Source organism: Malaclemys terrapin, chromosome 11 (assembly GCF_027887155.1).
Source record: "Malaclemys terrapin pileata isolate rMalTer1 chromosome 11, rMalTer1.hap1, whole genome shotgun sequence".
Classification (NCBI taxonomy): domain Eukaryota; kingdom Metazoa; phylum Chordata; order Testudines; family Emydidae; genus Malaclemys; species Malaclemys terrapin.
Window position 1 is genome coordinate 11,312,753 of NC_071515.1, and position 143,268 is coordinate 11,456,020.

Sequence of the window (143,268 nt, forward strand, 5' to 3'; positions counted from 1 at the left end):
GAGCGAACCACCCAATGACCACAAGATCCGTTAAGGTCCGAAGGCACCTGGCCAGGTTTATTGTCGACAAAGCACAGTAATAGCACCTAGCAGACTCTACAAGGATACTAAGACATGTACGCCTGTGACAATGGACGCAGCTCAGTGAATGGCGGGACTTTCCATCCCCCCCTTGGCTGGACAAAGATACTCCCTCTGAGATACATCTTTATACCCTGATATAAACAAGGTATGTACTGTCTGTGGCATAGTTACTGCCCCCTGATGTGGCTAGTTATCACCCATCACCTTGTACATGTTGGTTCAATCAAAACATCTCTATTACGTACTGTCATTCTGACCTTATCTTTTAGGAGGGGTCAATGTGTTCCTGTTATCCTTGGGGAATGTTTTTGTACCATCCTTGATATCAGGCTGCTCTGGTACCACGTCATATGTGTTTGCATGAGTACTCTGTGCTTAGCACTTCTTAAGAATGTGTATTTCTGCAATATCAGCCCTGTTCTTGTCAGATTCTGTGAGTAGGTCCTGTCTCAGACCAGGACTCTAATACGAGATCTTATGTTTCAGGCTCTCTTCCTACTACAACTGGAAGCTACCACCAGAACCAATAAGAAGGCAGAGCTCAGAGACAAAGGGGTTGGTTTACACTTAGTTGTTGGTGGAGTAGAGGGAGACACATCACAGCCTTGGAGATGCCTATTGACCTTCCCATGCTTATACAAAGGGAGACTTTGAACCCTATTGGTGGCCACTGGGCCATGTGTGTCAGCCACAGAGACCAGCAACCCAGAGGCTGATTCGTGGTCAGGCTTCTGAGAATTGTTCACTGGACTGTAGAGCAGAGAGACTGAAGACCTGGTAAGAATCCCCAGGTTTGCTTGTTTTCCTTGTGAATTTCAAGCTGGCCAATGAGTACAGGGTGGCAGCATCCCCTAGAGAACTGATACTCAACTCCCATTCTGCTACGCAGAGGCTCGGAAGGAGATAGGGGCAGAGGGGTTGGGTCCCTCGTAAATGCTGGCGGTGCAGGGTTTAAAGTACTGTTGATGGCTTCTCATTCCAGTTACTCCTGTTCTTTCCTTAGCCCTGTCCTTTGTTCCCTGACTTAAGCTCCCCGTCTTGTTGTATTGTTACTGTGGGGATTGTGACTGTACTTTTATCCTTTGTGCTTATACACTGGAAACAAGTCAACTTCCCTGCTCCATGCCTCAGTTTCCCCATCTGTCCAATGAGGGTATAGATATTTCTCCAACTCCTGGCAGTAATGAGTCCTGATCAGACAAGGAGTGTTAAAGCCTCTGAGCTCAGGACAGTGCATTCTGGTTGTATGGGCAAGAATCCTGATTGTTTTCCTGCTGAGTGCCATTCCAAGCCAATAATAAAATGTCTCTTAACACGTCTTTGGGGCTGGACTCAAGAGCCACTTTCCCTGGGTAAATCTCATAGCCATGTACAATAGTAGGTAAGTATCAGATCCCCCTTTTACAGCTGGGCTCTGAGCCACAGAGAGGGGAGTGACTTGCCCAAGGTCCCACACGTCACTAATGTAGTGGTTCCCAAACTTGTTCCACCGCTTGTGCAGGGAAAGCCCCTGGCAGGCCCGGCTGGTTTGTTTACCTGCCGTGTCCACAGGTTCGGCTGATCGCGGCTCCCAGTGGCCGTGGTTCGCTGCTCCAAGCCAATGGGAGCTGCTGGAAGCAGCGAGGGCCGAGGGACATACTGGCCGCCACTTCCAGCAGCTCCCATTGGCCTGGAGCAGTGAACCTCAGCCACTGGGATCAGCCGAACCTGTGGACGCAGCAGGTAAACAAACCAGCCCGGACCGCCAGGGGCTTTCCCTACATAAGTGGCGGAACAAGTTTGGGAACCACTGGACTAATGAAACAAGACATAAAATGCAGGAGTCCTGACTCCCACCACCGCTGCTCCAGTCACTGTAGCAGATCCCACTCCCTCTCCAGGCCAGGGCCAGTGAGAACAAGGGCTAGGTAGCAATTCCCAGCTCTGGGAGGCAGTGTGCTGTAGTGGTTAGTGCAATGGCCTGGAAAGAAGGACCCCTGCGTTCCATCCCTGGCTCTGTCACTGACTCATGACCCTGAGCCAGTGGCTTCCCCAGCCCAGGTACCATTCCCCATGAGAGGGGCTGGGTCCCCAATCCCTACAGCCCAGGGGTTGGGAGGCTTCAGGAACATGTGTAAAGTGCTGGGGGATCATGAGCTGGGAGATGTCACCCCACACACACACACACACACACACACACTGGGTCAGTGTTCTGACCCCTGCTGCTGGCCTGAGAGTACCCATCCCTCGGCAGTAGGGCCTGCTCTTGTCTCAGCAGATGTCATTTGCTTAGTGTCCTGGCAGGGGAAATTTCCCAGAGGAAGCCTGGACTCCTGGGTTCTCTTCCTTCTCAGGCCAGGGAGGGAGTGTGGCCTGGAGCTACAGGAGGAAGCTGCCTGTCCAGACTGACTACAGGTCTCTGTCACTGACCCCATTGCTCTAAAGGGATGAGATTCCCCTGGTGTCCCGGCATTGGGGATGATGCAGGGGAGTTTTGGGGGCAGCCTGTCTTATCAGCTCCTGCCAGTGTGTGCAGATCCCAGTCCAGGTGCCCCCCGGTGGGCATGAGGTGAAGGGGAGTCAACCCAGCTGGGGGCAGACAGGCCCATTGGTGAGAGGCTGTGTTGCCCCAGACTCATGGCTGCTCCCTGCTCAGTTCCAGGATGGACGTGCTGAGAAGGTATCTCAGGAGAAAGGCTCCGCAGGTGGCCCCAGAGGCAGAGTGGGGCAGCTGCCAGCATCCCCAGACAGAGAGCTACCTCTCCATCTCTACTGGGGGAGAAGCATCTCCACGTCAGCACAGCAGGGGGACGTGTCTGGTCTTGCTCATCATAAGGAGACCAGCTCCCAGGGCTGGTGCCGAGGGGAAAGAGAAGACATCTAAGATGGAGGTGGCCCAACTTCCAGCAGGACAGGCGGGACCCAGCCCACAATGAGAGACAGGCAACAAGTCTCTGGGGCCACTTTCGCTGGAACGCCAGGCCCCGGGAACTCAGCCCCATGGTCCAGCAAGAGGCATTGCCCTGCCAGCTCCCTGGAGCCCAACCCACCTCCCCAAGGCAGGAGATGGGAGATCCCTGCCCCAGAAGCACGGAGAGGGGGCTGCTGTCACTCCCTAGAAGCTTCCTGGAGCACGGATGCTGAGTGCTGCACCACTGCAGGTAAATAGATCCCTGGGCACGGGGAGGAGTAAGGGGCCATTAACCCCCTGTGACCCATCACCCTGTCAGAGTTATTGGAGGGATCCCAGCCAAGGGGTCTGGCCTACAACACTCACCACACTGATGCCAGTGGGAGTCGCACAGCTGCCCCCTGCAGCAGATATGGGGGTGAGGTGCTGGGAAGTGGGTCCTTCCAGGGAGAATGGGACAATGCAGGCCCCTCTCTGCCATGGGACTGAAGTGGGGTCTATAGAAGGGGAAATGTGGGGCCCTCTCTGCCATGGGGCCCTTGTGTGGGAGAGGGGAACATTAAATGCCGCACCTCTGTCTGTCCCCTTCCTCCCCCCAGCAGCAGAAGAGGTCACTCTCTTCCCTTCTCTGCCCAATGCAGTGACCCACAGTAACCAGTCAGAGGAGGAGGAGAGGATGACAAAAAGGACCTGGCAATAGAAGAGGTGGAAAATCTGACCACAGAGGAAGAGGAAAAGAATGATGAGGACTTGACCAAAGAAAAGGAGGAGGAGGATTGGGCAATAGAAGAGGTGGAAGATCTGACCACAGAGGAGAAAGAGGAGGAGCAGGAGGAGGAGGAAGAGAACCATGAGGACTTGGCCATAGAAGAGGAGGAAAAGGAGGATGAGGAAGAGGAGGATCAGGCCATGGAAAAGGAGGAAGATCTGTCTACAGCAGTGGAGGAAGAGGAGAACCTGACTGCAGAGCAGGAGGAACAGGAGGAGGACTATGATGAGGACCTGTCCCCAGAAGAGAAGAATCTGGCTGAAGAGGAGAACTATGACGAGAACCTGTCCATAGAAGAGGAGGACGGAGTGAGCATGGAGGAAGAGGAGAACCGAGGAGGAGGAGATGACCACAGAAGAGGAGGAGAAGGATAACCTTGCCGCAGAGGATTGGAAGGAGGAGGACCTGGCCACAGAGGAGGAGAACAAGGAGAAGGAGAACCTGACCATGGAGGAGGAGAAGGATTAGGATGTAGCCACAGAGAAGGAAAAGGAGGACATGGCTATACAGGAGGAAGAAGAAGAGGAGGAGAAGGTGGTGGTCTTGGCCAGAGAAGAGGAGGAAGTCTGGGACATGAAGGAGGAGGAAGACCTGGTCATGGAGGAGTATTCCTGGCCACAGAGGAGGATGAGGACGTAGAGGACCTGGCCATGGGGGAAGAGAAATGGGCTGTGGAAGAGGAGGAGACCATGGCTGAGCAGAAGGAGGAAGGAGGAGGAGGAAGAGGAAGAGAAGGACCTGGCCACAGAGGAGAAGGAGGAGAAAGAACTGGCCACAAAGGAGGAGGAGGAAGAAGACCTGGCCAGGAAGGAGGACCTGACCATGGAGGAGGTGGAAGTAGAAGAGAAGGACCAAGAGGAAGAACATGACCAAAGAGGAGGAGAAAGAGGAGGACCTGGCCACTAAGGAGAAGGAGAAGGAGGAACTGGTAACGCAGCAGTAGGAGGTATAAGAAGAAGAGCAGTACCTGGCCAGGGCCAGGGCCAGTAGGACTTTGCCACAGAGCAAGGGGAGGAGGACCTGGTCATGAAGGAGGAATAAGAGGCGGAGGATCTGGCCATGGAAGATTATGAGATGGCGCAGGCAGTGGTGCTTTAGGAGGGCTTTAGGAGGTTTGCCCACTGGGAAGCATTCACAGACAGAGGACAGGTCTCATGGGATGGACCCCACCTGAGTAGTGGGGAAATAGATTTCTGGGATGGAAGCTGGTACAACTGATTAAAAGAGCTTTCAACTAGGAATCTGGGGGAGACGGTGAGATGATGCTCATGTAATCTCCACGCTTGAGTCTACCATTGAGCAGGAGGAAAATCAAGTAAACAAAGCCACAGCACTGGAGAAAGGAACTGCAGAGGGTAGGAGAGTGGAGATGAAGAGGAAAGATGGTGCCAACAGTCAGGTAGATGATACTGGCGGTAGAATGACTGTACCTAATTGGGTGAGGAGTCTGGGTGAAGCCAAGCAGAAACAAGTAAGAGGTCTGTACACCAATGCAAGGAGCCTGGGTAACCAAATGGAGGAACTAGAACTACTGGTGCAGGAAGTGAAACCAGATATTATCAGGATAACAGAAACATGGTGGAATAGTAGTTATTGCTGGATTAGTGGTATTGAAGGATATGTACTGTTCAGGAAAGACGGAAATAAAGGTAGGTTGAGAAGCATTGTATATAAATGATGAGATAACTGTAAAGAACATAGAAGTGGTGGAATGGATAAAACAATCTGTTTGGATCAAAATCACTTGGGGAAGAAAGCTAACAGTGCTGACCTGGAATAGTGCTTGGGGTCTGCTACAGACCCCCAGCATCTGATCTGGATATGGACAGAGGCCTCTTCAATATTTTTAATGAAATGAATACTCCTGGGAACTGTGTGATTCTGGGAGACTTTAATTTCCCAGCCACAGTCTGAAAGATAAGTGCTGCTTATAAAAGCAGGGCCCAGATACTCCTGGATGTGATAGCTGACAGATTTCTTCACCAAATAGCCACCAAACCTACCAGAGGTGATGCCATTTCAGATTTCATACTGCTAAGAAGTGAGGGCTGCATAGAAGAACTTAGTGCAGAGGACAACCTTGGCTCGAGTGATCATGAATTAATTCAGTTTAAACTAAATGGAAGGAGAAAGAAAAATAGGGCTGCAACTAGAATCCTTGATTTCAAAATGGCAAACTTAAAAAATTAAGGGAGTTAGTTAAGGAAGTGGACTGAACTGAAGAACTCAAGGATCTCAGTATGGAGAAGGCTTGAAATTACTTTAAGGTTTCAGTGATAGCCATGTTAGTCTGTATCAGCAAAAAAACCAAGGAGTCCTTGTGGCACCTTAGAGACTAACAAATTTATTTGGGCATAAGCTTTCGTGGGCTAGAACCCACTTCATCAGATGTATAAAGTAAAAAATACAGGAGCAGGTATAAATACATGAATGGATGGAGGTGCTTTACCAAGTGTTAGGTCAGTCTGACGAGATAAATCAATTAACAGCAGGATACCAAGGGAGGAAAAATAACTTTTTAAGTGGTAAGAGAGTGTCCCATTACAGACAGTTGACACGATGGTGTGAGTAACAGTAGGGAGAAATTAGTACTGGGGAAATTAAGTTTTGTTTTTTTAATGACCCAACCACTCCCAGTCTTTATTCAGGCCTAATCTGATGGTATCTAGTTTGCAAATTAATTCCAGTTCTGCAGCTTCACGTTGGAGTCTGTTTTTGAAGTTTTTTTGTTGACTCTGAAGCCTGCCTTCCAAGCAAGGGGGGGAAATTCAGAAGGAACTGTTGCAGACCAAAATGGATAAGCATGCATTTCAAACAGGTGATTAAAAGGAAGCAGAAAACCTACAAGGAATGGAAGATGGAAAGGCTCAGCAAGGAAAGCTACCTCTTGGAGGTGAGATAGTGTTGGGAAAAAGTGAGAACTGCCAAATGCTAAGCAGAGTTGTAACTTGCAAAGGGAATTAAAACCAATAGTAAAACATTCTATAGCCTTCTAAATAAAAAGAAAACTGCTAAGCACTGAGAATGGGGTGGAGATTAAAGACAATCTAGGCATAGCCCAACACCTAAACGAATACTTTGCCTCAGTTTTTAACAAGCGTAATGAAGAGCTGAGGGGTAGTGGCAGGGTGGCTAATGGAAATGAGGATATGGAAGTAGAAATTACCACATCCAAAGTGGAAGTCAAACTCAGATAGCTTAATGGGACCAAATCAGGGGGCCTAGATAATCTCCATCCAAGAATACTGAAGGAACTGGCACATGAAATTACAAGCCCAAGAGCAAGAATTTTTAATGAATCTGTAAACTCATGGGTCAAACCCTGTGACTGGAGAATTGTTACTATAGTACCTATTTTTAAGAAAGGGGAAAAAGGTGATCCAGAGAATTACAGGCCCGTTAGTTTGACTTCAACTGTATGCAAGGACTTGAAACAAATTTTGAAAGAGGAAGTAGTTAAGGACATAGAGGTCAACGGTAACTGGGATATAATGGAACATGGTTTTACAAAATGGAGATTGTATCAGACTAATCACTATCATTGAGAAGATGACTGATTTTTAGACACAGGAAATGTAGTAGATCTAATCTACCTGGATTTCAGTAAGGCATTTGATACAGTTCCACAAGGGAAATTATTGGTTAAACTGGAGAAAATGGGGATTAATATGAGAATTAAAAGGTGGATAAGGAATTGGGCAACGGGGTGACTACAATGGGTCGTACTGAAAGGTGAACTGTCAGGCTGGAGGGAGGTTACTAGTGGAGTTCCTCAGGAATGGGTCTTGAGAACAATCTTATTTATCATTTTCATTCATGACTTGGCACAAAAAGTGGGAGTGTGCTAATAAAATTTTCAGATTTTATTGGGAGGCACTGCCAATATGGAGGAGGGCCAGAATACCATACAAAAAGCTCTGGAGGACTTTGAAAACTGGAGTAATAGAAATGAGATTAAATTGAATAGTGCAAAGTGCAAGGTCATGCACTTAAGGACTAACAACAAGAATTTTTGCTATAAACTGGGGATGTATCAGTTGGAGGTGACAGAAGAGGAGAAAGACTTGGGTGTGTTGATTGAGTGCAGGATGATTATGAGCCGCCAGTGTGATGTGATTGTGAAAAAGCCTAATGCAGTCCTAGAATGCAGCAGGCAAGAACAACAAGGAGTCTGGTGGCACCTTAAAGACTAACAGATTTAAGTCTCCAGTTCTGAGAGCTCATTCTTGATCTTCTCCTGTCTGCTGTACAGGATGCTGATCAGGTGGTTCCTCAGTTTCTTTGAGAGTGTGTGGCACAGTCTCTCACCATACTCAGTGTAGTATGTTGATTGCAATGGATTTTTTACCTTCAGTCCTTTTGGTATGATGTCCATCTGTTTGCATTTGGAGAGGAAGATGATGTCTGTCTGTATCTGTGCAAGTTTTTTGTTGAGGTTGATGGATTTCCACTCCATACGGCTAAATTAAGGTGCCACCAGACTCCTTGTTGTTTTTGTAGATACAGACTAACACGGCTACCCCCTGATACTTGACAGCAGGCAAGGTATTTCCAGTAGAGATAGGAAAGTGTTATTGCCATTACACAAGGCCCTGGTGAGACCTCATGTGGCATGCTATGTGCAATTCTGGTTTCCTGTGTTAAGCAAAATGAATTCAAACTGGACCAGGTGCAGAGAAGGGTTACTGGGATGATTAGAGGCATGGAAAACCTACCTTACAAGAGGAGACTCAAAGAGCTTGGCTTGTTTATTCTAACCAAACGAAGGCTTAGGGGAGATATGATTGCTGTCTATAAATACACCAGAGGGGTAACCCAGGGAAGGAAAAGGAGGTATTTAACTCAAGAGCCTATGTTGACACAAGAACAAATGCATATAAACTGGCCATCAACAAGTTTAGGCTTGAAATTAGATGAAGGTTTCTAATAATCAGAGGAGTGAAGTTATGGAACAGCCTTCCCAGTGGAGCAGTGGGGGCAAATACCCGAACTGGTTTCATGACTGAGCTTGATAAGTTTATGGAGAGGATGGTGTTATAAGATTGCCTAAAAAGGCATTTGGCCCATCTGCGACTGCTATTAGCAAATATCCCCAACTGGCGGTTATGGGATACTAAATGGGGAGGGCTCTGAGTTACTACAGAGAATTGTTTCCTGGTTTCTGGCTGGTGGGTCTTCCCACATATTCAGAGTCCAACTGAAATCCATATTTGGGGTCAGGAAGGAATTTCCCCCAGGTCAGGTTGGGAGAGACCCTGGGTTTTTTGCCTTTCTCCACAGCATGGGGCACAGGTCCCTTGCTGGTTTAAGCTAGTGTAAATGGTGGATTGAAATCTTTAAATCATGTAACTTGAAGTCTTTAAATCATGATTTGAGGACTTTCAGTAACTCAGCCAGAGTTTCTGGGTCTGTTACAGGAGTGGGTGGGTGAGGTGCTGTGGCCTGCGATATGCAGGACATCAGACCAGATGATCATGATGGTCCCTATTGGCCTTAAAGTCTTTGAGGAAGAGAAGGAAGAAGATCTGGCCAGAGTGGAAGATGAGGAAAAGAAGGAGGAAGAATCAGACCTGATAATGAAGGAGGAGGAGGATGCCATGGAGGAAGCTGCCCAGAGGTCATCATGGAACATCTCCAGCATGCAGACAAGGTACTAACATGGCCTATCTTAGTGGGAACTGAGTCCGTCCTGCCCCTGGCCCCAGCCAGTGGAGGGCTCTAGTCCCTGACAATCCACAGCCCCTACTGGGGATGCTTCTCCCCAAGGATTTGAGATCCCTCTAGAAGGGGACATTTGTTCCACACAATCCAGGGTCCCCTCCCTCTACATGCCATGTCCCAGCTCCTGTCCCTGCCTCTGCTGGAGGAGGTGTTGGTTTTGGGAAAGGGGGGCCCTTTTCTGGCCTCCCCCGTGGTGGGCATGAGACCCGGAGCCGGTTTGAATGTCCTTGGCTATCAGACTCTCTATGTCCCTCTCCCATTGCGCAGGGTTCAGGACATGGGTGAGCAGATCCACTTCCTGCATGTCATTCCCCGTGCACTTAGCAGCAGAGAAGAGCCGGCAGGATACCCTGGAGATGTCCAGCTCTAAAGCGGCCTGAAGGAAAGGGTTGTGGTGAGTGGGACGTGGATCCAGGTACCTGGGGGGTGGGCAGGAGACCTGGGATGAGAAGGGACCTTCCCTGGGCTGGGAGAGAGATCAGTGGGGTGAAGGGGGCAGCAGGGATTCCTGGGGCTGAGGACTGAGCAGCAGAGAAGGGGTAATTCTGGGTGTAAGTGATAGAGAATAGGTGGGGAATTGTGGGGCTGGAGGGCAGCTGAGGCTGGAGGTAGAGAGATGGGGGCAACTGGGAGGCATTGGAGGGACTTAAGTTGGAGGGGAAGGAAGGAATTGGGAGGACAGGGTCCAGCTCTGTTGCCAGAGGATCCTGATGGTTGTCTGGGCAGCCTCTCTGGGAAGTGCCCAGGGGTCAGTAGGGCCTGAATCTCACATTCTCCTTTGGGTCTTACAGGAACTAACTGAGGAGCTGCCCCGGTGCTGCTGAGGCCCCGAGACGCTGCCTCCTCCATGGCCAGGTTCTCCTCCACCTCCTTAACAGCCTGCACTGAAGGGTAAGGAAAACCATGGCCACACACAAAACATAAGAAGAACATAAGAACGGCCATACTTGGTCAGACCAAAAGGCCATCTAGCCCAGCATCCTATCTTCTGACAGTGGCCAGTGCCAGGTGCTTCAGAGGGAATGTATAGAACAAGTAATCATCAAGTGATCCATCCCCTGTCGCCCATTCCCAGCTTCTGACAAACAGAGGCTAGGGACACCATCCCTGCCTCATCTGACTAATAGCCATTGATGGACTTCTCCTTCATGAATTTATCTAGTTCTTTTTTGAATCCTGTTATAGTTTTGGTCTTCACAACATCCCCTGGCAAAGAGTTCCATAGGTTCACTGTGCGGTGTGTGAAGAAATATTTCCTTTTGTTTGTTTTAAACCTGCTGCCTATTAATTTCATTTGATGAGCCCTAGTTCTTGTGTTATGAGCTAGACTGTTCTCAGTGGTAGCAGAAGACAGAACAAGAAGTAATGGTCTCAAGTTGCAGTGGGGGAGGTTTAGGTTGGATGTTAGGAAAAACTTTTTTACTAGGAGGGTGGTGAACCACTGGAATGGGTTACCTAGGGAGGTGGTGGAATCTCCTTCCTTAGAGGTTTTTAAGGTCAGGCTTGACAAAGCCCTGGCTGGGATGATTTAGTTGGGAATTGGTCCTGCTTGAGATGTATATAGAGTGAAACATATATTGAGGAGATATATATACACACATACAGACAGCATGAACAGGTGGGAGTTGTCTTACCAACTCTGAGAGGCCAATTAAGTAAGAGAAAAAAACTTTTGAAGTGATAATCAAGCTAGCCCAGTACAGAAAGTTTGATAAGAAGTGTGAGAATACTTACAAGGGGAGATAGATTCAATGTTTGTAATGGCTCAGCCATTCCCAGTCCAAATTCAATCCTGAGTTGATTGTATCTAGTTTGCATATCAATTCCAGCTCAGCAGTCTCTCGTTGGAGTCTGGTTTTGAAATTTTTCTGTTGTAAAATAGCCACCCGCAGGTCTGTCATAGAATGACCAGACAGGTTAAAGTGTTCTCCCACTGGTTTTTGAGTATTATGATTCCTGATGTCAGATTTGTGTCGATTAATTCTTTTGCGGAGAGACTGTCCGGTTTGGCCAATGTACATGGCAGAGGGGCATTGCTGGCACATGATGGCATATATCACATTGGTAGATGTGCAGGTGAACGAGCCCCTGATGGTATGGCTGATGTGATTAGGTCCTATGATGATGTCACTTGAATAGATATGTGGACAGAGTTGGCATCAGGCTTTGTTATAAGGATAGGTTCCTGGGTGAGTGTTTTTGTTCAGTGATGTGTGGTTGCTGGTGAGTATTTGCTTTAGGTTGAGGGGTTGTCTGTAAGCGAGGACAGGTCTGTCTCCCAAGATCTGTGAGAGTAAAGGATCATCTTTGAGGATAGGTTGTAGATCTCTGATGATGCGCTGGAGAGGTTTTAGTTGGGGGCTGAAGGTGACAGCTAGTGGTGTTCTATTATTTTCTTTGTTGGGCCTGTCTTGTAGGAGGTGACTTCTAGGTACTCGTCTGGCTCTGTCAATCTGTTTTTTCACTTCAGCAGGTGGGTACTGTAGTTTTAAGAATGCTTGATAGAGATACTTGATCTCTCCAGCGCATCATCAGAGATCTACAACCTATCTGCTACTCAGATTGAGTCAGCTACAGCTGAAGCCAAAATAATGAGCAGGGATACAGGAGGCCCAGTCCAGGCTGTGACTCCTTTGCAGAAAAGTTCACTATCGCTGCAGACAAACAATTGCAAGAGGAAAACTAATGAAAAGCCACTGAATCAGCAAATTCAAAATACAGTAAAAGCATGCTTTTGCTGTGGATCCCCACAATACCTTGCAAGCTACACAGGATGTCCAGCAAAAGTAGCTCAGTGCAATCATTGCAAAAAGATTGGGCATTTTGCTAAAGTATGTCGCGGTAGCCAGTTCAATCAACAGGTGCATGCAGTTACAATACCAGATGTTACTGTGCTGAGCGTGGACAAAACCACTACTGCACATATTCCAGAACAGCTAAAGCGCACTGTAAACATTTCCGCCATACCCTCAGGCAAATCACACTCTATTCAGCTAATGCTGGACACTGGCTCAGCAGTATCTATACTACCTGATTCCATCTATTTGCATTCCTTTAAAGATGTGCCTCTTACTGAACCCAAACTTCAGTTGGTGTGCTATTTGAAAAACCATATTCCAGTACATGGGTGCCTGTCAGCAATAGTTACTTTTGGTGATTGCTGTATAACTGCAGAGTTCTACATTGTCCACACAGGCACTCCTATCCTTGGCAGAGATTTATTGGCTGCTTTAAATCTCAGGGTAGTTAATGAATGAATTGATCTTCCTCAGCAAAGCACTCTTGTGGTACACACGCCAGTTTCAGCTGGGACCCAACACCAGGTTGAGGAGAAACTTAGCTGTGCTTATGGGTTTCTACATAAAGTTAAAAGCAACAGAGAGTCCTGTGGCACCTTTGAGACTAACAGAAGTAGTCTGTTGCTTTTTACAGATTCAGACTAACACGGCTACCCCTCTGATACATAAAGTTAAAATGCGGAATAATGTGATGCCTGTACGACAGAAATTATGGCGCTTACCATTTTCTGTCAAGCAAGCTGTTTCAGAGAAACTTAGAAAACTTGTTCAAAAGGACATTATTGAAGAGATTAACTCCTCGGAATGGGTTTCACCTATAGTAATGACGCAGAAGAAGGGTGGAGGCATTCGCCTTTGTGTGGACTTAAGGGAGCCAAATAAAGCTATTGAGATTGACAGCCATCCTCTTCCTCGCATAGAAGAAGTATTTGCAGAACTCTGTGAAGCAAAGATGTTTTCTACTCTTGATTTGCAGAGTGCATACCACCAGGCTATGTTGCATGAAGATAGCAGAGACCTCACAGCATTTATTACACATGAGGGACTATTTTGTTTTAAACATGTTCCATACGGTCTTGCATCAGCCCCAAGTGCCTTCCAAAAAATGATGTCATTGATTCTGAAGAATCAACATGGAGTTCAGTGCTATTTGGATGATATTATCGTGTTTGAAAATATTACTGAGGAGCATGACAATAACCTGCAGTCTGTACTAAACTGCATCAGCAAAGCAGGCCTCAAGCTCAATAGGTCCAAATGCAAATTTAGACAAACTGAACTCTCCTTTCTGGGGCATACAATTTCACAGGCTGGACTAAAACCTGATCCAGATCATATCCTGGCAATTTCAAATGCTCCTCCTCCAACAGATTTGCAAACCTTATGTTCCTTCTTGGGTCTTACCTCCTGGTATGCAAAATTCATTCCCAATTCTGCTTCTGTCATTGAACCGTTATGAGAATTACTATGGAGAAGTTCAGCCTTAGTGTGGACAACGGATGCACAAGCTAGTTTCGAAATGGTGAAAGGACTTGATTGTACATAGTCCAGTACTTGCACTATTCAGTCCCACACTGTCCACAATTGTAACTACTGATGCTTCTGATTATGGACTTGGGGCTGTCCTCACACAACTTCATGAGGACAACACAGAGAGGACTGTTGCATTTGCTTCAAGGACACTAAGTAATGCTGAGATAAAATATTCTACAGTTGAAAAAGAAGCACTTGCTTGTGTCTGGGCTACTGAAAAATGGAGAACTTACCTGTGGGGCCGCACATTCAAGTTGTGCCCAGACCACAGCCCTTTGATGACATTGCTCACCATGAAAGGACTGGGAAGAGCAGGATATCGTATTGCTAGATGGTCTGCAAGACTACTCTCTTTCAATTATGAACTGGAATATAAGCCTGGAAACAAAAATGTGGTAGCCGATTGCCTTTCTCGCCTGCCTTTGCCTTCACCAGATGGTCCACCGGAGGATGAGGATGTAGTAGTTGCGCTTATTACAAGCGCTCTTACTGCAGTTACAAGAGTACAATTTCAAGCTGCTTGTTCAGTGTGTCCAATTCAATAAACACTACGGGAATTTCAGACAAAGAGATGGTCCAGTAACCCTAAAAACCTTAACCTAGTTTTGCTGCCTTATTTTAAAGTTTGGGATAAACTTTCTTTGCTCGATGGCTGTGTGCTATGAGGTACACACTGGCTACTTGTGCCAGAAGAATTACAGTCAAAACTCATACACCTGGCACACGATACTCATCAAGGAATTGTCAGAACCAAACAACGACTATGGGGATCTGTATTGGTGGCCAGGAATGGACTCTCAAACTGAAGCACTCATAAAATCCTGTGTCACGTGCCAAATGCATGATAAGACAGCAGTGACATGTACCCCTCCATTACAGCCTGTTCCTCTTCCTGAATCTGCATGGAAAAAAGTGGCGATTGACATTGTAGGACCCTTTGATACTGCTCCAATTGACTGCCGTTATGCCATCACTTTAATAGACTATTTCAGTAAATGGCCTGAGGTAGCGTTTACATCGCAAATCTCTTCTGCTACAGTAATTAAGTTCCTCTCTTCAGTTTTTAGCAGGGAAGGTAACCCCAAAGAACTGGTTTCAGATAATGGTAGTCAATTTACTTCCCTGGAGTTTGAAACTTTTCTAGCAGAGAGGAACATTTTACACAGAAGATCATCCCTATATTACCCTCAAGCCAATGGGGAAATTGAATGGTTTAACAAAAGTTTGAAAGAGAGTTTGCAAACGGCTCAACTAGAAGGGCGATTGTGGATAACCTTTACTACTGATTTCTTGCAAGCATACCGGGCTACACGACATGCCACAACGCAAAGATCACCCACAGAGTTACTGCATGGGAAACAGATGAATACTAAACTGAACATTGCTGGATTGTTAAAGGCACAACCCAAGGCCCCAACCGAGGATGATGTGAGAAAAACAGTTGAACAGAACCAAGCAAAGTATAAGGCTTTCACAGACAAGTGGCGGGGTGCTAAGGAACCAAAGTTTGAGTGTGGTTCCTTTGTTAGAATACGAAAACCTGGAATTTTACGCAAAGGGGACCATAAATTCACAGCTCCTCTTAAAATCATAGAGAAGAAGGGACCTTACACCTATCGACTTTCTGATGGGCAGGTATGGAATGCTTCTTATCTTGTACTTGCCTATGTACCAAGAGGAGATTATGCCAACACCCAGTCTGCATTGGATGACTTCACCATAGTATCAACACAACAAGACATTGCACTGGAACCGGGGCTTGAGAGATGGCCTGTCAGACCCAGACGACCACCTGTCTGGACTAGAGACTAAGGCCTTGTCTACACTACGAGAGTAGTTCGATTTTACTTAAATCGAATTTTTGGAATCGATATTGCAAAGTCGAACGTGTGTGTCCACACTAAGGACAGTAATTCGACTTTGTGAGTCCACACTAACGGGGAAAGCGTCGACATTGGAAGTGGTGCACTGTGGTCAGCTATCCCACAGTTCCCGGAGTCCCCGCTGCCCATTGGAATTCTGGGTGGAGCCGCAAATGCCTTCTGGGTAAAAAAAATGTGTCCAGGGTGCTTTTGGGTAACTGTCGTCATCCGTCCATCACTCCCGCCCTCCCTCCCTGAAAGCGCCGGCGGGAAATCAGTTCGCGCACTTTTCTAGTCAGTGACAGCGCGGACGCCACAGCACTGCGAGCATGGAGCCTGCTGCAACCATCACTGCAGTTGTGGCCGCTCTCAACGCCTCGCAACTTATCATACACCTTTCCCTGAGGCAGATGCAGAAAAGTCAGGCGAGGAGGCTACGTCAACGCGGTGATGGCCTGAAGTCTGAGAGTAGCACAGACCTCTCAGAAAGCAGGGGACCCAGCGCCGAGAACATCACGGTGGCAATGGGTCATGTTGATGCCGTGGAAAGGAGATTCTGGGCACGGGAAACAAGCACTGAGTGGTGGGACCGCATAGTGCTGCAGGTCTGGGATGAATCCCAGTGGCTGCGAAACTTTCGCATGCGGAAGGGAACTTTCCTGGAACTTTGTGAGTTGCTGTCCCCTGCCCTGAAGCGCAATGACACCCGGATGCGAGCAGCCCTGACTGTCCAGAAGCGAGTGGCCATAGCCCTGTGGAAGCTTGCAACGCCAGACAGCTACCGGTCAGTCGCGAACCAGTTTGGGGTGGGCAAATCTACCGTGGGGGTTGTTGTGATGCAAGTAGCCAAGGCAATCGTTGATGTACTGCTGCCAAAGGTAGTGACCCTGGGAAACGTGGAGGCCATCATAGATGGCTTCGCAGCGATGGGATTCCCAAACTGCGGTGGGGCCATAGATGGAACTCACATCCCTATCCTGGCACCGGAACACCAGGCCAGCCAGTACATTAACAGAAAGGGATACTTTTCCATGGTGCTGCAAGCACTGGTGGACCACAGGGGACGTTTTACCAACATCTACGTGGGATGGCCGGGCAAGGTTCATGACGCTCGTGTTTTCAGGAACTCTGGTCTGTTTAGACGGCTGCAGCAAGGTATTTACTTCCCGGACCACAAAATAACTCTTGGGGATGTGGAGATGCCTATAGTCATCCTCGGGGACCCAGCCTACCCGCTAATGCCCTGGCTCATGAAGCCCTATACTGGCGCCCTGGACACTGAAAAAGAACTCTTCAACTACCGGCTGAGCAAGTGCAGAATGGTGGTGGAGTGTGCTTTTGGACGTCTCAAGGGGAGATGGAGAAGCTTACTGACTCGCTGTGATCTCAGCGAAACCAATATCCCCATTGTTATTGCAGCTTGCTGTGTGCTCCACAATCTCTGTGAGAGCAAGGGGGAGACCTTTATGGCGGGGTGGGAGGTTGAGGAAAATAGCCTGGCTGCTGATTACTCACAGCCAGACAGCCGGGCGATTAGAAGAGACCAGCGGGAAGCGCTGTGCATCCGGAAGGCTTTGAAAGCAAAGTTCCTGAGTGAGCAGGGTAACCTGTGACTTTAAAGTTTGTGTATTGAGAAGCTAAACCTGCCCCCGTTTCTTTACCCAGTTAATGTTGACTATCCTATCCAGTTACATACCCCCTTCACCCCACTTCCAACACACGTTTCAAAATAAAAATAGTTCTACTTTGTTAAAGCACACCGTTTTCTTTAATACTGTATTCGCGGGAATTTTTTAAAACTGGGACGCAGACTGTGGTGCGGAGCGGGTGTACTGTAGTGGCGCGAATGCAGCTTCTAAACTCAAGGATTGACAGGCTCCGCTGCGGTGGGATGGTTGTTTCAACGGAGCCTGTCACCCCTCCTGATAGGGACTGTGTGTATGGGGGGGTCTATGTGACTTTGTGGCAGGGGGAGGACGGTTACAGATCCCCTGCTGTGTGGCTCTGTGATCCTGCCTAAGGACCGCCGCTTAAGATCTGTAACTGCCCTCCCCTGCCACAAAGTCACAGAGCAACCCACCCCCCACCACATAACATGAAAACAACCTCCCAGACTAACCAGGGTAACTAGTCACTGCATCACTGCACTATGTATGTGCCCTGCTGCTGTGCCTGCCCCCGACTATATACCCTGCCAAAGGTGACTGTCCTGTCGAATTACCAACCCCCTATCCCCCCCTCCTCCAAAAGAACATGATGGAAACAGTAGTTAACAGAAACGTATTTTTTATTATCAACCAAACATGGAACTGGGAAAGTGAAACTTGGACGGGGGCTTGTGTCAGGCGGGAAGGAAAGAACTTGTCAAATTTTGGGGAATGAGAGCCTTCTGCTGCTCGAGCTCTCTGCAGGGGTGGAGTGAGAGTTAGCAGGGACTCTGCCGCCTCTCCTTCTGTGCACTTTGGGTGAGGGGAGTATGGGACTTGGTGGCGGGGGAGGGCGGTTAGAGATGGACTGCAGCGGGGCTCTGTCCTCCTGCCTCCGTTCCTGCAGAACATCCACAAGGCGCCGGAGCGTGTCCGTTTGCTCCCTCATTAGTCCAAGCAGGGTTTGAGTCGCCTGCTGGTCTTCCTGACGCCACCTCTCCTCCCGATCCATGTTGGCTTGGTGCATTCGGGTCAAGTTCTCCCGCCACTGGGTCTGCTGTGCTGCCTGGGCTCTGGAGCAGGCTATAAGCTCCGAGAACATGTCCTCCCGTGTCCTCTTCTTCTTATGCCTAATCCGCGCTAGCCTCTGGGAGTGTGATGACAGGCTAGGTTGTGAGACAGTCGCAGATGGGGCTGTGGGAATGGGAAAAAGGGAGTGAATTCCTCAGAAAGATAAATGTAGTTGTGAACAAAGAACATAGTCTTTCTCTGTGAACAAGACCATGCACAGCACCTATCACATGCGCACTCAGCACAAGGTCGAATTCTCGGCCTTCGCATTCAGTGCCTGGGGTCTTCTACAGCACATTTGAGAAGCCTCTCAGGAGAACGGAATTTCTGTTGCAGGCAGACATGGTAAGCCGTAGACTTGTGGCAGCTTAAAACTTTAATATTAGCAATGGCCTCATTTCACATTGAAATCAATGTCGGTCCCTGCTGCCAGCAATTCGGCAAGCAGGAAGTCTGCTCCTGTCCCACACCCTCGCGGCTGTCCCCGGGAACGATCCCTTTCGGCTGCCCCTCTCCCGCCTCCACCGCGTGGCTGCAAACCAGCGGTTACAGTTCTGTAAAGGAACGGCAAAGCAGTCCCAACACTAACATTCCCCTACCTCATTCAAAGCAGGTCATCATGAGCGACATCACCCTCATGAGGATCTCTGACAGCGAGAAAGAGAGAATGCTCCGGGAAAGCCTCCAAAGACCAGGGCCGTATGCCGCCATGCTGTGCAGAGCAATGATTCCAGAGTACTTGCTTGTCTCGTGGCGTGGCAACGTGTCCTACTACGGAGGACCCAATAAGGCCGCTCTCCCCAAGAACCTAATGCAGCGGATTTCCAATTACCTCCAGGAGAGCTTCCTCGAGATGTCACAGGAGGATTTCTGCTCCATCCCCGGACATATAGACCGCATTTTACTGTAGCTGCTGTAGCAGTGACTAACCAGTAGAGCGGCTTGGGCAGGACAATCATGCAAAACCGGACATTGCTAGATTTTTTTTCAATAGTTGCACTGCCCATGACTGAACCGTTAAGCTAATCAAACTAATCATGAGAAACCCATTTTTTAAATTGTTAATATTCCTGTTCTGTTACAAATAAATGTTTAGATTTTTACAACACTTACTGGCTGATCCTTCCCCAGATTCTGTGTCCGGGGTAACGGCTGGGGAGGGTTGGTAGGGGATCTCTGTAAGGGTGATGAAGAGATCCTGGCTGTCGGGGAAATCAGCGTTGTGAGCGCTGTCGACTGCCTCGTCCTCCTCATCTCCTTCCTCATCTTCCCCGTCCGCTAACATGTCCGAGGATCCAGCCGTGGACACTATCCCATCCTCAGAGTCCACGGTCACTGGTGGGGTAGTGGTGGCGGCCGCACCGAGGATGGAATGCAGTGCCTCGTAGAAACGGGATGTCTGGGGATGGGATCCGGAGCGTCCGTTTGCCTCTTTGGTCTTCTGGTAGCCTTGTCTCAGCTCCTTGATTTTCACGCGGCACTGCGTTACATCCCGGCTGTATCCTCTCTCTGCCATGTCTTTAGAGATCTTCTCGTAGATCTTTGCATTCCGTCTTTTGGATCGCAGCTCGGAAAGCACGGACTCATCGCCCCACACAGCGATGAGATCCAAGACTTCCCGATCAGTCCATGCTGGGGCCCTCTTTCTATTCTGAGATTGCACGGCCATCACTGCTGGAGAGCTCTGCATCGTTGCCAGTGCTGCTGAGCTCGCCACGATGTCCAGACAGGAAATGAGATTCAAACTGGCCAGACAGGAAAAGGAATTCAAATTCAAATTTTCCCGTGGCTTTTCCTGTGTGGCAGTTCAGAGCATCCGAGCTCGTACTGCTGTCCAGAGCGTCAACAGAGTGGTGCACTGTGGGATAGCTCCCGGAGCTATTAGCGTCGATTTCCATCCACACCTAGCCTAATTCGACATGGCCATGTCGAATTTAGCGCTACTCCCCTCGTCGGGGAGGAGTACAGAAGTCGAATTAAAGAGACCTCTATGTCGAACTAAATACCTTCGCGGTGTGGACGGGTGCAGGGTTAATTCGATGTAACGGCGCTAACTTCGACATAAACGCCTAGTGTAGACCAGGCCTAAGGGTATGTCTACACTACGAAATTAGGTCGAATTTATAGAAGCCGGTTTTATAGAAATTGGTTGTATACAGCCGATTGTGTGTGTCCCCACATAAAATGCTCTAAGTGCTCTAGTCAGCGGACCGCGTCCACAGTAACAAGGCTAGCGTCAACTTCCGGAGCATTGCACTATGGGTAGCTATCCCACAGTTCCCGCAGTCTCCGCCGCCCATTGGAATTCTGGGTTGAGATCCCAATGCCTGAATGATGCAAAACAGTGTCGCGGGGGGTTCTGGGTACATGTCGTCAGGCCCCTCCCCCTCCATCAGAGCACCAGCAGACAATAGATTCGCACCTTTTTACCTGGGTTACCTGTGCAGACAACATACCACGGCAAGCATGGAGCCCGCTCAGCGTCACCATATGTCATCTGGGTGCCGGCAGACGTGGTACTGCATTGCTACACAGCAGCAGCAGCTCACTGCCTTTTGGTGGTAGACGGTGCAGCATGATTGGTAGCCGTGGGACTGGCAGCCGTAGGGCTGCATTGCACCAGCCCCTTGCCTTTTGGTAGAAGATGGTATATTACGATTGGTATCTGTCGTCATCGTACTGCAGTGGCTGTCAATCACGGGCACCTGGGCACACATACAACTGTCTCGATGATGATGGCTATCAGTCGTAGCATGCTATTTTCTGACAATCGCCCAGTATTTTCTGCTAAGCACCCAGAAGAGGCTGAGGGCGATCTGGGTGCTGGCAGATGTGGGGCTGGCAGACGTGGGGCTGCATTGCTACACAGCAGCAGCCCCTTGCCTTTTGGCAAAAGATGGTATATTACGACTGGTATCCGTCATCATTGTACTGCAGTGGCTATCAGTCATGCTGCACCGTCGGCTGCCAGCTTAAGATGTAAAAAATAGATTTGTTCTGTATTCATTTGCTTCCCCTCCCTCCGTGAAATCAATGGCCTGCTAAACCCAGGGTTTTGAGTTTAATCTTTGGGGGGTGCATTCTGTGTGACAGTTGTTTGTGTTTCTCCCTGATGCACAGCCACCTTTCTTGATTTTAATTCCCTGTACCTGTACGCCATATCGTCACTCGGCCCTCCCTCCCTCCCTCCTTCCCCTGGTCCGTCAGATACTAGTTTCGCGCCTTTTTTCAGACCAGGTACCATAGCTAGCACTGGGATCATGGAGCCCGCTCAGATCACCACAGCAATTATGAGCACTATGAACACCACGCACATTGTCCTGGAGTATATGCAGAGCCAGGACATGCCAAAGCAAAACCCGGACCAGCCGAGGAGGCGATTGCAGCGCAGCGACGAGAGAGATGAGGAAATTGACATGGACATAGACCTCTCACAAGGCACAGGCCCCAGCAATGTGCAAATCATGGTGTTACTGGGGCAGGTTCATGCCGTGGAACGCCGATTCTGGGCCCGGGAAACAAGCACAGACTGGTGGGACCGCATCATGCTGCAGGTGTGGGACGATTCCCAGTGGCTGCGAAACTTTTGCATGCGTAAGGGCACTTTTATCGAACTTTGTGACTTGCTTTCCCCTGCCCTGAAGCACCAGAATACCAGGATGAGAGCAGCCCTCACAGTTGAGAAGCGAGTGGCGATAGCCCTGTGGAAGCTTGCAATGCCAGACAGCTACCGGTCAGTCGGGAATCAATTTGGAGTGGGCAAATCTACTGCGGGGGCTGCTGTGATCCAAGTTGCCAGGGCAATGAAAGACCTGGTGATATCAAGGGTAGTGACTCTGGGAAACGTGCAGGCCATAGTGGATGGCTTTGCTGCAATGGGATTCCCAAACTGTGGTGGGGCCATAGACGGAACCCATATCCCTATCTTGGCACCGGAGCACCAAGCCACCGAGTACATAAACCGCAAGGGGTACTTTTCAATGCTGCTGCAAGCCCTGGTGGATCACAAGGGAAGTTTCACCAACATCAACGTGGGATGGCCGGGAAAGGTACATGATGCTCGCGTCTTCAGGAACTCTGGTCTGTTTAGAAAGCTGGAGGAAGGGACTTTCTTCCCGGACCAGAAAGTAACCATTGGGGATGTTGAAATGCCTATCGTGATCCTTGGGGACCCAGCCTACCCCTTAATGCCATGGCTCATGAAGCCGTACACAGGCAGCCTGGACAGGAGTCAGGACCTGTTCAACTACAGGCTGAGCAAGTGCCGAATGGTGGTGGAATGTGCATTTGGACGTTTAAAAGCGCGCTGGCGCAGCTTACTGACTCGCTCAAACCTCAGCGAAAAGAATATTGCCATTGTTATTGCTGCTTGCTGTGCGCTCCACAATATCTGTGAGAGTAAGGGGGAGACATTTATGGCGGGGTGGAAGGTTGAGGCAAATCGCCTGGCCGCTGATTACGCGCAGCCAGACACCAGGGCGGTTAGAGGAGCACAGCAGGGCGTGGTGCGCATGAGAGAAGCTTTGAAAACTAGTTTTGTGACTGGCCAGGCTACGGTGTGAAACTTCTATTTGTTTCTCCTTGATGAACCCTCCGCCCCCCCTGCATCCGGTTCACTCTACTTCCCTGTAACCCATCACCCCACCCTCCCATCTCCCCTTCGAGCACCGCTTGCAGAGGCAATAAAGTCATTGTTACTTCACATTCATGCATTCTTTATTAATTCATCACACAACTAGGGGGATAATTGCCAAGGTAGCCCAGGATGGGTGGGGGAGGAGGGAAGGAAAAGGACATACTGCAGTTTAAAACTTTAACTCTTATTGAAGGCCAGCCTTCTGATGCTCGGGCAATCATATGGGGTGAAGTGACTGGGGGCCGGAGGCCCCCCCACCATGTTCTTGGGCGTCTGGATGAGGAGGCTATGGAATTTGGGGAGGAGGGCTGTTGGTTACACAGGGGCTGTAGCAGCGGTCTCTGCTCCTGCTGCCTTTCCTGTAGCTCAACCATACGCTGGAGCATATCAGTTTGATGCTCCAGCAGCCAGAGCATCAACTCTTGCCTTCTGTCTGCAAGCTGACGCCACCTATCATCTTCAGCCCGCCACTTGCTCTGTTCATCCCGCGATTCAGCCCGCCACCTCTCCTCTCGTTCATACTGTGCTTTTCTGTAGTCTGACATTGACTGCCTCCACGCATTCTGCTGTGCTCTTTCAGCGTGGGAGGACATCTGGAGCTCTGTGAACATGTCATCCCGAGTCCGCCGTTTTCTCCTTCTAATCTTCACTAGCCTCTGTGAAGGAGAAACATTTGCAGCTGGTGGAGGAGAAGGGAGAGGTGGTTAAAAAAGACACATTTTAGAGAACAATGGGTACACTCTTTCACGTTAAATTTTGCTGTTCACATTACACAGCACATGTGCTTTCGTAACGAGGTCGCATTTTTCCTCTTATAGTGAGGGCCTGCCGGTTTCGTGTGAGAGATCACTCACGCAGTGCCAGGCAGCAGATTTCGGCTTGCAGGCAGCCATGGTAAGCCACAGTCTTTTGGCTTTTTTAACCTTCTTAACATGTGGGAATGGTTTCAAACAGTAGCGCCCTCATTTTCCATACCAAGCACCCATTGGGTTGGCCATTTAAAATGGGTTTGCAATGTAAAAGGAGGGGCTGCGGTTCCCGGGTTAACATGCAGCACAAACCCAACTAACCCCTCTTGCCCCCCCCCCAATTCTCTGGGATGATCACTTCACCCCCCCCCCCCACCGCGTGGCTAACAGCAAGAAACATTTCTGTTCAGCCGAGCAGGAACGGGCACCTCTGAATGTCCCCTTAATAAAATCGCCCCATTTCAACCAGGTGACCGTGAATGATATCACTCTCCTGAGGATAACAAAGAGCAATAAGGAATGGATGTTGTCTGCATGCCAGCAAACACCAGGACCATATGCTGCCTGCTTTGTTATGCAATGATTCCAGACTACGTGCTACTGGCCTGGCGAGGTAAAGTGTCCTACCATGGCGGACGGGACACGGCAGCCCTCCCCAGAAACCTTTTGCAAAGGCTTTGGGAGTACATGAAGGAGAGCTTTCTGGAGATGTCCCTGGAGGATTTCCGCTCCATCCCCATACACTTTAACAGACTTTTCCAGTACCTGTACTGGCCGCGATTGCCAGGGCAAATTAATCATTAATCATTAAACACGCTTGCTTTTAAACCATGTGTAATATTTACAAAGGTACACTCACCAGAGGTCCCCTGTGTGCCCTCAGGGTCTGGGAGCACGCCTTGGGTGAGTTCGGGGGTTACTGGCTCCAGGTCCAGGGTGATAAACATATCCTGGCTGTTGAGGAAACCGGTTTCTCCGCTTCCTTACTGCTGTGAGCTATCTACATTATCTTCATCCTCCTCTTCCTTGTACCCCGAACCCTTTTCCCTGTGTGTTTCTCCAGTGACGGAGTCATAGCACACGGTTGGGGTAGTGGCCCCTAGCATGGCATGCAGCTCCGCGTAGAAGCGGCATGTTTGCGGCTGTGCCCCGGACCTTCCGTTTGCCTCTCTGGCTTTGTGGTAGGCTTGCCTTAGCTCCTTAATTTTCACGCGGCACTGCTGTGCGTCCCTGTTATGGCCTCTGTCCTTCACGGCCTTGGAGACCTTTTCTAATATTTTGCCATTTCGTTTACTGCTACGGAGTTCAGCTAGCACTGATTCGTCTCCCCATATGGCGAGCAGATTCCGTACCTCCCGTTCGGTCCATGATGGAGCTCTTTTTCGATCCTGGGACTCCATCACGGTTACCTGTGCTGATGAGCTCTGCGTGGTCACCTGTGCTCTCCACGCTGGGCAAACAGGAAATGAAATTCAAACGTTCGCGGGGCTTTTCCTGTCTACCTGGTCAGTGCATCTGAGTTGAGAGTGCTGTCCAGAGCGGTCACAATGAAGCACTGTGGGATAGCTCCTGGAGGCCAATAACGTCGAATTCTGTCCACACTACCCCAATTCCGACCCGCTAAGGCCGATTTTATCGCTAATCCCCTTGTCGGAGGTGGAGTAAAGAAACCGGTTTAAAGGACCCTTTAAGTCGAAAGAAAGGGCTTCGTTGGGTGAACGTGTCCAGGCCTAATTTGATTTAACGCTGCTAAAGTCGACCTAAACTTGTAGTGTAGACCAGGCCTAAGTTATGTAGTATCTACAGTGTTTTCAGTGTAATATTTCTGCCAATAGTATAGTGTCTTGTTTCCTATTTGTTCCTGTGGTTAGAACAACAATGTTTATTTTAATTGGGAGAGTTTCTTAAGAGAGGAGGGAATGTGGTGTTTAGATGTTGCTTGTAATTACTAGAACTGGGAACACTGGCTGTGGGGAGTCTAAAAGGACAGGAAACAGGAAGCAGGGGGGAGGAGTTGAGGAGGCAGAGAGAGAGTTACAGAGGGTGCAGCAGCAGCTTGGTAAAGAGGTTTCCACTTTAAAAATAAAGTCCTAGTGAAGTGTGTTAGTACCTTGCCTGGTTGATACAACACTTATATCCAGATTTTTGTCCACTGTGTCCCCTAGGTCCTTTTCTGCAGAACTGCTGCCTAGCCATTCAGTCCCTAGTCTGTAGCAGTGCATGGGATTCTTCCATCCTAAGTGCAGGACTGTGCACTTGTCCTTGTTGAACCTCATCAGATTTCTTTTGGCCCAATCCTCTATTATACTTTCCATTTGACTTGCCAGAGTTTATGCTCCTTTGTATTTTCCTCAATAGGATTTGACTTCCAATTTTTAAAGGATGGCTTTTTGCCTTTAAGTGCCTCTTTTACTCGGTTGTTTAACCATGGTGGTATTTTTTTTTTATCCTCTTCCTGGTTTTTTTGTTTGTTTGCAGTATACATTTAGTGTGAGCCTCTAGTATGGTGTTTTTAAACAGTCTCCATGCCATTTGCTGGCATTTCACCCTGGCATGTTTGCTTTTAATTTCCATTTAACTAGCCCCCTCACGTCTGTGCAGTTCCCCTTTTTGAGGTTAAATGCTCCTCCAGTGAGTTTCTTTGGCATTTTCCCCCCTCCAGGGCTGTGACATGTAATTCCATTAGGGCTGCGATTCCAGAGAGTAACTACTCCAGCGTGAAGGCTGCACAGTGAGAGCACACAGTTTACTGTCCTAAGCAGAGAACATCTCCAAAGGCTGGCGCTGTAGTACTGCTCCTCGCCAAAGCCCCACAGCTCCACTGCATGTGCCCCGTCAGCCAGCAAGGGTTTGTTCTCTATTGTCACCAAAGGGGGATAAAATGACTCTCCTTATCTGTGTGAGGGGGACTGTTACCAGCATTCAGCCAGTATTCACAGAGGTGCTGGACTTCATTTGGCCCCTTGTGCAGAAAGTGAACTCACAGCCTGCACTGATTCAATATACTGCCCATCTGTTGCTCCCCTCCCCGACACAGCCCATTCTCTTTCCACTCCCTCGCCTGCCCCCAGCCAATGAGGCCTGTTTGCAACAGCAGCAGGTGTGGGGACAGAGGGGCAGGAACATTATTGACCCACTTATGTCAGGGGGTTGGATAGCCTCAGATGAAACCCCATTACTCTCTGGGAGGGGCCGGCAGGGGTAGGTCAGTGGCAGCAGGGGGTGGGCACAGGGTCTCCTTCGCTCTAGCTCAGGGGACTGTGTGGTTAACAGGACACTTGTTTTCCTTGGCGTTGTCTAGCCATTCATCTGAGACGCTCTTCAGTGCAGCAGGGATCTATCCCCGCACCAATGAACTAAGCCAGGCCGCGCTGCAGGGACTGCGTGAGGAGGGGTGGGCCGGGCAACTTCCTCTCAGCAATCAGAAGAGATCGACCTATAGCCATTGAGATGCTATTTTAAGGTCACTTTCCCAGTCAGGAAGCTGCAGAGGGGCCTGAGTGTGAGACAGAGCAGCCCACCTGCCCCCACAGGCCAGCCCATACCATGCTGGCAGTTCAGTGCAGGGCACATTCCTGGTCACTGAGCTCAAAGTCCATTGGCTCACCTGGATGGCGTGTCCCTCTGCCTAGGACAGCAGATCAGCCCCTTAGCACAGGGCTCTGGAGACCCCGCCAGCAAGACAGGTCCCACAGGACAGAGAGCGGAACATGCTAATGCAGGGGCATCAGCTAGCAACCAGAGGGGAGCACTGAGATGAAATGTCCAGCCGCCTCTGTGGTGGAAAGGGTCTCTGAGGCTCAGGGCAGGAGGCTACCAACCCTCAGGGACCCGCTTGGACTCCTGCTCTCACAGCCCCCCATGGGCTAGTGCACAGGGATGCAATCTATGGAGGACTCACTGGTGACAGTCGCACTGCACGAGGCACCTGCAAGGTCAGAAGCACAGAGCACACAGCAATCCGGAGACCTGAACTGCCCTCCATGCCAACCACATCACTCCTCCAAAATCCCAACCCAGCCTGGGTCCCCATTCCTCTCTGGGACACTCAGTGCTGGGCTAGAGCGCTGGCAGCCACTGAGCGAGGAGATCATCTGCACACAGGGATGTCACTCACATCCTCCCTCACCCTCAGGAGGGGACACAGCACAGACCCACCGAACCCCATTGCCCCTCGGAAGGGGGCTCAGGCCCAGCCAGGAGATGTTCCCACAGAAGACCAGCCAGGTAGCGTAGAGTCAGGCTTTGCTCTTGGGAGCTGAAGCCAGTCAGAATCTAGACTATCCCTGACTGATGTTTGTTCAACCTGTTCTTAAAAACCTCTAATGAGGGGGCTTCCACAACCCCCTTTGGAAGCCTGTTCCAGAGCTTACCTACCTTTATAGTTGGAAAGTTTTTCCTAATATCTAATCTAAAACTTCCCTTGCTGCAGATTATCCCCAATACTTCTTAGCCTACCTTCAGGGGACATGGAGGCCAATTGATCACCATCCTCTGGATAACAACCTTTAGTATATTTGCATAATGTTCCCCTCTCAGCCTTCTTTTCTCAAGGCTAAAGATGCCCAGTTTTTTTTGTTTTTTTTTTTAAACCTTTCCTCATAGGTCAGATTTTCTAAACATTTTCTCATTTTTGTTGCTCTCCTCCTTTGGACTCTCTCCAGTTTATCCACATCTTTCCTAAAGTGTGGCACCCAGAATTTAATAGGGCCAATTTCACAAAGCTGAAAAGAGATGTGCAGGAGCTCAGACTAGAAAAACCACAATGGTCCCTTCTGGCCTGAAAGTCTGAGTCTACAAGTTTTTAACACATATTAGGAACAAAAAGAATCCTAACAATGGTATTGGTCCATTACTAGATGGAAATGGTAGAACTGTCAATAATAATGCAGAAAAGGCAGAGGTTTTCAATAAATATTTCTGTTCTGTATTTGGGGGGAAATTAGGTGATGGAGTCTCATGATTTAGTGATAATACTCTTTCCATTCCACTAGTATCTTTGGAGGATGTTAAACAGAAGCTACTCAAGTTAGAAACTTTTAAATCACAGGTCCAGATAGCTTGCATCTAAGAGTTTTAAAAGAGCTGGCTGAGAAGCTCACTGAGCCTTTCATGTTGATTTTCAATAAATCTTGAAGCACAAAGGAAGTTCCAGAAGACTGGGAGAAAGCTAATGTGCCAATTTTTATAAGGCTAAACAGGATGACCTGAGTAATCATAGGCCTGTCAGCCTGACACAGATACCGGGCAAGATAATGGAGCAGCTGACACAGGACTTGATTAATAAAGGAAAAAAGTAGGATAATGTATGCAAATCTACATGGGTTTATGGAAACTGTCAAACTAACTTGATCTCTTTTTTTAAAATGAGATTACAAGTATGGTTGATAAAGATAATAGCTTTGATGTAATTTATTTAGACGTCTGTACAGCATTTGACTTGGTATCTCAGTACACTGATTAAAAATCTAGAGTGATATTAAATTAACATGGCATACATGAAATGGATTAAAAGTTTGATAACTGATAGGTCTCAAAATGTCACTGTACCAGGGAATCATCATCAAGCTGGAGTGTTTCCAGTGGGGTCCCACAGGGATCATTTCTTGGCCCTATGCTATTTAACATCTTCATCAATGACAGAAGAAAACATAAAATCATTCCTGATGAAGTTTGCAGAGGACACAAAAATTGTGTGAGTGGTGAAAAATAAAGAGGATAGGTGACTGATTCACAGCAAGCTAGATTGCTCGGTGAAATGGGTGCAGGCAACATGCTTTTCATACAGCTAAATGTAATTATATACATCTGGGAACAAAGAATGTAGGCCATAGTTACACTCCATCCTGGGAAGCAGAGACTCTGAAAAAAGATTTGGGGGTCATGGTGGATAATCAGCTGAGCATGAGCTCTCAGTGTGATACTGTAGCCAAAAGAGCTAATGAAATCCTGGGATGCTGTAATCAGGTGCAGACTCACCCCTGCGGCACCTCCTGCTGGTCATCTCGGGAATTAGCTCACCAGTCATCAAAGCGCCCTCTGCAGGCCAGGTGTCCCACCTGTCATTGGCCCCTGTGTCCCTCCTGGACCCCAGTGCCCTTGGCTTGGTTGCTGCCCCCCTGGCAGTACCCCACTCTCTCTCTGGGTCTCCCCACCCAGGGGAACCTCCACCACCTATCCCAATGTCACCTCAGTCGTGGCTACTGCCAGTCACCATCTAGCCCCCACACCCTGGGGCAGACTGCAGTCTATCAGCCAATCATCACAGGCAACAAGGGGTTTGGACTGGCTGCCTCTACCCACCCTCAGGTTGCCCCTCTGCAACCCCAAAACCTATCTGGGCCTAGGACCAGGCCCTGCAGCCTGGGGAGTTGCTGGCCTAGGACTTCCCTGCCCCCAAGGCCTTTCCCCAGCCCTGCCTCACTCTAGGTCCCTGGTGAGTTCCCCAGCAGCCAAGCCTGTCTCTCTCTACTATCAGAGGAAGACTCCTCAGCTTCTGGCTGCCCTGGCCTTCTTATAAGGCCTAGTTGATCTGTTTGGGGCATGGCCCCAGCTGCAGCCACTTCGCCAATCAGCCAGGGTTTTGTTCCTTTACACAGCCCCAGCCCTCTGCAGGGCTTTTCCAACCCCTTCTAGGCTGGAGTGGGTGCTCATTGTGCTACAGGGAGTGATCAGTGTTCTCTGGCTGCTCCTTCCCTGTGGCTACCCTGTTCTCCCCGACCTATGGCCCGAGGTGCTGGGGGTTGCCGAGGCTGTGCCGGGCCGCCTGCTGCACTTCCGGGTCTGCATGGAGGGGCTTGTGGTCAACCTTGTCAACGTCTATGCCCTGACATCGGGCCCGGAGCGGCTGCCTTTTATCAGCAGGCATCCGCCTTCCTCGGCTCCTTGGATCCTCGTGAGTGCCTGGTCCTGGGCGGGGATTTCAATGCTACCCTCGAGGAGCAGGACTGCTCGGGGACCGAGCAGTGCCTGGCCGCCGCGGACGTCCTCCGGGCGATTGTGGAACATCACTCCCTGGTGGACGTCTGGCGCGACCACCACCCGGACGATGTCTCCACGTTCACCTATGTCCGGGTGGAAGCCCATCGGTCATGCCACTCCCGGTTGGATTGCATTTACTTGTCACGCTTCCATCTTTCATGGGCCCACTCCTCCGACGTCCGGCCGGCCCCCTTTTCAGATCACCATCTAGTCACCGTGACGGCCTCTCTCTGTGTGGAGAGGCCGGGGCCGGCCTATTGGCATTTTAACAATAGCTTTCTGGAGGATGTGGGCTTCGTGGCGTCCTTCCGGGAGTTCTGGCTGGTCTGGCAAGGGCAGCGGCATGCCTTTCCCTCAGCGCGGCTGTGGTGGGACCTAGGAAAGGTGCACGTCTGGCTCTTCTGCCGCGACTACACCCGGGGCGCCAGCCGACGGAGGGATGCGGTGATAGAGCAGTTGGAACGGGAGGTCTTAGAGCTAGAGAGGCATCTGGCCACCAGCCCTGAGGATCCATCCCTTTGCGGAGCGTGCCGGGAGAAGCGGGAGGCGCTCCGGGCCCCCGACAATCATCGGGCCCAGGGTGCTTTTGTTCAATCCCACATCCGCCTCCTTCGGGAGATGGATTGCAGCTCCCGCTTCTTCTACGCCCTGGAGAAAAAGAGGGAGGCCAAGAAGCACATCACCTGCCTCCTGGCGGAGGACGGCACTCCCCTCACGGATCCGATGGCAATGTGCGAGAGGGCCAGGGCCTTCTACGCACACCTTTTCTCCCCGGATCCAACCGATCCTACCGCTTGCAGAGTGTTCTGGGACGGACTCCCGACGGTCAGTGCGGGCGAGAGTTGCCTCTCTCTCTGGCCGAGTTCCTGGAAGCCCTCCGCCGCATGCCCACCAATAAATCTCTGGACATGGACGGGCTGACCGTGGAGTTCTACTGCGTGTTCTGGGATGTCCTCGGCCCGGACCTAGTCACCGTCTGAGCCGAGGCCTTGCAGAGCGGGGTCCTCCCTCTTTCATGCAGGTGAGCCGTGCTTGCCTTATTGCCGAAGAAGGGGGACCTCTGCAACTTACGGAATTGGCGTCCCATCTCGCTCCTCAGCACGAATTACAAAATCATAGCCAAGGCCATCTCGCTGTGGCTGGGGTCCCTGCTGGAGGACGTGATCCACCCAGACCAGACCTACACCATCCCAGGCCGTAGCATCTTTGATAATCTCTATCTGGTCCGGGATCTATTGGAGCTTGGGTGTAGGGATGGTCTGTCGTTCACCCTCCTGTCCCTGGATCAGGAGAAGGCGTTCGACATGGTGGACCACGGGTATCTCCTGGGCACTCTGCGAGCGTTAGGCTTCAGACCCCAGTTTGTGGGTTTTCTCCAGGTGCTGTACGCTTCTGCGGAGTGTCTGGTCAGGCTCAACTGGACCCTGACCGAGCCGGTCAGCTTCGGGTGGGGAGTGCGGCAGGGGTACCCCCTCTCGGGCTAGCTGTACACTCTGGCGATCGAGCCCTTCCTCCGTCTCCTTCACAGGAGGTTGACAGGGTTGGTGCTTCGGGAGCCAGAGCTGCGGCTGGTCCTGTCGGCGTACGCCGACGATGTGCTTCTCGTGGTCCAGGACCCGGGCGACTTGGTGCGGGTGGAGGCTTGCCAGACCGTGTACTCGGCGGCCTCCTCCGCCCGGGTCAACTGGGTCAAGAGCTCTGGCCTGGTGGTAGGGGATGGGTGGCAGGTGAGCTCCCTCCCACCCGCGCTTCAGGCCATCCGGTGGAGCGCAGGTCCACTGCTCTATCTCGGCATTTACCTTTCTGCCACGCATCCGTCTTCGCCGGAGAACTGGCACAGTTTGCAGGGCAGGGTGACGGAGCGGCTCCGGAAATGGACAGGACTACTCCGGTGCCTCTCCCTTCGAGGGAGGGCACTGGTACTCAATCAACTAGCCCTGTCCATGCTCTGGTACCGTCTCAACACCCTGGTCCCAGCCCGGGCTTCCTGGCCGACCTCCGGAGGGTGATTCTGGAGTTCTTTTGGCCAGGACTGCAATGGGTCTCTGTGGGGGTCCTCCATCTGCCCCTGGAGGAGGGAGGGCAGGGCCTGAAGTGCCTCTGCACTCAGGTCCATGTCTTCCGCCTCCAGGCCCTGCAGAGGCTCCTTTATGGTGCAGGTAGTCCAGCGTGGAGAGTACTGGCACACGTCTTCCTGCGCTGCTTCCGAGGGCTCCGATATGACCGGCAGCTCTTTTATCTCAATCCGAGAGGTCTTCCGCAAGACCTCTCCGGGCTGCTGGTTTTCTCCTCCGGACCTGGAAACTGTTCTCGCGGAGCCCCTGCTTCACAACCCCCAGCTTCATGTGCAGGTGGCAGAGTCCCCCGAGGTGCGCCAGAGGTTGGTCCTGGCAGACGTCACTAGAGTCGGAGACCTCCTGGACTACGACTAGGGAGTCTGGCTGGATCCGCTGATGGTCACTCAGCACATGGGGCTCTCCAGGCCTTGTACTCCCCGGCGCGTACTTCAGGAGGTGAGGGCTGCTTTGCCACCTGCTGCTCAGGTCTACCTCGACCAGTTTCTGCGCGAGGGCACGCCCTGCCCACCCTCCACCCCTGGTCCTCCGGACCTTTTTATCGGGCCCCTGCCCCATGGACCCAACTGGCCCTCCCGCCCCTTCTCCATGAGCCGGCTGCACGACTTGCAGCCAGTTCGTTTCCTGACCGCGCCAAGGAAACATCTATACACGCTCATGTGCCACACTCTTCACTTCCTCACCCTCGTGTCCCGCCCCGATACGAAGTGGTGGGACCTCCTGCCACCTGTTGAAGGTAAGAATTCCTCTATTCTCCTGGGTCCCGAGGCCTGCCAGGGATATCAGCTGGTGGCTCCTTCATGGGGCCGTGAGCACGGGCGTGTACTTGGCGCGGTTTACCCCTGTCCCAGACACCTGTCCTTTCTGCGGCTTGAAGGAGACCCTGGCTCACGTTTATTTAGAGTGTGCCAGGTTGCAGCCCCTACACTGGCTCCTCACCAACATTATGTTGCGTTTTTGGTTGCACTTTTCCCCTCACCTTCTCATTTATGCACTCCCTATCCGTGGTCCCACAAAGTCACGGGACCTCCTGGTCAACTTCCTCTTGGCCCTGGCTAAACAGGCCATCTATAAAACCAGGGAGAGGAGGTTGGCCGATGGAGGTTCCTGTGACTGTGGGGCTTGTTTCCGATCCTCTGTCTGTTCACGTATCCGGGCAGAGTTCCTCTGGGCGGTGTCCACTGGCTCCCTTGACACCTTTGAGGAGCAGTGGGTGCTGTCCGGGGTTCTCTGCTCGGTGTCCCCATCAGGTTCCCTTCTTTTGACCCTTTAACCGCATTCCTGTCCCTGTTTTTACATTAGTTGTCCTCAGTAATCATTTGGGTTTTAGGCCCTGTTGGTCCTCCCCTTAGGCTGGGCGGGGGGATCCTTTAGCAGTGGGCAGGCTTCGCCCATCCACTTCCAGGAACCCAATATGTACAGAGAGTGATCAGTGTTCTCTGGCTGCCCTGCTGGCTGGAGCTCTCCCTCCTGTCCAGCTGCCCTGCTGGCTGGAGCTCCTTTTCCCTCCCTTCCTGGGCTACTGCTTCTGGCTGGAGTGCTTCTTCCCTGGATTGTTGCTGCTGCCACTACTGCTGAGCGAGGGGTGGGGGGGCCTTGCCGGCCAGCCCCCCCCCCCCACTACTGGAGGGAGAAGTCAGGACTTCACCACTGTTGCTACCATCTGTGTGGGGTCCTTCCTGCCTGGCTGCCAGGGTTGCTGGAGCTGCTGCTGCTGCGTTTGTCCTGGGGAGCTGCTGGAGCCTGGAGGAGGTAAAGGACTGAGTGGACCATCGGCTGCTGGGGGAGCACACAGGATTCTGGAGACCACTGTGGACTGAGTAATTTTTGAACTGTGCTCTAGTGGTGGGGGTCTAGACTGTGTTTGTGGGGACACAGGGGGTGTGGCGTGGAGCCTGCCCCCTAGTCATCTGTGTCCCCCCCAATCCCCACCACCACCGTTGCCCCATCCACCACCCCCACAGGCCATTTACCATCTGCCTCCGCTCCTGCCTCTGGGACTCTGCTGCTCTCCTGGCCTGCCACACCCTATTGCCATCATTTGGGCCTGCAGCAGCAGGCAGCCCGCACATTGACTTTTGGTGCAAGTGCTCATGGGTGCACCTACCCCCCCAGACTGACCCCTTCCCTTTTGCAACAGGCCCCCAAGCTTTGCCCCTTACTACCTACCCCATTTGCCCCCTGTAGCCTTTTGCCCCTCCCCAGCTTTAGTTTGTTTGCCTGTCCTGCCCTTTTCCCTCTGCTGCTTGGTTCATTTGTCCCATCCCAGCCCTACAGTTAGCCCCTTGGTTCCTCTGCCCCATTCCCAGCCTGGTTGCTCCCCTTCCTTTGCACCCCCCTTGCCCTGATTGACCCCTCCCCTCGTGTGCCCATGCGCTTGTGCCCCCCACACCATTTGGTTAATCGCTGCACCCCCTGATGTTATTGTGACCTTCCCTCCCCTACTGCAACTAGAGGAGCCGGTTTCCATCTTAGGTCGGTGACTGACACCCCCCTTCCCCAAGCCCTTGATAGCCCCCCCTCCCCCCGTTTCGGCACCCTCCTCCCCTGCCTACAGCCTAGCGGGGAGGAGTGGTTGACCTGCTTCCCCTTCCCCCTGCCCCACTTCTCCAGTGTGTTTTCCCCTCCCTCCCTGCTCATTATGGAGGGGAACATGGCGGGCGAGACCCCCGAGGTAGGCCCTGCCGCCCTTCCCCTGCCTGCCCCTCCGACAACCCCCTTAGCCTCTACCTCAACCGCCGCTGCCAAACCACCTGCCACTGCCCCTGCTGAGGCAGCAGCAGGCGACGGGGTGACCTCCACTACTGCCACGTCCCTTGCCCCCTCCGATTCTGGGGGAGCCCCCCCAGCTGGCAGAAAAGGCCAAGGCAAAAAGAAAGGAAAGAGCCCCCTAAGAAGACTGGACCCTCCATGGCAGGGGCTGCCACCATTGCCGCGGTCCCGCCACCTGCCGCAGCGTCCCTCCCCGTTGCTCCCTCCACCAGCTCTGCGGGTGCCCAGCCCCCAGGGTGTATGCCTGGGTGGCGGCGGCCCCCCCGCCTGCCGCTACATCATCTCATCCATCCTTCGCCTCTGCTTCCATCTATAGCGGCTGGGGCCCCTTCCCCACCTTGACCAGGAAGCACCTACGTGCAGGCGTTGGTGAGGGTGGTGGGGCCCACGGCCATCGTGGCGGTCTCCAAAATGCATGGCAAGGTTGTCTTCTTCCTTGCCTCGGAGGCCGCCGCCCAGGAGGCAGTGGAGAAGCCCCTGGCAGGGGGGGGCGGTGTTCGTCCCCCTGGAGCCGCTGGAGGACCTGCGTGTCCATGTGATCCTAACCTCCGTTCCTCCTTTCCTCCCCAATGTCGCCCTGCTGCCCGCCCTTTCTACCCCGGGGAAACCAATTTCCACCATCAGCCCTCTCTCGCTGGGCTGCAAAGACCCCACCCTCCGTCACGTCCTCTCGTTCCGCCGGCACGTGCAGCTCCAACTGCCACTGGCGGCGCGTGGCGGAGAGGCACTCGAGGGATCTTTCTTGGTCCCCTATCAGGGGGCCCATTACCGGGTGCACTACTCTACGGGGGAGACCCGGTGCTACCTCTGCTGGGTGATGGGGCAGTCCCTCCGGACGTACCCTTTGGCCCGGCACGGAGGAGCGTCCGGGACCCCTGAGTCCCGGCAGGGCGCCAGCCCCACCGTTGCTGGCAGATCTCCTCACGGAGCCCCTGCTACACAACCCCCAGCTCCGTGTGCAGGTGGCGGAGTCCCCCACAGTGCTCCACAGGTTGGTCCTGGCAGAAGTCACCAGAGTCAGAGACCTCCTGGTGATTATACCAATAGAATAAAAACCAGCAGGATCTTATTAAGAGGGATAAGGCAAAGATGCCACATTTATTGTAAATATAATGATAAAGCAAAAGATAAAAGTAAACAACGTTGTTTGACCACTTATTCCTATCACTACTTATTCCTTATACACACAGATAGATAGATAGATTCATTCACACAATCATTCATTCAAGTTCTGTATAGGTGTTATAGTTACCAGCCTAGAAGTTGCTCATGCCAAGTTACTGGCCAGGTATCTTGGTCATGAGGATGGAGCCGAGTCTGTGTCAGGTGCACCTGATGCTCCTGGAGGTTGGCAGCAGAACCAGAGACTCAAAATCCTCAGCCTTGAGAGTTCATTCTTATAGGAATTAATTCCTATGTTAGTCTATGGGAGCTGTTTCATTCTGCTGTTGCTGACTCAATCAGCAGATGGCACATTCCGGGACACATTCCTGGTGGCTCCAAACTGTCCAAAGTTTGTGTTTCTCATCCTTCCAGGTGATGGGGTGGATCCCAGTTTACCCCCCGGGGGTTGTCTGGTCATCCACTTGACACATTCTTCGGCTGATGGATACTCCCTTTCTAGGCTGGCACCTCCCTAACCGTTCATGTACATTAGGCATTCATCAACATATATTCCATATCTTAACCATATTTTAATTTACTGTCTCCACCACTTTTGGAGGGGTGTGCTAATTCATTTGAGACTCCTGGCCCTTTAATCACAGAGGTTGGGGGGCTGTCCTCGGAGCCGTTGCTGTTACAATGAAGTGAAAGTCACTTAACGGCTTATAGTGTTTGTTTACATTGTATCAATTATTTCAAGAACAAAGTCAATTAACATGTTTGTAAGTTTTACATAGTAATAAAGTATCTTTCACAGGATAGATATAATCAATGGTTTCTACAGACAGTAGCTTACAAGTTTTAACAGAAGACCCAAGAGATTTTTGCTCTTGGTGAAACTGTTGGATTTTAAAGTGTGGGGGACAAATTATGAGGGGGTCACTGTCACTTGGGGGAATCACTGTTAGTACCTTCTTTAATATCCCTACACTGGATTACGACCGGGGAGGCTGGCTGGATCCCCTGATGCTCGCTCAGCGCATGGGGCTCTCCAGGCCTTGTACTCCCCTAGATATAGTACCCAGCCTCTATTCCTGCTGACTCCACCTGGGTGAAGGGTTATTCTAGTCCTGGGTGGGGTGTTAATAATTGCAGTTTGGAAGTTTTTAATGACTTTTCTGGTGCAGCCTCCCTGCCCTTTGCTGAATAAACCTCCGGTGGCTGGGCTCTGTGGGGGGAGGTGGGTGGGGAATTCCCCCCCCAGGCCTAGGACCCCAGCATCTCCACCCATGTGCCATGGGGCACAGAGGGGGCAGCCCCTCACCCGCTAAAATTCAGGGTGTGTAGGGGATTGCTCCAGCTCCCACAGGCAGGTCTCACCCAGGGGCACAAGGGCAGGGTGGGCGGGTTCCGTGCGTGGCTGCAGCTCCTGACCTGGCTCTGCAGGGTACAGGTGAGTCCTGGGCCTGGCAGAGGGAGCCCAGCGTGGGCTGCAGTGTCAGGAGGCCAGGAGGGGAGTCTACGGTTTCGGGGGTGGGAGGATTTGGCCCACAGCCAGAGGCCAGGTGTGACCGTCTGTCCACCCCCCCCCCCCCACATGTCAGCCAGTGCAGATGGTTCACCCCATTTGGGGTCACTTTTATCCTCTCTGCCCCCCCAATCCAGGGTTTCCCCTCTCTGGCAGTGCCTGCGCACCATTCTTATCCCCTGATAACCCCCCGGCCCCCCTCCTGCCCCTTCCTCCAGTTGTTTGACCGTCCTGGGCATCCAGTTTGCCCCTGCACAGTCTCTGCCCATCCCCCCTCCGGGTTTGGGCCCTGGGGCCCCAGGCCAGCAAGACACGTGCCCAGCCCCGGGCAGGGTCCTCAGCAGATGTGACCGAGCAGCTGGAGGAGCCAGCCCAGCCCAGCCCAGCGTGTCGGGCGCCTGCAGCAGCGCTAGGACCGGCAGGCCCCGGCCGGGGAGCGGCCCGGGTGTGCAGAAGCACTTTCCTGCCCGGCCCCAGCCCTCGCCCCCGAGGTCTCCCCCTGCCGTGCCCGGCTCGGGAGCTGATGCGGGTGGAGCCCGGGCTGCGCTGGTCCCGGGCAGAGAGAGCCCCGGTGCGGGGAGCGCTGCAGGCAGCCGGGGGGTGGTGGCTGCTGCTGCGGGACACAGGAAGGGGCTGGAGCAGCGGAGCGGGCGGGGCTGGGAGGAGGGAGCGGGCGGGCAGCGCTGGGGAGAACAAAGGGCCGAGCAGGTCCCAGGCAGTCCCGGGCCGGGGGCTGGGACGTTGCAGGGCGCTGCTGCCTCCCTCCGCTGGGAGCCAGGGCTGAGCAGCGGCTGCTCCCACGGGGCTGTGCCCCCGGGAGACCTTCGGTGCAGCTGCTTCTGCGCCCGGACAGAGGGGGCTTCCTCTGCGGGGCTGGGACTAGCCCCCCGGGCCCGGCTCTGCCGGCATCAACTCCGGGCCGGAGACCCAGGTAACTGAGGGGTCGGGGACAGGGCTGGGCCGGGCAGGAAAGTAACTCTACACCACGTCCCCAGGAGCCCGGGATCTGCTCCCGCGCTGTGACTGCGCCGGCCGGGGGCTGTGTTGGGAAAAGACGGGGCGGGGCGGGGCGGGGGGGTTGCTCTGGGGGCGTGGGGGGAGGAATTGTCAGGTGTGTGTGGGGGGGTGACAATATGGCGGGGACGAAGGGAAAAGGAGGGTGGGGAGCAGAGAGACCATGTGACGTGTGGTAGATTTACCCATCTCTGTGCAGCAAGGACGTTACAGGGAGAGGAGAAGAGCAGGTGCCCATACAGGAGGGGGAGGGGGAAATGAAATCTCCTCTGATTTTACCTCTTCCCTCTCCCAGACTGATAAAATCCTCCCTGGCTCTGCCCCATTGCTCCAGAATCCTTAGCAAATATGGATGTAAATCCCCTGTCGCTTTCCCTTCTTCTCTCTCCCATGATTGAGTTCCTCTGTTCTCTGCCACAGCTTTTGCCCCATTCTCTCCCCAGTGCAGAATTTACAATCTCCTCAGATTTGAGGGGTTTCCCACCCATTTTATCTGCAGCAATTTGTCCTTGTTTAGGGGGGAAATTGTTGCCACAAGTCATTTGCCAAGTAGGAATGGGGTGGTGGGTGCAGTTTGGGAGAGCCCTGAGGCACAGCTGCCTCTGGGGTGGGAGCCAGCAGCAGGGTGAGCTGCTTCCATTTCTCCCCCACCCTGGGTCCCTTCAGCCACTAGCTGCTAGTCCCATTGCCAGACCCCACTGACTGTCCCCCCTGGCCTTCTGGCTCCTCCACCCTCCCTGCTTCTGTTAAAGCAGCACTGCCCAGGGCTCCCTGCTGCCTCTGTGAATGTCAGGCAAGGGGGATCCATCATTTTGTGCTGTTTGTTGTACATTGCTGTATAATCCACTAATGGGGCACTCACCTCTGGAGGATCTCAGAGTAGCAGGGTGCAGCATCCCAGACCTTTCTTCTCTGTCCCCTGCAGGCCGCTGCCCAGCTTGGTCAGGCCCCTGGCCAAGTCTAAAAGTCTCAATGAAGCCTTGCCAGGGTATTAGAGTCCAACAAAGAAGCAGTCTACTTCTCCTCACTAGGGCCTTCAGCCCCAGCTCTGGGCTCTTCAAATTTATCCCTTTGTTCAGGCTCCCAAATGAGCCCTGTCCCCTTTTGGGGGCTTAGAATCATAGAATATCAGGGTTGGAAGGGACCTCAAGAGGTCATCTAGTCCAACCCCCTGCTCAAAGCAGGACCAATTCCCAACTAAATCATTCCAGCCAGGGCTTTGTCAAGCCGGGCCTTAAAAACCTCCAAGGAAGGAGACTCCACCACCTCCCTAGGTAACGCATTCCAGTGTTTCACCACCCTCCTAGTGAAATAGTTTTTCCTAATATCCAACCTGGACCTCCCCCACTGCAACTTGAGACCATTGTTCCTTATTCTGTCATCTGCCACCACTGAGAACAGCCGTGCTCCATCCTCTTTGGAACCCCCCTTCAGGTAGTTGAAGGCTGCTATCAAATGCCCCCTCATTCTTCTCTTCTGGAGACTAAACAATCCCAGTTCCCTCAGCCTCTTCTCATAAGTCATGTGCTCCAGACCCCTAATCATTTTTGTTGCCCTCCGTTGGACTCTTTCCACATCCTTCTTGTAGTGTGGGGACCAAAACTGGACACAGTATTCCAGATGAGGCCTCACCAATGTCCAATAAAGGGGAACGATCACGTTCCTCGATCTGCTGGCAATGCCCCTACTTATACAGCCCAAAATGCCGTTAGCCTTCTTGGCAACAAGAGCACACTGTTGACTCATATCCAGCTTCTCATCCACTGTGACCCCTAGGTCCTTTTCTGCAGAACTGCTACCTAGCCATTCAGTCCCTAGTCTGTAGCAGTGCATGGGATTCTTTCGTCCTAAGTGCAGGACTCTGCACTTGTCCTTGTTGAACCTCATCAGGTTTTTTTTGGCCCAATCCTCGAATTTGTCTAGGTCCCTCTGTATCAGATCCCTACCCTCTAGTGTATCTACCACGCCTCCTAGTTTAGTGTCATCTGCAAACTTGCTGAGAGTGCAGTCCACACCATCCTCCAGATCATTAATAAAGATATTAAACAAAACCAGCCCCAGGACCGACCCTTGGGGCACTCCACTTGAAACCGGCTGCCAACTAGACATGGAGCCATTGATCACTACCCGTTGAGCCCGACAATCTAGACAGCTTTCTATCCACCTTACAGTCCATTCATCCAGCCCATACTTGGCGGCAAGAATACTGTGGGAGACCGTATCAAAAGCTTTGCTAAAGTCAAGGAATAACACATCCACTGCTTTCCCCTCATCCACAGAGCCAATTATCTCATCATAGAAGGCAATTAGGTTAGTCAGGCACGACTTCCCCTTCGTGAATCCATGCTGACTGTTCCTGATCACTTTCCTCTCCTCTAAATGTTTCATAATTGATTCCTTGAGGACCTGCTCCATGATTTTTCCAGGGACTGAGGTGAGGCTGACTAGCCTGTAGTCTCCTGGATCCTCCTTCTTCCCTTTTTTAAAGATGGACACTACATTAGCCTTTTTCCAGTCATCTGGGACCTCCCCCGATCGCCATGAGTTTTCAAAAATAATGGCTAATGGCTCTGCAATCTCACCCGCCAACTCCTTTAGCACCCTCGGATGCAGCACATCCAGCCCCATGGACTTGTGCACGTCCAGTTTTTCTAAATAGTCCCAAACCACTTCTTTCTCCACAGAGGGCTGGCCACCTTCCCCCCATACTGTACTGCCCAGTGCAGCAATCTGGGAGCTGACCTTGTTCATGAAGACAGAGGCAAAAAAATCATTGAGTACATTAGCTTTTTCCACATCCTCGGTCACTAGGTTGCCTCCCTCATTCAGTAAGGGGCCCACACTTTCCTTGATTTTCTTCTTGTTGCTAACATACCTGAAGAAACCCTTCTTGTTATTCTTAACATCTCTTGCTAACTGCAACTCCAAGTGTGATTTGGCCTTCCTGATTTCACTCCTGCATGCCTGAGCAATATTTTTATACTCCTCCCTGGTCATTTGTCCAATCTTCCACTTCTTGTAAGCTTCTTTTTTGCGTTTAAGATCAGCAAGGATTTCACTGTTTAGCCAAGCTGGTCGCCTGCCATATTTACCACCTTCGCTGGTTCCTGGGGTGGGGTGTAGTAAGATCATGGGGGTCTCCTCTAGCGAGCTGCAAATGCCAGATCCCCCCACAAATCCCTTCAAACATTCTCACTTTTCCCTCCAGTTCTTCAGTATCGACATGCAGTCCCCTCAGATGTTGGTGTTCTCCTCTTATATTAGGAAATGTTTCATTTTTACCCCATTTTCTCCTCAGTTCTAAAATACGGACAGAAAATTCTCGAACATTTTGCCCCATTTTCTCTCTCGTTATGTATGATTTATTATCCCCTGAGATTTTCATCATCTGATATTAACATCAAATCTCCTCAGACGTTGTCCTTTTCTTAAATCCTTGAATATTGCTTGATATAAAATCCTTCCACATTTTGCCCCTTTTCTCCCTGATTATCAAATATTGATATGAAATCCACTCAGATTTTACCTCTTTACCTTGTATCAACTATTGATATAAAATCCCTCAAACTTTTCCACTTTCCTCTAATTTGTGACAAATTCCTCATATTTTCCCCTTTTTCTTTTTAATTACTGAACACTAATGTCACATTTCAGATTTTGCCATTTCCAGGTAATTATCAATTATTGATTAAAAAGAAATCCCTTCCAGCTGGTAGGTGTTCCCTGTGTTTTTCATGTGACGTCCCTTCTCCTTTTTTGGAGAAAACCTGTTGCCCTGAGTCATTCTCCGCAATGGAGGTTGCAGAGGGGTTAAATTCCCCAGTAATCAACTTTCCCCCCTCACATTTGAGAATCATTTGTTTCCCTCTTTATCTCCACAGGGTTGCTGATCAGAATGACTTGCCCTATTTCAGATACACATCCCAGGCAGGGCCTCACAGTATCTGGGGGAACCAAGATAAGGCATTAAGTGCTTAAACCTATTTAGGCAATGCATTTTAGAAACAAATGAGTAAACAAAAGATTTGAATGTTTAAAGAAGAAAATTATTATCTTATTAAAAGTTTTAACTACTAAGAATTGGTAAAAATGTTGTCAAGTTATTTGTCCACTTTGTTGTATTAATTTAATGCAGTTGCCATGACTTTGTGTACTTTTAAGGATGCTACTCTATGGAACCAAGGAAAACTTACATTTCATATGTTAGGGGCTAGGATTAGAAGCAGAGTTATTATTTCTGTTGCTTAGCAACCGTAGCTGCAAAAAAATAGAGTCTCTTCAGCTGTTGCATTCCTGAAGCGTTAGAATAATTACTTTACTGGACTTATTTAAGTAAAGTTACCACTTACGTATTTTAGTTGCTCCGTTTCTTCCTGCAACAGCGGTTTCTGTAATAACTATAACTTTGAAAACAAAGAGGGCAGAAGCGAGGAGAGAGCAGGTGGAGCCCAATATAGGAAGGGTGGGAGACATGAGCCAAAAGAGATTAATTAACTCTATGTGGTCATTTTAAAGTACAGACAGCAGCAGTGAACTTGGCAAACAGAGAGAGGATATAAAGGAAAATTTAACCAGTATGTGAAAATATTTGAACAAAAAGGTTCTATAATTAGCTCTGTGTGGGGAGTGGGGCTCCGTGGGTTAAAGCAGAGGGCTGGAAACCTGTACCCCTGGTTTTGTTCCTGGTTCTGGGAGGAGAGTGGGGGTTGCTACTTGCTTCCGCAAAACCTGAATTTGTTCTCCCAGTGCCTGTTGCTTTTGTCTGCATGCCAAATGGATTGCTGGGGTCCCCTGCAGTTAGCCAGTGCTGGGGTACTCCATGCATATTTTAAAGGTTTTTCACCTGTGTTTGCCAGCCTAAATCTTTTCCTCTTGCCAGCTGCGTTTTTCCTGACAGTGCATTAATTCCCGGTGTTGGCCCACTTACTCTAGGTGTTTTACTTTGAAATCCTTTTTTATCCACTCTCCTGTGATTGAGTAGCAGCCCCTGTTGCCTAATGTGCTCTGTGACCTATTCCATTTCCTCCTCCATCTGCTTTACCAATCTAGAGAAAGTATTGTTTGCTACTTCTCCCTCCTGTGTTCTTACTGCTCTCATTCTGACAAGGCACCAGTCTGGGTTTCGGTTTCACTGGAACATAGCTCTCATCATACGGTGGTGGTTGCAATGTGGTAACCGCTACCCAGGGGCTGCTTAGTGGCTCTTGGTCTGGGTCATTCCATATGCTCCCATTCCAATACCCATTCCAGGTTCCATCCCTTAATTTTGCTCGGGACACTTTTCTCCAATTCTGTCCCCACCCATCAGGCACTATCTAAGTACCCAGAACCTGTTGTTGCCCTCCAAGATGGATAGTAGGGGCCGGTAATTCTCTTTCTTGCAGATTCTCTACAGCTGTTTCCAGTTTTCTATTCTATTTCTCTGCTTGCTGTGACATATTTATTGCTCTGTTGCTTCAGTTGCTTCTTTTTTGTTTGTTTGTTTGTTTCTGTTACTTGCCCTGCTAATTTTGTTGTTTGTTGTTTTAGCCATCTAACATCTAAACCTAGCCAGGGTTTGCAATATTCTACGTTTCTTACTGTTCTTCTTCTTCTTCTTCTTCAAGGCTACAGTCTCTGCTATAGTCTTACAAATTCCAGTCCATGTTTCCTCACTTTCTTTTTTGACCTGATATGGACCGCCTCTATTCCTTACCCGGTGTTTCCAAACCTTATCAGACTCTGGGGGGATCTGTAGCTGGGGGATGGGAGGATTTGCTAGCTTGGAGCTTTCTGCCATCTTAGGTTGTGAACCCTAGAGCGGGCAGCTCACCACTTACCAAATCAGCAGTTGGGTCACCAGTGTTGTTAGTGCTGCGGAGTGGTGCTGGCACTGCAGAGTTGCTAGTGCTGCTGTTCTTGGTGCTCCAGTGTTTGCTGCACTAGCAGGGAGTGCAGGTAGCTGATTCTGCAGACATCAGTGCTCTTCATTAAGAGAGGCCACATGGTTAGCTCAGTGGCAATGGCTTTCGGCCAGGTTTATTGTAAACAAAGCACAATAGTGTACATGTAACTCCTATGGGGCACCAGTAACACAGGTATGCTCCCAACAAGGTACCAGTTCAATCAACAGAACATGACACTATCCCCTAGACCAAAACAAAGATGGTACCACTTCTCCTTTTATATATAGATACAAACAAGTTACATATTATGCTCTAGATTTTGTTAGTGCTACAAATTTGCAGTGCTAGCACCACCTTGTACCTGCTAGTTTGAACAAAACATCTTTATGCATTATTAGGTCATCCCCCTCCTTATCTTAGGAGGGGTTGGTGTGTTCCTGTACCATGTCCTGGGAATTTGTTTACATAGTTAGATGAGAACTTTGGGTGTTCTTGTACCATCCTCTGAGATCAGGATTATGCTTATGAGGTATTAGCTAATACCTAGTATGTTGCTATTCTGCCAAGGCCAGATGTTCTCTGGTTTCACAGCCTTTGGTTCATACTATTAGGCTATGTCTACACTGCGCAGCTACAATGGCACAGCCATGCGGCTAAAGCCTTGCCACTGTAATGCACGCAGTATAGCTACTGTGATAGACCCAGGCCAGTTGGGTACTGCAGAATAGCAGAAGGCAGATATACTGGCCACTGGATTAACAGTTTTCTGTTACCTGACTGACCAGAGCAGGAGCTGCTCCAGGCTAATGAGAACACCTGACTACAATTAACCTGCAAAGAGTCAGGTGAGGCCATTGAGCTAATGTGACCACCTGACTCTAATTAAGACCCTGCTGATACTATAAAAAGGGCTCACTCCAGTCAGGCAGAGGAGAGCAAGTGTGGCTGAAGAGCTGGTTAACAAAGACACCCTCAAGTTATTGATAAGGGAGCCCTAAGGTAAGGGTGAAGAAGGGAGAAGCAGGAGAGCTGTGGGGAAGTGGCCCAGGGAAATGTAGCAAGTCTGGCAGTGAAAGGTTGGCTGCCAACAGCTGCTACCATTAGGGTCCCTGGGCCGGAACCCGGAGTAGAGGGTGGCCCTGGGTTCCCCCCAACCCACCACTACAGGAACACCTCCTGGGAGGGGAAGTCAGGCCCCTGTCAGGACAGGAGGCTAAACTGTTCTAAAACAAGCCCTAGGGACATCAGAGACTGTGGGAGTTCTCTCACCAACCTCCTTGCTGGCCTATGATGAAAAGGGCTCAGTAGACTGTAACCCTGGCCCTAGAGAGAGAAGGGCTATGTGGAGGGTCACAGTGAGCCACTGATGCTAGCATAAACGGCCTAGAAGCGCAGGACTGACGGGGGCAAGATCAGAGCTCTGCCACACTGCTCTCTGTTGGCAGGAGAGAGCTCTCCTGACAACAAAATAAAACCACCCCCAGAGAGGGACGGTAGCCTCATCAGCAGGAGAGCGTCTCCTGCCGCCATAGCGCTGTCCACACCCACACTTTTCATCATTAGAACTTTTGTCGTATGGGGTGTGGTTTTTTTTCCCACACTTTTGAGCAAAAAAGTTTTAATGACATAAGTGCAGTGTAGAGGTTATGCCTAGTGTCACCATGTCTCAGTGGGTCACAGCTGAGGATGCCAGATTCAGGACAAACTGCTGAGAAATAGGGCAGACTCACCCTAAACTGGTGGTTATTCTTCCATGAAATATACCAAACCAGCAACAAAAGTAAACTTCTGTCTCATCACCAATGGCCAACAAGAAATCAGAAATATAGTCTCCTTAGGTATCCCAGCCCTGGTTTCACCACCCAGATACTAGACTAAATGATGAGTGATTATTTAAAACCGGTTTCATCAACCTAAGGGTTCTTCTGATCCGCAGAGGACCAGCCACATACCCAGGTCAATATATAACTCAGATCTTACCCAATAGTCACACTGTTGCCAGTCCTTTAATATCTAAAGGTTTGTTTATTAGAGAAAAGAAAGAGGAGAGAGTTAAAATGGTCAAAGGAATCAAATACACACAATCATTGCGAAGTTCTTGGATCAGGTTTATAGCAGTGATAGAATAAACTTCTGGCTTATAATGTCTCTAGTAACATCCAAAAGATTGGAAGGTCCTCAGTCCATTGATTAGAATGCTCCTTTTACTGTAAGACCATAGTCCAGAGATCAGAGCAGGAAAGAGACATGGAGATGTTTCCAGGGCCTTTTATACTTTCTGCCATGTGGAGATGTTCTCGGTACAGTAGTTAGTGGAAATATCAGGCACAAGACGAAGTCCATTGTCACATGAATTGGTCACGTGCCCTTGCATGCTTCGATGAGTCATAGTAGGAGCCATTGTCCTTATTCCGGCTAAAAGGTCCCAGGAAGGCCTACCAAGTAGAGATGAGCTTCTTCTATGACCTATTGTTTTACTTAATGGGCTCTCACCTTGAATGGTTCACTCACAATATGCTGGCTAGACTGGATGTCAACTACCTTGTGGGTGTTACCCAGGAGCAAGCACATTTGAAATATAAGTATACAGTCAATATTCATAACTTCAGGTAGAACAATGATACATGCATACAAATAGGGTAATCACATTCAGCAAACCACAACTTTTCCATTGACACCTTACGTGATATACTTTGTACCAGATTTGTTGCAATTGCATAACAGTAGTAGCAAAAATGATATACATGCTGTGACAAAGTTCCTCCTCTACCTTGGTGGGTCCTGCGCTTATTGGCAGATTTGCTCGCTTCACAGATTCACCCTGTGGGTCAGGAAACAGTCCAGAGACCTTCCCCTCTGGTAGAAGCTATAGTCCAGGTCAATTCCTCCTGTGTTTGATCAGGAGTTGGGAGGTATGGGAGGAACCCAGGCCCACCCTCTACTCCGGGTTCCAGCCCAGGGCCCTACGGACTGCAGCTGTTTAGAGTGCCTCCTGGTACAGTTGCACGACACCTACAACTCCCTGGGCTACTTCCACATGGCCTCCTCCCAACACCTTCTTTGTCCTCACCACTGGACCTTCCTCCTGATGTCTGATAACACTTGTACTTCTCAGTCCTCCAGCAGTACACCTACTCACTCTCAGCTTCTTGCACACCTCTTGTTCCCAGTTCCTCTCACACACTTCCTCTCCCCCTGGCTTGACTGGAGTGAGCCCTTTTATAGCATCAGAGGGGCCTTAATTAGAGTCAGGTGCTTAACTGCTCACCTGACTCTTAGCAGGTTAATTGGAGTCAGGTGGTCTATTAGCCTGGAGCAGCCCCTGCTCTGGTCACTCAGGGAACAGAAAACTACTTATCCAGTGGCCTGTATATTTCCCTTCTGCTACTCTGCTGTTCCCAACTGGTCTGGATCTATCACATATCCCTCCCCCATGCTCAACACCAAGGGTTTGGGCAGCTTGGGACGCCAGACAGTGTATACGTGATAAGCCATCGGCGTTGCCATGGCGACTCCCTGCTCTGTGCTGTATGCGGAACTGGAAAGGTTGGAGGGATAAGAACCACCTGGTTACCCTTGTGTTCTTTTCCTTGTTCCATTGCATCCATTGGAGAGGGGCATGGTCAGTCACGAGGACAAATCTGCGCCCCAGCAGGTAGTAACGCAGCATTTCCATGGCCCATTTTATGGCGAGGCATTCTCTCTCTACCACTGCGTATTTTTGTTCCCTTGGAAGGAGTTTCCTGCTGAGGTAGAGAATTGGGTGTTCCTCTTCCCCAGCCATCTGCGACAGGACAGCCCCTAGCCCGACCTCGGATGCATCTGTCTGAAGGATGAATTCCTTGGTGAAATCCGGGGCTATCAATATGGGGTTACTGCAGAGGGCAGTCCGTAGGTCTGCAAATGCCCTCTCTGCTGTGTCGGACCATCTGACTGGATCCGGACCACGGGCCTTCGCTAAGTCCGTTAGGGGACTTGCCCTTGTGGCAAAATGGGGAATGAAATGCCGGTAATACCCCACCACCCCTAGGAATGCTCGGACCTGCTTCTTACTACTTGGTCGTGGCCAATTTTGGATGGCTTCTAACTTGTTCAGTTGAGGTTTCACCAGACCTTTTCCTACCATGTAGCCAAAATATTTGGCCTCTGTGAACCCCACAGCACACTTAACAGGGTTTGCCGTAAGGCCAGCTTGCCTGAAGGTATCAAGGACTGCCCCCACCTTCTTCAAGTGGGTTTCCCAGTCTGGGGAATGAATCACCACGTCATCCAAGTAGGCCGCAGTATAGCTGGCATGGGGGTGTAATAACTTGTCCATGAGGCGCTGAAAGGTATCTGGGGCCCAATGTAGTCCAAAAGGAAGGACCGTATACTGGAAAAGACCCTCTGGTGTAGAGAACGCCGTCTTCTCCTTTGCATCTTCAGCTAGGGGAATCTGCCAGTACCCCTTTGTCAAGTCTAGGGTCGCTAAGTACCGGGCATTCCCCAGACGGTCTAGTAATTCGTCTATGCGGGGTATAGGGTAGGCATCAAACTGAGATATCTCATTTAGTCGCCAGAAGTCATTGCAGAACCTCGTGGTGCCATCAGGTTTGGGCACCAGCACTATTGGGCTGGACCACTGACTGTGAGATTCTTCAATGATCCCCATCTCCAGCATTTTCCTGACTTCTGCTTTTATTTCCTCCCTTATGGCTGCTGGCACCCGGTAGGGCCTCATTGTTACTCTGGCCCCAGGGTTCGTGACGATGTGATGATATGTCCCAGTTGTGCGACCCGGCTTTGTTGAGAATACATCTTGATATTGGGCGATCATCTCAGTTACCTCTTTCTTCTGGGCTGTCGTTAGATCGGGAGACACCCTCACCTGTCCAGGGTTTTTGTTCCCTGAGTGTAGGTCTTCCTGAACCATTTTGCACGCTTCTCGGGTATGCCAGGCTTTCAGAAGGTTGACATGATATATCTGTTCTAGTTTTCGACGTCCCGGTTGTCGCACCTTGTAATTTACTTCCCCTACGGGTTCAACTATTTCGTAGGGCCCTTGCCACTGGGCCAACAGCTTACTTTCAGCCGTGGGTACCAGTACCATTACTCGGTCACTGGGCTGAAACTGACGAACCTTGGCTTGACGATTGTAGTAGGTTTGCTGGGCCTCTTGGGCCTTTTCTAGGTGCTCCCTCACTATGGGAGTGACCCGGGCTATCCGGTCCCTCATCTGTAGCACATGCTCTATTATGTTCTTCCCCTCACTGGGTTCCTCCTCCCAAATTTCCTTGGCTATGTCCAGGATGCCTCGGGTGTTGTGCCCATATAACAGCTCAAAGGGGGAGAATCCAGTTGAGGCCTGAGGTACCTCCCGGATAGCGAACATAAGGTAAGGTAGTAGGCTGTCCCAGTCCTTCCTGTCCCAACTTACCATCTTCCTTATCACAGCCTTGAGGGTTCGGTTAAACCTTTCTACCAACCCATCAGTCTGCGGATGATAGACTGAAGTTCTCAGGGTATGTATATGGAGCAGCGTACAGAGGTCCTTCATTAGCTTCGACATAAATGGGGTTCCTTGGTCTGTTAATATCTCCTTTGGTAGCCCCACGCGGGCAAAGATCCCCACCAACTCCTTAGCTATCGTTTTAGAGGCGGTGTTTCACAGGGGGATGGCTTCTGGGTAGCGAGTAGCATAATCCAGAATGACAAGTATATATTGGTGGCCCCGGGCTGTCTTCTCCAGAGGTCCCACTAGGTCCATGGCTATTCGCTCGAAGGGGACCTCTATGATGGGAAGGGGTACTAAAGGTGCCCTCAAGTGGGGACGGGGACCGTGCAGCTGACACTCCGGGCAGGACGCACAGTACCTCCGCACTTCTTCATGTACTCCGGGCCAGAAGAACCATCATAGGATCCTGGCCAGGGTCTTCTCTACCCCCAAATGTCCCCCAAAAAGATGACTATGGGCAAGACTTAATACAGCATTCTGGTGTTTTTGAGGTACTAGGATCTGCTGTACCTTCTGCCCCTGTACTGGTGAAACCCGGTATAAAAGATCCTTCTTCATTATGAAGTAGGGTCCTGGTCCCCTGGTTTTCCCTTCCCCGGGGACCCCATCTATTTCAGTCACCTCCTTCCTAATGTTGTCGTACCTTAGGTCTTCTGCCTGGTCCCGTCCAAAATTTCCTCTCCTGGGGCTAATCTGCCCGAGATCTAGGGGGCCAGTCTCTGTTGCCTCTACTGGTTCAGAAGCATTAGGGTGGGGGTCAGACTCGGGTGCTTCTCCCTCCTGCGTGGCCTCCTTTTCAGCTGCTCGGGTCCGCCTACCTACGAGAGCGACCCTCTGGCTTTGGGTCAGTATTCAGGTTCCCAAGGCCTTACCTGCCCTTCTTTCCCTTTTTGTCTTTCTACCCTGTCTGGGAGTGGAGAACAAATCTGGGGATATTTCAGAGAAGACTGGGGGTTGACAGTCTACTGTGGATGCCTCACTAATTTCAGGGTTTCCCCCTTTCTCCAATCCCCTTACCGGGAGTAAGTCCAAACCCTGGGAAGTCCCTCCCTATGAGCACCGGGTATGGGAGTTTAGGGACTACACCTGCTGCTACCTCAGTAGTGTTCCCCTGAATCTCGATTTTTACTGGGATGGTGGGGTAATAACCAACTGTCCCATGGACACAGGTTATCCCCGTATGCTTAGCCCACAGCAGCTGACTATGCTTCACGAGCTTCCCCGAGACAAGCGTGATAGCACTCCCCGAATCAACCAGTGCTGTGGTCTCTACCCCATTTAGTTTCACTGGTCTGGTATACGTATGTGGGGTTAGTGAGACCCCCACAAGGTGGATTAGGGAGCAGGGGTCTGCCCAGTTCCCCAGTTTTCACTGCATAGGCTCCTCACCATTGGGACACTGTGCAGCTATGTGTCCCCATTCCCCACAGGCATAACATCTGTATGGAGCCCTAGGCATTCCCAGGTATCTTGGTTTGGGCAGTCTAACATCACAATCCTCTTCTCCCTCAGTGCTCCAACTCTTTGTGGCCTCTAGTGGGCCTTCAACCCCTCTCTTTTTCCACCTGGGGCCTCTTGGTGGCCCAGTCACCAGAGCTTTGGGGCTTGGTGCTGCTAATTTAACCCGGGGTGCCTCTTCCTTAACTGGTCGGGTCAGTTCCCTCGCCGTCCTTTGCCTCTCTACCAATGCGACAACCTCGTCATAGGTGCAGGGTTCGTTCTGGCTTACCCAGGTCCAAAGGTCCGGCGCTGGTCCCCTCATGTATTGGTCAATGACCAGAACCTCTAGTATCTGTTCCGGATTCCAGGACTCAGTTCGCAACCACTTTTGTGCGAGATGGAGGAGGTCATACAATTGGGACCGCGGGGTTTTGTTTTCCTGGTACCTCCACTCATGATACCGCTGGGTCCACACTGCAGTCGTTACCCCAGATCTGGCCAGGATCTCTGCTTTCAGCTGGGGGTAGTCTGCTGCAGCCTCTTCAGGCAGATCATAGTAGGCCTTCTGGGCCTCCCCACACAGGAATGGGGCAAGGATGCCAGACCACTGATCTCGAGGCCAGGCCTTCCGTAGGGCTGTCCTCTAAAAGGCCAGAAGGTATGCCTCTACATCATCCTCCCGCGTCATTTTCTGCAGCCAATGGCTGGCCCGTATGAGCCGCATCCCATCATGGCCACGATTCAGCTCTGTAAGGGTCTTTACCTGGCTTACCAGTTCTCGCAACATAGCTTGGTCTTGAGCAGCCTGGTCCATCAGCAGGCGATTAGTCTCTTGCTGCAGCCGCACCGCCTCCTGTTGGGAAGCTGCCTGGACACGGGTAGCCTCCTGCTGGGCCGCCGTAGCTTGTATCAGTGTCTGCACTACGTCATCCATTGTGGTGAAAAAATAAATAAACCCTCTCCCTTTTTTTTTTTTTTTTTTAAATCACCCTCCTTCTGCCGCGCTGTACACCCCAAATCCCACTCCGGACACCAGTTGTGACAAAGTTCCTCCTCTAGCTTGGTGGGTCCTGCGCTTATTGGTGGATTTGCTCGCTTCACAGATTCACCCTGTGGGTCAGGAAACAGTCCAGAGACCTTCCCCTCTGGTAGAAGCTATAGTCCAGATCAATTCCTCCTGTGTTTGATCAGGAGTTGGGAGGTACAGGGGGAACCCAGGCCCGCCCTCTACTCCGGGTTCCAGCCCAGGGCCCTATGGACTGCAGCTGTTTAGAGTGCCTCCTGGTACAGTTGCACGACACCTACAACTCCCTGGGCTACTTTCACCTGGCCTCCTCCCAACACCTTCTTTGTCTTCACCACCGGACCTTCCTCCTGATGTCTGATCACGCTTGTACTTCTCAGTCCTCCAGCAGTACGCCTACTCACTCTCAGCTTCTTGCACACCTCTTGCTCCCAGTTCCTCACACACACTTCCTCTCCTCTGACTCCCTGGCTCCCCCTGGCTTGACTGAAGTGAGCCCTTTTATAGCATCAGAGGGGCCTTAATTAGAGTCAGGTGCTTAACTGCCTCACCTGACTCTTAGCAGGTTAATTGGAGTCAGGTGGTCTATTAGCCTGGAGCAGCCCCTGCTCTGGTCACTCAGGGAACAGAAAACTACTTATCCAGTGGCCAGTATATCTCCCTTCTGCTACTCTTCTGTTCCCAACTGGTCTGGGTCTATCACAATGGCATATTTTAATCCCATAATGTCAAACCTAGGGCTCCAGAAAAGCCTTCACGTTCATGGGTGCAAGAGGCTATTAAATAGTCTTTGCATTGTGGTGCTCCACAATGGCCATTTAATTTTGATAGTCCTTCTTGATGTGCAGTAACTCACAAGCATTGTATAGAGCAGGGGTCGGAAACGTTCAGCATGCGGCTCGCCAGGGTAAGCACCCTGGCGGGCCGGGCCAGTTTTATTTACCTGCTGTCGCGGCAGGTTCGGCCAATCGCGGCCCCCAGTGACTGCGGTTCGCCGTCCCGGGCCAATGGGGGCGGCGAGAAGTGGCGCGGGTGAGCGATGTGCTGGCCGCGGCTTCTCACCACCCCCATTGGCACGGGACGGCGAACCGCGGCCACTGGGGGCTGCGATCGGCCAAACCTGCCACGGTGCTTACCCTGACGAGCCGCGTGCTGAACGTTGCCAACCCCTGGTATAGAGACTAAACACATGTCAAACACCTATCTTGAGCAGTACTAACATATGGGTGAGCTGGTCTGGTTTCCATCTCTGAATTTGTCAGTGCACAGCTGATGCCTACAGCCTTGGCCAAAAGCTGGCACCTGGTCTACCAATGTCACGGGGGGACAGAAGATGCTGGCTGGGTATGTACTTGGGCCTGGAGGACTGCATTCTGGTCACGGAGCATGATGACCTGAGTGTGCAGTTCATGCACGACCCCAAACAACGTCCAAGGAGGTCTGGGTTGGGCTCCTACTGGGGTGCTTCCATGGAGGAGTGATACCTACACAAAATTCTCTGTCACTTGCACACTCTAGGGCATCCACCTCTACCTAGTTCCTAGGGCTCAAGGCTTCCACCTCTACCTAGTTTCTAGGGCTCAAGACGTAACCCTCTTAATTTAGGTGCCCACCCTTACCCGTTCCTAGGGCTCAGGTGTAACCCTGTCAATTTAGGCACCCATTCCTTCCGGGCTCTGGGCAAACACCCATTCCCTCCGGGATTAATGTAAACTGGGGTCCAAAAGGAAGTTCTTTGGGAACCAACTCCAGGGCACAGCCCCATCAGAACTACCAGACCTCAACTCTCTGCCAATGACACCGTGCAGAAACTGGAGTCCCTCAGATGGACCTGATCCTGACTGGCTATCAATAAAAGTTCTTCTGTATTATTGGGAGTGGTGAGCATTGTATGTGTAAGCATGTGCATTCTGTTTTGGTAATTGTTAATAAATAGAAGTTAAGTAGGATATTACTGTGTAAGGCTCTTTCACTGGTAAAGGGCCCCATAAACCTGCAAAAGGTTAAGCCCGGAGGGAATGGATGTTTGTCCGGAGCTTGGAGGGAATGGATGCCTAAATTGACAGGGTTTCGCCTGAACCTTAGGAACAGGGTAAGGGTGGGCATCTAAATTAAGAGGTTTATGCCTTGAGCCCTAGGAACTAGGTAGAGGTGGAAGCCTTGAGCCCTAGGAACTAGGTAGAGGTGGGTGCCCTAGAGTGTGCAAGTGATAGAGAATTTTGTGCGGGTAACAGGAGCTCCATGCCATGGTGCAAATTCCCAACTTCTCTTTCAGGGGCTGCTCAAACTGTCCCACACTGAGGCGTAATGGTGCAATGCAGTGGTTGGAGCAGGAGTCTGGCCTAGTGCTTGGAGCAGAATCAGAGGGCAGAACTGCAGTCATGGTCAGGAAACAAGCCATGGGCCAGAACAGAACCAAAAGTCAGAACCAGAGGCCTGGTCAGGAGACAACCCAGTGGTCAGGGCCAGGAATCAGGAGTTGAGAGGTAGGCAGGGACTAGGGCTGGAGCAGTGCAGGCACAGATTGGAGCGAGGGCTGGACAGGAAGCAGGTCTGGTGCAGCTGCAGGCGTGGAACGCATTGAGCAGCCACTGTGCTGCTGTTGCAAGAAGGTGTAAATGGTGATCTGAGGGCTCTTCTGACCGGCCAGGAAGCACAGTCACTTAGTGAGGGTTTATTGGCCCAGCTGAACTCATTGGGTTGCTAGGCAACCATGCCCAGAGGTACCTGAGTTCCTCATAGGGTGCTGCTTCTTTGGAAGCAGTGGGTGTGTGAATACTGCGAGTGGCAAGTGGAGCAGGGGCTGGGCACTCCAGGGAGATGGTTGGAGGCCTGAGGGATGGAGTGCCCTGTTCAGTCCTGTCCTTGAGGTGGTGGTGCCACCCCCTGGCAATGTTGCCTTTCCCCACACCCCAGGGTCTGCTGTCCTCCCTCCGTCACTCACCCTGTGTCAGAGGGGAGGGGGGCCAAAGGGTGCAGGTGGTGATATGGCAGAAATCCATCACTGTTCAAGAAGTGGCTGTCTTGACTTTCCCCGAAGCCCACGGGGATGCTAATAGGGACTGGAGGAAAACGGCTTGGTTAAGTGAGCTCACATACCTGTGAGCCCTCACTATGCTGCTGGAAAAGGCTGCCCTGCACTGCTGCAAATTATTGCTGGTTGCGTTGCTCCTGTAAGGGGTAAAGTCTCTACCAGGAGCCCTAAGGAGTTTGGACTCACTGGGGAGCCACAGAGAGAAACAGGGTGTGCTGAGGCAAGAAGGCCCAGTCTCAGAGCTAGAGTTCTAGCAAAAGCTAATCCTAGGCCTAGCATGTTCCAGGGGGTACTGCCAAGAGAGATGATACATACACTTGGGCATCAAACACCCTTGTAATATCTGTGATAGCTGCCCTCGGGGACAGTGATGGGGGAATCCTCCTAATCGTCTCCTTTGACTCTTCTCTTCTCTAGCATTGGTTCAGAGACTGTATTACAGAGAACGTTTAACCATGTCCCAGAGGGTTAATCCAGGTGGGAGATGCTGGGTCATGAAGGGTATGTCTGCACTGCAATAAAACACCCGCGGCAGGCCCATGTCAGCTGACTTGGACTCATGGGAATCAGTTTGTGGGGCTGGATCCTGAGCCTGGACATGTACACTGCAATTTGATAACTCTGTAGCCTGTAGGCTAACCGCGGGTTTTATTTCAGTGTAGACATACCTTAAGTGTTTCTCAGGGTATGTCTACACTACGAGAGTAGTTCGATTTTACTTAAATCGAATTTTTGGAATTGATATTGCAAAGTCGAACATGTGTGTCCACACTAAGGACAGTAATTTGACTTTGTGAGTCCACACTAACGGGGAAAGCATCGACATTGGAAGCGGTGCACTGTGGGCAGCTATCCCACAGTTCCCGCAGTCCCCGCTGCCCATTGGAATTCTGGGTCAAGCCACCAATGCCTTCTGGGTAAAAAAATGTGTCGAGGGTGCTTTTGGGTAACTGTTGTCATCTGTCCATCACTCCCGCCCTCCCTCCCTGAAAGCGCCGGCGGGAAATCAGTTTGCACACTTTTCTAGTCAGTGACAGCGCGGACGCCACAGCACTGCGAGCATGGAGCCCGCTGCGACCATCGCTGCAGTTGTGGCCATTGTCAACGCCTCGCAGCTTATCATCCACCTTTCCCAGAGGCAGAGGCAGATGCAGATAAATCAGGCGAGGAGGCTACGGCACCGCGGTGAGGGCCTGAAGTCTGAGAGTAGCACAGACCTGTCAGAAAGCACGGGACCCAGCGCCGAGGACATCACGGTGGCAATGGGTCATGTGGATGTTGTGGAACAGCGATTCTGGGCCCGGGAAACAAGCACAGACTGGTGGGACCGCATAGTGCTGCAGGTCTGGGATGAATCCCAGTGGCTGCGAAACTTTCGCATGCGGAAGGGGACTTTCCTTGAACTTTGTGAGTTGCTGTCCCCTGCCCTGAAGCGCAATGACACCCGGATGCGAGCAGCCCTGACTGTCCAGAAGCGAGTGGCCATAGCCCTCTGGAAGCCTGCAACGCCAGACAGCTACCGGTCAGTCGCGAACCACTTTGGCGTGGGCAAATCTACCGTGGGGGTTGTTGTGATGCAAGTAGCCAAGGCAATCGTTGATGTACATGGGAAACGTGGAGGTGACCATAGATGGCTTTGCAGTGATGGGATTCCCAAACTGCGGTGGGGCCATAGATGGAACTCACATCCCTATCCTGGGACCGGACCACCAGGCCAGCCAGTACATTAATCGAAAGGGCTTCTTTTCCATGGTGCTGCAAGCACTGGTGGACCACAGGGGACGTTTTACCAACATCTACATCGGATGGCCGGGCAAGGTTCATGACGCTCGTGTTTTCAGAAACTCTGGTCTGTTTAGACGGCTGCAGGAAGGTACTTACTTCCCGGACCACAAAATAACTGTTGGGGATGTGGAGATGCCTATAGTCATCCTCGGGGACCCAGCCTACCCGCTAATGCCCTGGCTCATGAAGCCCTATACTGGTGCCCTGGACGCTGAAAAAGAACTCTTCAACTACCGGCTGAGCAAGTGCAGAATGGTGGTGGAGTGTGCTTTTGGCCGTCTCAAGGGGAGATGGAGAAGCTTACTGACTCGCTGTGATCTCAGCGAAACCAATATCCCCATTGTTATAGCAGCTTGCTGTGTGCTCCACAATCTCTGTGAGAGCAAGGGGGAGACCTTTATGGCGGGGTGGGAGGTTGAGGCAAATAGACTGGCTTCTGATTACGCCCAGCCAGACAGCCGGGTGATTAGAAGAGCCCAGCGGGATGCGCTGTGCATCCGGGAGGCTTTGAAAGCTAGGTTCCTGAGTGAGCAGGGTAACCTGTGACTTTTAAGTTTGTGTACAGAGAAGCTTAACCTGCCCCCGTTTCTTTACCCAGTTAATGTTGACTATCCTCTCCAGTTACATACCCCCTTCACCCCCTTCCAACACACGTTTAAAAATAAAATCACTTCTACTTTGTTAATGAACACCGTTTTCTTTATTACTGTTTTCGCGGGAATGTTTTAAACCTGGGACGCAGACTGTGGTGGGGAGCGGGTGTAGTGTAGTGATGCAAATGACGCTTCTAAACTCCAGGAATGACAGGCTCCGCAGTGGTGTACTGGTTGTTTCAACGGAGCCTGCCACCCCTCCTGATCGGGACTGTGTGTATGTGGGGGCTATGTCACTTTGTGGCAGGGGGAGGACAGTTACAGATCCCCTGCTGCGTGGCTCTGTGATCCAGGATAAGGACCGCCGCATAAGATCTGTAACTGCCCTCCCCCACCACAAAGTCACAGAGCAACCCACCCCCCACCACAGAACATGAAAACCACCTCCCAGACTGACCAGGGTAACTAGTGACTGCACTGTGTATGTGCCCTGCTGCTGGACCTGCCCCCGCCTATGTACCCTGCTAAAAGTGACTGTCCTGTCCAATTACCAACCCCCTTCCCCTCCTTCAGACAGACTCTCCTCCAAAAGAACATGATGGAAACAGTAATTAACAGAAACATATTTTTTATTAGCAACTACACATGAAACTGGGGGGGTAAAACTTGGATGGGGGCTTGTGTGAGGCGGGAAGGAAAGGACTTGTCAAATTTTGGGGAATGAGAGCCTTCTACTACTAGAGCAGTCTGCAGGGGTGGAGTGAGAGTTTGCACGGACTCTGCCGCCCCTCCTTCTTTGGACTTTGGGTGAGGGGGGTATGGGACTTGGTGGCGGGGGAGGGCGGTTACAGATAGACTGCAGCGGGGCTCTGTCCTCCTGCCTCCGTTCCTGCAGAACATCCACAAGGCGCCGGAGCGTGTCCATTTGCTCCCTCATTAGTCCAAGCAGCGTTTGAGTCGCCTGCTGGTCTTCCTGCCGCCACCTCTCCTCCCGTTCCATGTGTGATCGGTGCATTTGGGACAAGTTCTCCCTCCACTGGGTCTGCTGTGCTGCCTGGGCTCGGGAGCAGCCCATAAGTTCCGAGAACATGTCCTCCCATGTCCTCTTCTTCCTACGCCTAATCTGCGCTAGCCTCTGGGAGTGTGATGCCAGGCTAGGTTCTGAGACAGTCGCAGCTGTGGCTGTGGGAATGGGAAAAAGGGAGTGAATTCCTCAGAAAGATAAATGTAGTTGTGAACAAAGAACATAGTCTTTCTCTGTGAACAAGACCATGCACAGCACCTATCACATGCGCACTCAGGACAAGGTCGAATTCTCGGCCTTCGCATTCAGTGCCTGGGGTCTTGCACTGCAGATCTGAGAAGCGGTGGCAGGACACCGGAATTTGTGTAGCGGGCAGACATGGTAAGCCGTAGACTTGTGGCTGCTTAAAACTTTAATAGTAGCATTGGCCTCCTTTCACATTGAAAGCAATGCCAGTCCTTGCTGCCAGCAATCCGGCAAGCAGGAACTCTGCCCCTGTCCCACCCCCTCGCGGCTGTCCCAGGGAAAGATCCCTGTATGCTGCCCCTCTCCCGCCTCCACCGCGTGGCTGCAAACCGGCGGTTACAGTTCTGTAAAGGAATGGGCAAGCAGTCCCAATACTAACATTCCCCTACCTAATTCAAAGCAGGTCACCATGAGCGACATCACCCTGATGAGGATCTCAGACACTGATAAAGAATGAATGCTTCGGGAAAGCCTGCAAAGACCAGGGCCGTATGCCGCCATGCTCTGCAGGGCAATGATCCCGGAGTACTTGATTGTCTCCTGGCGCGGAAACGTTTCATACCACGGAGGACCCAATAAGGCCGCTCTCCCCAGGAACCTGATGCAAAGGCTTTCCAATTACCTCCAGGAGAGCTTCCTCGAGATGTCCCAGGAGGATTTCTGCTCTATCCCCGGACATATAGACCGCATTTTACTGTAGCTGCACTGGCAGGGACTAAACAGTAGAGCGGCTTGGGCAGAACAATCATGCTAAACCGGATATTGTTAGATTTTTTTTTCAATAGTTGCACTGCCCAGGACTGAAACGTTAAAGCGCCTAGGGCAAACTAATCACGAGAAACCCATTGTTGTTATTCTTAATATTCCTGTTCTGTTAAAAATAAATGTTTAGATGTTTAAAACACTTACTGGCTGATCCTTCCCCAGATTCTGTGTCCGGATTAACAGCTGGGGACGGTTGGTAGGGGATCTCTGTAAGGGTGATGAAGAGATCCTGGCTGTCGGGCAAATCAGCGTTGTAAGCGCTGTCGACTGCCTCGTCTTCCTCATCTTCCCCGTCCGCTAACATGTCCGAGGAACCGTCCGTGGACAATATCCCATCCTCAGAGTCCACGGTCAGTGGTAGGGTAGTGGTGGCGGCCGCACCTAGGATGGAATGCAGTGCCTCGTAGAAACGGGATGTCTGAGGCTGGGATCCGGAGCGTCCGTTTGCCTCTTTGGTCTTCTGGTAGCCTTGTCTCAGCTCCTTGATTTTCACACGGCACTGCCTTGCATCCCGGCTGTATCCTCTCTCTGCCATGGCTTTAGAGATCTTCTCGTAGATCTTTGCATTCCGTCTTTTGGAGCGCAGCTCGGAAAGCACGGACTCATCGCCCCACACAGTGATCAGATCCAAGACTTCCCGATCAGTCCATGCTGGGGCCCTCTTTCTATTCTGAGATTGCACGGCTATCTCTGCTGGAGAGCTCTGCATCGTTGCCAGTGCTGCTGAGCTCGCCACGATGTCCAAACAGGAAATGAGATTCAAACTGCCCAGACAGGAAAAGGAATTCAAATTTTCCCGGGGCTTTTCCTGTGTGGCTGGTCAGAGCATCCGAGCTCGGACTGCTGTCCAGAGCGTCAACAGAGTGGTGCACTGTGTGATAGCTCCCGGAGCTATTACCGTCGATTTCCATCCACACCTAGCCTAATTCGACATGGCCATGTCGAATTTAGCGCTACTCCCCTCGTTAGGGAGGAGTACAGAAGTCGAATTTAAGAAACCTCTATGTCGAACTAAATAGCTTCATGGTGTGGACGGGTGCAGGGTTAATTCGATGTAATGGCGCTAACTTCGACATAAACGCCTAGTGTAGACCAGGCCTCAGTGCAACAGAACCTAGAATGTCTGTTTGCAGGGAGAACGCCTGGGATGAATGGAGAATGTGAAATGGACAAAACCCCTTCTGAAATCGCTCCAATTGCCCTTCTCACCCTGACAGGCTGCAGAATAACATCCACATTTTGCTCCGGATCGTCCCATCCTCCCAGGGGAAAGGAAATGGCGTCAGTGGAGTCCGCTCAGGTAAGGGATTGTCTGGGAGCTGATGGTGGGTTCTAGTAGGAGGGAGAAGGGGAGTAAACGCACAGGAGAATGGGAGCTGCTGGAGGTGGGAGGAGGGGGGCAGGAAATAGACAATGTGGAGAAAGGGAGGGGACAGGGTGTGACCATCCTGCTGGAACTAATTGAATCTGGGGCTTGTTTTCGAGGAACAGACTCATGGGGATTGGGAGTGGGATTTCTCCTGTTTGTGGAACAGGAAATAACCCCCCTGGCCAGAACTGGGAAAACTTCCCAGACTCCCACTGCTGGAGCCTGAATCTACCACTACATTTCGTTATTTGCCGCTCCCCCAATCTTTGTGTCATCTGCAAACTTTATCAATGACAACTTTATGTTCTCTTCCAGGTCATTGATAAAAATGTTAAATTGCACAGGGCCAAGAACTAATCCCTGTGAGACCCCACTAGAAACACACCTACTCAACCATGGTTCTCCACTTACAATTACATTTTGAGACCTATCAGCCACTTTTTAACGTATTTCATGTATGCAATGTGAATTTTGAATTGTTCTGGTGGTTTAATCAAAAGATCATTCTGTACCGAGTCAAATGCCTTACAGAAATCTATGTATCAACATTACTATCTTTCTCAACCAAACTTTGAATCTCATCCAAAAAGACATGCAGTTAGTTTGATAGGTTCTAAATCTATGTTGATTGATATTAATTGCATTGCCCTTCTTTAATTCTTTATTAGTACATTTATCAGGTGCTCCATTATCTTTCCTGGTATCAATGTCAGATGGACAGTCCTATAATTACTTGTGTCCCTTTTAAACCTTCTGAACATTGTGTGATACAGGAGGGCCAGGGAGCAGTGGGAGAGTATTAGAGGGGAAATATATAAGCCCTAGGCTAATTAAGGCATGGTTCCCTGTAGACTATGGGGTGTTGCTACAGGTTAATTGAAGCACCTATAGTCAATTAAGGCCCTAAAAGGAACCTAATAAACCCCCCTGCTTCAGGCAGTCAGGGGAGGAGGAGGAAGCAGAGAGGACTGGAGCTTGGAGGTGTGCTGTGAGATTTGAAAGACCAGAGAACCGAAGTAAGGGAGACCCTGCCCCAGCAGGGGAGGGAGACTCCCTCCCCCAACGTCTTAGGACTGAAGGTACCCCACCCAAGGGGGACGAGGGTAAGAACCTGCAGGGGTTGAGAGGGGCTGGGTCTCAGAGTGAGGAGCAAACCTAGACCCTTTCATCCCCTTCCCTCTTCTACCATCTTCCCGGGCCACAAGCGGGGACCTCGGTGCCCCAAGAGCAGGGGCAAGGGGTAGCGTCTTAGCCCCCCCACCAAGAAAAGCGCAGGACCCACCATACTAACATCGGCCATTTTGCCACATATGGTGTTAGCAGTGGGATTTCTGCACTGTGAACATAATCCAGGGTGGGTCATGACCACCCTGCCCCAAGATGAAGGATGTGGTCAAAGCACTGGTGCAAGCCACTACTGCCCAGCAGGAGGCTACCCGGGTCCAGGCTGCTGCCCAACAGGAGGCCATGCAGCTGCAGCAAGAGACCAATCACCTGCTGATGACCCAGGCCACCCAAGATCGGGCCATGCTGCAGGAACTAGTGAACCAAGTGAAGGCCCTTATGGAGCTGAGCCGTGGGTATGATGGGATGCGGACCATACGGGCCAGCCACTGTCTGCAGAAAATGACCCGGGAGGATGATGTGGAGGCATATCTCTTGGCCTTTGAGAGGACAGCCCTGCTAGAGGCCTGGCCCTGAGACCAGTGGTCGGGCATCCTCACCTCATTTTTGTGTGGGGAGGCCCAGAAGGCCTACTATGATCTGACAGCAGAGGAGGCGGCAGATTACCCCTGACTGAAGGCGGAGATCCTGGCCAGAGCAGGGACAGCCTTGTGAGCCCAGAGGTTCCATGAATGGCAGTACTGCGAAGACAAGACACCGCGTTCACAACTGTTTGACCCAATCCACCTAGCCTGAAAGTGGTTACACCCAGAGGCTCTGAGCTCAGAGAAAATGATGGAGCTCCTGGTGCTGGACCGCTATACGAGGGGACTACCATTGGCCTGCGAGCCTGGCTAGGCCAGAATGACCCCTCCACCTATGATGAACTTGTCACCCTTGTAGAGAGACAACTGGCAGCCCGTGAACTGTTCAAAACCCTGGGAGGTGAAACACGGCGTTTCAGGAAACCTGTCCCAACCCCAAGGCCCCGGATCATTGAGAACTCCAGGAAAGCTATAGCGGGAAGAACAGGCACCAAGGAGCGGCCTGAGGCCCCAAAGGGACCTGGGAGTCCAGGGGGAGAGGGAGGGGACCTGGGGGTCCTGGGGAGCATATCAGAGGACCCAAGACAGAGGGCAATCTCCGGGATGAGATATCACTGTTATGAGTGTGGGGAGTTGGGGCATATAGCAGCCCAATGCCCCAACAGGGAGGAGTCCATGCAATGCAATCTGGGGGATCCCGGGGACCAATGTGGCCTAATCAGCCTGGTGGGGGTCGCAACGGCCCCACATGAGTACGTCACGCCAGTAAAGATGAATGGCATCCAGACCATAGCTTTGGTGGACTCTGGGAGAGCTGTCACATTGGTCTCAGGGAAGTTAGTGGGGCAAGACCAACTGAGCCGGGCCAAGATCACCTGAGTGACATGTGTCCACGGCACAGTAAATTTCTACCCCACAATTCCAATGCGAATTGAGATCCAGGGAAACACTACCAAGATGACTGCATGGGGTGGTCCCCAAGCTCCCCTACCTGGTTTTAATTGGCAGGGACTTTCCTGGGTTTGAGAGCCTACTCTTCCCCCCCCCCCCCCCATCGAGTTAGGGGAGGGAAGTAAACCCCGAACAGAGTTTGAGGTGCCCATGGATCGCCCGGCCATATCACAATTTTTGCTGGATTTTCCCCAGAGTTATTTTCATCCCCCGGGAAGTCCCGGAAATCCAGATGGGAAAGGAGGGCAGACAAAAGATTAGGAACCAGGATTTTGGCGGCAAACCAGAGAGCTGCGCTGGTTGGGAGGAGACCCCCTGGAGACCCAGAGACGGCCCCCAGCATGAGCGGAAGCACCCTAAGAGAAGGAGGGGAGCCCAATCCAATAGAATCAGGCCAGATCAGTCCCGCACATGAATCTTTTGGGCAGGACCAAGCCAATGACCCACTGTATGTGAATGCAAGGGAGGAGGTAGTACAGGTAAATGGCGTGCCAGTAGAAGGGAAGACCAAAGGCCCAGGGCCATACTATAGAATCAAGCAGGATCTGTTGTACCAGGTAGTGCCAATACGGGGAGGGCGGGGGGGGGGGGGGGAAGTAGTAGAACAGCTCCTGGTGCCACAGAAGTACACAAGGGCTGTATTAGAGTTAGCTCACAGTTATCTATTTGAGGGACATTTAGGAGCAGACAAGACCCTGGATAGAGTCCTAAGGAGGTTCTACTGGGCGGGGGTGCGGGCAGAAGTCCAGCACTATTGCACTTCCTGCCCAGAGTGCCAGCTGCATAGCCCCCGACCACAGTTAAGGGCCCTATTGGTACCCTTGCCTGTAATTGAAGTTCCTTTTGAAAGGATAGCAGTGGGTCTAGTGGGCCCACTAGAAAGAATGGCCTGGGGCCACCGAAGCATACTCGTCATCCTGGACTACGCTACACGGTACCCTAAAGCCATTCCTTTAAGAAACCCCACGTCCAAGGTGATCGCAAAAGAACTGTTGCAGGCTTTTGCTAGGGTAGGCATCCCTAAGGCGATCCTGACAGACCAAGGGACTCCCTTCATGTTGAGAGTAATGAAAGACGTATGTACCCTGCTCCACATCCAAGCCTTGCGGACCTCGGTCTATCATCCCCAAACAGATGGTCTGGTTGAGCTATTTAACCACACTCTCAAGAGCATGATCTGAAAGGTGGTGGCCCAAGACAGAAAAGACTGGGATACCCTCTTACCATACCTGATGTTTGCAATACGAGACGTTCCCCAAGCATCTACTGGATTCTCCCCCTTCGAGCTACTGTATGGATGCCACCCACGTGGCATATTAGACATTGCAAAGGAGGAATGGGAGGAACAACCCAACCTGGGGAAGAATGTCATTGCACATGTGGCCCAGATGAGCGAACGAATAGCCCAGGTGACCCCCATAGTACGAAAGCATTTGGAGAAAGCACAAGAGGCCAAACGAGCCTACTACAATCGTCGGGCAAAAACACAGAAATTTCAACCAGGAGAAAGGGTGCTGGTCCTGGTACCAACAACAGAAAGCAAGCTCCTGGCCAATTGATGTTGACCCTATGAGATTGTGGAAGCAGTTGGGGAGGTGAATTATAAGGTGAAGCAGCCAAACCGCTGAAGGTCAGAGCAGATATACCACGTCAACTTACTGAAACCCTGGCTCGATCGGGAGATGTGCCTGGCTGTCCTGCTGGCTTCATCCCAGGCAGATGGCCCACAAGGGCAGGTAAAGATATCCCCCGAATTAACCCCAGGACAATGAACAGAGGTCGTTGAAATGATCCAGCGGAACCAAAACGTGTTCTTCACACAACCAGGCTATACGACGCTGATCCAACACCACATCGTCACTTGTCCCGGAGCAAGGCTCACGATAAAACCGTATTGTATACCAAGGCAAAAAGAGACAAAATTAGGACAGAAGTAAGGAAGATGCTGGAACTTGGGGTGATTGAGGAATCACACAGGCAGTGGTCCAGCCCTATTGTCTTGGTCCCCAATCCAGATGGCACCCTGAGGTTTGGTAATGACTTCTGGAAGTTAAACGAGGTATCCCAATTCGATGCCTACCCGATACCACGTATTGATGAGCTGGTGGATCAGTTAGGCAAGGCCTGATACTTGACCACCTAGACTTGACAAAAGGATACTGGCAGATCTCCCCGGCTGAGGATGCTAAGGAAAAAACCGCTTTCTCTACACCCGATGGCCTCTTCCAATATACCATCCTCCCTTTTGGGCTCCATGGGGCCCCCGCTACTTTCCAACGATTGATGGACAGATTACTTTGACCCCATGCCAAGTATGCTGCCACCTATTTAGATGACGTGGTGATCCATATCCCTGACTGGGAGACACACCTGGGGAAAGTGGAAGCAGTACTAGATGCTCTCTGACAGGCTGGCCTCACCGCTAACCCATCCAAATGTGCAATAGGGTTAGCCAAGGTCCGATACCTCGGGTATGTAGTCGGAAGGGGCCTGGTGAAGCCCCAGTGGAACAAAGTGAAGGCAATACAGGAATGCCCCTGCCCGTTCCACAAGAAGCAAGTAAGAGCATTCTTAGGGATAGTGGGGGTACTATTGCCAGTTCATCACTCACTTCGCCACAAGAGCAGCGCCTCTGACAAGAGCTCGGGGCCCGGAGATAGTTAAGTGGACCGAGGCAGCAGAAGAAGCTTTCACAGACCTAAGGACAGCCCTTTGCAGCCATCCAGTGCTCACAGCCCCAGATTTCAAAAAGGAATTAATCCTACAAACAGACGCCTTGGAGGTAGGACTTGGGGCCATCCTTTCACAGATGGTGGGGGATGAGGAGCACCCAATCCTTTACCTCAGCCGAAAGCTCCTGCCCAGGGAGCAACGGTACGCCGTAGTAGAAAAGGAATGCCTAGCGGTTAAATGGGCCATGGCGATTCTATGGTACTACCTGCTTGGGTGGCGGTTCACCCTTGTGACAGACCACACCCCACTCCAATGGATGCACACAAACAAGGAGAGGAATGCACAAGTGACTAGATGATTCCTATCCCTACAACCTTTCCACTTCCAGATACAGCATAGAGACGGAAGCCAACACGGCAACGCCGACTCACAACAACACTGTCTCTCATCCCAAGTAACCCAACCCCATGGTGTTGAGCGGGGGGAGAGGGGAAGAATATGTGATACAGAAGGGCCAGGGAGCAGTGGGAGAGTGATAGAGGGGAAATATATAAGCCCTAAGCTAATTAAGGCGTGGTTCCCGGTAGACTATGGGGTGTTGCTACAGGTTGGAGCACCTGTAGTCAACTAAGGCCCTGGCAGGAACCTAATAAAACCCCCTGCTTCAGGCAGACAGGATGTGCGAGGAAGGAGAGAGGACTGGAGCGTGGACGTGTGCTCTGAGATTTAAAAGACCAGAGAATTGAAGTAAGGGAGACCCTGCCCCAGCAGGGGAGGGAGACTCCCTCCCTCAGTGTCTAAGGACCGAAGGTACCCCACCCAAGGGGGAAGAGGGTAAGAACCCGTAGGGGTTGAGAGGGGCTGGGGCTCAGAGTGAAGAGCAAACCCAGACCCCTTCCCCCACTTCCCTCCTTTACCACCTTCCCGGGCCAATAGCGGGGACCTTGGCACCCCAAAAGTGGGGGCAAGGGGTAGCATCTTAGCCCCCCACCAAGAAAAGCGTAGGACCCACCATACTAACATCGGCCATGTTGCCACAATTGACACAGGACTATCTTTCTTCCATTCTTCTGGAGTTTTCCCAGTGTTCCAAGACCCATTGAGAATCAGCAGTAATGGTCCAGGGTCAGGGCCGGCTCCAGGCACCAGGCAACCAAGCACATGCTTGGGGCGGCACCTGGTAAGGAGCGGCCAATCTTGGGGTGGTGGGGGGCAGCGCAGCACGGCATTCCGCGGGTGGGGGGGCATTTCGGCGGTGCGGCGCTCCGGCAGTACGGCACTCGGCGGGGGGCGCTCCGGCGGTGCGGTGCGTGGCGCTCAGGGAGGCGCTCCGGCGGTGCGGCGCGTGGCGCTCAGGGAGGCGCTCCGGCGGGGGGGGCAGGCTCCGGCGCTTGGCGGGGGGGCGGCACGGGGCGTGGCACTCGGGGGGGGGGGGTTCCGGCGGCGCGGCGCTCAGCGGGGGGGACAGGCTCCGGCGGCGCTTGGCAGGGGGGCGGCACGGGGCGCAGCGCTTGGGGGGGGGGGGGTTTCTGGTGGCGCGGCGCATTTTTTTGCTGCTTGGGGCAGCAAAAACGTTAGAGCCGGCCCTGTTCAGGGTGCTCCTCAGCCAGTTCTTTTAAAACTCCTGGATGAAAATTATCTGGAGTCTGGACCTGTTGATTTGAAAATGTCTGTCTTTAGTAGCTGCTGTTTAACATCCTCATGAGTTACTGGAATGGAAAGAGTTTTTCCCAGGTACAAGAACAGAAGTATTCATTGAACGTTTTTGCCTTCTCTGTATGATCACTGATAATTCTATCGTAGTAATGGGACCAATACCATTGTTAGGATTCTTTATGTTCTTAATATGCTTTAAAAAAAATCCATCATATTGGCCTTCGATTTCCCCTTCTGACCCTTTGTTTCCCTTATGAATTTTCTACAATTCGAAGCTGCTGACTTGTATTCTTTCATGTTGACTTCCCCTTTCCTCCATTTGCTATCTATTGTGTTTTGATGGTTAGGGTTTGGGGATTCCTACCAGGGGACTGTCCCTGGATCCTGCTGGGCTTCCATCTCCTGTACCAGCCCCTGGCTAGTAGGTGTTTGATAAATGTGAAGACCCTTGCTCCCTGTGTGTGCTGGCAGGGACAAGGGGCTCTCTCTTTCTCCCCTCACCCGATGTCTCTTGGCTGCTCTGAGTGGTGCAGGGCTGGAACTCTGCTACCGTGTCCCTCCCAGAGCATTCATTTTACTGGCCCTGCTCTCCTGTGAATACTGGTGTTGTCACTGGACAGCAGGTTCTGAGTGGGCGATTCTTGTTCTTTCAGGGGCCGGTGACCTTCGAGGAGCTGGCTGTGTACTTCACGGAGGGGGAATGGGTTCTGCTAGACCCTGTTCAGAGAGCCCTCTACAGGGAGGTCATGCAGGAGAACTATGCCACTGTGGCCTCACTGGGTAAGGATTCCTGTCCCCTGGTTATTAGAAGCTGCGGGGTCTCTACAGAACCCAAGTAGTAATAACTCTAGGCCTTTACTCAGCATGTAATTTTTGACAGCTTTCCATGCCCTGCTTTTTGCCTTATGTCCTTCCCCGGACATGTGTATATTTGATATTGGCCATTTTTACTTTTTTTTTTTTTTTTTCTCCAAATATTAAACACTTTTCTCTGTCCACCACTCACTGCTCCCCACGCAACCCCTCCCTGCCATATCTACCCACTGCAACCCTGGTCACCATTGCGGAGTCCTTGCTTCATTCCTCCCTCCCAGAGGACAGCCACTGCCCCGGCACAAATGTACACTTTGTCAATGATGTCACAGGGTGGCAGTGAGAATTCTCGTGACTTGCTAGATCTTTTTCTCGTCCCTCTGCCCCATCTCCAGCAGCCATGGTCTGCCTTCCCTCCAGGCTCTTTGGATCTTTTAGCTGGTCCTTTCCAAGGCCACATTGCCAAATTCTTGTTTCTTACATTCTCCTTTTCCAGAGGAATTAGTCTGTTGCTCTTGAATTATGTCTCATTCCCCAGTCTTCCCCAGACACGGGTGTGTGTGTGTGTGTGTGTGTGTGTGTGTGTGTGTGTTAATACTCACTCCTACTGCACCTGACTCACTGGATTCCCTAATTCCCCAAAATGCGCTTGTCTGATGTCACAGGTGTGGAGAAGCTACACCTTTGACATCCTTTGAAGTCTGCTCAAGGAATGCCCTCTCAGGTACCAGGCCTCCAGCCATCACCTCTCTGTGGGCAGGGACATAGGAGCCTCTGCATCTCGACCAAGGTTTGAGGCTTGCAGTCCCCTCACCCTTCATTGCGTTCACTGGCCTAAAGTCCAGCCCCTGTGCTTTGCTTCTCCCCAAGGGCTGTGACCAGTGTTTATGTGACGGATGTGGGAATTTTGGTAATATTTCTGTTATTCCAATACATGCGTCAGCTGCCCTCTGTATTTGGTGTTGCTCTGCTCTGAGTGTGAAGGACTGTCACAGGGTGATACAAATGGCTCATGAAGACACTGACTGGGACTAACCCATATCAGTGGAAGACCACACAGAGTCCAAAGTAACCCCCAGGACTGAACACTTGACACCTATCACTGAGAGGTTCCCAGCTTGTCTGGGTAGAGCGCACATGAACTCAGCGTGTTCTGAGGAGCAGGAAGAACTGGGCTCCCAGAAACAGGGAGCTTTTCTGTAGCTAAGACAAAGGGACAGATATACGGAAAGAACACCGAATGGGTTCCTACAGCAATGTGGCTCAAGGGCTTTGGCCAGTTTGGATTATGTCTTAACCTTTTGTGACAAAGTTCCTCCTCTATCTTGGTGGGTCCTGCGCTTATTGGCGGATTTTCTTGCCTCAGAGATTCACCATGTGGGTTGGGGAACAACCCAGAGACCTTCCCCTCTGGGAGAACCCACAGTCCAGGTCAATTGGGAGGTTTGGGGGGAACCCGGGCCCGCCCTCTATGGTTCCAGCCCAGGGCCCTGTGGACTGCAGCTGTCTATAGTGCCTCCTGTAACAGCTGCATGACAGCTACAACTCCCTGGGCTCCTTCCCCATGGTCTCCTCCAAACACCTTCCTTATTCTCACCACAGGACCTTCCTCCTGGTGTCTGATAACGCTTGTGCTCCTCAGTCCTCCAGCAGCACACCCTCTCAGCTCCTTGTGCCTCTTGCTCCCAGCTCCTCACACTCACACCACAAACTGGTGTGAGCTCCTTTTTAAAGCCCAGGTGCCCTGATTAGCCTGCCTTAATTGATTCTAGAAGCTTCTTCTTAATTGGCTCCAGGTGTCCTAATTAGCCTGCCTGCCTTAACTGGTTCTAGTAGGTTCCTGATTACTCCAGTGCAGCCCCTGCTCTGGTCACTCAGGGAACAGAAAACTACTTATCCAGTGGCCAGTATATTTCCCTTCTGCTACTCTGCTGTTCCCAACTGGTCTGGGTCTGTCACATATCCTTCCCCCCTGCTCAACGCCAAGGGGTTGGGCAGCTTGGGATGCCAGACAGTGCACACGTGACAAGCCATCGGCATTGCCATGACGGCTCCCTGCTCTGTGTTGCACACTGAACTGGAAAGGTTGGAGGGATAAGAACCATCTGGTCACCCTTGTGTTCTTCTCCTTGTTCTGCTGCATCCATTGAAGAGGGGCACGGTCGGTCACGAGAACAAATCTGCGCCCGAGCTGGTTTCCGTGGCCCATTTTACAGCGAGGCATTCTCTCTCCACCACTGCATATTTTTGTTCCCTTGGAAGGAGTTTCCGACTGAGGTATAGAATTGGGTGTTCCTCCCCCCGACCATCTATGATAGAATGGCCCCCAACTCTACTTCCGATGCATCCGTCTGCAGGATAAACTTCTTGGTGAAATCAGGGGCTATCAGTACGGGGTTATTGCAGAGGGCAGTCCGTAGGTCTGTGAATGCTTCCTCTGCTGCGTCAGACCATCTCACCAGATCAGGTCCACGGGCTTTCACTAGGTCTGTCAAGGGGCTTGCCTTTGTGGCAAAGAGGGGGTTAAATCATTGGTAATACCCCCCCACACCTAGGAACGCCCGGACTTGTTTCTTGCGACTTGGTCGGGGCCAATTTTGGATGGCCTCTAACTTGTTCACTTGGGGTTTTACCAGACCTTTTTCCCACAATGTAGCCAAGATATTTGGCCTCTGTAAACCCTACAGCACACTTGGCAGGGTTTGCTGTAAGGCCAGCTCGCCTGAAGGTATCGAGGACTGCCTCCACCTTCTCCAGGTGGGTTTTCCAGTCTGGGGTATGAATGACCACATCGTCCAAGTAGGCAGCAGCATAACTGTTATGTGGGCGTAATAGCTTGTCCATGAGGCCCTGGAAGGTAGCTGGGGCCCCATGTAGTCCAAAAGGGAGGACAGTATATTGAAAAAGACCCTCTGGTGTAGAGAACGCAGTCTTTTCCTTTGCGTCTTCTGCAAGGGGAATCTGCCAGTACCCCTTTGTCAAGTCTAAGGTAGTCAAGTACCGGGCATTACCCAGATGGTAATCTATGCGAGGTATGGGGTATGCGTCGAACTGGGATACTTCGTTTAGTTGCCGGAAGTCGTTGCAAAATCTTGTGGTGCCATCAGGTTTGGGCACCAGCACGATTGGGCTGGACCACTGACTGTCGGATTCTTCGATGATCCCCAACTCCAGCATTTTTTTTACTTCTGCTTTTATTTCCTCCCTTTTTGCCGCTGGCACCCGATAGGGCCTCATTGTTACTCTGGTCCCAGGGTTTGTGACGATGTGGTGATATGTCTCGGTTGTTTGACCCGGTTTTGTCGAGAACACATCTTGGTTCCGGAAGATCATCTCAGACACCTCATTCTTCTGGTCTGGTGTTAAATCGGGAGAAACTCACCTGTTTGGAAGGCTTGTTTTCCTGGGTTAGGTCTTTTTGGACCGTTGTGCATGCCTCTTGTGCATGCCAGGGTTTCAGAAGGTTAACATGATAAATCTATTCTTGTTTTCTGCATCCTGGCTGCCGCACCTTGAAGGTTACTTCCCCCACGGGTTCAACCACCTCATAGGGCCCCTGCCATTGGGCCAGAAGCTTGCTTTCTGCCATGGGTACCAACACCATAACCCGATCCCCTGGTTGGAACTGTCGCACTTTTGCCTGGCGATTGTAATGGGTTCGCTGGGCCTCCTGTGCCTTCTCCAAATGTTCCTGTACAATAGGGGTAATCCGGGCTATCCGGTCTCGCATCTGCATTACATGCTCTATTATATTTCTCCCCTCGTTGCGTTCCTCTTCCCAGATCTCTTTGGTGATATCTAGTATGCCACGGGGGTGATGCCCATATAATAACTCGAAGGGGGAAAACCCAGTTGAGGCCTGTGGTACCTCCCGGATAGCGAACATAAGGTAGGGTAGTAGGGTGTCCCAATCCTTCCCGTTCCGACTTACCACCTTCCTTATCATAGCCTAGAGGGTTTGGTTAAACCTTTCTACCAACCCATCAGTCTGTGGATGGTAGACCGAAGTTCTCAGGGTATGTATATGGAGCTGCGTACAGAGGTCCTTCATTAGCTTCGACATAAATGGGGTTCCTTGGTCGGTTAATATGTCCTTCGGTAGCCCCATTCGGGCAAAGATCCCCACCAGCTCTTTGGCTATAGTTTTAGAGGCCGTGTTCCTCAGGGGGAGGGCTTCTGGGTAGCTAGTAGCATAGTACAAAACAACAAGTATATATTGGTGGCCCCGAGCCATCTTTTCCAGGCGTCCCACTAGGTCCATGGCTATTCGCTTGAAGGGGACCTCTATGATGGGAAAGGGTACTAAAGGTGCCCTCAAGTGGGGACAGGGACTATGCAGCTGACACTCCGGGCAGGATGCACAGTACCTCCGCACTTCTTCATGTACTCTGGGCCAGAAGAACCGTCGTAGGACTCGTGCCAGGGTCTTCTCTACCCCCAAATGTCTCCCAAAAAGATGACTATGAGCAAGACTTAATACAGCGTTCTGGTGTTTTTGAGGTACTAGGATCTGCTGTACCTTCTGCCCCTGTACTGGTGCAACCCGGTATAAGAGATCCTTCTTCATTATGAAGTAGGGTCCTGGTTCCCTGGTTTTCCCTTCCATGGGGATCCCATCTATTTCAGTCACCTCCTTCCTAATGTTGTCATGTCTTGGGTCTTCGGCCTGGTCCCGTCCAAAATTTCCTCTCCCGGGGCTAATCTGCCCAAGATCTAGGGGGCCAGTCTCTGTTGCCTCTACTGGTTCAGAAGCATTAGGGTGAGGGTCAGACTCAGGTGCTTCTCCCTCCTGCATGGCCTCCTTTTTAGCTGCACGGGTCTGCCTACCTACAAGAGCGACCCTCTGGCTTTGGGTCAGTATTTGGGTTCCCAAGGCCTTAGCTGCCCTTCTTTCCCTTTTTGTCTTTCTACTCTGTCTGGGAGTGGAGAACAAATCTGGGGATATTTCAGAGAAGATTGGGGGTTGACAGTCTGCTGTGGATGCCTCATCAATTTTAGGGTCCCCATCTTTCTCCAATCCCCCTACTGGTAGTAAGTTTCCAAACCCTGGGAAGTCCCTCCCTATGAGCACCAGGTATGGAAGTTTAGGGACTACACCTGCTGCTACCTCAGTAGTCTTCCTTTGGATCTCTATTTTTCTGGGATGGTGAGGTAGTAACTAACTGTCCCATGGACACATGTTATCCCCGTACGTTTAGCCTGCAGCAGCTGACTACGCTTCATGAGCTTCCCCGAGAGAAGTGTGATAGCACTCCCCGAATCAACCAGTGCTGTGGTCTCTACCCCATTTAGTTTCACTGGTCTGGTATACATATGTGGGGTTAGTAAGACCCCCACAAGGTGGATTAGGGAGCACAGATCTGCCCAGTTCCCCAGGTTACACTGCATAGGCTCCTCACCATTGGGACATTGTGCAGCTATGTGTCCCCACTCCCCACAGGCAAAACATCTGTATGGAGCCCTAGGCATTCCCCGGTCTCTTGGTTTGGACAGTCTAACATCACAATCCTCTTCTCCCTCAGTGCTCCAACTCTTTGTGGCCTCTAATGGGCCTTCAGCCTCTCTCTTTTTCCACCTGGGCCCTCCTGGTGGCCCAGTCACCCAAACTTTAGGGCTTGGTGCTGCTAGTTTAACCCAGGGTGCCTCTTCCTTAACTGGTCGGGTCAGCTCCCTCGCTGTCCTTCGCCTCTCTACCAGGGCGACAACCTCATCATAGGTGGAGGCTTCATTCTGGCTTACCCAGGCACGAAGGTCTGGTGGTAGTCCCCTCATGTATCGGTTGATGACCAGAACTGCTAGTATCTCTTCCGGACTCCGGGACTCTGTTTGCAACCACTTTCGTGCGAGATGGATGAGGTCATACAATTGGGACCGTGGGGTTTTGTCTTCCTGGTACCCCCAACCGTGATGCTGCTGGGCCCGCACTGTTGTCGTTACCCCAGATCTAGCCAGGATCTCTGCTTTCAGCAGGGGGTAGTCTGCCGCAGCCTCTTCAGGCAGATCATGGTAGGCCTTCTGGGCCTCCCCACACAGGAATGGGGCAAGGATGCCAGACCACTGATCTCGAGGCCAGGCCCATAGGGCTGTCCTCTCAAAGGCCAGAAGGTATGCCTCTACATCATCTTCCCGTGTCATTTTCTGCACCAATGGCTGGTCCATATGACCCGCGTCCCATCATGGCCACGATTCAGCTCTGTAAGGGACTTTGCCTAGTTTACCAGTTCCCGCAACATAGCTCGGTCTTGAGCAGCGTGGTCCATCAGTAGGCGATTAGTCTCTTGCTGCAGCCGCACTGCCTCCTGTTGGGCGGCTGCCTGGACACTGGTAGCCTCCTGCTGGGCTGCCGTAGCTTGTATCAGTGCCCGCACTACGTCATCCATCGTGGTGAAAAAAAATAAACCCTCTCCCTTTTATGTTTTTTGTTTTTTGTTTAAATCACCCTCCTTCTTCCGCCGCACTGTGCACCCCAAGATCCCACCCCTGACACCAGTGTGACAAAGTTCCTCCTCTATCTTGGTGGGTCCTGCGCTTATTGGTGGATTTTCTTGCCTCAGAGATTCACCATGTGGGTTGGGGAACAGCCCAGAGACCTTCCCCTCTGGGAGAACCCACAGTCCAGGTCAATTGGGAGGTTTGGGGGAACCCGGGCCCGCCCTCTACTCCGGGTTCCAGCCCAGGGCCCTGTGGACTGCAGCTGTCTATAGTGCCTCCTGTAACAGCTGCATGACAGCTACAACTCCCTGGGCTACTTCCCCATGGCCTCCTCCAAACACCTTCTTATTCTCACCACAGGACCTTCCTCCTGGTGTCTGATAACACTTGTGCTCCTCAGTCCTTCAGCAGCACACCCTCTCACTCTCAGGTCCTTGCACCTCTTGCTCCCAGCTCCTCACACTCGCACCACAAACTGAAGAGAGCTCCTTTTTAAAGCCCAGGTGCCCTGATTAGCCTTCCTTAATTGATTCTAGAAGCTTCTTCTTAATTGGCTCCAGGTGTCCTAATTAGCCTGTCTGCCTTAACTGGTTCTAGTAGGTTCCTGATTACTCTAGTGCAGCCCCTGCTCTGGTCACTCAGGGAACAGAAAACTACTCATCCAGTGACCAGTATATTTGCCCTCTACCAGGCTCCTGTACCCCACTGGTCTGGGTCTGTCACACTTTACTTCTCTGTGCTAGCCTAAGGACTTGCCGATGCTGCATTCCAGTTGACTAATAAACCCTACTCTTTTTGAAAAAGCTGCCAAGTGTCACTGCAGATACTTTCTGGGTGCATTAATCCCTGAAGAGTGTAGCAGTCACTGACCAGGAGTCTATCTCAGCTGGACTTGCTGGGCACAGCTCACTTTCATCTGAAGAAGTGAGGTTCTTACCCACGAAAGCTTATGCTCCCAATACTTCTGTTAGTCTTAAAGGTGCCACAGGACCCTCTGTTGCTTGTGTGAGGCAGGAGAGCTGGAGCCCAGAGGCTCAGGCCTGGTCTACACCACGAGTTTAGGTCGAATTTAGCAGTGTTAAATTGAATTAAGCCTGGACACGTTCACACGACGAAGCCCTTTCTTTTGACTTAAGGGGCCCTTTACTCCACCTCCGACGAGGGGATTAGCGATAAAATCGGCCTTAGTGGGTCGGAATTGGGGTAGTGTGGACGGAATTCGATGTTATTGGCCTCCGGGAGCTATCCCACTCTGGACAGCACTCTCAACTCAGATGCACTGACCAGGTAGACAGGAAAAGCCCCGCGAACGTTTGAATTTCATTTCCTGTTTGCCCAGCGTGGAGAGCACAGGTGACCATGCAGAGCTCATCAGCACAGGTAACCGTGATGGAGTCCCAGGATCGCAAAAGAGCTCCAGCATGGACCGAACGGGAGGTACGGGATCTGCTCGCCATATGGGGAGATGAATCAGTGCTAGCTGAACTCCGTAGCAGTAAACGAAATGGCAAAATATTAGAAAAGGTCTCCAAGGCCGTGAAGGACAGAGGCCATAACAGGGACGCACAGCAGTGCCGCGTGAAAATTAAGGAGCTAAGGCAAGCCTACCACAAAGCCAGAGAGGCAAACGGAAGGTCCGGGGCAGAGCCGCAAACATGCCACTTCTACGCAGAGCTGCATGCCATGCTAGGGGCATGCAGCCACCACTACCCCAACCGTGTGCTATGACTCCGTCACTGGAGAAACACACAGGGAAGAGGGTTCGGGGTACAAGAAAGAGGAGGATGAAGATAATGTAGATAGCTCACAGCAGCAATGAAGCGGAGAAACTGGTTTCCCCAACAGCCAGGATATGTTTATCACCCTGGACATGGAGCCAGTAACCCCCGAACTCACCCAAGGCGTGCTCCCAGACCCTGAGGGCACACAGGGGACCTCTGGTGAGTGTACCTTTGTAAATATTACACATGGTTTAAAAGCAAGCGTGTTTAATGATTAATGATTAATTTGCCCTGGCAATCGCGGCCAGTACAGGTACTGGAAAAGTCTGTTAAAGTGTATGGGGATGGAGCGGAAATCCTCCAGGGACATCTCCAGAAAGCTCTCCTTCATGTACTCCCAAAGCCTTTGCAAAAGGTTTCTGGGGAGGGCTGCCGTGTCCCGTCCGCCATGGTAGGACACTTTACCTCGCCAGGCCAGTAGCACGTAGTCTGGAATCATTGCATAACAAAGCAGGCAGCATATGGTCCTGGTGTTTGCTGGCATGCAGACAACATCCATTCCTTATTGCTCTTTGTTATCCTCAGGAGAGTGATATCCTTCACGGTCACCTGGTTGAAATGGGGCGATTTTATTAAGGGGACATTCAGAGGTGCCCATTCCTGCTCTGCTGAACAGAAATGTTTCTTGCTGTTAGCCACGCGGGGGGGGGGGGGGGGGTGAAGTGATCATCCCAGAGAATTGGGGGGGGGCAAGAGGGGTTAGTTGGGTTTGTGCTGCATGTTAACCCGGGAACCGCAGCCCCTCCTTTTACATTGCAAACCCATTTTAAATGGCCAACCCAATGGGTGCTTGGTATGGGAAATGAGGGCGCTACTGTTTGAAACCATTCCCACATGTTAAGAAGGTTAAAAAAGCCAAAAGACTGTGGCTTACCATGGCTGCCTGCAAGCCGAAATCTGCTGCCTGGCACTGCGTGAGTGATCTCTCACACGAAACCGGCAGGCCCTCACTATAAGAGGAAAAATGCGACCTCGTTACGAAAGCACATGTGCTGTGTAATGTGAACAGCAAAATTTAACGTGAAAGAGTGTACCCATTGTTCTCTAAAATGTGTCTTTTTTAACCACCTCTCCCTTCTCCTCCACCAGCTGCAAATGTTTCTCCTTCACAGAGGCTAGTGAAGATTAGAAGGCGAAAATGGCGGACTCGGGATGACATGTTCACAGAGCTCCAGATGTCCTCCCACGCTGAAAGAGCACAGCAGAATGCATGGAGGCAGTCAATGTCAGACTACAGAAAAGCACAGTATGAACGAGAGGAGAGGTGGCGGGCTGAATCGCGGGATGAACAGAGCAAGTGGCGGGCTGAAGATGATAGGTGGCATCAGCTTGCAGACAGAAGGCAAGAGTCGATGCTCCGGCTGCTGGAGCATCAAACTGATATGCTCCAGCGTATGGTTGAGCTGCAGGAAAGGCAGCAGGAGCAGAGACCGCAGCTACAGCCCCTGTGTAACCAACAGCCCTCCTCCCCAAGTTCCATAGCCTTCTCACCCAGACGCCCAAGAACACGGTGGGGGGGCCTCCAGTCACTCCACCCCATATGATTGCCCGAGCATCAGAAGGCTGGCCTTCAATAAGAGTTAAAGTTTTAAACTGCAGTGTGTCCTTTTCCTTCCCTCCTCCCCCACCCATCCCGGTCTACCTTGGCAATTATCCCCCTAGTTGTTTGACGAATTAATAAAGAATGCATGAATGTGAAGTAACAATGACTTTATTGCCTCTGCAAGCAGTGCTCGAACGGGGAGGGGAGGGTGGGGTGGTTGGTTTACAGGGAAGTAGAGTGAACCGGGTGGGAGGGTGGGGCGGAGGGTTCATCAAGGAGAAACAAACAGAAGTTTCACACCGTAGTCTGGCCAGTCACAAAACTCGTTTTCAAAGCTTCTCTCATGCGCACAGCACCCTGCTGTGCTCTTCTAACCGCCCTGGTGTGTGGCTGCACGTAATCAGCGGCCAGGCAATGTGCCTCAACCTCTCACCCCACCAGAAATGTCTCCCCCTTACTCTCACAGATATTGTGGAGCACACAGCAAGCAGCAATAACAATGGGGATATTCTTTTCGCTGAGGTCTGAGCGAGTCAGTAAGCTGCGCCAGCGCACTTTTAAATGTCCAAATGCACATTCCACCACCATTCGGCACTTGCTCAGCCTGTAGTTGAACAGGTCCTGACTACTGTACAGGCTGCCTGTATACGGCTTCATGAGCCATGGCATTAAGGGGTAGGCTGGGTCCCCAAGGATAACTATAGGCATTTCAACATCCCCAACGGTTATTTTCTGGTCCGGGAAGAAAGTCCCTTCCTCCAGCTTTCTAAACAGACCAGAGTGCCTGAAGACGCGAGCATCATGTACCTTTCCCAGCCATCCCACGTTGATGTTGGTGAAACACCCTTGTGATCCACCAGGGCTTGCAGCAGCATTGAAAAGTACCCCTTGAGGTTTATCTACTCGGTGGCTTGGTGCTCCAGTGCCAAGATAGGGATATGGGTTCCGTCTATCGTCCCACCACAGTTTGGCAATCCCATTGCAGCAAAGCCATCCACTATGGCCTGCACGTTTCCCAGAGTCACTACCCTTGATATCACCAAGTCTTTCATTGCCCTGGCAACTTGGATCACAGCAGCCCCCACAGTATATTTGCCCACTCCAAATTGATTCCCGACTGACCGGTAGCTGTCTGGCGTTGCAAGCTTCCACGGGGCTATCGTCACTCGCTTCTCAACTGTGAGGGCTGCTCTCATCCTGGTATTCTGGCGCTTCAGGGCAGGGGAAAGCAAGTCACAAAGTTCCATGAAAGTGCCCTTATGCATGTGAAAGTTTCGCAGCCACTGGGAATCGTCCCACACCTGCAGCAGGATGCGGTCCCACCAGTCTGTGCTTGTTTCCCGTGCCCAGAATCGGCGTTCCACAGCATGAACCTGCCCCAGTAACACCATGATTTGCACATTGCTGGGCCCTGTGCCTTGTGAGAGGTCTATGTCCATGTCAATTTCCTCATCACTCTCATCGCCGCACTGCAATCGCCTCCTCGGCTGGTCCTGGTTTTGCTTTGGCATGTCCTGGCTCTGCATATACTCCAGGACAATGCGTGTGGTGTTCATAGTGCTCATAATTGCCGCGGTGCTCTGAGCGGGCTCCATGATCCCAGTGCTATGGCGTCTGGTCTGAATAAAGGCACGAAACTAGTATCTGACGGACGGAGGGAGGGAGGAAGGGGCGAGTGATGACATGGCGTACAGGTACAGGGAATTAAAATCTTAAAGGTGGCTGTGCATCAGGGAAAAACACAAACAACTGTCACACAGAATGCCCCCCCCCCCGAAAGATTGAACTCAAAACCCTGGGTTTAGCAGGCTGTTGATTTCACGGAGGGAGGGGGAAGCAAATGAATACAGCACAAATCTATTTTTTACATCTTAAGCTGGCAGACGATGGTGCAGCATGACTGATAGCCCTCAGCGTCTTCTGGATGCTTGGCAGAAAATAGCATAATACGACTGATAGCCATCATCATCGAGACTGTTGGATAGGACTGAGCATGTCTGCCCAGGTGCCCATGATTGACAGCCACTGCAGTACGATGATGACGGATATCAGTCGTAATATACCATCTTCTACCAAAAGGCAAGGGGCTGCTGTTGTGTGCAATGCAGCCCCACGTCTGCCAGCACCCAGATCGCCAATGAAGTCTACCAGTCATACTGCACCATCTACTGCCAAAAGGCAATTAGCTGCTGCTGTGTAGCAATGCAGTACCACGTCTGCCGGCACCCAGAGGACATATGGTGACGCTGAGCTGAGCAGGCTCCATGCTTGGCATGGTATGTTGTCTGCACAGGTAACCCAGCTAAAAAGGCGCGAATCGATTGTCTGTCATTGCTCTGATGGAGCGGGAGGTGCCTGACGACATGTACCCAGAACCCCCCGTGACACAGTTTTGCATTATTCAGGCATTCGGATCTCAACCCAGAATTTCAATGGGCGGCGGAGACTGCGGGAACTGTGGGATAGCTACCCACAGTTCAATGCTCCGGAAGTCAACGTTAGCCTCGGTACTGTGGACGCGGTCCGCCGACTTAATGCACTTAGAGCATTTTATGTGGGGACACACACAATTGGCTGTATACAATCGATTTCTATAAAACCAGCTTCTATAAATTCGACCTAATTTCGTAGTGTAGACATACCCTTAGTCTCAGAGGCATTGAAGCTCCATGGCCTACCCTGAGGGAAGAGTAGGGCCCTTGGGGATTTGGCACACTGAAGGGGTTCCTCTAAGAGATTGTTTAAAAGCTGAGGTATAGGACAGACCTGGAGGATCCATGACAGTTGGTGGCAGCTGGTGGGATTCTGAATGCAACAGGAGGATTTTGCAATAAGTGACTTGTAGTAACAAAAACAAGACTAGTCAAAGGAAAGAGGAAGAAAATGGAGTATATCCACCTCCTTAAGAAGAGCATCACAGAGCTGTGCGGTGGGAGAGCGTTAAGTATTGAGAAGTTACACAAGGCTCAGCCGATTGCATGGCTGGATAAGGATGATCGAATCAAGGTCTAAACCCAGGTGGGATTTCGAGAGAGTCCCAGGGCCACAGAGACACCTGCAGCAGCAGCAGGGGGACATCCTGACGATCCGTTCCCCCTTTGCTATAGTTGAAGCAGTGGGAGTTGGAGCGGAAAGCAAAGGAGCTTCAGATGGAGGAACAGAGATTAGCAGACTGTAAAAGGGAGAGATTCTATCGAGAGGAAAAAGGGGAAACACGAGGAGAAGCAGAGGAAAAACCAGGAAGAGCAGCGATAGCGTGAAGTGGGTATGGAGAAGCAAAAAGTCCCCTATAGGGGAAAGTGGGGTGAGATCACAGGAAACTAGGTCCATAGGAGCCTAGATGCCAAATGTCTGGCCCAGTTTAAGGAGAGGGGGATCTAGATGCCTATCTCACTGCCTTTGAGAAGGCTTGTGACTGGAACCAGGTTGATCCTGTGGACTGACTCCACTGTCTTACCTCTTACTCAATGCCAAAGTGATAGAGGTATATACCCAAATGGATGGATTTGATACTTGAGACTATGAACAGTTCAAAGGGGCTCTACTGCTTAAGATTGAATTGATACCTGTGGCTTATAAAAAGGGTTTGGAGATATGCAAAGACCCAGGGTGTAATTCACAGTAAATCCTTATATAACATGGTAGTTACGTTCCTAGAAAACCGGGTGTTATATAAAAACACGTTATATAAACTGAAGAATAAATGGGGAAAAATGGGTTTAGGTTCCCAGACATGACAAAGTTGTACATGTTGGAGGGTGCTCAGGGCAGGGAGTTGGGGTGCAGGAGGAGGCTCGGGGTGCCGGATCCGGGGGGGTGCTCACCTCAGGTGGCTCCCTGTGCCTCCTGTTCCTGGCAGAGACCCAGCTAGGTGGCTCCGTGCGCTCGCCCCATCCCTCCCTGAGTGCTGACTGCAGGGGCAGCGCCTGCAGGCAGAGGCAGTGTGCAGAGCCCCCTGGTCGCGCCTCCACCTCCACCAGGAACAACAGGCATGGGGAGCCACTTGTGGGGAGCCACCCAAGGCGAGCGCCCCCTCCATATCCGGCACCCCGAGCACCCTCCCATGCCCTAACTCCCTCCCATGAGCATGCGCTATATAAAAATAGTGCACGCAACATAAAAATGGGTTACTAAAGGAAAACCACGTTATGTCAAAAACACGCTCTATGAACATGCGTTATATAAGAGTTTACTGTATATGGAGACTACTGCCCCGGTGGCAAAATATCTCTGCAAAGGGGGTAAAGGTGCAGGTGCCACTATGCTGGAAAGTTTATATGACCTGGTGAGGTTAGAGCAACTCTGTGAGATGTGTCTCCATGAGTTTTGAATGTGGTTAGTGGACAAGAAGCCTGAGGATCCGTGTAGCACATTCCAGTTGGCAGATGAGTTTGTGGATAGTAGGACCCATAGTGAAAAAAACAAAGGGTGACTGGACCAAGTTGGGGAGCCAAAAGGGGGGGGTCACACAGGGGCACCCCAGAAGTGGGATTCAAGTAAATCGAAACCAGGAGTGACAGGAAATGGGGGTAGACCAGCTCCAAGGGATCCCGAAAACCTGACATGTGGCATCTGCAGGAAAATCAAGCATACAGGGGTGCGCTGCTCAAGGCTGGAGAAGATGGGGTGTGTCGAGGACCGAGGGGCTCAGCCATCCTTTGTCCAGCCAAGAAGGCTGCCTGTAGCTCAGCCTCATCTAGTGAGCTATGTGACTGAACTTCCAGAGGAAAGCAATCTCACAGCCATCTCCTCTGGGCTAAAGGGTGAGCTGGAGGATGAGCTCCCATCCCAGGCGCTATGCACATGTCCGGTGTGCACAGATTCGTTACTGGGGGGACATTACTTGGGTGGAGAGATGCTGGGAATGAGAGACCCGTTGTCAAACCGCATGTGGTAAAAACCCCACTGAATGCTGAAAGGATGCACAGCCTGGCACAAGGGGCCAAAGGTGAAGCCATTTGCCCTACCTGTGGCTCATGTCCCTGTGCAGACATAGGAAGTAGCCAGGGGCTAGCTAGGAGCGGGTTCTCCAGGATCTCACTGTGACGCTGTCGGGGTTCCCGAGGTGCCTGGGGTGAATCACTACCAGCTGCATGCAGCGTGAGAGAGCCTTGGCTGTGCCCATCGGGGGAAGTTCTCCCAAACCTGCCGGCTGCTGGCAGCACAAGCACACCGCTCTGCTCTATGAGCCCCATGTGTTCCCTCTGCAAGCCAACAGTTAATGCACCCACCTTGTTACACTGAAGTGCCCACTCCCTTCTGGGCACCCACTCTCTACAGCGATCCGCTGCCTCGATGGAAAGCAGTGCACCCCAGGGTCGCCAGCCTCCCCTCCGCTTAACACACTATTTAGTGTCAGGCACTTGGTCTTGGCTATAATAAACCAAGTAGAAGTGTATTTAATTCGGCTTAAGGCAAAGATCCAAACTAAAGGCAAATAAGGGGATTGGAAACGCAAGGTTCCAGATAAAAGAAAAAATATAAAACTTAATCTAGAGCCTACACTTATTACCCAGTTCCGTTCCAATAATGTATTCCTCCCCTACTGGTCAGGCCTTACTGCACTTGTCCAGTCCAGAGATCTGGGATCCGCTTTTCATGAGACACTCACATTGGCAATGCGGCCTCTGTAATGGATAACACCTTGTGGCTGTTCTTCTCTTAGGCCTGGTCTTCACTAGGAGGTTATGTCGAATTTAGCAGCGTTAAATCGAATGAATCCTGCACCCGTCCACACAACGAAGCGATTTAGTTCGACATAGAGGTCTCTTAAATTCGATTTCTGTATTCCTCCCCGACGAGGAATGTCGAATTAGGGTAGGTGTGGATGGAATTCAACGCTAATAGCTCCGGGAGCTATCCCACAGTGCACCACTCTGTTGACGCTCTGGATAGCAGTCCGAGCTCGGATGCTCTGACCAGCCACACAGGAAAAGCCCTGGGAAAATTTGAATTCCTTTTCCTGTCTGGCCAGTTTGAATTTCATTTCCTGTTTGGACATCGTGGCAAGCTCAGCAGCACTGGCAACGATGCAGAGCTCTCCAGCAGAGGTGACCATGCAATCTCAGAATAGAAAGAGGGCCCCAGCATGGACTGATCGGGAAGTCTTGGATCTGATCGCTGTGTGGGGCGATGAGTCCGTGCTTTCGGAGCTGCGCTCCAAGAAACAGAATGCGAAGATCTACGAGAAGATCTCAAAAGCCATGACAGAGAGAGGATACAGCCGGGATGCAACGCAGTGCCACGTGAAAATCAAGGAGCTGAGACAACGGTACCAGAAGACCAAAGAGTCAAACGGACGCTCCGGATCCCAGCCCCAGACATGCCGTTTCTACGAGGCACTGCATTCCATTCTAGGTGCGGCCGCCACCACTACCCCACCACTGACCGTGGACTCTGAGGATGGGATATTGTCCACGGCCAGTTCCTCGGACATGTTAGCGGACGGGGAAGATGAGGAAGGAGATCAGGAGGATGAGGCAGTCGACAGCGCTTACAACGCTGATTTCCCTGACAGCCAGGATCTCTTCATCACCCTCACAGAGATCCCCTACCAACCCTCCCCACGCGTTAACCCGGACCCTGAATCAGGGGAAGGATCAGTCGGTAAGTGTGTTAAACATGTAAACATTTATTTTGAACAGAACAGGAATATTAACAATGGGGTTTTCATGATTAGTTTGCCCTAGGCACTCTAATTTTTAGTCCTTGCCAGTGCAGCTACTGGAAAATACGGTCTATATATCCAGGGATAGAGCTGAAATCCTCATGGGACATCTCCACGAAGCTGTCCTGGAGGTAATTGGAAAGCCTTTGCATGAGGTTCCTGGGGAGAGCAGCCTTCTTGTGTCCTCCGTGGTAGGAAACTTTTCCGCGCCAGGCTATCATCAAGTACTCTGGGATCATTGCCTTGCAGAGCATGGCAGCATACGGCCCTGGTCTTTGCTGACTTTCACGCAGCATGCGGTCTTTCTCTGTTTCAGAAATCCTCAGCAGAGTGATGTCGCTCATGGTAACCTGCTTTGAATTAGTGGAATGTTAGTATTGGGACTGCTTGCCTGCTCCTTTGCATAACTGTAACCGGCAGTTTACAGCCACGCAGTGGAGACGGGAGAGGGGCAGCATACAGGGATCTTTCCCGGGGACAGCCACGACGGGGTGCGACAGGGGCAGAGTTCTTGCTTGCCGGATTGCCGGCAGCAGGAACTGGCCAACGCTAGGAGCATTGCTTTGAACTTGAAAGGTGGGCACTTTTATGGCTTACCATGTCACCCTGCTACCCGAATTCTGCTGTCCTGCCCCACTTGTCTGATCTCCACTGCAAGACCCCAGGCACTGAATGCGAAGGCCGAAAATTCGACCTTGTCCTGAGTGCGCATGTGATAGGTGCTGTGCATGGTCTTGTTCACAGAGAAAGACTATGTTCATTGTTCACAAAAATTTATCTTTGTGAGGAATTCACTCCCTTTTTCCCATCCCACAGCTGCGACTGTCTCCCGACCTACCCCGGCATCCCCCTCCCAGAGGCTGGCGCAGATTAGGTGGAGAAAGAAAAGGACACAGGATGACATGTTCTCAGAACTTATGGGCTGCTCCCGACCCGAGGCGGCCCAGTAGACCTAGTGGAGGGAGAACATGTCACAATAGCAGCGAGCTCACGGCGAACGGGAGGAGAGGTGGCGGCAGGAAGACCAGCAGGCGACTCAAACGCTGCTTGGACTAATGAGGGAGCAAAGGGACACGCTCCGGCGCCTTGTGGATGTTCTGCAGGACAGGAGGCAGGAAGACAGAGCCCTGCTGCAGTCTATCTCTAACCGCCCTCCCCCACCACAAAGTCCCATACCCCCCTCACCCAAAGTCCCAAGAAGGAGGGGCGGCAGGGGCCGTGAAAACTGTCACTCCACCCCTGCAGACTGCTCAAGTACCAGACGGCTCTCATTCCCAAAGTTTTGATAAGTCCTTTCCTTCACTCCAAAAGCACCTCACCCAAGCCCCTGTCCCAGTGTCATCCCCTAACTGTGTAGTTGCTAATAAAGAATACGTTTCTGTTCATTACTGTTTCAGTCATGTTCTTTTAGAGGAGAGTGTGTTTGAAGGGGCGGAAGGGGGTTGGTAATTGGAGAGGACAGTCACCTTTACCAGGGTACAGACACGGGGGCAGGTTCAGCAGAAGGTCACACACACATTGCAGTCACTAGGCACCCTGGTCAGTCTGGGAGGTGGTTTTCATGTTCTGTGGGGGGGGGAGGAGGGCTATGTGAGTTTGTGGCAGGGGAGGGCGATTAGAGATCTTATGCAGCGGTCCTTAGCCTGGATGACAGAGCCACGCAGCAGGGGATCTGTAACCGTCCTCCCCCCACCACAAAGTCACATAGCCCCTACACACAGAGTCCCGAAAAGTAATAAAGAAAATGGTGTTCATTAACAAAGTTCCATTTATTTTATTTTTAAACGTGTGTTGGAAGGGGGTAACGGGGTATGTAACTGGAGAGGATAGTCAACATTAACTGGGTAAAGAAACGGGGGCAGGTTCAGCTTCTCTTGAAACAAACTTAATAGTCACAGGTTACCCTGCTTACTGAGGAACCTAGCTTTCAAAGCCTCCCAGATGCACAGCGCGTCCCGCTGGGCTCTTCTAATCGCACGGCTGTCTGGCTGGGCGTAATCAGCAGCCAGGTGATTTGCCTCAACCTCCCACCCCGCCATAAAGGTCTCCCCCTTGCTCTCACAGAGATTGTGGAGCACACAGCAAGCTGCAAAAACAATGGGGATATTGGTTTCGCTGAGATCAGAGCGAGTCAGTAAGCTTCTCCATCTCCCCTTGAGACGTCCAAAAGCACACTCCACGACCATTCTGCACTTGCTCAGCCAGTAGTTGAAGAGTTCTTTTTCAGTGTCCAGTGCGCCTGTATAGGGCTTCATGAGCCAGGGCATTAGCGGGTAGGCTGGGTCCCCGAGGATCACTATAGGCATCTCCACATCCCCAACAGTTATTTTGTGGTCCAGGAAGTAAATACCTTCCTGCAGCCGTCTAAACAGACCAGAGTTCCTGAAAACATGAGCGTCATGAACCTTGCCCGGCCATCCAACGTTGATGTTTGTAAAACGTCCCCTATGGTCCACCAATGCTTGCAGCACCATTGAAAAGTAGCCCTTTCGGTTAATGTACTGGCTGGCCTGGTGGTCCGGTCCCAGGATAGGGATGTGAGTTCCATCTATGGCCCCACCGCAGTTTGGGAATCCCATCGCAGCGAAGCCATCTATGATGACCTGCACGTTTCCAAGGGTCACTACATTTGACAGCAATAGCTCAACAATTGCGTTGGCTACATGCATCACAGCAACCCCCACGCCAAAGTGGTTCGCGACTGACCAGTAGCTATCTGGCATTGCAAGCTTCCAGAGGGCTATGGCCACTCGCTTCTGGACAGTATGGGCTGCTCGCATCCGGGTGTCATTGCGCTTCAGGGCAGGGGACAGCAACTCACAAAGTTCTAGGAAAGTTCCCTTCCGCATCCGAAAGTTTCGCAGCCACTGTGATTCATCCCAGACCTGCAGCACTATGGTGGTCCCACCAGTCCGTGCTTGTTTCTCGGGCCCAGAATCACCGTTCCACAGCATCAACATGACCCATTGCCACCATGATGTTCACGGTGCGGGGTCCCGTGCTTTGTGAGAGGTCTATGCCCCTCTCAGACTTAATATCCTCACCGCGCTGTCGTAGCCTCGCCCGATTTCTCAGCATCTGCCTCTCGAAAAGGTGGATGATAAGGTGCAAGGTGTTGACAACGGCCATAACTGCAGCGATGGTCGCAGCGGGCTCCATGCTCGCAGTGCTGTGGCGTCCGCGCTGTCACTGACTAGAAAAGTGCGCAAACTGATTTCCCACCGGCGCTTTCAGGGAGGGAGGGAGTGATGGATGGATGACGACAGTTACCCAAAAGCACCCTCGACACATTTTTTTACCCAGAAGGCATTGGCGGCTCGACCCAGAATTCCAATGGGCAGCGGGGACTGCGGGAACTGTGGGATAGCTGCCCACAGTGCACTGCTTCCAATGTCGATGCTTACCCCGTTAGTGTGGACTCACAAAGTCGAATTACTGTCCTTAGTGTGGATACACACATTCGACTTTGTAATATCGGTTCCACAAATTCGATTTAAGTAAAATCGAACTACTCTCGTAGTGTAGACGTACCCTTACAGAGTCCCAGGCTTTTGTCTCTTTTCATAATCAGGGTGGTTCATTGATTTCAGCTCAGCCCTGAGGGTTCCCTGTTCAGAGTCTTTTCTTGGAGTTTGTGACAGAGTGCTGGGAATCAGCAATTGAACCAGCGCTCTCGTCATTGTTTAACCCATTAGGCCCTGGGCAGGGCCTGATTAAGAGAGAAGCTCCTCATTACCAGATCAGACTGGGGCAGTGAAGCTAATGAGCTAATTAACCCAGTAACAAGGAGATTAGATAAAAGAGCATAGGGAGGAAGTGCAAGGGGGGAGCAGCAGGAGAGAGAGAGAAAATCAAGGCTAGTAGGGCCTGAAAAAAGAGAGTTGTATGGAAGGAGTTGTCTTTCCCCTCCCCACTCCTTTGGACAACATGTAGTGAAGCTGGATAACACTGTGACCATTTCTGTACTACAAAATGTTGCCAGTGCAAGTTGTGTCCGCATACAGCCGCTTCATTTAGTACATGGTTTGTGCACGTACATACGTGGTCCTTTTCTCCCCTCTGCACATAATCACTAGGAGTGCTTGCGTCAGTGCACATGGGTAGATACCCCAGTGAGCAACCTTCCACCATCAGCACACTATATTTTGGGTAGTTTTGGCAAGGCATGGTGGGGCAGAAACGAGTCTCACAGATGTGACTGGGAGCAAGGGGTCAACTTCCTATAATGCAATGTTCTCCATCCCATATCATCATATCAACTCTATCCCATAATTTTGAGCTTATTTTTAATTTCCCATGATCCTGTGCTGGACTTCTTGCTGTCTGCTATCTCTCACAGAAGCATAGAATCTGCATGATTGTTATGAGCGTTGCAAGTATAGGATGCACGATTCTCCAGTACTTCCAGAGCTGCAAAAAGGACCACAGGGAACATGACGATTTCATAGTCGTCAGTTTGCTGTGAGACACAGCACAAACCAGTTCACAATTGTTAGTGGCATTTATTGCCTGCACAAATTTAGAGCCTTATCCTCCCCCACTCCGTGCAATGGCCCTCTATGGGTTAACGGGATCTTTTCCCAGTGAAAGAGCCTTTATAGAATAAATATCCTTAATGTACATTTATTAACATTTGTCAAGGCTGGATCCCCACTTTGAACTTTAGGGTACAAATGTAGGGGCCTGCATGAAAACTTCTAAGCTTAACTACCAGCTTAGTTCTGGTTCTGCTGCCACCATTTCCCAATTCTAGATTCCCACCCTGGGAAGCACTGAGAAAAACCTTTCACCAATTCCCTGGTGAATACAGATCCAAACCCCTTGGATCTTAAAACAAGGAGAAATTAACCATCCCCCCTCCTTCCTCCCACCAGCTCCTGGTGAACACAGATCCAATCCCCTTGGATCTAAAACAAGGAAAAATCAATCAGGTTCTAAAAAGAAAGCTTTTAATTAAAGAAAAAGGTAAAAATCATCTCTGTAAAATCAGTATGGAAATTAACCTTACAGGGTAATCAAACTTAAAGAGCTCAGAGGACTCCCCTCTAGTCTCAGGTTCAAAGTACAGCAAACAAAGATAAACACTCAAGTAAAAGGTACATTTACAAGTTGAGAAAAACAAAGGAAAACTAACACACCTTGCCTGGCTATTTACTTACAAGTTTGAAATAGGAGAGACTTGTTTAGAAAGATGTGGAGAACCTGGATTGATGTCTGGTCCCTCTCAGTCCCGAGAACGAACACACCCCAAACAAAGAACACAAACAAAAAACTTCCCCCCTCCAAGATTTGAAAGTATCTTGTCCCCTTATTGGTCCTTTAGGTCAGATGCCAGCCAGGTTACCTGAGCTTCTTAACCCTTTACAGGGAAAAGGATTTTGGAGTCTCTGGCCAGGAGGGATTTTATAGTACTGTACACAGGACAGCTGTTACCCTTCCCTTTATAGTTATGACACGCCCCCCAAATCACAGATAGTGCTGGACGTTTGGTTTCACACTGGCTGTGATTTCTTCCTGGAGTTTTAGGAGAAGTTAATAAGACACATGTACCTTTAGACATACTACTGATTATATAAAAACTAACAATATGTTTTATTTCAAGAACAATTGTTAACCAGTTAACTTTGGGAAACTTTCCCTGGAGAGTGCATTAGCCACTTTGTTAGAAGCTTCCGAAATGTGTTGTATTTTAAAATTAAAATTTTGGAGAGCTAAACTCCACCGAAGAAGTTTTTTGTTATTTCCCTTGGCGGTATGAAGCCACTGTAGCGCAGCGTGGTCTGTTTGTAGTTGGAAACGCCGTCCCCAAACATATGGGCGTAGCTTTTTCCGCGCGTACACAATGGCATAGCATTCCTTTTTGCTGATTGACCAATGGCTTTCCCTCTCAGACAGTTTTTTACTGAGAAACACGACAGGATGGAATTTTTGATCTGGTCCTTCCTGCATTAAAACTGCTCCCACGCCTCGCTCGGACGCATCTGTAGTTACTAGGAACGGTTTGTCAAAGTCTGGGGCCCTTAGCACAGGGTCAGACATGAGTGTTGCCTTAAGCTGGTTAAAGGCCTTTTGACACTTATCAGTCCACTGAACTGCATTTGGCTGTTTCTTTCTGGTTAGGTCTGTCAGCGGGGCGGCGATTTGGCTGTAGTGGGGTACAAATTGCCTATAATATCCAGCCAAGCCTAAGAAGGATTGGACCTGTTTCTTAGACTTTGGAACCGGCCACTTTTGGATAGCATTCACTTTGGCCTGTAGGGGATTTATAGTTCCTTGACCCACCTGGTGCCCCAGGTAAGTTACTTTGTTTTGGCCTATTTGACACTTTTTAGCCTTAACAGTTAGTCCTGCCTGCTGGATGCGCTCGAAAACTTTTTCCAGGTGCTCCAGGTGCTCTGCCCATGAATCAGAAAAAATGGCCACATCATCGAGGTAGGCAACTGCAGATTCTCCCAATCCTGCTAGGAGACCATCTACAAGTTTTTGGAAGGTGGTGGGTGCATTTCGCAACCCGAAAGGGAGTACATTGAATTCATACACCCCTGCCTGGGTGACGAAGGCTGACCTTTCCTTAGTGGGTTCATCCAGTGGTACTTGCCAGTACCCCTTGGTTAAGTTCAAAGTAGAGATGAATTGGGCATGTCCCAATTTCTCCAATAGCTCATCTGTGCGTGGCATTGGATAGTTGTCAGGACGAGTTACAGCATTTAGCTTACGGTAGTTTACACAAAAGCGTATTTTCCCATCTGGTTTGGGAACTAGAACCACTGGAGATGCCCATGCACTCTTAGAGGGGCGGATTATACCCATCTGTAGCATGTCCTGGATCTCCCTTTGTATAGCAGTTTTGGCATGAGGTGAGTCCCGGTAGGGTGGGGTTCTAATAGGGTGAGCATTACCTGTGTCAATGGAGTGGTATGCCCGTTCAGTCCATCCTGGAGTGGCTGAGAAAATTGGTGCAAAGCTTGTGCACAGCTCCTTGATCTGCTGTTGCTGCAGACGTTCAAGGGTCGTGGAGAGGTTCACCTCTTCCATGCCACCATCCTTTTTTCCTTCGTAGTAGACACCTTTAGGCCACTCCGCGTCATTTGTTTCCTGGGCTGTAAACTGGCAAACGTTTAATTCTCTGGAATAAAAGGGCTTAAGAGAATTAACATGGTATACCTTAGGCTTTATGTTGGAGGTGGGGGAGGCTATGAGATAGTTAACAGCTCCTAGGCGCTCCTGGACCGTGAATGGTCCTTTCCACGACGCTTCCATTTTATGGGCCTGGAGCGCCTTTAAGACCATGACTTGGTCTCCTACTTTGAAGGACCGTTCTCTGGAATGTTTATCATACCAGGCCTTTTGCTCTTCCTGAGCATTCTTTAGGTTTTCTTTAGCAAGGGCTAAAGAGTGTCGGAGGGTGCTTTGTAGGTTGCTTACAAAGTCTAGAATGTTAGTTCCTGGAGAAGGCGTAAACCCCTCCCATTGCTGCTTCACCAACTATAATGGCCCCTTAACCTCGCGGCCATACACAAGTTCAAATGGTGAAAACCCTAAACTGGGATGTGGTACAGCCCTGTAGGCAAAAAGCAACTGCTGCAACACTAGGTCCCAATCATTGGAGTGTTTATTTATAAATTTACGTATCATGGCCCCCAAAGTTTCATTAAACCTCTCCACCAGGCCATTGGTTTCATGGTGGTAAGGGGTGGCAACCAAGTGATTCACCCCATGAGCTTCCCACAGGTTTTCCATGGTCCCTGCCAGGAAGTTAGTTCCCGAATCTGTAAGGATGTCGGAGGGCCAACCTACCCTGGCAAAAATGTCTGTTAATGCCTGGCACACACTTTTAGCCCTGGTGTTGCTTAAGGGTACTGCTTCCGGCCATCGGGTAGCAAAATCCATGAAAGTCAGTACGTACTGCTTTCCTCTGGGTGTCTTCTTTGGGAAAGGACCCAGAATATCCACAGCTACGCGCTGAAATGGGACCTCAATTATGGGTAGTGGCTGGAGAGGGGCTTTAACCTGGTCTTGGGGCTTTCCCACTCGTTGGCACACCTCACAAGACCGGACATAATTAGCAACGTCCTTGCCCATTCCCTCCCAGTGGAAGGACTTCCCCAACCGGTCCTTGGTTCTGTTCACCCCAGAATGGCCACTGGGATGATCATGGGCTAAGCTCAAGAGCTTTACCCGATACTTAGTGGGAACTACCAACTGTCTTTGAGGATGCCAGTTTTCCTGGTGCCCACCAGAAAGAGTCTCCTTGTATAAAAGTCCTTGTTCTACAACAAACCGGGATCGGTTAGAAGAGCTGAGAGGCGGTGGGGTGCTCCGCGCCGCCGCCCAAGCTTTTTGAAGGCTGTCATCTGCTTCCTGCTCGGCCTGGAACTGTTCCCTTGATGCTGGAGACATCAGTTCCTCCTTGGACTGTGGACTGGGGCTTGGTCCCTCTGGAAGCGATGCAGGTGCTGGGGCTGTTTCCATTGACTGTGAACCGCTGTCCGCTGGTGCACTATGTGGTATTTCAGGCTCTGGCTGAGCCTCTTGGGTAGGGTTATCTGCTGCTTCTGCCAGTTCAGGCTCGCTGGTGCCCTCTGGTGTTGGAGTTGTAGACGGGTTTGCAAGCGCTGGACTCAGGGCTGGCAATGGTTCTGGTGCTGGTTGCGTTGCCAGTTCCGGTTCTGGGACTGGCTTTGGCTGGGTTTTTGGGATTGGATCCACTACGGCTGTTGCAGTCGTTGGCAGGGGATCCAGTTCCACCACCTTTGTCTGGGTCTCCAGTAACACAGACGGGGCCCTGGTGGACAGCTCAGGAACAGGGATGGGGGTGAAAGCTTGCTTAGCCTGGCTGCGGGTGACTATTCCCACCCTCTTGGCTAGCTTCACATGGTTGGCCAAATCTTCCCCCAGCAGCATGGGAATGGGATATTTGTCATAGACTGCAAAAGTCCACATTCCTGACCAGCCCTTGTACTGGACATGCAACGTGGCTGTAGGCAACGTTACAGACTGTGACACGAAGGGTTGAATTGTCACTGTAGCCTCTGGGTTGATGAGTTTGGGGTCCACTAGGGATTGGTGGATTGTTGACACTTGAGCCCCAGTGTCCCTCCAAGCGGTAACCTTCTTTCCGCCCACTCTCAAGGTTTCCCTTCGCTCCAAGGGTATGAGAGAGGCATCTGGGTTTGGGGATCTTTGGTGTGATTGGGGTGTAATGAACTGTAATTGGTTGGGGTTCTTGGGGCAGTGAGCCTTTATATGTCCCAGTTCATTACATTTAAAACATCGCCCTGCTAAGGTATCACCGGGACAATGTTGGTTGGTGGAGACTGGTGTGGTGGGGTGAGAGGGCGTCTGGGATTTCCCTTGGGATGTGGGTGGGGCCTTGGGTTGTCCCCGGTGGTAAGGTTTTGTTTCGGCTTGCCCCTTCTGATATTCGCTCCAACTGCTACTAGTTTTTTTCTTTTCTGCCACCTCCACCCATTGGGCTCCAATCTCCCCCGCCTCAGTTACAGTTTTGGGCTTCCTATCTAGGATGTACCTTTCTATTTCCTCAGGAACACCCTCTAAAAACTGCTCCATTTTTACTAGGGAAAGCAGATCTTCCAGAGATTTAACATTTGCTCCTGATACCCAGGCATCACAATTTTTGTCAATGTGGTAGGCATGACGGGTAAATGACACATCGGGTTTCCACTTTAGGGCTCTGAACCGCCGACGGGCATGCTCGGGTGTTAGCCCCATTCTGAGTCTGGTCTTGTTTTTAAAAAGTTCATAACTGTTCATGTGTTCCTTAGGCATTTCAGCCGCCACCTCTGCTAAGGGTCCACTGAGCTGCGGCCTCAGCTCTACCATGTACTGGTCTGGAATGATGCTGTATCCAAGGCAGGCCCTTTCAAAATTTTCTAAGAAGGCCTCAGGATCATCACCTGCCTTGTAGGTGGGGAATTTTCTGGGATGGGAAGTGGTACCTGGAGGGGGGTTGTTAGCATTGGCTGGTGCATCCTGCTTAGCCTTTGCTGCTTCCAGTTCATGCTTCCTTTCTTTTTCTCTCTCCTCCATCTCTTTCTCTTTCAGCTCCATCTCTTTTTCTTTCAGCTCCATAGTTCTCTTGTGAGCCTCCTCTTTGGCTTTTTCCAGCTCCATCTCTCTTTCATGGGCCTCCTTTTTGGCTTTTTCTTCTCTTGCTCTCTGGTCTGTCTCGAGTTTTGTTAATTGAAGCAGTCTCTGATGTTTTCTTTCATTTTCTTCTGCTTCTAGTTTGGCCAGTTCTATTTTTTTAGCTACTTCTTTGGTAGTCATTTTCCTGTTTTCTTGTGCTGGGTCACCCCCTCTGCAGTTGACTGAAACTGGGAAGCTCTCAGCTCTGGCTGCTGCTGAGTTAACAGAGACTTTCTAACTAGCTACTCCCGAGGATGTAAAAAGAAAAAAAAACAATTCAGCTTGTAAATTCCCTTTAGCTTTGTTTGCCCATTTGAACACTTCTCTTAACAAAGGACCTTTTAAAAAAACTTAACACCTCTGCCTTCAGGCAAGGAGAGATAAGATATGCATCTATCTACCTCCAGCTCGGCTTTCCAAGCAGCTAGAAGGAAAAGAAAATCTCACTGGCTTTTGGGTTTAAAATGATCCCACCGCTATGCCACCATGTCAAGGCTGGATCCCCACTTTGAACTTTAGGGTACAAATGTAGGGGCCTGCATGAAAACTTCTAAGCTTAACTACCAGCTTAGCTCTGGTTCTGCTGCCACCATTTCCCAATTCTAGATTCCCACCCTGGGAAGCACTGAGAAAAACCTTTCACCAATTCCCTGGTGAATACAGATCCAAACCCCTTGGATCTTAAAACAAGGAGAAATTAACCATCCCCCCCTCCTTCCTCCCACCAACTCCTGGTGAACACAGATCCAATCCCCTTGGATCTAAAACAAGGAAAAATCAATCAGGTTCTAAAAAGAAAGCTTTTAATTAAAGAAAAAGGTAAAAATCATCTCTGTAAAATCAGTATGGAAATTAACCTTACAGGGTAATCAAACTTAAAGAGCTCAGAGGACTCCCCTCTAGTCTCAGGTTCAAAGTACAGCAAACAAAGATAAACACTCAAGTAAAAGGTACATTTACAAGTTGAGAAAAACAAAGGAAAACTAACACGCCTTGCCTGGCTATTTACTTACAAGTTTGAAATAGGAGAGACTTGTTTAGAAAGATGTGGAGAACCTGGATTGATGTCTGGTCCCTCTCAGTCCCGAGAACGAACACACCCCAAACAAAGAACACAAACAAAAAACTTCCCCCCTCCAAGATTTGAAAGTATCTTGTCCCCTTATTGGTCCTTTAGGTCAGATGCCAGCCAGGTTACCTGAGCTTCTTAACCCTTTACAGGGAAAAGGATTTTGGAGTCTCTGGCCAGGAGGGATTTTATAGTACTGTACGCAGGACAGCTGTTACCCTTCCCTTTATAGTTATGACAGCATTAATCAACAAAATACATGTGCCAAGCTTCTAATGCTCACCACTCCCAATAAAGTAGGCAGACTTTTCCTGATGGCCAGTCAGGATTGGATTTCACCTAGGGTTTCAGCTGCTGCGCGGTATGGTCGTGCAGGATATAAGAATTCTGGCAGGTTTGGTTTTGATCTGTGTCCCAGAGTTTGGTTCCAACAGGCTTCTCTTCTGACTCTCATTATATAAAGTGAGAGTCCTGCTTTTCTATACCTTAATCAATTATTTTACTTAAAGCATGACAATGCAAAAATTTAACTAATCGTACCCCCTAATGGGCTGAAACAGTTTTTCTAGCAACAGCAAAACCTCATATTCTTCTTCAAGAGATGTCCCTGTGGGTGCACCGCTCCAGGTGATGGTGCATCCCAGCGCCTCTGCCCGTAGAGTTTTAGCAGCAGAGTCTGTACAAGTCACACATGCGCAGTGCCTGCCTCGTGCACCGTTGGCGCTTCATCTAGCGCACATGGAACCCGGACCCCTCACTTCCTTCTCAACTATCCCTGGACTGAGATGGAGCTCAGCAGCCCCGTTAAAAGTCTTAGTTTCTACTGTTAAGATAAGTTAGTGAGTTAGGATAATTTAAATTTAGATTTATGTTCCTTCAAAACCTTTTTTTATTTCTTCCTCCTTTAATACAGTTAGTATTAAGTTACAGAAAGGCCTGGTTCACCAGGATTTTAAAGATGCAGCATGTGCTGAGAGGCGATGCCTGTGTCAGATGGACACACTCAATGTGTCTGTTGCCTGCCTAGGCAACAGACAGAAATTCCTCAGAAATGTGCCCATTGTAACAAACTGAAAGCTAGGGCACGCAGAGATAGAGACCTGAGGCTGAAACTCATTTTGATAGAAAAGTCATTAAGACCAGCCTCTGACCTGGGGCAGGAAACCTCTTCCCAGCATAGGTCACTGGTCTCTTCACCACCAAAGTCCCCAAAGACCAAAAAATCTGCAAAAAAAAAGAGCATCCTCTTCTCCTCATAGAGAAGAGACGAGCAGAAAACGGTCACCAACCAAATCGCTCTCCTTGGTGCCGGCTGCACCGTGGATCAGCACTTACGATGCTCCAGGCACCTCTGGCACCACCCACGTGGCATCTGCTGCCATAATCCAGCACTCCGGTGCAGAGTCTAAGGGTTCTAAGCTGCCCGTCTCCACCATGGCACCGTCTACAGTGCTAAAGGAGACAGCACCGACAACTGCTCTGATTACGGTGCCACAGCCCAATGCTGATAGCACAAGAGTGCTGACACATAGATTACAGCAGCTCAGCACGCCTTACTGCCAATGCAATCAGCACCTCACTCTATGCCACCGAGGCTCTCAGGATCTGTTGGTCTCCTCAACCCCGCAGTTCCCTCTTTTGGGCACCAACATCTAACCACAACAATTATCTCCGATAGCACCACAGCTCTCGAGCAACAAATATGAGGAGGTTGAAGGGGTATTCTCCCCTCACCATTCCTCCCTGATCAAAACACCTATGCAGCTGGACCACTACAATCACGGTCCACATATGCGCACGACATGCCACCATGGTATGGTCACTCATGGATGGGACCACCCATGCCCTTCCCTGGTCACTGGACATACTGGGATCCCTGGATGTCTTACAGAAGGCACTACAGCAGGCACCCCAACCCATGTAGGGAAGATACCAGATTCCCCACCTCCACCCTCAGAGACCGTAGGTACCAAGACAAGGGATGAACCCATGGCAGAGCAGGAAGAGGACACTACTTCTGACACCTCAACAACCAACAATAATTCATTCTCCTCACTGGGCGAGGCAATTATGCCTCCACTCCCAACAACCACAGATAACTTTACTCACTTCCAAGATTTATTCAAGAGTGGCCAATGAGCTCAAAATTGCTCTGGCGGAAGTGCCAGAAACTGAACATGAATTAACAGACATGTTCATCAAAGATAGCCCCATTGATTGGCAATGCTATCATGGAACCTGCCAAAATGGTATGGCAAACTCCAGCTACCATACCTCTAACCTGCAAAAGAGCGGACAAAAAGTATTATGTTCCCTCGAAGGGATCAGAATTTTTATTCACAGACTCAGCACCCAACTCGCTGGTAGTGGAAGTGGCCAACCAGAGAGGCAAACAACAACACTTTCGGGCCACGCCCTTTGATAAGGATAGTAAGAGGCTTCACGCTTCAATTCAGAGTGGCAAGTTATGCAGTACTATTTGCCAAGTACAACCACAGAAACTATGGAAAGTTTATGGACTTTATTAATGAAGTTCCAGAGGGAAAAAAAGAACAATTTAGATCGCTGATCTGATGGGCAAATGATTGCACGCACGGTCCTACAGGCCTCATTAGACATTGTTGACACAGCCTCTGCTACAGCTGTGGTCATGTGACTGGCCTCGTGGTTGAACTCCTCAGTATTCCACAGAAAATACAAAATACAGTCGAAGACCTCCCCTTCGACGGAGAAAAATTGTTTACAGCCAAAACCAATGAGGTACTGCACACTATGAAGGACTCTCAGGCAACACTTCAATCCCTCAGCATTCATACGCCTGCTACAAAAAGAAGACAATATAGGTATCAACCATACCAGAGAAATAGATATTCAACATATACACAACAATACCAGAGGCCTTACGAAAAACAACAAAGACAAAGTACACAATGATGCCAACCTCCACCAGCTGCGGCATCTCAAGTTCCTTCCTCTAAACAACAAATTTGAAGGCTTGGTCGAGGGTCTGGAAGACCTCTCCCACATTCCAATTCTTACACCAGCCAGCCATCTATTTGGAGACCGTTTTCTCCCATTCTACCTGAAATGGGCTGCCATCACCATGAAGAAATGAGCCCTAGAAGTCATCCGTATGGGCTATAGCATTCCTTTCCTGTCCAACCCCCCAACAGCCACCCTCCCTCCCTGTCCCTCTTCAGGGACTCCTCTCATGAACATCTGCTACGGCAAGAGGTAAATCATCATCACCTGCCCCTCCTCCTCCACTGGAACCTCTTCCACCTCAGGCTACAGTCCACAGCCACCAGCCTCAGTTTCCCTACTTCACCCCCCTGTGGGCGGCACCTGGGTTCTCCAACCCTATGCCTTGGCCTCAGTGGTACCATTGGCCACATCCTCTTACCACTCATCCTCAGACCTCTGTGCCTCGATCTCCAGCTCCCTCCACTTCTAGAGTACCTGAACCCCCTCCTGAGAACATGAGCTACGAACCATATCCTGACTCACTGAACCCTAATTCTCCATCTGCTCCAGACGGAGCCCTCTCCCCCCACCTCCATAGAACGTGGACAACTGTAAACAATTTCAAGAGCTTTTCAAGAGTCAGGAAATCCCCCTAGAAGAGGTTCAGGAGACATAATGCAAACTCCTCAGAATCTTTCAACCTTCTGCACCCTCAAAGATCGCACTCCCTATAAATGAAGCACTCCTGGAACCAGCTGACACACTCTGGCAAACTCCAGCTTCTTTATTACCAACCTGCAGAAAGGCTGAATGTAAATACTATGTTCCTGCTAAGGACGCTGACTTCCTATTTTCTCACCCACAACTGAACTCTCTCATCATCGATGCAGTTGCACAAAGGACGAAACAGCCACAATATCAGCCCACCCCAAAGACAAGGACCTTAAACGCCTTGACGTCTTGGGTCACCAGGTTTACACGTCCTCCACTCTACAATTCAGGATTGCAAACTACTCTGCACTCCTTGCCAGCTACGACTTTGATAACTACAATAAACTTTTTTAATTCGCCTCCTACATTCCAATGGATAGGAGAGTGGACTTTAAATCACTTCTGAGTGAGGGCCAATTGATTTCCAGAATGGCCCTATAAGCCTCTTTAGACACGGCGGACACAGCAGCCCGTACTACTGCAACTGCTGCGGTTATGCGCAGATCTTCATGGCTCTCTGCATCTGGCATCCCTAAAGATCTGCAGGCCAAAGTGGAGGACCTCCCCTTTGATAAAGACAAACTCTTTTCCAAAAAAACGATAAACTACTTCACACCATGAAAGATTCTAGAGCGACTCTGCGCACCCTGGGCATTCACCCATCTCTTCCCAGGAGACAACTATACCAACACCACCAAAGACCGTGCACACAACAATATTATCGGCCTCAACCCAAACCATACGACGTAAATCAGAATCGCGCTAGACCCCCTAAGCGCAGACAAAATCAAGCTCAAGCAACCACCTCCCATCCATAATAAACAACAATTTTGAAACGTTGGTCGAGGGTCTGCGCAACCACCCCTTGATTCCACAGCCTACTTGCCCATTTGGCCACCGCCTCAAGCGTTTCCAACATGCCTGGCAGCGAATTACACGGGACTGCTGGGTCCTCAAAATAGTTCAGTCCGGTTACTCTATCCCATTCATATCTTATCCTCCTACCCTTCCCCATCCCTCTTCAGGGACCCCTCTCATGAGCACCTCCTTCTCGTAGAAGTGGCTCACCTTCTCCAGCTAGGCACAGTGGAACCTGTGCCAACGCAACATTGAGGGAAAGGATTCTACTCCCATTACTTCCTGGCCCAGAAAAAAATCTGGGGAGGGAGGCCTATACTAGACCTATGCCGACTGAACAAATTCATGAGGGTACAATAATTCAAGATGGTCACACTGGGCACAATAATTCCTGCACTGGATCAAGGGAACTGGTTTACAGCCCTTGACCTATAAGATGCTTATTTTCATATGTCAATTCATCCAGCTCACAGATGCTTCCTATGATTCACAATTGGTCACAACCATTTTCAATACAGAGTTCTTCCTTTTGGCCTCTCCACAGCGCTGAGAGTCTTTTCCAAAACTCTAGCCGTGGTCATGACTTACCTCCACAAACATGGGATCATGCTTTTCCCCTATCTGGATGATTGCCTCATCAAGGGCAACTCCTATGGCGAGACACTTCAAGCTACCCATTTCGCCATCTCCCTCTTTCACAGCCTGAATAAAATAAAGATCCAAAAATCCACCCTGACACCTACACAATAGATCGAGTTCATCGGAGCTCATCTTGATTCAATCCAGAGCAGGGCCTCGCTCCCATATCACAGATTCCTCGCTATCACACAACTCATACGCACGCTCGTCCCAGGACACAGGCAAGAATCTGTCTACAGCTCCTTGGTCACATGGCAGCCACCACCTTCGTGGTCCAGTACGCCAGGCTACACATGAGATGTCTTCAGGGCTGGCTCAATTCCAATTTCAAACCCAACCTTAGGGACGCTGCTAACTTCTCCTCCCAATGTTAAAGCTTCCCTACATTGGTGGACAAGACCAAAAAACCTCTGCATGGGGGTTTCCTTCCAGCAACGGTCCTCAACGCTCATGCTCACCACGGACACTTCCCTAACCGGTTGGGGAGCACATCTAGGGGGACACAGGGCACAAGGCTGGTGGTCCACATCAGAGACGCACCTACACATAAATCTCTTAGAGCTCAGAGCAGTGAGGCGAGCATGCCTTCACTTTCTTCCCCTCATAAAGAACAAATCTATTCGGGTCTTAACTGACAACATAGTATGTATGTACTGCATCAACAGACAAGTGGGAGCCCGATCACATTCCCTTTGCATGGAAGCCATCGGACTATGGAATTGGTGCATACAACATCAAATACAAATCATCGCTTCCTACCTACCAGGCTGCCACAACACTACTGCCGACGCACTCAGCAGGCACTTCTCGACAGAATATGAATGGGCGCTGCACCCTGCAATACTTCAACAGCTCTTCTCCCTCTGGGGCACCCCATCAATAGACCTCTTTGACACAACCCAAAATCAAAAATGTCCCGTTTTGCTCCAGAGCGGGACTCGGGACTGCATCCCTAGGAGACACGTTCCTCATCCTGTGAAACAACTCTCTCCTGTACGCCTTCCCACCAATCCCGCTGCTACACAGGGTTCTTCGGAAGATCATACACGACAAAGCCCGGGTCATCCTTATTGCCCCGGCTTGGCCAAGACAACCGTGGTATCCTTACCTACTCCACATGTCCTCCTGTCATCCGCGGGCTCTCCCCAACAGGCCAGATCTCCTTTCCCAGGACAATGGACGGGTTCTTCACCCCCAGCTCTAAAAGCTCCACCTCACAGCCTGGTTCCTTCATGTTCCAAACCCATGAACTAGCCTGTTCCAAGCAAGTCCGATATGTCCTCCTGCACAGTAGAAAAGACTCCACTCGTAAAACCTACCTGCAGAAGTGGAAGTTTCGCCCTCTGGTGCTCACGTAATCACTTAATGCCCAATAGGGTGACCCTCCCTAACATTCTAGACTACCTCTTGAAACTAAAACAGGATGAACGTTCGCTCAGCTCGATCAAAGTGCACCTGGCGGTGCTTACCACCTTCCATGACCTGTTAGAAGGTTATTCACTTTTTACCCACCCCACCATAAATCGATTTATTACGGGCCTGCAAAATCTCTACCCTGAAATTTACCCAACCTTAACCTCGTTCTTCATGCTCTCATGAAACCTCCATTCGAGCCTTTGGCTGCCTCCTCTCTTCTCCATATGTCCATGAAGATGGCTTCTTAGTTGCAATAACATCAGCAAGGAGAGTAGGTGAAATAAGCGCCCTGATGGCCCATCCTCCCTACACAATCTTCTCCAAAGACAAAGTCACTCTGAGACCACATCCTAAATTTCTCCCTAAGGTGGTATCCACCTTCCACCTTAACCAACCTATATACTTACCTACTTTCTATCCCAAACCTCACAAGATTCCACAGAGGCAACCCTGCATACTCTCGATGTCAGGTGAGCAATCGCTTTTTACTTAGACAGGACTAAGCTATTTCGTAAATCTCCACAACTTTGTCTCCATCACTGAAAGATCAAAAGTATGGCTATCTCTAAACAACGTCTGTCCAAGTGGATCTCTGACTGCATCAGATCCTCTTACTGTATTCAAAATATTCAACTGCTCAAAGGCATTAGAACTCATTCCACTCAAACTATGTCGACATCTGTTGCCTTCCTACATAACGTACCCATTTCTGACATCTGTAAAGCGGCTACATGGTCCTCTGAACATATGTTTGCCAAACACTATGCTATCATGCAAGATACCATGGCAGACACCATAGTAGGCCATACAGTACTCTCTAGAGTACTCACTGCTGGATCTCCAAAGTCCCACCGACCTAGAGTGGAGCACCCACAGGGACAGCACTCGAAGAAGAAGGGGAAGTTACTCACCTTGCAGTAACTGAAGTTCTTCGAGATGTGTGTCCCTGTGGGTGCTCCACTCCCCATCCTCCTCCCCTCTACTTTGGAGTACTAGTATAATCGCCCCATGGTAGAGAAGGAACTGAGGGGGGTGCAGGACGCAGGCGCTCAGGAAGATTCCAACGAGACGGGAAATACCAACTGAGTGCCTGCATCCGGACCAGGCACAGCTACCGAAAATCTCCGATCAACGGCACCGGGACACACCGACACCTAGAGTGGAGCACCCACAGGGACACACATCTCAAAGAACTTCAGTTACTGCAAGGTGAGTAACTTCCCCTTATGGATGGAAGTCACATGTCCAAATGTGGATTTAGATTTATTTTATAAACTTAAGGAAAGAAAAGTGACAGTAGGTATTAAAAATGAAGTGTACCAATATATAGATGAAAACTGGAGTCAGTTTTGTCAAATATATACAGATGGGTCCGAACAAAAAAAACAGAAGCACCAGGGGCAATAACTTGTATATCAAAATTTGGAATTAGTACATCTAAAATAATTTCTGATTAAATGGCTGTCATGGCAGCCAAACTAATAGTAATAATGCTAGCATTAAATTGGATCTGGGATATATGTCCAACAGTGGTAGTCTTTTATTTTATTTTTTTTGGACTCAGTCTGAGGCCTTATGGTGATAAAAAAGAGTGTCTCAGTATGTAGAAGTGATTTAATCAATGAAATTTATGTCTCAGAACAGAGTACAGATGGGGATACATGTAGCATTAGCTTGGAACCCAGAGGATATTGGGATAACAGGGAATGACATGGTAGATAAATTAGCTAAAAACACTGTAAGAAATGAAAGCCTAGTACAGAAAAAAAAAGAGGAATGGCAAAAATTTTGGATTAATAAAAAAACAGGCAAATAATTTTTGAATTGTGCCCTAGAGCTGTGGATAATGACATACTTCAGGGCCTGCATAGGAAAAATGAAATGATTTTGTTTACAGTACTAACTGGTCACTGTGGCATAAACAAAAATCTTTTTGGAGTAAATAGACACGAACAGAGATTATGTGCACTCTGTAAATTGGAAGAAACAATTTATCACAATTTATGGGTATGTAAGGGGCTTTGATAAAGAAAGGGGAAAACTTTCTGAGAAATCCAATCTAATTCATAAAAATATCAAGGAAATGGGGTGTTATTAGAAGGGCATTGTTACGTCACCTAAAAGACACAGGGCAGAACGAGGGAATATAAAGCACTAAGTGTTTAGGAATTGTAATTGGTGTCGGCTATAGACTAATCAGTCAGGTCTGCTTCACCATTAAAAAAATAAACAAAGAAGAGAAAGGCGCTAGGGTGTGTAAGGAGCAGAGTGAGCTCAGTTGAGAGAGGATCTAGGGAGAGTTCCCTCTCTCTGGGAAGGGCCTGGATGAAGGCCTGGTAGTTTGGGACAGGCTGTGGCCAGGACTCACGACTACAGGAGTAGGTCAACTTCTGTGATGGGGCCCAAGAGCAGAGAGGAGCCCTGAGTGAGGGTCTGTGAGGACCAGAGAATGAGGTAGAAGCCCAGGGGTGAAGCACTTATTGTTTGGAGTCAAGCTCAGGAGGGGCGAAGGCCCTTTTTATTTAGAGATGAACCCAAGAAGGGGACTGAAGTGTCATGTGATGTGGCTGGGGGTGAGCCACAGAAGACCTAGTAAAGCAGTCAGGAGTAGGGACTGGCTGGGAATGGTCATTGTGGTCAAGGAAGTGGCTACCTGAGGGAGTGTGAGAGGCAAAGTCTCCTGCAGTGCCATGTCTAGGCATGAGGCAGTGCCCTAGAGGTCAGGACACACATTTACAGTAGACAATTGAGCAATACATCCCATAGTCAGCTAGCCTGGGAAGGGTGATAATTCCCTCCTGCTTAAATGGGCCATCGCTGAGACATGTGGTTCCCTGGTGATTCACTTTCACTCCAAGACCATATGGCCATGATTTGCAATGTAGTTAAATATAACTTGTACACACGTGATTATGAGAGCAGATAGGTTACAAGCTTTCAGTAGAGACTTCACCTGCTACCCTTTATGGATAAATGCCATGAAGGCAGTGTATTAGATATATTGAGTTTGTCAGGTCTGAGACACGGGTTTCTTGTGAAGAACAACGAACCCTTTGCTAGTTGGCAGCAGTGAACCGCTGTGTCACATACCCCAAATTCTCAAGGTGCCATTTCCTACCACCACCTAGGGGTAAAGACTCTCCAGGCTGCAGTCAAGACAGTGCACACCTGGAGGAATGTAGATTCACTGCCCTCCTCACTCTCTACAGATGAGTGGGAGGAGGTAGTGGCAGGACCCTGTCCTAGTTTCAAACTCAAAGATTGTGTGGTGGCAAAAGTCACAAGAGTAAAATGCTTGCAAACTGCGCAGAAACTTTTCAAAAACACCATAATAGAGGCTCAAACTATTTGTATACTTCAAATAAAAAAACAGTAACAGGATCAAAAAAATGCCACCAAGGCTTAACAAGTGAATAAAATATGTGATTAGAGACAAAGAGGCGTCCTTTAAAAACTGGGAATTTAAATCCTACTGAGGAAAATAGAAAGCACCATAAACTCTGGCAAGTCAAGTTTAAGAGTATAATTAGCAAGGCCAAAAAAAGAATTTGAAGAGCAACTAGCAAATAACAGAAAAGAACAACAAATTTTTTTCAGGTACATGAGAAACAGGAAGCCTACCAAGAAATCAATGGGGCCACTGGACAATCGATTGCTAAAGGAGCACTCAAGGAAGGCAATGCCACTGAGGAGAAGCTACATCAATTCTTGGTATATATATCTTCACTGCAGAGCATGGAAGGGAGATTCCCAATCCTGAGCCATTTTTAGGTGACAAATCTGAGGAACTGTCCCAGACTGAGGAGTCAGTTAAGGAGGTTTTGGGACAAATTGATAAATTAAACAGTAATAAGTCCATGGGACCAGACGGTATTTGCCCAAGAGTTCAGATGGAACTCGGATATGAAATTGCCAAACTACTAATTTTGGTATGTAACCTATCACAGTCCTGGGGTCCATTCACCGCTTGTATTAGGGGTGCTCGTCCTGCCCAGTCTCTGATCCTCCCCTTGTATCAGGGACAACCAAGTGCCTGTGTTACCACCAAATTGTCACCAGGTTCACGCACCACTAGGGTGCCTCTTCCTGGCTGCTCTGGGGATTAGCTCTTTCCAGATCCAGTGCCTACTTCTGCAACTCATTGCATACCCTGCTGCCTCTCTGTCCCACTCTCTGGAAGTCCAGGTTCTCTCTGTGGATTGGCTCTCTAGCCAGGTCACTATATGTTTTGCCAGGTATCAAAGTCTCTCCATGCACAATGTCTCTGGCTGTCTTCCCATTCACAGCCTGGTCTGCGCCACTTCCCCAGTGGCTCGTAAGGGAACCCGGGCTCACCCCCTACTCCGTGTTCCAGCTCAGGGACCCTATAATTAGCAGGCAAGGTCTGCACCATCTTAAACCTTGCTGCCATCTCCCTGAGCCTTTGCTTCACCCTCTCCCACTAGGATTTCCTTGCTTTCCTCTCTAATGTACAGAAAATGGCTGCATGCTCCCTCACAGCAGTCCTTTTTTGCTGCCACCTTCCTGGCTTTATCCTAGCCTCGCCTGTTCCTTCTGAGCTGGCTCCATCATTCAAGAGTTTACTTAGTCTGTTCAGTTCCCCTCAGCTCTTTCCTGTGTGGCCTATCTGGTGAATTGGCCCTGTCTCAGCCTCATTAACCCCTTCTAGACTAGTGTGGGGTGAATACCACACCACAGTTGCTTAAATCAGCCTCTGTACCAAATGACTTTCATGTAGTTAATGTGATGCTGATTTTTTTTTAAAGCCTCCAGAAGTAATCCTGGCAATTATAGGCTGGTAAGCCTAACTTTGGTATCAGGCAAATTGGTTGAAACTGTAGGAAAGAACAGAATTATCAAATACATAAATTAATGAGACTTGTTGGGAAAGAGTCAACACTACTTTTGTAAAGGGAAATCGTGCCTCACTAATCTAATAGAATTATTTGAGGAGTCCACAAACATTTGGACAAGGGTGAGCCAGTGGATTTGGTGCACTTGGGCTTTCAGAAAGATCATAGAATCATAGAATATCAGGGTTGGAAGGGACCTCAGGAGGTCATCTAGTCCAACCCCCTGCTCAAAGCAGGACCAATCCCCACCAAAGGCTCTTAAGCAAGGCAGTCATGGGATAAGATGGAAAGTCCTCTCATGGATAACTAACTGGTTAAAAGGTAGGAAAGGTAGGAAATAAATGGTAGTGTTCATAGTGGAGAAAGGTAAATAGCAGGGTCCTTCAGGAATCTGTACTGGGATCAGTGCTGTTCAGAAAAGAATTAGATAAGTTCACATAGGATAAGTCCATCAATGACTATTAACGAAGATGGTCAGGGACACAACCTCGTGCGCTGGGTGTGCCTAGCCTCTGGCTCCCAGAAGCTGGGACTGGACCACAGGGGATGAATCACTCAATAAATTGCCCTGTTCTGTTCACAACCTGTGAAGCATCAGGCACCAACCACTGTAGGAAGACAGGATACGGGGCTAGATGGACCATTGGTCTGACTCAGTATCTTATCTTCTTACGAAAACAGTACTGTAAGAATCGTGGACCCTCGTGGTCCCTTCTAACTTTGTGTTTCTCTGGTTGTATGATTCTATGACATGCCTGGTACAGCTACCAAGAGGATGGGAGATTGGTTTTGGCATCCATGGATAACAATTCTTGGATTCTTGAGGTCATCGATTAAAGTGACCCTGCTCAGTTCTGTCTGAAAGGAGGAAGAGATGTGATGAAGTGAGAATTTTCTGTATATTTTTTGTGAATATGCACAGCAGTGACCTACTTGCCTAGGGATTGCTAGCCAGGGGGTGCAAAGGGGTTAAAAAACTGCTCAAGCAGCATAGGAGGAGACATGAAGTGGCTGGGTTGGTATGAATGGGTCGTTAAAGAGGATCCAGAAAGACAGTGGGTATGTGTACGCTGCAAAAAAATACACGTGGCAGGAAGCCTTTGAGCTTGGGTCTACAGACTCGGGCTCATGGGGTTCACACTACAGCGCTGAAAAGAGCCATATTGATGTTCCAGCTCCGGCTGAAGCTCAGGCTCTGAGACCTACATGCCGCCCCAGGATTCAGATCCCAAGCTCCAGCCTGAGCAGGAAAGTACACGGCTATTTTTAGTGCCGCAGTGTGAGCCCTGCGAGCCCAAGTCTGCAGACCCAGGCTCAGGCTCCCTGTCAGGTTTTATTTCTGCAGTGTAGACGTACTCAAGGACACCCCCCTCAGTCAGCTCGAACAGCCTTTTATGCCCCTAACTCTGTCTTTGTTCCCCAGCCTCCTGAAACAGGTAACACCAGTCACTGCTCTTACCGAAGGGGGACAAAGCCTCAAACGTTGGATATCTGCATAATCAGCCTTGGAATTTGGCATTAATCATCCCCTGCTGATAGCAGATTCCACAGGAAATCCATCCCCCACCCACCCCTCAGTGAGCCAGGAACACACAAATACATGACACTTCTTGATACAAAGGTGTGTGAATATTTTATGGGCCGATATAATCTGGCCTATCTCAGTATAATATTTAGTAACGTTTTCATGCTTTCAAGGGCTAGTTCAAATATACAGGTAAAATTCATAACATTAAAGTTTGTTCAGGGAGGGTAGGTGGCCTAATGGTTAGCATATCTGGTTTCTCATCTCTCACCCCAAAGTGTGGTGAATGTAGAGATGCCTACCCCTGGTTTTAGGTCACAGGCATCATGGCTTTGTCCCGTCTTTGGCTTAGCTCTCAAGCGGGATATTGTAGGGAGGCCATGGCCTTCCCTCTGCACCGGGTCCCAGCCCAGGACCCTGTGGGAATAAACAGTAGCTGACTCCTCCATGAAGAGGATGTGAGTCTGCCACTCTGAGCTACTTCCTACCTCTCCTCTCTTTCAGCTCGGGACATGGTCCCTTAGAGTCCAAACAATCTGCAACTGAACAGAGTTCAGATGAGCAGAGCCTCGCAGGGCCTGCCAGTGCTCAGGAAAGGGCAGGGTTTGGTGAAGGCACTGCAGTTGGGACTCACCAGCATCGTGGTTCCCTCCCAGGTTCAACTTTCCCTGTGGCATGTCTGAAGGACCTGGCTTCCCTCCAGCCTGTTCACTCTACCCCATTTCCTCGCTGCTCTTGGCTGGGCCGCAGGTTCTTCCCTACCAGTACTGTGATGTTATCTTGGGTGTGGGGGCCTGAGGGCCGAGTTTGGGGTAGGGTGGGAATGGGATGACGAGGAGGCCTTCCTGTCCCTTCCAAGCCTTGGGCAGGTTGACTTGATATACCTGGGCTGTCTTCTTTCTTCTGGGTTGCTGACCTCAGAATCAATCTCCCCTACCTGTTTTACCACCTTGGCGGTGCCTTGCCATCAGGCCAGAAGCTTGGATTTCAGTGTGAGCAGTAGAAATATCACTCAGTCTCCAGGTTGGAACTCTCAGAGACGGGCCTTGCTGTTGACCTGCTCCTGGTTGTGTTGTGCCTTCTCCAGGTTTTCCTTCGCAAGCGCCCACAGGGTCTTCAGTTTCTTTCTTGACTTTATAACATACTGCACTACATTGGTTGTTCTGGAGTTCTGCCCTTTCCATATCTCATGGAGGAGATCCAAGATTCCCCTTGATTGCCTCCCATGTAGTAATTCAAATGGGGAGAAACCTGTGGATGCCTGAGGAACCTCGCAGGTGGTGAGCAGGACAGGTGGGATGGTCCCAGTGTCACGAGTCAGTGGATTGAACTACCACAACTCTTTAATGTTTTGTTAAACTGTTCCACCAGACTGTCAGTTTGGTGGTAGTATACTGACATCTTCAAGGACTTGACCCATAACAAGTTGCAAAATTCGTTCACTAAGGGTATGTCTACACTACGCGGGTAGCAATCAATCCAGCAGAGGTCGATTTATTGCATCTAGTCTAGACACGATAAATCGACCCCCAGCGCTCTCCCGTTGACCTCTGTACTCCACTGCCATGACAGGTGCAGACGGAGTCGACGGGGGAGCGGCAGCAGTCGACTTACCACGGTGAAGACACCATGGTAAGTCAATCTAAGTACATCGACTTCAGCCACGTTATTCACGTAGCTGAAGTTGCATAACTTAGATCGATATTCTCCTCTTCCCCCCCCCCCCCAGGTCTAACTGTGAGGTGATGTTTGCCCCTTGCTCTGTCAATAATTCTTTGCGGATCCCTACTCAGGCAAATACTTTTATGAGCTTACTGGCAATGACAGCTGCCATTTCTGACCAGAGGGGAATGGCCCAGGATCTCTGGTGGCACAATCCAGGATCACCAATGTATATTAGTACCTGGCTGCAGACGTTTTCAGCGGACCCACCAGCTCTGTGCCTGTCCATAAGAATGGCCATAGTGAGTCAGAGCAATGGTCCATCTAGCCCAGTATCCTGTCTTCTGACAGGGCCCAATGCCAGATGCTTCCTAGGAAATGAATACAACAGGGCAATCATCCAGTGATCCTTCCTCTGTCCCCCAATCTAAGCACCTGCCCGTCAGAGGGACCCCTGCAGAGGGGAGTAGTACCAGGGGGGCCTTTGAGATCTTTTTCTGGCTCACCCACTGGTACTTGGGGCAGGAGGCATAATAGTCCCGTGCCTCTGGGGTGGATCCCCGGCCAGTAGAACTTCGTGGTCACTCTGTTGAATGTCTTCTCTGTCCCCAAGTGCCCCAGCACAGCATTGCATGGGCCAATTGAAGCATCTCCCCTAGGGAAATTCCTGGGTACCGAAGCTGCATTTGACTAACCCTGTCTCAGCCTGCTTCATCACCCAATATGATTTCTCCTCTAGCAGTTTCAAAATAGGGCCACTATTTCAGCTGCTGCGGGTCTAACACTTTGTCATCCACATGGGTGAGATGTTCACGAACCTGACTCAGGGTTGCGTCACTCATTTGCTCTCCCAAAATGTTTATTTGCTAGACACCAGGTGCAGGTTGAAAGGTGGTAGCAGGCCCCTACTGCTCCAGTTAAGTTCAGGTGAAAAGTCATTTGCCCATGAGGGTGGTCCTTCTCCTGGATCTTTGTCTTCCAATGGAGCCATCTCCTCTTGGCCACCATGGCCATCTTCTGTCCTTCTGATTCTTCTAGTTCAGCTCTAGCCCCTCTGCAGATGCTCCATGCCATCCCTGGACATCCTCCCTGAAAAACTTCCAGTCATGCCGAAGTATGACCAGAGAGGCCAGGTCTTTGGCCACTCTGGCCTGCACTGTCTCAGTGTGGTCTTGCAGAGTCAGTTGCACCTGTCTAATCGGACAGGGTTGCATGTCCCCGTGGATACACTGGAGGAAGATCATGCCTCTAGATTCTCCTCCTGACCCCACCAACCACTCCCTGACTAAAGTCTGGCTGCAGACAGAGTCTCAGTCCTTGTACTTTTACTCCATTCACTAGCAAAAGGACTAACGTTTTCCCTGTGCTGTTTTTGAAACCCAGTTATCCGCTCTCCAGACCTGCCCATAATTATAGTCCATGAATGGGCAGTCCCACCTGAAATGGCCCGGCTGCTCACATGCAACTAGTCCCCATGGGAGAAAGAGGTTTCACATTAATTCTCCTGAGTGGGATGGCCCCTTCGGATAAGGCTACTCTGCTTGACTCAGATGTCTCCTGGCTAGCTGAGGGTGGGCTTCCAGGTGCCTCTGTTGGCTGTTGTATCCCCCCTCTTCGGTGCCCAAGTCCCCCTGGTTACCCTTACTGAGGTTTGGGTTCAGTGGGACTTGGGGCCCCCGAGGTGCACCAGACTGGCTTTTGGCATTTCAGCTATGGACCCAAGGGACATCAGGTAGTTCTCCACCATAGCAACAGCCTCTTCCAAGGTCTCTGGTTGGTGTCTCATAGAATCATAGAATATCAGGGTTGGAAGAGACCTCAGGAGGTCATCTAGTCCAATCCCCTGCTCAAAGCAGCACCAACACCAACTCATCTCCCACTCAAGCTTCCCCCTGGAGTTCAAAAGAGCAGAGCCCTGTGGGGTCTGCTGGTTGTCAGAAAAAGGGGGGTGGAGTTTGGAGATGGCACTACCTGTGGGCCTCACCAGCATCGTGCTGCCATCCCAGCTCCAACCTTCCAAGTGGCTTTTCAGGAGAAGGACCTGTTTTCCCTTCAGCCTGGTCACTCTACCATCCCCTATTTCCCTGGGCTTCTAAGCATCTTTTAACCAGCTCCTCCAGCTGGTTCGCAAGCTGGAGGGGGCAGGGCTACCTGTGCCCATTAGTGTTCTTTAACCCCATCAGGCCCAGTGTGGGGACTGTGTACCCCATCACAGTTAAATACAATAGTATCAAGTTATGCCTGTGTTTATCATATCTGTCTGCCATTACATTGTTCACTCTGCTTGTGTATTCTGATTCTTCCCCGACCCGGTGTGTGTCTTGTCTATATAGATTGTAAGTTCCTCAGGGCATGGGCAATCTACTACTCTGTTTATACAATGCCTAGAACAATGGGGCTCCATTTTTTATTGGCCCTTTGGCACTACTATAATAAACCTGATTAATAATAATAACTGTCCTGCTGCTTGGATCCCAGGAAAGTGGCCTCGGGATGCTTAAAATGAGCTCAGGGTAAAACCATGAAATGCTCTTTGTGACAAGTATCCCACAAATTCCACTGATCTCTCTTGTTTTTGTTCTCTTACGCAGGGTTTCCAGTTTCCAAACCTGATGTGATCTCCCAGCTGGAAAGAGGGGAAGAGCTGTGGGTCCCAGATCTTCAGGGCTCTGAGGAAAGAGGGCTCCAGAAAGGTGCCCAGACAGGTGAGGCATCCATTAAACCAACTCGGAAACTGTCCATGAATGAAGGAAACATTTGGGATTCCCTACAAAGATCTTGTAACTTCTCCAGAATTGTTCCCAGCAGGTGTGACATCCTCATAGCAGTTGTCACTCATGACTTCCCGCCTCTCCTGACTGACATAAGGCTGTAGCTCCCTCCTTAATCTTCCTTCTTCCTGAATGGGCTGTGAACCAAGAAATGACCCTCTTCTCTCTGTCCTCTGGGGAATGGTTTGTGGGGAGTGGAGGGGAAAGAATGGCGGAAATTAAATTCTGTTTTGTTTGATCTCTCCAGACTTATTTGAGTTTGTTCCCACCTTTTCCCATTCCTTTCTCTGACGTTTCCTTTCTCCCCAGCACAGGGAGTGACATATGTCTGGATTCTCTCTCTGTCCTTCCAGGAGATGGGATGGTGAGTGAGAACAATGAGTATTCCCAGCAGGAAGATGCTGAGCAACTGGAACCACATGGTACATTAGCAGGAAGATGCAAAGAGAAAGTTTCTGGGAGCTGTGGAGAGGCAAAAGCCTGTGAGAATCAGCATAGACCAGAGAAAAGCTTCAGTAGTGGCTCAGACCTTATTCGACATGAAAGAATTAATATGGGAAAGAGACCTTACACATGCTCTGAGTGTGGGAAAAGCTTTAGTCAGAGCTCAACCCTCATCACACATTACAGAGTTCACACTGGAGAGAGGCCATACATATGCCCTGAATGTGGGAAAAGCTTCAGTCATGGCTCAGCCCTTATCACACATCAGAGAATCCACACTGGAGAGATGCCTTACACATGCCCTGAATGTGGGAAAAGCTTCAATCACAGTTCAAATCTCATCAAACATCGAAGAATCCACACAGGAGAGACACCCTACACATGCTCTGAGTGTGGGAGAAATTTCTGTCGGAGTTCAGCCCTTATCACACATCAGAGAATCCACATGGGTGAGACACCCTATTCGTGCGCCGAGTGCAAGAAAACCTTCAGTGAGAGTTCAGACCTTATTAGGCATTGGATAATCCACACAGGAGAGAAACCCTACACATGCCCTGAGTGTGGGAAAAGCTTCAACCACAGCTCAAACCTGATCACACATCGGAGAATCCACACTGGAGAGACACCCTACACCTGCCTTGAGTGCGGGAAAAGCTTCAGCCAGAGCTCACACCTCATCACACATCAGAGAATCCACACGGGAGAGCGACCCTACACATGCTCTGAGTGCGGGAAAAGCTTCTGTCGAAGCTCAAACCTCATCACACATCAGAGAATCCATGTAGGGAAGACACTCTGCTCATGCTCTGAGTGTGGGAAAAGCTTCAGTCGGAGCTCAGCCCTTATTAGTCATCAGCGAATCCATAGAGGAGTGACAAACTACACATGCCCTGAGTGCGGGAAAAGCTTCAACCGGAGCTCACACCTCATCACACATCGGAGAATCCACACGGGAGAGAAACCCTACACGTGCTCTGAGTGTGGGAAAAGCTTCAGTCGGAACTCAAATCTGATCACACATCAGAGAGTCCACACTGGAGAGACACCCTACACATGCTCTGAGTGCGGGAAAAGCTTTAGTCAGAGCTCAACCCTCATCACACATCAGAGAATCCACACAGGAGAGAGACCCTTCAAGTGCCCTGAGTGCGGGAAGAGTTTTAGTCAGAGCTCAACTTTTATCAAACATAAGAGAATCCACATAGGCGAGTAATGCCATAAATGTCTTGACTAGGGCTGGCCAAAGATTTTTTGTAAAATACATTAGCGAATTCCCACATAGTTTGCACCATTTTCTTCAGTGTGGTGTCTCAGCTCCACATGAGTTGCCTGCCTCTATTTTGCACCTTCCCCTTCTTTGGGGTGATTTTCATGATCCTTTATATCAACTCCTTTGTCTTTGGGAGTGTCTTCCTCCTCCCAGAAATATCCATCAGCGCCAGGTGGGGGAGATGGGTTGACCTTGACTAGCTACACTGAGGTAAAAGCTACCTGTGCCTTGTCTCCACTGGGATTCTACATGGAGGTAGCTGCTCAGCTTAGCGATCTTCTTGTAACAACAAAAGTACATTTGCAGTGCAGACATAACCCGGGTACAGTGGCTGGAGTTAGCTTTCCCCTTGACCTGAGCTCACCTCCATCATTTTTCCTAGTCTAGACAAACCCCGAGGATCACGTTGATACCATTCCCCCATTACAAAGTGATTGTTAGTCACCGTGTTCCCCCTTGGGGACAGATTGTCTCAATTCCTGTTGTTCTCACCTTGCTCAGGGTTATGCTGGACAGAAGTATTTTTTCTACCATTTTCCTCAATTAAAATAGATTGAAATAGAACAAGGAGCAGGGTGGGGTTGGGTGAAATGTGTAATTTCAGTCTCTGTGATACCTAAAGGAGATGGGGTGTGTCAAAGGGATTCCCTCCTTCCCCATCACTGTCACAATCACCCCTCAGCCCAGCAGCATTAGCTTCTGTGTAAGGCACAATAGCGTTTATCCTCCCCACGTTCTACCCCTGCACCTCCCAAAGTGTCATGTGATGCCATGTTCTGTGTTCACCCTGTGCTTAGGTGTCACGCTTTGATCCTAAATCAGATTCACTGGGGCTAGAGATGAAAGTGTCACAGACCTGGAAGGGGAATTTGATGGATTCCAAACACAGAGTAGTCATTCTGTGCTTTCATCTCTGCTTCTATCTATTGGCAAAGCTGCTTCTGGGCTTTTTCCTGGGGATTGTTTGCAGATGGGAAAGTCGGCTGCATTTCCCTCTTGTGATGAAACTTAAATCTTTTGTACATAACGTGACATTAATAATGAGGTGGCACTGGGTGAAGAAAGTTTGAATGGACCAGAGGAGAATGCAATGGGAGAATCTGTTTTGATTTATCAGATATAACCTGCTCTGGAAATTCATTTTATAAGAAACTGAAGGTGTTTTAAAGCCCTCTGTATTGTGAGTTTTTCCTCTTTCCTGAAGATGGTTTGGTCTCACAATTAGATATTACATTTGTTTGACAGAATTTACCTCTGATTTACTGAGGATTTTGAGACAGATGACCATTTGGTACAACAGAATTTCTTTTATTTGTGGCTGCTCCTCACCCCTCATGATGACAGGGAGGAAGTTCAAATGCAGTTCAGTCATTGGGAGAGAATGCTCCAAGTTACTGGGCACGGTACCAAGGAAACAGTAGTGTTTTAAAATTTCTACTTTGAAGTGGGAACAACAGCATACCACAAATTGTGCAACTAACTCAAGTAACTGGACACGAGCATACTTGTTGTGGATGCAATATAAATTTATAACAAGGGATGTCCAATGACTAGGCTTAATCAATTTATTAATTAAGGATTATTAGTCAAAGATTAATACATCATAATACAAAAAGGAAGAGTGCCTAGGTTACCAATCCCTCTGGAAGACCAGATTGCAGAGCTCACACTGTCTCAAAGATCCTGTGCTTATCCCTCCTCTAATTGTACCTATCTGGGGGGGAGTTTCACAATTTTCCCCATATCATTTTATCGGATACATCTTTCTTCTCTGTTTTCTGTGGCATGTTTTTCATAGGCAGTGATTGTTGCACTTTCTATGTGAGGGATATATTGTAATTTTCAACATGGCATATATTTTACATTTTGACAATTATGTAGACTTTACACATTGAACAAAAACAGAGAGGCATGTACACAAGACAAGAATTTTGATTTGAACATTCCAAGCATAGTATTCTCTCTTTTTCTGCTATATTTGTGCCTACCCCTGAAATGAAAATACTTCAGCTATCTCGTTGTTTAACTTAGATAAAAAAGCATTTTGGAAGATCTTAACATGAGGACAATTCAAGAAACATGTAATATTATATATAATATTAGCAGTGTATATACTATTAATATTGGCTAACACTATAGAAGTTACAGACTTTCTTTCTCTCCTAATTCCATCTATATTGTAGTAGCCAGGGATAGCACAACACCAAGAAGCTATTGTATTTAAGTGTATCTTACAAGCTTCTTGTATCTTAGTTTTTGCTAAGCTTGTATTCTCCAGCACAGATACTAAGGAGGAGTTCTTACAAAGGTCACAGCATCTACTGTATGGTAATACATAGGGCCCTACCAAACTCATGGCCATGAAAAATGTGTCACAGCCAGTGAAATCTGGTTTTTGCCCATGAAACCTAGTCTTTTGTTTGTTTTTATCCTTTACTATACAGACCAGTGTTTCACAAACTGGGGGCCCTGACCCAAAAGGGTGTTGGGGGGGTCACAAGGTTATTTTAGGGGGTTGCAGTATTGCCACCCTTACTTCCGCATGGCCGGAGAGTCGCGGCTGCTGACCAAGGTCCCAGATATGAAGGCAACAGTTCAGAAGAAAGGGTGGCAATACCATAACATGCTATCCTTACTATGCGCTGCTGCTGGCAGTGGCTCTGCTTTCAGAGCTGGGCTCCTGCCACCGCTCTCCAGCTGTCCAGCTCTTAAAGGCAGCACCACTGCCAACAGCAGCACAGAAGTAAGGATAGCAGTACCACAATACCCCCTACAATAACTTTGCGACCTCCCCCACAACTCCTTTTTGGGTAAGGACTTCTACAATTACAACACCCTGAAATTTCAGATTTAAATATCTGAAATCATGAAATTTATAATTTTTAAAATCCTATGACTGTGAAATTGACCAAAATGGACCGTGAATTTGGTAGGCCCCTAGTAATAGTTACAGAGAATGTAACATGAATATAAACGACTTCAAATATAACATACTTTATAAACTCACTATTGACTACTTTCTTATTTTGATTATATAGTACCACTTTTCTACTTATAGTTGTTACAATAATTAATTATATTTTTATCAGTTATCACACTTTTAACCTTTTACTTATAAGAACTGATTTCCCGATATACCTTATCCCAGACAAATTGGTAGTTTGTAATAAAACAATTTACATCCCTGAATAATAGTTCCATGGTAGAAATCAGGTTTCAGTAAAATTCCATTCTTACATGGTAGCTGTCATTGCAACAGCTCTGCCACGATTTCACAAGCTGTGTTTTTCCACTGTAGTTTAGCTGAAGAGAATACTGATTCAATTCACTCAATAGCCCAGTTGCAAATCCCTCTGGTCCAGTTTGGTCAGCTAATGTTATGAAGCATTGTGGGTTTTAATTTAGTTTGGTCATCAAGCTGTTATTCAGTTGGTTATGGCAATATTGTTTCAGATGATCTGGGAAGTGTATTCCCCAGTCAGTAATTTGGAACTCAGCAAAAAGCCGACTGGATTTGGATCCCAAACCAATTGTGGTCGAAGCTCTGCACGAGGTTACTGTTAAAGACATTTCCTTCCGAATCAGGTGCACACTGACTACTATTTGGGAAGCCCAATCCCTATCTCTGTAAAGATGGAGAAAATGGAAGTGACATTTTTGATGAGTTCACCCCTTGTAGATGCTGCAAATGTGTATAAAATGAACTCAGTGTTGAATGTGAGACAGCTGCAGAATTATACCTGTTTTTAATAAATACCCAACCTTTAATGGGTAACGGGGATTCTAACCCAGGCCTGGATCTAGTCCCTCTCTTAGATCTGTGCCACCAGGTTAAAGAAATAAACTGGGCATGTTTGGGGAAGCTATTCCTCACTAACACTACTGACATTTGGTGTAGTTTGGTAAGGATCCTACCACAGAAAAGTGTCAAGTTACCCCAACCAAGGCCAAGGATTATACAAAAACTCAGGTAGAAATAGCAGGTACCCATTAGTTGATTTTCACCCCAGAGATGGAAACTGTGATGATCCATGGCCCAGCTAAACTATTTATTTTTGGAACACTGCTCCTTAGTTCAGTGGCATTCATTCTGGTGCCAAGGGATGCCATGGTTAAATTGGGAGCAATTGTCCTTTGCCTTTTGCATCCAAAATTTCATGAGGCAAAGAGAGAAACAATTGATGCCTTCAGAGGACATTCCTTCTCCCTGGATCCCCATCTGACGGCCTTTTTGGACAAGAAGAACTTTCATGCTGTGCACGTGATGATGCTCAGTAAAGGAATGAATGTGTCAGACTCCCAAGTTCAAACTGCAGGATACCGGAATGTTGAGTCCTGATTCTATGCTTTTGTCTCTTAGCTTTGCTCTTGTGTTTTATGCATTTGCATCATCTTTTGCTACTCTGACAGATTAGAAAATGTGAAAATAGAATACATGTGATTTTCTCATTATGCAAATCTTTCCTCCTAGTGTGAGACCTCTTCAATCAACGCTTACAGCAGAAGATGGTGGGTATGTCTACATTGCAATGTAACCCCAGCTTAGTGGGATTTTAATCCTATGACCTGTTTGAAGAAACCCTGGGCTTGAGTGTCAGCATTGCATTTTAACGTTATGTTAAGACTTTTCTAACCCATGCTGGAACCTAGGGCTCTGGAGTCCACACAACAGACCTGAGTCAACATAACCATATCCTAATGTCCCCCGCCCAAAAATGTGGTTGCTCTAGCTCTAGGACCATGATGCACTGTGGGAAAACTTTACTGCCCACCATGCATGTTACCAGGAAGCCACTCATTTTGCCAGAGGCCTGATCGGTTAGCTCTCTTTTGCAAACTCAGGATGCTCTCTTATAGTGTGCTAACAGATTGGTAGTCAGAAGAGACTAGGTTAATGCTAGGGCTGTCGATTAATCGCAGTTAACTCATGCGATTAACTCAAAAAATTAATTGCGATTAATCGCAGTTTTAATCGCACTGTTAAACAATAGAATACCAATTGAAATTTATAAAATATTTTGGATGTTTTTCTACATTTTTATATATATTGTATTCTATGTTGTAACTGAAATCAAAGTGTATATTTTTATTATAAATATTTTCATTGTAAAAATGATAAAAGAAATAGTATTTTTCAATTCACCTCATACAAGTACTGTAGTGCAACCTCTGTCATGAAACTGCAACTTACAAATGCAGATTTTTTTTGTTACATAACTGCACTCAAAAACAAAACAATATAAAACTTCAGAACCTACAACTCCACTCAGTCCTATTTCGTTTTTTAGCCAATCACTAAGAGACAAACAAAGTTTGTTTTCATTTGCAGGAGATAATGCTGCCCTCTTCTTATTTCTTATTTACAATGTCACCAGAAAGTGAGAACAGGCATTTGCTTGGCACTTTTGTAGCTGGCATTTCAAGGTATTTACTTGCCAGATATGCTAAACAGAAGTCTTAAAAGAGCAACATTCTGATGCGGAAACTACAGAACCCGAACCACCAAAAAAGAAAAACAACCTTCTGCTGGTGGCATCTGATTCAGATAATGAAAATGAACATGAATCGCTCCGTACCGCTTTGGATTGTTATCGTGCAAAACCCATCATCACCATGGACCCATGGACCCTGGAATGGTGGTTGAAGCATGAAGGAACATATGAATCTTTAGTGCATCTGGCATGTAAATATCTTGTGATGCCAGCTACAACAGTGCCTGTTCTCATATTTGGGTGAAATTGTAAACAAGAAATGTTTATCTGCTGCAAACATAAACAAACTTGTTCGTCTGAGCAATTGGGTGAACAAGAAGTAGGACAGAGTGGACTTGCAGCCTCTAAAAATTTTACATTGTTTTATTTTTGAATGCAGTTTTTTTTTTAAGTTCAACTTTCATGATAAAGTGATTGCACTACAATACTTGTATTAGGTGAATTGAAAAATTCCTTTTTTGTTTTTTTGCAGTGCAAATATTTGTAATCAAAAATAAATATAAAGTGAGCACTGTACACTTTGTATTCTGTGTTGTAATTGAAATCAATATATTTGAAAATGTTGAAAACATCCAAAAATATTTAAATAAATGGTATTCTATTAATGTTTAACACTGCTTGATGGTTCTAATTTTTACACTTCATTTGCCAGAGTTTATGCTCCTTTCTATTTTCCTCACAAGGATTTAACTTCCACTTTTTAAAGGATGCCTTTTTGCCTCTCACTGCTTCTTTTACTTTGTTGTTTAGCCACGGTGGCATTTTTTGGGTTCTCTTATATTTTTTTTAATTTGGGGTGTACCTTTAAATTGAGCCTCTATTATGGTGTCTTTCAAAAGTTTCCATGCAGCTTGCAGGGATTTCACTTTTTGCGTGGTATCTTTTAATTTTTGTTTAACTAACTTCCTCATTTTGTGTAGTCCCCCTTTCTGAAATTAAATGCTACAGTGCTGGGCTGCTGTGGTGTTTTAATTATATTATGGTCACTATTACCAAGCAGTCCAGCTATATTCCCCTCTTGGACCAGATCCTGTGCTCCATTTAGGACTAAATCAAGAATTGCATCTCCTCTTGTAGGTTCCAGGACTAGCTCCTCCAAGAAGCAGTCATTTAAGGTATCAAGAAACGTTATCCCATCCTGCATCCGGTCCTGAGGTGGCATGTACCCAGTCAATATGGAGATAGTTGAAATTCCCCATTATTATTGAGTTTATTTTTATAGCCTCTCTCATTCACAGGCACTATCACTATCCTGGTCAGGTGGTCGATAATATATCTCTACTGCTTTATTCTTATTATTACAGTATGGAATTACTATCCAGAGAGATTCTATGGTACAGTTTGGTTTATTTAAGATTTTTACTTCATTTGATTCTATGCCTTCTTTCACATATAGAGCCACTCCCCCACTAGCACAACCTGTTCTGTCCTTCCGATATACTTTGTATCCTGGTATTACTGTGTCCCATTGATTATCCTCATTCCACCAAGTTTCTGTGATGCCTATTATATCAATATCCTAATTTAATATGAGGCATTCTAGTTCACCCATCTTATTATTTAGTATCCTAGCATTGGTATATAAGCACTTTAAAAACTTGTCACTTTTCAGCTGTCTGCCATTACATGATGTAATTGAATGGAACTTTTTTTCATTTGACTTTCTCACCAGATCCTATCTATATTTTATCTTCCATCCTCTCCTCCTCACTAGGACATAGAGAATCTCCATTAGTAGATCCTCCCCTAAGGGATGTCTCTGTCCAAACCACGTGCTCCTCTGCACCTGTCGGCTTTCCCCCAGCCCTTAGTTTAAAAACTGCTCTACGTCCTTTTTAATTTTAAGTGCCAGCAATCTGATTCAATTTTGGTTTAGGTGGAGCCCATCCTTCCTGTATAGGCTCCCCCTTTCCCAAAGATTTCCTTAGTTCCTAATAAATCTAAACCTCTCCTCCCTAGACCATCATCTCATCCACACATTGAGACCCTACAGTTCTGCCTGTCTAACTGGCCCTGCGCGTGGAACTGGAAGCATTTCAGAGAATGCTACCATGGAAATCCTGGACTTCAATCTCTTACCTAGCAGCCTAAATTTGGCCTCCAAGACCTCTCTCCTATCCTTCCCTATGTCATTGGTACCTATACTCCTCCCCAGCATTACACATAAGTCTGTCTAGGCAAGTCACCATAGAATAGAATATCAGGGTTGGAAGGGACCTCAGGAGGTCATCTAGTCCAATCCCCTGCTCAAAGCAGGACCAATCCCCAACTAAATCATCCCAGCCAGGGCTTCGTCAAGCCTGACCTTAAAAACCTCTAAGGAAGGAGATTCCACCACCTCCCTAGGTAACCCATTCCAGTGCTTCACCACCCTCCTAGTGAAAAAGTTTTTCCTAATATCCAACCTAAACCTCCCCCGCTGCAACTTGAGACCATTAGTCCTTGTTCTGTCATCTGGTACCACTGAGAACAGTCTAGATCCATCCTCTTTGGAACCCCCTTTCAGGTAGTTGAAGCAGCTATCAAATCTTCCCTCATTCTTCTCTTCTGTAGACTAAACAATCCCAGTTCCCTCAGCCTCTCCTCATAAGTCATGTGACCCCTAATCATTTTTGTTGCCCTCCGCTGGACTCTTTCCAATTTTTCCACATCCTTCTTGTAGTGAGGGGCCCAAAACTGGACACAGTACTCCAGATGAGCCCTCACCAATGCCGAATAGAGGGGAATGATCACGTCCCTCAATCTGCTGGCAATGTCCCTACTTATACAGCCCAAAATGCCGTTAGCCTTCTTGGCAACAACGGCACACTGTTGACTCATATCCAGCTTCTCGACCACTGTAACCCCTAGGTCCTTTTCTGAAGAACTGCTGCCTAGCCATTTGGTCCCTAGTCTGTAGCAGTGCATGGGATTCTTCCGTCCTAAGTGCAGGACTCTGCACTTGTCCTTGTTGAACCTCATCAGATTTCTTTTGGCCCAATCCTCTAATTTGTCTAGGTCCCTCTGTATCCGATCCCTACCCTCTAGCATATCTACCACTCCTCCCAGTTTAGTGTCATCTGCAAGCTTGCTGAGGGTACAGTCCACACCATCCTCCAGATCATTAATGAAGATATTGAACAAAACCGGACCCAGGACCGACCCTTGGGGCACTCCGGTTGATATCAGCTGCCAACTAGACACTTGATCACTTGATCACTACCCGTTGAGCCTGACGATCTAGCCAGCTTTCTCTCCACCTTATAGTCCATTCATCCAGCCCATACTTTAACTTGCTGGCAAGAATACGGTGGGAGACCATATCAAAAGCTTTGCTGAAGTCAAGGAATAACACATCCACTGCTTTCCCCTCATCCACAGAGCCAGTTATCTCATCATAGAAGGCAATTAGGTTAGTCAGATATGGCTTGTCCTTGGTGAATCCATGCTGACTGTTCCTGATCACTTTCCTCTCCTCTAAGTGCATCAGAATTGATTCCTTGAGGACCTGCTCCATGATTTTTCCAGGGCCTGAGGTGAGGATGGCTGGCCTGTAGTTCCCCGAATCCTCTTTCCCTTTTTTAAAGATGGGCACTACATTAGCCTTTTTCCGGTCATCCGGGACCTCCCCCAATCGCCATGAGTTTTCAAAGATAATGGCCAACAGCTCTGCAATCACATCCGCTAACTCCTTTAGCAACCTTGGATGCAGCGCATCCAGCCCCATGGACTTATGCTCGTCCAGCTTTTCTAAATAGTCCCGAACCATTTTTCTCTACAGAGGGCTGGTCACCTTCTCCCCATGCTGTGCTGCCCAGTGCAGTAGTCTGGGAGCTGACCTTGTTGGTGAAGACAGAGGCAAAAAAAAAGCATTGAGTACATTAGCTTTTTCCACATCCTCTGTCACTAGGTTGCCTCCCTCATTCAGTAAGGGGCCCACACTTTCCTTTCTTGTTGCTAACATACGTGAAGAAACCCTTCTTGTTACTCTTAACATCTCTTGCTAGCTGCAACTCCAAGTGTGAGTTGGCCTTCCTGATTTCACTCCTGCATGTCTGAGCAATATTTTTATACTCCTCCCTGGTCATTTGTCCAATCTTCCACTTCTTGTAAGCTTCTTTTTGTGTTTAAGATCAGCAAGGATTTCACTGTTAAGCCAAGCTGGTCGCCTGTCATATTTACTATTCTTTCTACTCATATTTACTCATTCTTTTCAGGATGGTTTGTTCCTGCAACCTCAAAAAGGATTCTTTAAAATACAGCCAGCTCTCCTGGACTCCTTTGCCCCTCATGTTATTCTCCCAGGGGATCCTGCCCATCAGTTCCCTGAGGGAGTCAAAGTCTGATTTTCTGAAGTCCAGGGTCTGTATTTTGCTGCTCTCCTTTCTTCCTTGTGTCAGCATCCTGAACTCGATCATCTCATGATCACTGCCTCCCAGGTCATAGGTGACAACTTTCTCCTGCACTGGTGGGTGCCTGCGCCCCTTTCCCCACCCCGACTCCACCCCATCCCCATCCCTGCCCCCATTCCAACCCCATCCCCAAAGTCCCTGCCCTAACTCCGCTCCCTCCCTGCCCCTATTGGATCCCTTTCCCAAATCCCCACCCCGGCCCCGCCTCTTCCCCCAGCATGCTGCGTTTCCCCTCCTCTCCCATCCCTCCCTGCCCCCTGAATCAGCTGTTTCACAGTGCAAGCTCTGGGAGGGAGGGGGGAGAAGCAGGATGTGGTGGCATGCTCGCGGAGGAGGCGGAAGTGAGCTGGAGCAGGGGGTTGGGGCCGGGCCACGGGGAGCTGCCAGTGGATGCTGAGCACCCACCAATTTTTTTCCGTGGGTGCTCCAGCCCCGGAGCACCCACGGAGTTGGCACCTATGTCCCAGGTTCCCATCCACTTTTCTTCCCCTACTAATTCTTCCCTGTTTGGGAGCAGCAGGTCAAGAAGAGCTCTGCCCCTAGTTGGTTCCTCCAGCTCTTGCACCAGGAAATTGTCCCATACACTTTCCAAAAACTTCCTGGATTGTCTGTACACCGCTGTATTGCTCTGCCAGCAGATATCAGGGTGATTGAAGTCCCCCTGAGAACCAGGGCCTGTGATCTAGTAACTTCTGTTAGTTGCTGGAAGAAAGCCTCGTCCACCTCATCCCCCTGGTCTGGTGGTCTATAGCAGACTCCATCCATGACATCACCCTTGTTGCTCACACTTCTAAACTTAATCCAGAGACTCTCAGGTTTTTTTTTGCAGTTTCATACTGGAGCTCTGAGCAGTCATACTGCTCTCTTACATACAATGCAACTCCTCCACCTTTTCTGCCCTTCCTGAACAGTTTATATCCATCCATGACAGTACTCCAGTCATGTGATTTATCCCACCAGGTCTCTGTTATTCCAATCACATCATAATTCCTTGACTGTGCCAGGACTTCCAGTTCTCCCTGCTTGTTTCCCAGGCTTCTTGCATTTGTGTGCAGGCACTTAAGATAACTTGCTGATCATCCTGCTTTCTCAATATGAGGCAGGAGTCCTCCCCGATTGCGCTCTCATGCTTGTGCTTCCTCCCAGCATTCCACTTCCCCACTTACCTCAGGGTTTTGGTCTTCTTCCCCCAGTGAACCTAGTTTCAAGCCGTCCTCACTAGGTTAGCCAGCCTGCTTGTGAAGATGCTCTTCCGTCTCTTCATTAAGTGGAGCCTGTCTCTGCCTAGCACTCCTTCTTCTTGGAACACCATCCCATGGTCAAAGAATCCAAAGCCTTCTCTCCAACACCACCTGCGTAGCCATTCATTGATTTCCACAATTCAACTGTCTCTACCTGGGCCTTTTCCTTCCACAGGGAGGGTGAACGAGACCACCACTCGCACCTCAAACTCCTTTATCCTTCTTCCCAGAGCCACGTAGTCTGCAGTGATCCGCTCAAGGTCATTCTTGGCAGTATCATTGGTGCCCACATGGAGAAGCAGGAAGGGGTAGCGATCCGAGGGCTTGATGAGTCTCAGCAGTCTCTCTGTCACATCGTGAATCCTAGCTCCTGGCAAGCAGCACACCTCTCGGTTTTCCCAGTTGAGGTGGCAGATAGATGACTGGGAGGGAGTCCCTGACCACCACCACCCACCTCCTTCTCTTGGGAGTGGTGGTCATGTAACACCCATCCCTAGGACAATGCTTCTCATGCCTTCCAATCAGTGGAGTCTCCTTCTGCTCCCTTCCCTCAGATGTATCATCTAGTCCACTCTCCGCATTAGTACCTGTGGAGAGAACATGAAAATGGTTGCTCACCTGTATCTGCATTGCTGGTACATGGACGCTCCTCTTTCTTCTGGAGGTCAAATGCTGCCAAATTTCTTCACCGTCCTTCTGTCCCTGCTGTGCAGCCTGCTCTGATTCTTCAGAATGTTGTGCCCGTAGAAGCATATCCTGATGTCTGTTCAGGAAATCTTCATTTTCTCTTATGCAAGCTTGATACTTGTTTCTCCAGATCTTGCATCTTCTCTTCCAAGATGGAGACCAGCTTGCACTTTGTACAGACAAAGTTGCTTCTGTACTGTGGAAGAAAGACAAACATAGCACATCCTGTGCAGGTCACAAGAAGCTGATCGCTTACCTTCCAAGAGCTTTCTCAGCTGTTGCAGCAACTACTCAGAGGAGTCTGCAAGCCATGCTGTTCTCCTGGTCATCGCAAACCCAGCTATCTATGTTTCTAATGATTGAATTGCTCATTACAAATACCTGTCTCTTCCTAATAACTGGAGTTCCCTCCCCAAAGAGAGAGATCCTCAGTGCGAGAGGTGGGATACTTCCAGCAGACTCCTGGGACCCCAGTCAAATGGGCCATATCTACACTGCAGTGCAACAGGACCTAGAACCTGGGTCTCGGATAAATCCAGCTTGGGCCCTCCAGCCCTGCAGGGTCCTGGGTCTGAGCCATGGGTTAGCGCAATTGCAGTGTAGATGCAAGGGGGATTAGGCTTAAACCTGGGCTCAAGCACAGGCTTATGTTGCAGTGTAGACATATCCCAGAGACAGATGAACTCACGGAAATGGAAGGCACCTGTGTTAGTGGAGAACAGAGCACTACACGGGGCTCATTTGGAGGAAATGAGGATTGAGAGAGAAATAATGCATATGATAAGATTTTGTAATCTTTGAATACGTTTGTTGTTACTAGTGATAATGGAATTAAACATGATGCTAATTATTACAGAATAAGAGACTGATTATGCGATAACCAGAATTATATTGTAATGCTGCAGATTATATTGGTTTTCTTCCCCTTTTTTTTTTTTTTTTTTTTTGGCATCAGTATTATAGGAAATGGTGACTAATACTCAAAAGTTTATTTGATGTAATTCAGCCCCTTTGGATTAAGCAGTGCTGAAGTAAAACCTCACTCCAATGGGATTGAGAGAAGTAGCATATATGAGAATGGACACCCAATATAGACTAATTATTTCTGTTTCAAATGGAATTTATGTTGGTCAGCTTTAAAATAAACTTTCTGTGAAGAGGAAAATTACTGAAGGAGACAAGTTGTGTAACCATCTCCCCCGTCTGACTGTTGTCACTGCAATGTGAGCCTGGGTGTGTGGGACTAGAGTCTGCACGCTCAGTGTGTCTAAGCCTGTGCTGGATAGTCCACACTGAACGGTGACCCTGGGTTTAGAATTTCAAGACCCAAGTCTCACACCAACGCTCACGTGCCCACAGTGCACTGTGCAGACCCAGTCAAATCAGCCTCTCCCAGGCTTCCTAGCGCTCTCCCAGCTGTAGCCTCTTCAGCCCTTTGTTCCTTGTGCACCATGGAAACACTTGAGTGTGCCTCCCACAACACTTTATCAGAAGTTGTCTCACTTGCCAATACAGCCAGCTAAGCTGTGTTTTGGGTCTGCAAGCTGCCGGCAACTGGAGCCAGCAACATTGGGAAGGCCCCATTTGAAGAATTTGCCATGCTTGCATTTTCACTCCTGTTTCATAAAGTGAGCAAAACATACGTGAGATGCTGGTGGCAGATTCTGAGCTAGTGAAGGATAGGAGGAGGAGGATACAAGTCAACTGGCTGATGCGGCTCATGATTCTTGGTATAGCTGCTCATGCCCCCTATGTAGTCCAGCACCTGTGGAGAAGGGCCACAAGCACAGACTGGTGGGATCACATTGTTATGTAGATCTGGGATGACCATTAGTGGCTCCAGAACATTCATATGCCAAAAGTGATGTTTCTGGAGCTTTATGAGCAGCTTTCCCTGACTCTGCAGTGTCAGAAGACATGCAAGAAGGGGGTGAAGTTGGTCCAGAAGCGGATTGCTATAACCATCTGGAAGTAGTCTACTCCTGACTGCTGTAAGTCCACTGCTAACCAGTTTTGTTTTGGCAAATTAACTGTGGGGGAAGAGATTTCTGAGGCATCAGGCATGTGATTTACCCAAAGATGGTGAGCATAAACAGTGTCAAGAACAGTTAAGAACATAAGAATGACCATACTGGCTCAGACAAATGGTCTGTCTAGCCCAGTACCCTGTCTTCCTACAGTGGTCAGTGCCAAATGCTTCAGAGGGGTGAACAGAACAGGGAAATTTATTGAGTGATCTGTCATCCCTGTCACTCTGTCATCTCATCCCATTTTCTGGCAGTCACAGGTTTAGGGACATCCATAGCATGCGGTTGCCTCCCTGACCATCTTGGCTCATAACCATTGATGGACCTATGCTCCATCAACTTATCTAATTCCTTTTTGAACCCAGTTATGGTTTTGGGCATGTGTTGGATGAGGAAGTACAGCCGAACCCTGTTTATCTGATTGAATAGGGCCAGATCAGATAATTAAAAAAATTGGATAATTCAGAGAATAGATAAGTGTGATGCTGCATTACCACCTAGTGCCTACAGGACAGAGCACCTGCTTCTGGACCTGTGTGCATTGGTTGTGCAGTTAATACACAGAGCCGGATAATGGAGGGTCAGATAAACAGGGTTCGACTGTACTTCCTTTGGTTTGTTTTAACCTGCTGCCTATTAATTTAATTGGGTGATCTCTGGCTCTTGTGTTATGTCTAGGGATAAATAACACTTCCTCATTCACTTTTTCCACACCATTCATGATTTTACAGACCTCTATCTAATACCCCCTGTCAAGGCTGCTTCCCCACTTTGAACTTTAGGGTACAAATGTGGGGGACTGCATGAAAACTTCTAAGCTTAACTACCAGTTTAGATCTGGTCAGCTGCCACCACTCCCAAAGCTAATTCCCTTCCCTGGGTAGCCTTGAGAGACTCTTCACCAATTCCCTGGTGAATACAGATCCAAACCCCTTGGATCTTAAAACAAGGAGAAATTAACCATCCCCCCTCCTTTCTCCCACTAACTCCTGGTGGATCAAGATCCAACCCCCTTGGATCTTAAAACAAGGAGAAATCAATCAGGTTCTTAAAAAGAAGGCTTTTCATTAAAGAAAAAGGTAAAAATCATCTCTGTAAAATCAGGATGGAAAATAACTTTACAGGGTAATCAAACTTAAAGAGCCCAGAGGACCCCCCTCTAGCCTTAGGTTCAAAGTTACAGCAAACAGAGGTAAACACCCTAGTAAAAGGTACATTTACAAGTTGAAAAAACAAAGATAAACTAACACGCCTTGCCTGGCTGTTTATTTACAAGTTTGCAATATGAGAGACTTGTTCAGAAAGATTTGGAGAACCTGGATTGATGTCTGGTCCCTCTCAGTCCCAAGAGCGAACAACCCCCAAAACAAAGAGCACAAACAAAAGCCTTCCCCCCCCCCCCCAAGATTTGAAAGTATCTTGTCCCCTTATTGGTCCTTTGGGTCAGGTGTCAGCCAGGCTACCTGAGCTTCTTAACCCTTTACAGGTAAAAGGATTTTGGAGTCTCTGGCCAGGAGGGATTTTATAGTACTGTACACAGGAGAGCTGTTACCCTTCCCTTTGTAGTTATGACACCCCCTTAGTCATCTCTTTTCCAAGCTGAACAGTCCCCATCATTTTTATCTCTCCTAATATGGAAACTGTTCCATATAGTTAATAATTTTTATTTCCCTTCTCTGTACCCTTTCCATTTCTAATATTTCTTTTTTGAGATGAGGCAACCAGAACTGCACAGAATATTCAAGGTGTTGGTGTACCATGGATTTTTACAGTGGCACTGTGATATTTACTATCTTTTTATCTATACCTTTCCTAATAGTTCCTAACAGTCTGTTAGTGTTTTTGACTCCTGCTGCGTGTTGAGTGGATGTTCTCAGAGAACTATCCACAATGACACAAAGATCTCTTTCTTGAGTGGTAACAAACCTAGTCATTTTGTATGTATAGTTGGGATTTTGTTTTCCAATGTGCATTACTTTGCATTTATCAACTTTGAATTTCATCTGCCATTTTGTTGCCCAGACATCCAGTTTTGTGAGATGCCTTTGTAACTCTTCGCAGTCTGCTTTGGACTTACCCATCTTGAGTAAATTTGGTATCTTCCGCAAACTTTTCCATCTCACTCTTTTTCCAAATCATTTATGAATATGTTGAACAACACTGGTCCCAGTTCAGATCACTGTGGGATCCTAATTTACCTCTGTCCATTGTGAAAACTGACCATTTATTCCTACCCTTTCTCTCTATCTTTTAATCACTTACTGATCCACAAGAGGACCATTCCTCTTATCTCATGACTGCCTAATTTGCTTAAGAGCCTGTAGGGGACAGGTTGTGGAAGCTTGGCGAGGAGCTAAGTGGCGGACTGAGTATGTGACCGAATGCGAGCGGAAGATGCAGGCTTTGTAGTTGAAGGCCATGCAATGAACTTTGTTCGGCAGACCCTGCCAAAATGTAGTTTAGTATAGTTCAGCATGTTTTTGTCTGTAAACAAGTTAGCTTATATAATGAGTACGATTTATGAATGAAATGAATGTAGCCAGCTGTTGACCCCATGTAACCTTGAGATAAGCATGGGGGGATATAGCATTGCAGCGGACTCCCTTCAGTGGAGTCCTGCCTGGCCAGCTGTCCTGGACTGTCAGAATCCCCCACAGCCCCTCCACGCGCCTCAGGGACTCTCTGCGCAGCTTGGAGTGTAAGTTCTTCCTTCAGTAAATCCTTGCTTTTTACTCTCAGGCACTGAGTGTCATTCTTTCGCCGGTATCACAACCCCCCCTTGCAGGCACAATTGGCATCACGAACAGGATACCGGTGTGAGAATGCCTCTTTGGGGGAGGAAGGATAAGGGGGAGGGAGAGAGCTGCATCCCCGGGTGGCCCACCACGGGACGGTGGGCTCCGGTGGCTCATAAGCTGGCGGGGATGGTTGCCCCCACCGCATGGCTGGAGCTTGAGCAGGAGCTGGGGCTTACCCTAGTTAGGCTGGAGGAGCTGATATCCAAGCTTCGGGTGGATAAAGCAGGACCCGCAGAGCGTAAAGCAGGGAGAGACCTGGGATGGGTTTTCCTGACTGCACTCCGCGCGGTGGACGAGGCGCTGCTGGTTCAGCGCCAGAGGATAGGACAGTTAGAGGCTGATTTGCAGCAAGCAAATGAGGCATGTTCACTGACCCAGGAGGTCATCACTGGTACAGCTGAATGGGCCGAGTGGTTGGAGCACCGATGCACAGTCATGGCGGCTCGCATTGTGAACCGCCGGCGGCGAAAGAGAGGGTGGCAGGATGTGCGCCCCCTCGCCATACGTGCACTGGTGCGCAAAACCGATTGGGACCCAGAGATCTGTGATGGGGACATCTGGGAGACAAGTGAAGATGAGTCCCCTGGGGAGGGGGACGACAGGAAGACGGGGCTCTACCCATAACTGAGGCCCGTTGTCGAAACGCGGTATGAGGGGCCGCACAGGGATAATGATAATATGATGGGAAGGAATACTATCCGGGAATTTAAATCCTCTGAGATACAGGACTTCATGCAGCGTTTCAAGCAGCGCCCCAAAGAATCGCTGCTGGCGTGGCTGCTCCGATTGTGGGATGAGGGGGCGAACGCGATTACCCTTACCCCCGCTGAGCTAGGCAGGATGGGCTCGCTGACCACAGACCCCCTCCTTCGTAAGAGCCTTAAGGCAGGGGCCGCCACGACGACGGACTTTCCATATCCTTCCCTTATGTCATGGTTAACCATGGCTATTAAGACCATTTGGAGTTTGCCCACAGACATGGATGACAAGTTAAAGCAGTGGGCTTCCATCCCAGAGGGGGTTAGCCAGCTCCGACAGCTGGGAATGCTCACCGGCATATCTGCCGAGGACTTTGAAGGGCCTGAAGCTGTGGAGCTGACCCGCACCATTCGTACCCGGCTCCTGCGGAACGCCCCCCCCACCACCACCTGAAGGCAATGATCCTCCCGATGGTTGGAGGGGCCATAGGATCGGTGGGTGATGCGGCACAGCTCATGATGCAATTGACCGAGATTGATGGTATGATGAAAACCACCAAGCCGTGGCAGGTGAACGTAAAGCAAAAGGAGAGGGTTAGCAGCAACACTATGTTCAAAGACTTACTGAAAGCGGGGATCCCCTTAGAGGAGGTAGATGGGAAAACCAACGCTGAGCTGTTAAGGCGCTGGTTACAGCTCAAGCCGGAACAGCGCACCAAGGACAAAGGGGGGCCCCAACACAAGGCAGATGGCACCCCTCAGCGGGCACAACCGTCTGCCCCGCGGACTATGTTGAGTGGAAGCTGCTCGCCCAATACTGACGGGGTGGCAGGTCCCCCCCTGGCTCGCCCCTTGGAAGTGAGACGGTTTGTAGGGGGGGGGACCACCGCCCTTATGTCCCAGTAGAGATCTACTGGCCTAGCGGGGGGTGGCAACAAGTGATGGCTCTTGTGGACACGGGAGCGGAGGTGACTATACTGCATGGCACTCCGCTCTGTCGGGGCCGGTCAGTAATGGTGAGCGGCCTCAGAGGGGCGGATGTTTGGGCCGCGCCAATGCAGTTAAGGCTGGCCATTAGAAAAGCCCCTCCCATGCGGGTCACCGTTCTGATCGCTCCCATTCATGAGTACATATTGGGCATAGATCTCCTCCGAGGGCAAACCATAGACACTCAGTGGGGACCCTTTTCCTTTGGGCACCCACTGTATGTCCGAGCAGTCGTAACCATGCTGCGAGGGCATCCACGATGGGACCCCGTGGTGCTTCCAACCCCTACCACGGTAGTCAATACCAAACAGTATCGGATACCTGGTGGGCACGAGGAGATAACTGCCTCCGTTAAAGTATTGCTCCAGGAGGACATCATCCGTCCCACCATGAGTGCGTTCAACAGGCCAATTTGGCCAGTCCGCAAAAAGGACGGAACCTGGCGCATGATGGTCGACTACTGCAATTTGAACAGGGTCACCCTAATCCTAAGGGCGGCAGTTCCCAACATGGTCTCCATCATGGAGCGACTCGCAACGCGAGTAGGGCAGTGGCATGTGGTAGTGGACTTGGTGAATGCCTTCTTTTCCATCGCCATTGCCCTGCAGAGCCAAGATCAATTCGCCTTTACGTGGGAGGACCGGCAGTATACGGTCTCCATGCTGCCCCAGGGCTATTAACACAGCCCTATCATCTAACCATCAGTTGGTTCGCCGAGACCTGGAGCAGGTGGCTCTCCCAGAGGGGGTGGTTTTGGAACACTACATTGATGATGTTCTACTGAGCGGGCCCCACGAGACGGCACTGTCTGAGGCTAAGAACAATGTTTTGCAGGTCTTGGCAGCCAGGGGATGGGCCGTCAACCCCAGTAAGATCCAGGGATCCAGCCAGGAGGTGATCTTCCTGGGCATACTTTGGTCAGGGCCTCAATGTAAAATCCCACAGAAGGCCATTGAAACAATTACCCACTTCCCAGAGCCCACTAATGTAAGCCAAGCCCAAACTTTCTTGGGCCTTTTAGGATACTGGCGCACATTTATTCCCCATCTAGGGTATATCCTGCAGCCCATACCAGCAGTAGTCCAGAAGAAAGCCACATTTAGTTGGGGAGCCAAACAGCATGCTGCATTCCAACTGGCTAAAGAGGCGCTCAGCCAGCATGCAGTACTGAGCCCAGGTAAATGGGGCACCCCCTTTGAACTTGAGGTAACGGTAGTTGACCACGTGGCCTCATGGAGGCTATGGCAGCAAGCCTCGTCTCAGAAGGAGCCCATAGGGTATTGGTCACGATCCCTACGAGGCTCAGCTGAACGGTATACGCCCCTCAAACAGCAGCTGCTTGCAGTAGTATGGGCCCTCCAGCAAACTGAGCCCATAACAGGCGTGGAGCCTGTGAAGGTGCGTACTCCGCTTCCAATTATGGGTTGGGTCCGGGATGAGAGCCCGCTTACGTGGACTGGAGTAGCCCAGGCGCAAACCCTATGGAAGTGGAAACACTACCTGCAGCTCTGTATGCAAATGACCCAGGTGAATATTACTGATACTCATGCACAACTCCTAGGTGCTGTCACCTTCGAGGAACTGCCCTCTGAAGGGCAGCATGCCTATGCCCCCCCAGTCGAGGTACCTCAGCCGCCCTGTGTGGAGGCCCCTCCCTACGCCGCCTTAACTGAACAACAACGAGAAGCCGCGTGGTTTACTGATGGATCGGCTTCATATAGGGGAGCAGAACGCTGGTGGCGAGCGGCCGCGTACAACCCCTGCCTCGAGGAAATACTGTTTGAGACCAGCCCCGGCCTGTCTAGCCAGTGGGCCGAGCTATGGGCAGCATTTATAACCATCACCGAGAACCCAGGGCCCCTCTTTATATATACAGATAGCTGGGCAGTCTACAAAGGCATGATGCAATGGATGGCCGTCTGGCATGCGGCTAGCTGGAAGGTACATGACAGACCCCTTTAGGGGTACGACATGTGACCTGCAATCTGGGATCCCTGTAGTCAGAGGCCCGTTGCTGTTCGTCATGTAGACGCCCACTTGATAGGGGAAGCAGACGAGGCCCGGTTCAACAGAGAGGTAGATGACATGGTTACAGTCTACGCAGTAGCTGCCCCCGGCCTGGCCGAGTGGATACACCAAAAGAGCAGTCACCTGGGGGGGGAAAAGGCAATGCAATGGGCCACCGATCGTGGGTTGCAGACTACGATCGGTGCGCAGCAGGACGCCCGTCAGCACTGCCCCCAGTGTACGAGGCTCTCCCCCCAGCGCTTGAAAACAGAGAAGGGGTACCTGAAGCGAGGCCAAAGACCTGGGGAGGTATGGCAGGTGGACTACATTGGCCCGCTGCCTAAAAGTCAGCGGCATAAGTACTCGCTGACTGCAGTAGACACGTATTCTGGCCTGCTCTTCGTATACCCGTGCGCAAGTGCTACACAGGAGCAGACTATAAAGGAGTTAGAGGAACTTATCCTCTATTACGGCTCCTCCGTTGAAGTGCAGAGTGATCAGGGAACCCATTTCACGGGGATGGAAGTAAGAGAATGGGCTAGGGGGCGAGGAATCGTGTGGGGGGTTCACATTGCATACCACCCACAGGGCGCAGGGCTCATTGTGCGCATGAACAGTTTGCTTAAAGAGCAGTTACGCAAACTGTCCCCCACTGACTCCCTGGCTGGATGGAGTCGTACCCTCCACCAGGCTGCAGCCGTGCTCAATGACCGTCCACTATATGGCTCCACCCCGTATGCCAGGTTTAAGGGGGAGGTCATCGAGCGGCCCTGTGTGCTGCGAGTGCAGCGTTTTCATCCACAAGCCCAACTCCCCATTCGGGCCACCCCGGGAAGTGCTGGTCTTGATCTACAGGTCCCAGAAGAGAGCCTCACCATGCAGCCTAATAGCCAAAACCTCGTGAGTATTGGCTTAGCCATTGGGCTCCCACAAGGCTATTATGGGCGCATTGCCCCACGCAGTAGCCTGGCCCTCAAGGGCATAGATGTGGCGGCGGGAGCAATCGACGCTGACTACATGGGGGAGGTTAAGGTGCTTTTGGTACACAATGGCCCGCAGGCAATAGCCCTCTCCCAAGGCGAGCAGGTTGCACAGCTGATTTGCAAGTGCATTGGATTGCCTGATGTGCAGGAAGTGGAGGCGCTTATGCCCACTACTCGAGCAGGGGGGTTCAGCTTGACTGGGCGTGCAGTTTGGGTCCATGACCCCACCAAGCATAACCCGCTTGAAGGGGAAATCCTAGCCAATGGCCCCGGGGATACTCACCTCGTGTTGCTAAAAGGGGAAGACGCCCCAATTTATGTGCCCTCTAAGCATCTTTCTTCCAGGCAACCATGACCGCTGCATTGCAGTTTGCACAACCCCGTGGAGCACCCCAGGCACGCCACCCGAAGACCAAAACCTGTGTGATGTTCCTGAGACATGCTTTCTACAGCCTAATCCTTGAACTAGGTTTGATTGCGACTGGTGCCCAAGCCACATGGCACCACAATTCCACTGTCCAGTGGATGCAGTCAGTGGCACTAGCAGGTAACAAGTCGTACTGCTGGTACTGCGCACACACACCCCAATTGGCAAGCACTGGCATCCCATGGGCTGCAGTGCCGTGGGATGAATCCTGGGCCCTTAACGATACCAACTTTCTCACCAAGTATAATGAAACACCCCCCTACTGGTGCCAAGGGACACCAGTGGTGGTACTGGGGAATGCGCACTGGTGTGTGCAGCTATCTCCAGCAATGGACTCCGTTCATCCTGTTGGAGAACTTCCCCTGTCCTCGTGTGCAGTAGTAGTAGAATACTTGCCAGGCACCGGGCAATTTAATGTCACCGCCAGCCTACCGGGATTGTACAATGAGTGGATGACGGGGGAGACGTGGGTCTCAAGTGACAATTGTTCCGGTTCTTCTGGAACTAATTTGACCTATTCGAATGGCACCACCCTCTGCCATCAGTGGTGGTGTTGGGGCGAGCGGGGACTACATACCCGTGGGTTTTTGTACTATTTCAACACCAGCACGCCCGTATGGAAAACGCCTCTCAATACGATTAGACGCGGGCATATCCCGCGCACCCATTATTGGCCCCAGTGTAACCAGAGCTCCAACAGCTGGTGTCACAACACCTCAGGCAGCATATGGCTCCCCACAGCAGGGCTGCCAGCATTGTACTGGCTATGTGGCCGCTGGGCGTATAAAACCCTACCCAACCAATGGTACGGACACACTGGGACACTGGGATGGCTTCTCCCCTATTCGTATGGAATGCACGTTATGCACGCTCGTGCAGTGCACAATTATATATTGGTGACACGTTCACGACGGAGCACAAACCCCATTGTGCAGAGACCCACAGGCTTTCATTAATTTGTCCGCGCTTTCCTCCCCTGGCTAGGGGTGGCCAAATTAGAACGTGCTATTGTAAATATTTCAGCCATGTTAGAGATTATAGAAAATGATACCATAGATGCAATCCACGCTTTGCAATTAGAGGTAACTTCTCTATCGCAAGTAGTATTTGCAAAATCACATGGCGCTGGATTATTTATTAGCTGCCCAAGGTGGTGTTTGTGCCTTGATTAATGAAAGTTGTTGTTTTTATTCAAATCAGGATAAGCGCATTGAAACTGATGTTCACAATATGATGGACCACTTGAAAGTGTTACATGATGTAGGCTCTGAGGCCTCTGCATGGAATGACTCTTGGCAATGGCTAACCTCCTGGCTTCCGGATCTCAGCACCTGGGGGAGACGCATCGGACTCCTGTTATTAATAGGTCTACTGGGATTTGTATGTGTATTTGTCCTCCTACAATGCTACATAAACTGCTTCTCCACCCTCCTGGCGAGGCTGGCAACACCCAAACCGGTGCGCGCACTCACCGTGTGTTGGTGGCAGTGACTAGACTAATACACCTCAGTCTGCCAAGGGGTGGAGTGTAGGGGACAGGTTGCAGAAGCTTGGTGAGGAGCTAAGTGGCGGACTGAGTATGTGACTGAATGCGAGCTGAAGCTGCAGGCTGTGTAGTTGAAGGCCATGCAATGAACTTTGTTCGGCAGACCCTGCCAAAATGTAGTTTAGTATAGTTCAGCATGTTTTTGTCTGTAAACAAGTTAGCTTATATAATGAGTATGATTTATGAATGAAATGAATGTAGCCAGCTGTTGACATCATGTTACCTTGAGATAAGTGCAGGGTGGATATAGCATTGCAGCAGACTCCCTTCAGTGGAGTCCTGCCTGGCCAGCTGTCCCGGATGGTCAGAATCCCCCGCAGCCCCTCCGCGTGCCTCAGGGACTCCCCACACAGCTTGGAGTGTAAGTTCTTCCTTCAGTAAAGCCTTGCTTTTTACTCTCAGGCACTGAGCGTCATTCTTTCCCTGGTATCACAGCCCCCCTTGTGGGCACAGAACCTTTGGAGAGGGACCTTCTCAAAGACTTTCTGAAAGTTCAAGTACACTATATTCACTGGCTCACCCTTGTCCACATGTTTCTTGACTCCCTCAAAGAATTCTAATAAATTTGTGAGACATTATTTCCATTTAGAAAAGCCGTGTTGACTCTTCCCCAACAAATTGTGTTCATCTACTTGTCTGAAAATTCTGTTCTTTACTATAATTGCAATGAATTTGCTTAGTACTTAAGTTAGGCTTACCAGCATATAATTCTGGAGCCTTTTAAAAAAAGTGGTGTCATATTAGCTATTCACCAGTTATCTGGTACAGAGGCTGATTTAAGTGATAGGCTACATTCCACAGTTAATAATTCTGTAATTTCATATTTGAGTTCTTTAAGAACTCTTTGGTGAATCCCATCTGGTCCTGGTGACTCATTACTGTTAAATTTATCAATTTGTTCCAAAATCTCCTCTATTGACTCCTGAATCTGAGACAGTTCCTCAGATTTGTCACCTAAAAAGAATGGGTCGGGGTGGGAATCTGCCTCACATGCTCTGCAGTGAAGACAGATGCACAGAATTCATTTAGCTTCTCCCCAGTGGCTTTAGACCCTCGAGTGTCCGGTGGCCGCAATGATTGCTTGGCAGGCTTCCTGCTTCTCATGTACCTGAAAAGAAAATATTGTTGTTTGCTTTTGTGTCTTTTGCTTATTTGGGGTATAAAAATAGTTTGAGCCTCTATTATGGTGTTTTTAAAAAAATCTGTAGGCTTTTCAGTCTTGTGAATTTTGGCACCCAAGGCTGGCCCACAACATTTTGTCACCTGAGATGGGGAGATCAAATGATGCCTCCATTGCCCCTCGCTTGGGCCAAAACTTTGAAAGGTCTCAATTCTGCCTTCTTCCTGTTCTACTCCTCTCATGGTACTGCTCTGCTACCTACCCCAATAAAGGAGAAACAACAACTTAAAATGCCTTGTTCAAAAATGTTAAGTAACACTTAACTTTCAAACGCCTGAACAGCAAATGTAACTTTTCTTGTCGGCATAGTAAACACTGGCATTTTTATCTGTTTGAATAATCAAAGTGGTGCTTTCCGTGCCTTCTTGGTTGCAAAGATTTGAACTGCTTCCTGCTGAAGGTCCACAGTCTGGGCCAGCTCATGCTCTATTGAGATGGTTGAAAGGCCGACCGGCCTCTCCTGTGTCATTGTGAAGCGTAGATGTGTTTTTATTAACTTCAGCTTGGAGAAGCTGCGTTGTCCACTGGCAACTGTTACAGGAAGTGTTAGAAATATGCGCAGAGCAACAAAAGCATTTGGAAAAAGGGTGGTCATCTTATTTGTGCACATATATTCCCGAACAGCCTTTGAAGTTGATCCTGCTGAAATGTATCTTGAAAGGGCTTTCAGTTCATCACTAAATCACTCGCATCAATATCGTGCATGTCATCATGTGTCAACACTGTCTCTAGTGCCCTGCATTGCTGGTGTAGGTCTTCTTCAGCTACAGTGAGGAGTTTTGGAATATCATAACATCCCAAATATACTGCTGTGTTTCTTGAGCTGCATGAAACATTCTTCAACTGACTGTATTGCACAATCTAGCACCTGGTTAAAGAATTCAACTTTGAATTGTTGTTTGGAAGTCTCTTATGGGATTATCCCGTGCCTCGTAATCAAAATGTCTTCTTCTTTGCTGACTCTTGTATTCTTGAATGGGTGGGAAAATAGCTTCAGTGTGAAGTTCCTCTGCCAACTTCTGTGCACTCTTTAGAACATTTTGAAATCCCTCATCTGACCCATAAGACTGTAGGTATGAATTTGCTTTGTCCAGTTGTTTCATTACTCCAGATATAGCAAGGTCAACACCTTGGAGTCTCTTGCTTACATTTATTTCAAACAGTAGGTCATGCCACAACACTAAGCCACACAGAAATTTGAAGTTATGTATGTTTCTGGTGATTCCATTTCCCTCTGCCACTGTTCTCCCATGAACAGTTCCTGTCATAGCATTATCCTCCATAATGGCAACTATGGCATCATCTATCTTCCCAATTTGGTGTTTGATAGGCTTTATCGCCTCCACTCGACTTTCCCATCATGTGGCACTCAGTGGTTTCAGTGTCCGAGAGGATGTTCCCAGAGGTTGCTTCAAAATTTGCCATCGATGAGTTGATGCAGAGAAAAATACATTAATGCTTTGAATTACATTAAAAAAATTCAGCAGCCTCACTAGAAGCTGATACTGCATCACTGACCACCAAGTTCAATGAATGAGAACTGCATGGGACAAAAAATGCTCAAGGGTTTAACTCTTGGATCTGTGTCTGCACTCCTCTGGTCTTTCCTCTCATGGGCACCATTATTGTAGTCCTGTCCTCTCATGTCAGCTATCGCAATTCCCGTATCTTCCAGCTTTTAAAGAAGCACATTTGTCATACCAGTTCCTGTAGTATCATCAATGGCAATAAATTCTAGAAAATGCTCTCTGACAGTCACCATTGCAGGGACATTTTCTCTAGGTTCTGTTGTTGTTACAAAACGCACCATTAAAGTCATTTGTTCCGTTTGGCTGATGTCAGGTGTGCAGTCCAGAATAACAGAGTAATATCTTGCTGACTTCAGATCTGCCACAATCTTCTGTTTGACTTTTGTTGCCAGTAACTGTATGATCTCATTTTGAATTGTTTTTTCAAGGTAGTGGTGTGTGTACGTTTCTTGGGTGGTGACTCTTCTTAGATGCTCCTGGAGTACAGCATAAAACTCAGCCATCAGCTCCACAATTGTAAGGAAGTTTCCATTGTTTGGCACATACAGCTGACCTGAAGTGCCACGCAGAGCTAGGTTTTGGGTAGCAAGCATTCTCACAATGGCAATGAGCCTTTTCAGAACATTTTGCCAGTAAAGAGATTCTGATGCAATCTTCTTTTGATGCTGATCATCTATGGTGACCTTTAACCTTAGTCTCATCTCAAGCTCTTTCCATCTATGGAATGCCTTCTGGTGATTTGCTGCCTTTTCATGGTATGCCAAATTTCTACCCAGATTTTTCCAGTCCTTTGTTCCTGTAGAACCCAATGTGGCTGGAAGATTAGA

General features: G+C 49.6%; 4 protein-coding genes across 4 annotated transcripts; 3 read left to right on the plus strand and 1 right to left on the minus strand.

Annotated features, from left to right (window-relative positions):
* Positions 1-17,975: 17,975 nt before the first annotated feature.
* Positions 17,976-20,412, minus strand: LOC128845537 (uncharacterized). The gene is made up of 2 exons (XM_054044334.1): positions 19,488-20,412; positions 17,976-18,497 (listed from the first exon to the last, which is right to left on the minus strand). The coding sequence occupies exons 1-2, from the start codon at positions 20,062-20,064 to the stop codon at positions 18,022-18,024; spliced, it is 1,053 nt and encodes a 350-aa protein (XP_053900309.1). The 5' UTR covers positions 20,065-20,412; the 3' UTR covers positions 17,976-18,021.
* An 18,106-nt stretch (positions 20,413-38,518) lies between these two features.
* LOC128845533 (zinc finger protein 436-like) lies at positions 38,519-119,454 on the plus strand. Its single transcript, XM_054044328.1, has 5 exons — positions 38,519-39,150; positions 61,741-61,823; positions 69,535-69,661; positions 114,555-114,668; positions 115,088-119,454. Exons 2-5 carry the CDS (start codon positions 61,800-61,802, stop codon positions 116,389-116,391), a joined length of 1,569 nt encoding a protein of 522 aa, XP_053900303.1. The 5' UTR covers positions 38,519-39,150; positions 61,741-61,799; the 3' UTR covers positions 116,392-119,454.
* Positions 79,779-87,502, plus strand: LOC128845538 (uncharacterized). Its single transcript, XM_054044335.1, has 2 exons — positions 79,779-86,056; positions 86,934-87,502. The coding sequence occupies exons 1-2, from the start codon at positions 85,480-85,482 to the stop codon at positions 87,065-87,067; spliced, it is 711 nt and encodes a 236-aa protein (XP_053900310.1). The 5' UTR covers positions 79,779-85,479; the 3' UTR covers positions 87,068-87,502.
* A 17,400-nt stretch (positions 119,455-136,854) lies between the features above and the next one.
* LOC128845536 (uncharacterized) lies at positions 136,855-138,114 on the plus strand. Its single transcript, XM_054044333.1, has one exon. It carries the CDS (start codon positions 136,855-136,857, stop codon positions 138,112-138,114), a length of 1,260 nt encoding a protein of 419 aa, XP_053900308.1.
* The last annotated feature ends 5,154 nt before the right edge of the window (positions 138,115-143,268 follow it).

Bases quoted from the DNA above. Each gene is read 5' to 3' on its own strand.
- LOC128845537 (XM_054044334.1), bottom strand. From the start codon at position 20,064: ATGCAGAGCTCTCCAGCAGTGATGGCCGTGCAATCTCAGAATAGAAAG. The intron at 18,498-19,487 runs GTAAGTGTTGTA...CCATTCCCACAG, and splicing joins ATCTGGGGAAGGATCAGCCA to CCCCATCTGCGACTGTCTCA.
- LOC128845533 (XM_054044328.1), top strand. From the start codon at position 61,800: ATGGCGTCAGTGGAGTCCGCTCAG. The intron at 61,824-69,534 runs GTAAGGGATTGT...TTGTTCTTTCAG, and splicing joins CGTCAGTGGAGTCCGCTCAG to GGGCCGGTGACCTTCGAGGA. The intron at 114,669-115,087 runs GTGAGGCATCCA...CTGTCCTTCCAG, and splicing joins CCAGAAAGGTGCCCAGACAG to GAGATGGGATGGTGAGTGAG.
- LOC128845538 (XM_054044335.1), top strand. From the start codon at position 85,480: ATGCAGAGCTCTCCAGCAGAGGTGACCATGCAATCTCAGAATAGAAAG. The intron at 86,057-86,933 runs GTAAGTGTGTTA...CCCATCCCACAG, and splicing joins ATCAGGGGAAGGATCAGTCG to CTGCGACTGTCTCCCGACCT.
- LOC128845536 (XM_054044333.1), top strand. From the start codon at position 136,855: ATGGTTACAGTCTACGCAGTAGCTGCCCCCGGCCTGGCCGAGTGGATA.